At 41.5% G+C, this 141,908-nt stretch overlaps 9 protein-coding genes and 1 pseudogene across 14 annotated transcripts; 6 read left to right on the top strand and 4 right to left on the bottom strand.

The window, feature by feature from the left end:
• Window positions 1-783: 783 nt before the first annotated feature.
• Window positions 784-3,763, top strand: LOC146633779 (5-hydroxytryptamine receptor 3A-like). Of its 2 annotated transcripts, none has more exons than XM_085352498.1 (9): window positions 784-847; window positions 969-1,111; window positions 1,227-1,271; window positions 1,365-1,471; window positions 1,560-1,729; window positions 2,139-2,254; window positions 2,884-3,094; window positions 3,196-3,354; window positions 3,507-3,763. In XM_085352498.1, the coding sequence occupies exons 1-9, from the start codon at window positions 784-786 to the stop codon at window positions 3,761-3,763; spliced, it is 1,272 nt and encodes a 423-aa protein (XP_085208624.1). The 2 variants fall into 2 exon arrangements, with proteins under 2 accessions (XP_085208624.1, XP_085208625.1); XM_085352499.1 differs by having other exon boundaries at window positions 784-857; window positions 988-1,111.
• Window positions 3,764-5,327: 1,564 nt separating this feature from the next.
• LOC146633778 (Golgi apparatus membrane protein TVP23 homolog B-like) lies at window positions 5,328-8,456 on the bottom strand. Its single transcript, XM_085352497.1, has 8 exons — window positions 8,413-8,456; window positions 8,196-8,263; window positions 7,961-8,105; window positions 7,729-7,884; window positions 7,392-7,481; window positions 5,877-6,002; window positions 5,657-5,785; window positions 5,328-5,556 (listed from the first exon to the last, which is right to left on the bottom strand). The coding sequence occupies exons 1-8, from the start codon at window positions 8,422-8,424 to the stop codon at window positions 5,530-5,532; spliced, it is 753 nt and encodes a 250-aa protein (XP_085208623.1). The 5' UTR covers window positions 8,425-8,456; the 3' UTR covers window positions 5,328-5,529.
• Window positions 8,457-10,470: 2,014 nt separating this feature from the next.
• Window positions 10,471-13,160, bottom strand: LOC146633777 (proton channel OTOP2-like). Its single transcript, XM_085352496.1, has 6 exons — window positions 12,725-13,160; window positions 12,497-12,633; window positions 12,344-12,402; window positions 11,661-11,803; window positions 10,732-11,573; window positions 10,471-10,641 (listed from the first exon to the last, which is right to left on the bottom strand). The coding sequence occupies exons 1-6, from the start codon at window positions 13,158-13,160 to the stop codon at window positions 10,471-10,473; spliced, it is 1,788 nt and encodes a 595-aa protein (XP_085208622.1).
• A 2,816-nt stretch (window positions 13,161-15,976) lies between these two features.
• On the top strand, window positions 15,977-22,152 carry ush1ga (Usher syndrome 1Ga (autosomal recessive)). Its single transcript, XM_085352495.1, has 3 exons — window positions 15,977-16,140; window positions 19,658-20,111; window positions 21,352-22,152. Exons 1-3 carry the CDS (start codon window positions 15,977-15,979, stop codon window positions 22,150-22,152), a joined length of 1,419 nt encoding a protein of 472 aa, XP_085208621.1.
• A 2,671-nt stretch (window positions 22,153-24,823) lies between these two features.
• On the top strand, window positions 24,824-27,831 carry LOC146633775 (tripartite motif-containing protein 16-like; annotated as a pseudogene).
• Window positions 27,832-28,290: 459 nt separating this feature from the next.
• Window positions 28,291-29,736, bottom strand: amn (amnion associated transmembrane protein). The gene has a single exon (XM_085352494.1). The coding sequence runs from the start codon at window positions 29,677-29,679 to the stop codon at window positions 28,291-28,293; it is 1,389 nt and encodes a 462-aa protein (XP_085208620.1). The 5' UTR covers window positions 29,680-29,736.
• Window positions 29,737-31,452: 1,716 nt separating this feature from the next.
• Window positions 31,453-34,289, top strand: LOC146633773 (proton channel OTOP2-like). 2 transcript variants are annotated; one of them, XM_085352492.1, is made up of 7 exons: window positions 31,453-31,578; window positions 32,146-32,546; window positions 32,637-32,731; window positions 32,858-32,916; window positions 32,997-33,121; window positions 33,204-33,985; window positions 34,080-34,289. In XM_085352492.1, the coding sequence occupies exons 2-7, from the start codon at window positions 32,150-32,152 to the stop codon at window positions 34,248-34,250; spliced, it is 1,629 nt and encodes a 542-aa protein (XP_085208618.1). In that variant the 5' UTR covers window positions 31,453-31,578; window positions 32,146-32,149; the 3' UTR covers window positions 34,251-34,289. The 2 variants fall into 2 exon arrangements, with proteins under 2 accessions (XP_085208618.1, XP_085208617.1); XM_085352491.1 differs by having other exon boundaries at window positions 32,637-32,773.
• A 960-nt stretch (window positions 34,290-35,249) lies between these two features.
• On the bottom strand, window positions 35,250-45,133 carry hid1a (HID1 domain containing a). 4 transcript variants are annotated; one of them, XM_085352489.1, is made up of 20 exons: window positions 45,068-45,133; window positions 44,188-44,337; window positions 43,134-43,304; window positions 42,940-42,942; window positions 42,326-42,442; window positions 41,528-41,634; window positions 41,281-41,397; window positions 39,088-39,295; window positions 38,943-38,999; window positions 38,708-38,848; window positions 38,525-38,615; window positions 38,282-38,433; window positions 38,102-38,180; window positions 37,828-37,992; window positions 37,486-37,713; window positions 36,023-36,174; window positions 35,856-35,942; window positions 35,673-35,764; window positions 35,406-35,564; window positions 35,250-35,313 (listed from the first exon to the last, which is right to left on the bottom strand). In XM_085352489.1, the coding sequence occupies exons 1-20, from the start codon at window positions 45,131-45,133 to the stop codon at window positions 35,250-35,252; spliced, it is 2,406 nt and encodes an 801-aa protein (XP_085208615.1). The 4 variants fall into 4 exon arrangements, with proteins under 4 accessions (XP_085208615.1, XP_085208616.1, XP_085208614.1 ...); XM_085352490.1 differs by lacking the exon at window positions 42,940-42,942 and having other exon boundaries at window positions 35,856-35,923; window positions 36,076-36,174; window positions 41,528-41,627; window positions 42,316-42,442; XM_085352488.1 differs by lacking the exon at window positions 42,940-42,942 and having other exon boundaries at window positions 35,856-35,920; window positions 36,004-36,174.
• Window positions 45,134-46,049: 916 nt separating this feature from the next.
• On the top strand, window positions 46,050-49,640 carry LOC146633771 (protein VCF1). The gene is made up of 3 exons (XM_085352486.1): window positions 46,050-46,589; window positions 47,029-47,146; window positions 48,676-49,640. The coding sequence occupies exons 1-3, from the start codon at window positions 46,573-46,575 to the stop codon at window positions 48,886-48,888; spliced, it is 348 nt and encodes a 115-aa protein (XP_085208612.1). The 5' UTR covers window positions 46,050-46,572; the 3' UTR covers window positions 48,889-49,640.
• Window positions 49,641-73,065: 23,425 nt separating this feature from the next.
• On the top strand, window positions 73,066-137,297 carry bahcc1a (BAH domain and coiled-coil containing 1a). Its single transcript, XM_085351645.1, has 29 exons — window positions 73,066-73,310; window positions 76,285-76,608; window positions 102,454-102,636; window positions 110,236-110,361; window positions 110,514-112,868; window positions 113,740-113,854; window positions 113,956-114,155; window positions 114,362-114,523; window positions 116,011-116,285; window positions 116,582-116,927; window positions 117,771-118,715; window positions 120,056-120,225; window positions 120,383-120,519; window positions 120,722-120,835; window positions 125,104-125,215; window positions 125,559-125,793; window positions 125,932-126,105; window positions 127,374-127,547; window positions 127,660-127,949; window positions 128,110-128,190; window positions 129,035-129,158; window positions 129,275-129,389; window positions 129,867-129,942; window positions 132,731-132,839; window positions 132,925-133,041; window positions 133,140-133,301; window positions 134,716-135,956; window positions 136,102-136,338; window positions 136,491-137,297. The coding sequence occupies exons 2-29, from the start codon at window positions 76,437-76,439 to the stop codon at window positions 136,698-136,700; spliced, it is 8,757 nt and encodes a 2,918-aa protein (XP_085207771.1). The 5' UTR covers window positions 73,066-73,310; window positions 76,285-76,436; the 3' UTR covers window positions 136,701-137,297.
• Window positions 137,298-141,908: the final 4,611 nt, after the last annotated feature.

Here is a 141,908-nt window from a genome sequence, read left to right as displayed (position 1 = left end):
TGACATAATTGCTGTACAATTCGAAATTTAAGGATGGCCTTAATTAAAATCAACACGCAGAGGCACAGCAGTTTGAAAGACAGAGAGATCTGTTTATTTTCGCATTGTTAATAATCCATAATTATACTGCCTATAGGGTACAGCAACAATATGTCTTTACATATGAAAAAATATGTATTGTACCAGCTCAATGCAGAATTTCGACTGAGCATTATGTAACTTAATAAGCTTCTGAGTGACTTCATCATGCAGCTGTCGAAACTAGATGTTTGATCAATGGTCACGCCTTTTTTCAACTTAACTTAAACCACAGATGTCTCAGATCTTTGTTCTGAATCTATGGCTGGCAGACCAGCCTCATTCAGCATTACTGTCTGTATTACTGGTTGCTTCAGTTCACTCTTATGTATGACATACACAGCCCATAGTTAGGCAGATTAGCATAGCTCTAATAACAAAAAGCAGCTGGAGCTACCTGTATCTGTCAGTAGGTAAAAATACACTGGAAATAAATGTGCTCTCTGTTTACACAGGATCACTCACGAACACACTGAACCCTCTGTAAATAACCATGTTATTGTGTTCCTAAAGGCTATTGTGCGTCAGTGTCTTGAAGCGTGCACACTCTAAGAGGTTACACGACATAGCTGGGTTATAAAAGTGACATGTTGGGCTGAACCTAAACAAGGACGATAGGACAGTTATGGTAAAAAGTTGCACACAACTGGTCGGTCAATTTGTAGTTTTTAGTTGGATATAAAGTCCGGTTTAGAGACTACAGAAATGCTGAAATTTCTTTCCCACAATTTAGTGAGGACTATGTTCTTACTGAGTGTAATAACTGTAGGTAAGTGCACCTTACTTTTGTCAAAGCTTATCCTACAAAATATATTGTAAGAGGGAGCAGAACAGTGAAAAAGTGTTGTAAAAAGTATTCAAACTTATGTTCAAACTTTCTCCAATTTTAGAACATGTGCATTCATCCAACTGCACAAGTCGCCGATGTCTGAGTAACGTGTTGATAGATAAAAATCTGTTGTCGCAGCCACAGAACGATAGCTGCACTCACGAAGTCCGAGTGCCAAAATTAGAGTACCAGACTCTGGAAGTTGTAAGTATTAACTTTTTGTAGTGGAGCTAATATATATATTTTCATTTCTCCATTTACACCTCTTTGGTGACTTTTCTGTATGACAGTTCTTTGTTACCTAATTTGTTTTCAACAGAACACAAAGCAACTCCGTCTACTAATTCTTCTACAAGCCTCGATCGTAAGCTTCAAAATACTTTTTAAAAAAGTAAAAAAAACAAACAAACCCCAAAACATTATTTTGAAAAAAATAAATTTTGATTTGAAAACACAGGAATGGGAAGATCCTGAGTTGGCGTGGGACACATCGGTGTACAAGTTTGATGAAGTAATTCTGCCAGTAGACAAAATCTGGACTCCAGAGCTCCTTGTAACAAACGCGTAAGTAGTTTCATCCAAGAGCCATCACTAAGCCAGTTCAAACAATGGCTAAAATTCTTCTGAGACATCACTTATCTCTTCTGTGTAGAATGGCATCAACTCTGAAGCATGGCTCTGCTAATGTGCTGGTGTACAGTAACGGCACAGTGAAGGACGATCTGATCATAAATGCAGAAGTGGACTGTGAAGTTAACCTGTTCAACTATCCCTTCGCTTATGATGTGTGTCCTGTTGCAGTACAAGCCTGGGACACTGACAGTAAGCTCAGCAATTCACTAATATACTACATATGTGATCATTTCTGAGATGTGTTTTATAATGTCTCGTTTTCGCGTACTTTTTTGGCCATTTGTATAAGTTGAAATGTAAAATTTATGCATTACCATTTGAATGGAATTGTAATAATTTTAACAGTACGATAATCTCATAACAACACCGCTGATCACCGTTTATGATCAACGATCATAAAAGTGTAACATGGAAAAAAGCAGGGTAACTGCAGTTCTTCAATATAACTTAATTCATTGCAGGTCTTTGCTACCAGTTTTACTGCTTTTAATTTGTGTCTTACAATATTGCTAAGAAGTCACTCGATTACTGAAAAGAAATTATCTTTATGACTCTATTTTAAAATAAGCAATCTCAAAGCAGACTTAATTTTATTCAGAATGTGGTACAACACTGGTGTTTGGTGAAGTGAGACTAAGTGATAATAGTCACGGAGACTGGCAAACGATGGCTGCAATACTTCAGAAAAAACGAGATGACCGCAATTACATCCAGGTAAGTTCACCCAGGCCTGCCATTTGTAACTAAGGGTACTGCAGTGACTGTTTAAGAGTTAAATTCATTTTTATACACCCCCCCCCCCCCCCTTCCAGCAGTTAAAAACGAATTAGACTAAAAATAAATTAAATGATTATCATTGTGTTTTTTGAATTCCTGAAGTTTAGAAGACATAGCCAGTGTCAACAAGGTTTGTTTCGGGGCCTTTACTGCAGTGACAAATTGTGTCACTGTCCAAAAATGAAAGAATCTGGCTGTACATAGACCCACTTTCTTTCGTGGGGGGGGGGGGGGGGGGGATTTGCTGGTTCTCTTGTCACATATGATGGTGACCCAACATTTTTTCAACAGCTAGGACGAGCAAAGAAAGGACTTATCTTATTAACTGCTGCATCCTTAGATAACGTCCTTTTCATCTTTAAATTGAACACTGGCTAACATTTATATACATAAGATAAGATAAGATAAGATAAGATAAGATAAGATAAGATAAGATAACCTTTATTAGTCCCACACGTGGGAAATTTGTAGGTGTAAAAAAATGTCAAGTGTTACAAAGATTCTTTCAAAAATGAAAAGCCACTTACTTTATTTCCTTCTGCTATGTTTTCTGTTATACTCCTAAGGTGGAACTAAAACTCAAACCTACCAACCCGTTCTTAACATTGATGCTGCCCAGTTATTTGATCCTCTTTGTTGATATAGTCAGCTTTGCTCTGCCACTGCGAGGTGGAGGACGCAATGCTTTCAAGGTCACCCTGGTGCTCAGCTTCACCCTGTTTATCAATATCCTAAATAGCCAGCTCCCTGGAGACAGTGAATGCAGCCCAATAATCCGTGAGTCATGTTACAAGAGAAACATGTGCACAAACAAACCGTATACATGGCCTCACACTGGGTGTTAAATAAAAAACCTGACTAATTTGTTTGTGCTGCAGGACCCCACTTCTGTATTTGCCTGATCTTCTTGGTTGTGAGCATGCTGGTGTCCATGCTAACTACTAGGCTATCCCTAGAAGGCCAACTGGTTTTCTGCTGTTGGTCCAAAGGATCAGCCCCCAAAATTACAGAAAACAAGGAACAAAATGAGGATGAGGGTGAGGAAGACTTGACTGTAGAGCAAATCCTGCAAATATTGAAACTGTAAATTGTTACTATGTATGAGGTGTCTTGATGTTTATTGAGGCTTGATTTTTTTTTTTAGTAATAATGGCATAACCTATTCTAACTATGATTTCAATCCCTCCAGAAACTAAAGCTGACATTAGCACCATCCAGCCGAATGGCTCAGAGAACAGTCGAATACTCAGAAAAGTGGCCAAATACTTGGAAACTCATGAGACCAACGAAGCGGAAAAGGAGAGACAACACAAGTTTGCCGACATGTTGGACAAGACTTTTTTCTGGATCTATTTCATTGGTGGCCTTGGATACCTTGTTATGATGACTGTAATAATGTTAAATTATAAATGTGAAGTTAACCATTTTGATTTCTGGTATAACTGATGTGCATTAAGAGCTGCTCTTAAAACCAAACTACATTTATTTAAAGCTAAATCTTAGGGTACATGTCAGCTGCAATGACTGATAAAAACCTCTGCATGTGTGTATTAGATTAGTTAAACCACACTGTCACTATGATATGCTAATTACAGATGTCTACAGATGTGTGCAAATGTGTAGTTGTACTGTGTCTTTGGGTGTTTAGCAAAAAAGATGTTATTGCATACTTCTAAAAATAAGAGAAATAAAGACATTTAACTTTCACCATGAACTAAAAATCATTTTTAGGGTTTCTTTATTGTGATTATATCCACATATTTACCAGATCTGCTAAACCCAAGTGTTCCTTTGTTGCCACCAAGTGGCTGAATGATTCACCTGCAGTCTGGCGACAACGTTATTAATCGATTTTCCTCTTTGACATATTTATGAGATTAGCTAGTAGCTGGACCTCTGTTTATCTGCACAACACTACTAAATTGTGAGGATGTTCATATTTAGAATTTGGGACGATATACAGTCATCAGGCACATTATTAGGTACAGCTTTCAAGTACTGGGTTGGGGTTTCTTTTGCCAGAACTGCCTTATTCATGGAATATTCAACACAGTGCTGGAAACTATCTTTAGTTTCTGGTCCACATTGACATGATACCATTACATGCTGGCTGGAGATTTGTCGGTTTCACTTCAATGGTGAAAATCTCTCCTTCCAGCACGTTCCAAAGATGCCCTATTGAGATTGCGATCAGGTGACTGCGCAGGCCATTTGAGTACAGTGAACTCTTTGTCATGTTCAGGAAACCAGTTTGAGATCATTTCAGCTTCGTGGCAGTGGGTACTAAGGGACCCAAAGTGTGCCAAGAAATGATCCTGTATACCATTACGCCGCCACCTCCTTGACAGGAGGCAAGATGAATCCATACTTTCATGCTGTTTATGCCATATTCTAACCTAGTATCGGAGTGCTACAGCAGAAATTGAGACAATCGTCTATTGTTCAATTTGCATGAAAATTGTAGCCACAGTTTCCTCCTCTTAGCTGGCAACAGTGGCACCTGGTTTGGACTTCTGTATGCCTTGGTGATAACAAGTGGTTATTTGTTTGACTTACTGTTACTTTTCCTTGCGTTAATGAGCAGCTAAGAAAGTCAATACCCATTTCATAGTTTTGACATTCTTATTGGTGGAAAGCACCACAAGATAATAGTCCCTGGCTCTATGAAATCTGATGGGTCACATGACGAAATCTCATGACACATACAAGAGTGTTTTAAGAGAGTATAGACATGCTGAATCTTTCCTAAGCCTTTTAAATACTTTTTGACGACAATAATATATTTGGACTACCACAATGGTAAGATTCAAATTTCAACCCAAAAATGACAGTAAACCTTTATTTTCTTATTTACCATAACATATAATTTCCCATAAACATACCTTAACAAAAATGACCAACTTTTGTATAAATTTACAGCTAAACTGCAAAACACTTTGTCTTTACAATACCCAATATCAAACACCATAAAAAGGGTAGGTAGCAGGTAATTACATACATTTTCCCAATAATGCACAGTAAAATGTATTTTTCCATGAGGCTACAAAAATGCATGAGTTGTCAAAGGCTACAAAGTGGCACACCCTCAAGATAAAAGGAATGATTTCCTTATCCAAATCCTCTTCCTGGAATTGAAATCACCCATGTGCTGTGAAAGAAGACCAAACACCTTTTTTTTTTAAATAAGAAACAGGCCCATCCAGCAGCTGACTTCAAAAACTTTCTGGTTGCTTCGTTGCCTTTGTTTTAAAAAAGAAAAAAAAAAGAGGAAAATATTAATGTAAAAGTTCATTAGACAAACTACAGAAAAGAAGGGCTAATGTATGATGATTCACATACCCGTTTAAGAATCTGGACACCGAGATAGTTCTTTGCCATGTTTCTCAGGTTAGACTTTCCACCCACCTTGCACCTGACATAACCATACAGGTTTGCCCATTGTAAAACCAAGCCCAATATTACCACAACCTGGAGGAAACAAGAAGTAGATGTCAGCCAATAATCAGCAGCTATTTAAGTTGTCAGGAATGTGTCTTACACGCTGAAACTCTAAACTGACCAGCCATTTAATATTAAAGGAGAAGACAGTGCTGAACACAAACAGGATCCAGAAAATGGGGCAGACAAGAAGGCCGAGCCAGAATACCCGGGATTCTGCGCTGGACTTTGTGTTTTTGCTGTGCGTCTGTTAAGAAAAGTAGACATATTTAAAGATATATATACACATGTTATATCACCATCAGTCAAATGAAAAAGGAAGATGTCACATAAATCTGTGCAGTCTGTCCTGTCCACCCCATGATTCAGTGGCTTGTAGAACCACTTTTAGCAGCAGTAAGTTAAAGAACTTGAAGTGATTGTTTTCTGGATGAGTTTCTCACAATGTTGTGTTGGACTCTTCTTTGTACCATTTGCTTCAATTCATTGAGGTTTTCGAGCTCTGAGTCTTTTCTTTGTGTGGTGTAGATCTGCTGTTGTGCTTAGGATCATTATCCTGACATATGGACCAATTTCAATACTTTAGCATCCAGAGGTGTTCACAGTTGACTCACTGACTGCAAGGTGCACAGGTCTTGTCAGTAAGAAGTATATGTGGTGACATGTTGAGTTTGGTTTTCTTTAAATATGTCCAATGAACATTATTCCTAAAGACTTGTGGTTTGTTCAGATGGCCTAAGATACCAAGATACCAGAGAAGAGTTTTTTTCTCTCACAAAACCTTCCAAATAAGCCACACAGTAATTCTCTAAACATGCAAACTGAGGCCTGTAGAGTCTAAGATGTTGCAACTAGGTTGCATAGGTCAGATCGCATTATATGATCTGACCTTGGAGTGAATTTGCTGGCATGGCCACATATTAAAATCAACAGGTCAGCAAACTACCAACAGCTTTTTTAGAGGTTCTTACACTTGCTGATCAATTAATCAAGTACATTTGATTTAAAGAACTTGGATGTTTCTTACTCTTTTAATTCCAATGGAAGCAGTAAGAGTGTGGAAACTCTTTTTTTAGGTGACTGTATATTGTGGCTGTGTATGTACATTTTCCCTTGTTTTTCTATTTTTCCATCTATAAGCTGGTGGTTTAAACCTTTCATACCTGATGTCTGTGAAGGTTCTAAGTCATCCGGGTCATTGTAGTCTAAGGAAGCGGTCCCCAACTTTTTTTCCGCGACGGACCGGTTTATGTCCAACAATATTTTCACGGACCGGCCTTTAAGGTGTCATGGATGAATACAACAAAATAAAACCAGTACCGGTACCAAAGGAAAAAAAAGATTTATTCATAACATATGGGAAAAGACCCAGGGAAACCGGGTTAATGATAAAAACGATTCAAAAATAATGCTAAAAATCGATAAAACCCCTGAAAACCATTCAACAAGCTTCTTCGGCTTTGGTGGAGAGTCACACATTTTTAAGCTTAAAAACTTGTGACTCTCTCTTCTGTTCTTAGAACAGAAGAAGCTTCTCGGATGAGAGGTGAAACATCTTAAAGAAACTTAGAGAAGATCAGATTCTTTTCTTTCCAAGCTCCTTAGACCCATTCAAAGCTGATTAGTTCCTACTTGCCTTCTTTGACTCAAACACCCAGTGGCTCTTCCCATTTTCATCCACTTGATTCCACCATCGAAGACCCACCAACAATCTGCCGGATACATTCTAAAACCCACAAGGTAAATTGTCATAATCTTTTCCAGATGCATTTAGTAATTTTTTTCTAATAAATGATAAAGTAAAAAGATAAAAAATCTCAATGCAGTGGTAAATGGTAAATGGCCTGTATTTGTATAGCGCTTTACTAGTCCTTAAGGACCCCAAAGCGCTTTACACATCCAGTCATCCACACATTCACACACTGGTGATGGCAAGCTACATTGTAGCCACAGCCACCCTGGGGCGCACTGACAGAGGCGAGGCTGCCGGACTCTGACCACCACCAGTCGGCAACGGGTGAAGTGTCTTGCCCAAGGACACAACGACTGAGACTGTCGGAGCCAGGGCTCGAACCGGCAACCTTCCAATTACAAGATGAACTGCCAACTCTTAAGGCACGATCTATTCCCTTATAAAAAAAAAAAAATTATGCGTGGCAGCTACTTATATAACTGCATTTAGCCCTGTGGTGAAACGTTACCCACCTTGACAGTCCAGAAGTCACATGATAGCAGAAGTATGATGGTGACCATGCAGACAACAAAGCGACCGCTGAGAATGTCACAGAAGAGATAAACCAAGATGGCACTTGTTCGGAAGAAGAGATGGAAAAAAGACACCAGAGGATGTCTGAAACCCCCAAATGGAGAATTTAGTTCGTGGTTAAGGAGGTTTGGGCTAAAAAAAATAAAAAAAAACACATTAAGTGCAACATCTTACCTCATTTTGGACCTTTTTCTCTGGTTATTCTCATCCTCTTCTCCAAAAAGAGGGGCATCCTGAGTGTCCTGAAACCAGAACAAAGTTAAACACACCGAGAAAAGTACCTGCTACGGCGCTTTACTCTTATTTGATAAATATTAAACAGTCTAAAACGCCTATTTCAAAAAATAATCTCTTCTAAATACTGATACAACTCAAATTTAAGCTCGATCACCTGTCTCTGCATTTTGGCACCAGAAAGCTCTACTTCCTGGTGACGTGTAGTAAACAAACCCGTGTGCTAAGGACCCCGCGAAGGTGTGGCTTTGAATTTGCCAGACACAAAGGTAAGCACAACACTCCCAAATACGTAGATTATCCGTTTATGTTTTAAGCTTGTTGTATTAATAAGTAGCCTATCTGCTGTACGGGCTCTGGGAAAGCGTTTTCTTTGTTGCGTTTTAACTTATTTGTTTTGTAATTTTTAAAAAGGGCAGTAAGGGCAAGGAACTCGAGAGGCGAAAGTTAATTGGTCATTACACTACAACACCGGCGCGTGTCAGAGCAGGTGAGTCGTCACAACTCTCTTTACAGTCACTGGGCCAGTACAAAGGTAACGCTGGGATGTATTTTTTCAATTATTATGGCATCTATAATCTATCTATAGTCTTCAAACAGAAGGGCGTAAACCCCCCAAAACTAATGCAGCCAGTGATTCGACATAAAAAGTTCTGTATTTATAGCACCATTTAAATCGCTAGTGAAGTTAGAAATGTGAACATTTCTGACCGATTCTTTTCGTTTGTGTGTGTGGTGGTTGGGAGATGATTTTTTTCATTCGTTTTTTTTTCTTAAGCTATACAGGAAAAGACGTGGGCAAAGCAGATCTGACTAGTCGTATTTATTGTAAGGTCTTCACTGTTTTCAATAGGGCTGTGCGATATGACCAAAATCTCATAACCCGATATAAGACATCTATCATCCCGATAACGATATAAATCACAAAAATCTAACATTTTCTGTAAATTCTGTGAATCTCGGGCAGCTCGACTTGCGGGAAGTGTTTCCAGCTGCGCGTCATGTACCTGGAGTCGAGTGTTTTAACAGATGCATGAAACTATACATTTTAAGACATAAGTTGTAAAGGCCACCGTTTTCTTTGTGAGTATTTATTACACGGTGTGCCGCGGGGAAAAGCCTGTTCTAACGTTTGAGTCTAAGGTTTATTTTTTAGCACCTGGCGGCTTTTTTACTTCTCATCCGTAAATAATCTGCTCTTTCAAGTGATTCAGTTTATTTTGAAAAATCTCAACAGGATCTTGAGCTTTATTGTGAAAGTTTTATGTGGAACTTAAACAAGCGGACACGCGATGGCGTTACCGTCGTTGTTGCTAACCACAATGCATAAAAACAGGCGCTTGTCCGTCCCTAGTGTGGTCATATAAAATATAAGAGAAAGAGAGAACTTTAAGAAATTAATATAGCCACTACAGTGACCATCAAAACCATGAAAAAATGTTGCCGTAAACAGTTTATTTTGCGACACCACGAAACAAACAATAGCGTAAAATGAAACGATAGACGTTTTTATATCGTCATCCGATATATATCGTTATATCGAACAGTCCTAGCTTTCAATGGTCATTTCAAAATAATACACCACTACAGTATTGGCTGCTTGTGGTTATAGTTATGACAGCTGGGATCACTATAAATGAGAAACTGAAATAATAATAATTACTTTGACTTTTATATTGCACATGCAGCTTGTGGGGATAGGTTAATTGGATAATCCAAATTGCCACTAGGTGTGAATGTGAGTGTGAATGGTTGTCTGTCCCTATGTGTTGGCCCTGCGACAGACTGGCGACCTGTCCAGGGTGTACCCCGCCTTTCGCCCTATGACAGCTGGGATAGGCTCCGCGACCCTGAAAAGGATAAGCGGAAGCGAATGGATGGATGGATGGATGGATGGACTTTTATATTGTAAACTTGAATTAATAATAACAACAACAACAACTCTTTTTTTTTTTCTTTTTGTGCATGCATTTATTTTGTGCTTACATGCCTGAAGTGTAAATCAGTTAATACAAGATCAGAAACAAAAACAGTTCTGAAAACACTATAAATACATGTGCATTTTCATATAAAAAATAATCAGATACATCTTAGTGGCTGTATTCATTAGTTAGTTTTGACCGAAATTTGTAAAGAAAAATCATTGGAACAAACCACAGGTTATAAATGGTTTAAGTGTCCACCCAGTCAGCTGTACAAGTTGCACGCTTCCATTTTATGATATCAGAAACACCTCAAAAAGGTTGGCAACCGAATGCATTCGGTAAAAGATGCCAAAAGGAAGTCCCACGTTTACAACAGGAGCCCATACGTTGAATTTGTAGAATTCAGTTTCAGTGGTGTGGTCAAACTGAGGACGAGCACCGAATGCAGGCATGATCCACAACTGTAAAAAATAAAAAAAAAATAAGAGAGCCTTAATATTTAGTGAGTTTTTAAAAACCATATTTAAGGCAGCGAGAGACGAGGTACTCACAATGATGTTTCCCATGAGCAAAAACATGCAGACCTCCTTCAACACTTGTCGCTTCCACAACGGTTTGTATTTGTACTGTATCTTGTCGCCTTGCAGGTTATCTTCTGGCATATCAGGGCTTGTCTCTGTGTTCGTGTTTGAGCCTTCGTGGTTGTTCATGTCATTGCCGGGTTCCACCACATAAGGATTTACAATCACAGATGGTTCCTTCACTTTGTGAGAAGGCAGCCGATGCAGACCTTCAATGATGAAAAAGTTCTGCAGGCCAAGCTGGATCACCATAATTATGGCAAAGGACAGATCAAGCCTATTCAGGGGGTCTTTGACTCCTGTTGAAATCATGGCTATGATACTGAAATAGCTTATGACGAACTGTCCCAGTGAGGCTCCGACCAGCAACCCCACATCCAAGTTGCGTGTGGGACTTTTTTCTGACACGTGTTCGCGGTCATCAACCCTGTAAATCATCATGCCGATCACAGTCACAATAGACATGAGGCTCACTATGATTATATTCATGACAAAGTGCATCATCAATGCTTCTTCTTTGGTTTTTGCATCTTCATTTTTCATTTCCATTTCATATGCAATGAAGGTCGCCAGCCCTGCGATCACTAACAGGATTCCAAAAGTAGGACCAATATATATGCCGTTAAGACGGAATTTGATTTTGGCGTGGCCATGTTCACCTACTAATCGACCCACGTTTTTCCACATGATGTAGGCCATAGCAGATGCAAAGAGGCTGTACTCGATATTGAAAGGGTACAAGTAGTAGTAGGCAACCTTGAAGATGCTACATGAAGAGTGGCTGCACTTACACTCACGGTCTCCATAACTTGCTGTAAAACATGAAACCAAAGAATTATGTTGTGGTTTCATAACGACTCTTTTACCTAGTACATTTTTTTAAAAACTGCTTTAATTACCTCTACTGATGTACAAACTTCGCCCAGTGAGTTTAGTGATGTTGTCCAGATTGGTGGGAACTAACGTTTGGTGAACAGACTCCTCAGCAACTGCAGTCATCCACAAAACCAGATTTGTGGAGAGGGTGAGCATCAGCCCACAACTAATATTGAGGGATAAAAAGAAGGTACAATAAAACAAGGATTAGATAGTCCAACATAAAACATATCAGATAATACCTATGAGTGTAATGTTTCCGGTTATTGTTATAGTTTCAAGCTAAATCCTGATTAATCAGCATGGAAATTCCTTTTAAAGCAAAGAGTTTCAAATCTAAATTTTAAATATAAACTGGTTCTCTTACTTCACTGTTATAGGAAATGAACTTCCTTTGAGGTTTTTTTTAAATCATTTTTTAACTAAAACAATTCACAAGAACTTTTTCTACACCTTTTAATACAGATGGTAACTACTGGTTATAGCCTCCTTTTAAAAAGAGACCTTCAGAAGGTCTGGGAATCATAGACAGTGAAAAGCATAATTAGTGGCTGCAGCATTTCCAGTATAAAGTTACTCTGATATTTTTCACAGCTTCTTGGACAACAGATTTTACAGTAACTAGGTTACTTTCCCTGTATCGAAATAGATACCACCCAGAAGTACAATGATGAAGAAAGGGGTAGGAAATATCTTAATTACCTACCAAGAAATGTTCTTTTGTAGCTGCACGCAGTCTTTGGAATGGACCCACAAGAAGTATGTCTACAAATTGATTTTACAATTATTACAATAATTATTTTGCAACCATCAAGACCAGATTAAATGTAGTAAGGAGCATTTTATTATTCATTTCTACCTGCACAAATGTGAAAACAATTTGCACCACGGGAAATGCAACTTTAACTGCAGAACCACAGTGGAGGTATCCAACATAGCTGGCAAGCTTGAAAATATCCATGATAATGCTGAGGACTGCAAACAGCACAAGTCCTCCTGGAGGAGCAAAAAAGAAAGAAGATGTAGAACGGATGAAAAATCGTAAAACTACCCAATAATACTTAAACTGAACTGAACATTTACTCACCCCTGAGCCAAGTTGGCCCAGCGTGGACATCCTTGTAATTGACAGCATTTTTAATCCTGGCTGTGTAGATGCTGTAATAAATCATCCACATGGAGGTAAGCAGGAGGATGATGATGAGGAAAATCTGCAGGTGAGGGGCTTTGATATTTATATCTTCATAAGTACTCCCAGTGACCAAGACACTGCCCAGGATCAAAATGTTTACACATATGATCCCAGATCCCATCCATCCCCAGCTTTGGCTTTTTTCCTTCCCAACTTCTGCAGAAGAGATCTTCAGTTCGGGTTCATTCTTGCTTCCCTCCTGACAAGGTGAATTTATGTTGTTTGACTGGTGGACCTCCTCTGTTTCCTTGTCCTGGGCCATCATTCTGCAGGGTTCACATTGATTTCCTGTGGTCAAACAGTTAAACTCATAGCAAGAGCTGATAGACATGGCTACTCTCTCTGCTCACAGGTGAGTTCTCTGCTGGATTTGTTTCTATATAAGACAAGACAGGTTTAACAGCCACACCCAGTCTTGGTTGCTATTAGTAGAGTGATCCTGCGCAAAAGAAACTTTTCTCCGAATGCCAAATCAGCACAATTTGGTCTTTTTCTTTTTATCTAAAACAAAACAAATTTTTAAATCAACAAACAAAATTCTATTTCCACACTTCTACTACACATAGTGTGTACAATAATGTGTAATGTGTTCAAAATCAGAAAAAATATCTCCTGCAGTTAAAATATAACTAGATCAGCTGTGCTTTTTTTCTTGAATTCACCAACAGCATCCCATGCCATCTAAATAAAGAATTACAACAGAGCAGGTGAAAGAATTGTATAATATTATTAAAAAAAAATGGCGCTTATCAGAGAGAAAAATCAAGCTCCTGTCCTGATTTTACGAAAATCAGGACATGAGCTAAAAATAGTGAAAAGTTACTGGATACCTGTAAGCCTACCTGTCTCAACAAGATCCTATGAGCAGTCTAGACAGTCACTACATTTATATGCCCAAGAAAACACTGTAGTATGATCTACAAAGAGTCATAAATATCAATAAATCTGCTACGAGCAAAAAGTACTCCAAACAGAGTGTGTTTTGGACTTAATGTTTCTGTAAAGTTCAAAGGATGTTTCCAAGAATAAGACTTGTTTTCTCACAAATTCTAAAGAAACTAAAAAAAAAGGAACTGGTTTATTTTCTCATAAACAGCTGTGTTTTGATATTATACAGTACATTTTATTGTTATGCAAGGTATGCTATGGGTGTCATGGAAGTTTTACTAGCATGGCCACAACAAACAGAGTAGAAAAAAAACAAATGGTATGAAACAAATTTTTGCTTTAATGCTTTCGAGGTTTTATGTTACCTCTTTTTTTCTGTGATCCTATTGTTATACATTTATTTGAACTGACTGTAAGGCAGCAATAATCCATTGATGTCTAAATGGGTGTAGGTTGTATTAAGTGAATATCTTTTTTTAATTCAGTGCTTCAAGTTGTTTCCATTTTTAATCCTTTTAAATAAGCGATCTACCTGTCTATTTTATCATCTCTATTTTGTCATGGAAGTTCCAAGTAGTCTGAGTAGTCTTACTGAGAACGTGCATACTTATGCTGCAGTTTTACGCTTTGCAGTGGGGTGGGGCTGAGATTTGAGTTACTTTTTTGCAGCAATCCTTTGTACTAATGAAATCATTCTTTGTGTGCCATGCATTCTTCTAACTGGAGATTTAAAGTGAGAACAATAGTTGATTCAAAAGGACAGTGACACTTCTTGTCTTCTGTGTCCACGTCATAATGATGCCTCTCATATCTCTGATTTTTTTCCAACTTGAATGAAGTTGATTACATTGGATTGAGATTTATCACACACCATGAAAAATGAGTTGAAAAGAATAACGAGAAGTCGAAGAGATGTTAAAATATTTTTTATATTGATATTTATTTTAAAGATCCAAAATGGCACATTTAGCAGAGTGAAGCACGTTTTGTCTTTGTTTCCTAACGAGATGCAATGTGGTGTAAAATAATTAATAAAAACCTCAGGAAATGTTTCCGTTTCGGGTTGGATTTTTTTTTCTTTTTAGAGCCCCAAAGATGTCATCTCAGTTTCAGACCACCTCGACCATCAGAAGCACTGATATCTACTCTGTGTCACTGTGTGCTTCTACACATTCAGACTGCCACTTCTGCACCATGAATGACGGGTACCACGAAGCTGCTGGAATGATTTCCTGGACCTGCTAAAGGAAGCAACTTTTAAGGATCTCTTCCGGATACGGATGGCATGACACTAATTTTATGGTCTGTGTTATCAGTTGTGTTATCAGGCGATTGTGGCAATGGGTTGGTAAGGATTTATGCGAATGCGTGTGCAAAGTGATGAACAGCCACAAATTTTACCCATGATATAAAGTGATCTACCATCTATTTTATCGTATAAATTGTGGCAGATGTTGCACATGATCGAGATCTGTGTCCTCAACGAAGTTTCATCTGAGTAGGGTGACTGAGAACTTACAAACGTATGAGGCAGCATTGCTCTTTTCATTTGGGTGGGGCTGAGATTTGAGGTGCTTCTTTCTTGAAACACTCCTTTGTCCTAATGAAATAATTCTTTGTGTGCCTTGCTTTTTTTTCTTCGAAGCATAAGGTTTAAAGCATGAATAATACTTTATTCAAAAGGTTAAACAGTATTAACAAATCAACTAAATCTTTGTCCCCTGTGTTCCAACTGCTATGAGGTCAATAATTTATTTGTTTCCAACTTTAATGTAGTTTAGTGTAATTATTTTATTTATTTTTTAAAGCTAGTAGATGTAATAAGATTTATTACTCAATTTGAAAAATAAAAAATAATAATAAAGAAAACTTAAAGAAATATTAATAGCATTTTCAAATATCACAATACATTAAAGAACCAGGGCAGCTATTTTTTTAAGCAGAGTAAAGCGTGTTTCATGTCTTGTTCCCTGACATGTTGAATGTCACTTTAAAAATAAATAATATATCAGCTGTAGGTTTGGGCGAATTGGGACCTTTCGGCCACCGGAAGCACTGTACTGCAGCGCGTCCTTGGATACCACCGACGCGTTCTTCACTGCGGTCTGTGTCTGATCTGACCAAATGGTTCTGAGTGAAAAGGGGGGTAAACTGCCCCCTTAGCCGCTCAGCTACCATTGTGTACCCACACGAAGAAGACGATGGTAGCAATATTGACGCGTCGGAATGGGGTCGAGCTGGGTGACTTAATTGTGCACCATGAATGACAGATACCATAAGGCGGCCCGGGATGGCTACCTGGACCTACTTAAAGAGGCAACTCGGAAGGATCTCAACGCGCCGGATGAGGATGGCATGACACCGACGTTATGGGCAGCTTATCACGGCAACCTGGAAGCTCTGCGACTGATTGTGTCGAGGGGGTGAGTATGATTTATGAGACTGTGCGCAAAATGATAAAGGGCCATAAACATGACGCATAAGCCCGTATGTTTCTGCAGAAATTGACATGGCTGCTTAAACTACGGGCGTTTTTGTAGCACAACCATAAAATGTTTACACTTATTACAAGACTTTTAACAGGCACTGAAATAACACTAAAACAATGTTTTTCTTTACTGTAACCTAATTTCAGTCTCACCAACAGAAAATAGCCACGTAGATATGCTGTTAGGCCAGGTCTTAAAAATATAGAGGCTGCCTTTTAATATGAATATATTTATAGCGTAGTAGCAGAGAAATATCAGAAATCCACAAAATCTGAATGAACCTTATGTCTTCAGATGGGGGGGATCTTAATATTCTAATTTAGACTTTAAATCTTTGTTTGATAAGAACAAAACCTCTTTAAACAGATAATTTAGACAGTGGCGTTGTTTCTGTGGAATTTTGGCTGAGGTTCAACATCCAACATTGTGATGCCACTTTAACCCTTATTATCCATCTATTTTCAGGTCACACACAGCTTTGAATTTCAAATAACAGCGTGTGTTATGTGTCATGTTCAAATGAAGCACTCTACCATAAATTTTAAAAGCTCAGCTCATGACACTGCTCAAAGTCATCTCATGATGTGGAGATGTTATTTCATGCTAGTACAGAATCAGAGAATTACATGTAGAAAGAAATCTATTTTGTCCTATAACAGACGCGCATGATTCCATGATGATAAGATGATGCAAGTTCCTTAAAACAGAGTTTGTCTTGGACAGTTTGCTCTATTCCCTCCGTAATATTTTGAAAATGTAATTCCAGTGATAGAAAAATAATTATCGAATTAATAGCAAATTAGATCATATTAGGGAGTTGTTGCATCTTTGCCGGTGTCCGTATTGAGCAAAATCTACAAATGTGATTGGTGTTCACATGGAACAGCCCATTTATCATTACATCTACTTGACCTGTTTTGCATCCCCCCCCCAATCCTCCCAAATGGGGCCATTATGAATTTGAAGTGTTTCTGAAACGTTCTCAACAGCAGACCAGACATATCATCTGGTGATAGCGGCTAAGCACCTCTGCTAATAAGAGCACATATAAACTACTGATTGACATGTGATGCTAAAATTAAACATCAAATCCTGCAATTGTCAGGGGTAGACATTTGTTCAAACACAAGTAAGAGAAATGAGACAACTGCAGACCGACTCAGAGTGTAATTAGAAAACGTGCGCACGGGTGAATGTCTCTGAGAAGACACCCACACGGGTGAATGTCTCTGAGAAGACACCCACACGGGTGAATGTCTCTGAGAAGACAAAACACACCGAGCACAGGCTCGCTTGCTTTATTTATAAGGCAAAAATGGGTTACATAGTACTTCCTCTTTTAACTGTCAGGGAAGAGGTTAAACATTAAATCAGCTTATCTGATCTTTCACACACTGGGATAAGAATACAGAAGTATATCATGCTTTATCTGACATCACAGACACTAAAGGAAAAGAATGCATCATTATATCATGCTGTCAAACATCTCAGACACTGAGGTAAGGAATGCATTAATTTTCCTTTAACAATAGACTTGGTTAGGTGATTCTTCAACAATAGGCTTGGTTATGTGAAAATATATGAACACACAAAATATAAGGCATACTTGGTTAAAATATAAGGTTTACTTGGTTAGAATATAAGGCTTACTTGATTATATTGTTTTATAGAGATTTGGTTATAATGTATAATGTAGAAAATCTCTAACAGCAATAATTCAACCCCAAGAGGCCCCATTATATAAGATAAGTTTAATGCTGCCTGACATGCTTCATGGGAAAGATGCCTCCTCTGCCGTATTTGGCAAGTATATTACAGATGCAGTAACATCAAACTGTCACAGGGAGTAAAGAAGCAAACAGCCCATAATGTCATAAAGAGCAGATGAGGAAAATGTGCGCTCTACTGTAATCATCGACTTTACAAGGACAGGTATAAATTACATACATAAACCTATGAAGTTAGATGGCCCCTTACTGCAGCTACTGTATGGTATATAGAGTATAGAGATTGTAGAAGGTTCTAAGTATTTTGTCTCAACGTGCAACCTGAATATCTAATTTCAATTTATCTTTTCACCCGAGTTGAAAAGATAATGTCGTTTCAGTGTTTTACAGCACAAAAGGGCAATAATGATGCCTTTGTTTAATCTCTGTTTTATTGTTACTTTCTGGGTGGTTGGTGTTTACACTCACTCATGCAAACTGACAAAAGTCACTCTTCACATGAACTCAAATAATGCTTGTTTTTAAAGCTGCATATTTAAATCTATTACTGTCCATAAAGGTGGTGTGATTTGCTAAATTAAGCTATGGCGGACTTTGTACATACATTCCCAATGAAAACTGTGCAACAGCAGCCATCAATAATACAGCTTCACTTCAACAGTAGTTTCATGTCCTTGGTATCAGCACTCTGTATGTGGCTGTATTGGAGGAAATGGATAAGATACAAGACAGTTCAATAAGAATGTAAATACAGGAAGAGTGATGCCAGCAAAAGACTGTATACTTTTTAAAAAATCCACAGAAATAATAGCCTAAAATAAATTTACCTCGGTTTAGGTGTACTGGGCACACATAAGTTGTGCATTATGAATACATGCTGTTTTTGACCAGTTACCAGAAAGTTTCTTCATGGGATGCTAGTTTGTAAAAAATGATGATAATGAGCTCTAATGTGCGTAATCGACCTGTGGTGGGGTAGGAAATGTGCAGGGGCAAAAAAAAATAAAATTTGCCCTCAAAGTAATCTAACTCAGCTGTAACAATGTGTTTTGTTCTGTGGACTTTAGTGTGACATTGCCATTCACGCGCTCATTCTTTTTACAGTTTCCTGTAATAAGATACAGGTAGTGTAGCTGTGGCACCAGCAAGCTTGTGGTCATATTACAGACTGACAGCAACATTACAACACAGATAGAGGTAACCCTAAGGTCGTGGAATGTCAGTGAAGGGCAATTGTTTCTTTTAAAGGATTCATTTAATTATGGTGCTTCCACTGTGGAAAAAAGAATTGATCCATTTTTCAATTGATCAAAACTACAGAAGATCAACAGTTATTTGCTGAAACTTAATGTAGTTCTTAAGGTTTAAATGATTAAAAGAGGTCCATTTAACATCCCGTAATTGGCAGTTCAGTGGTGAAATCACGGTCAAAAATCACATGATTACTCACAAGTGAGATATCTGAACACTAGTCAGAAAGAAAGAATCCTCTACCTCATTTTTTTTTTATATTAAATTAATTAAATATATTGTGTTTTACTTCATCTCATGTCTTTTTTTCTCTTTTTCATTAACTTGTGAAGCACTTTGGTCAACTTTGCTGCTTTTAAATGTATAAAAATAAAAATGACACTGAATTGACATTGACATATTTTGAATAAGAATGTCCAAATAGTCAATAAATTACTTTCTAAATGTGTCTACACTTTTCTTGTGACCTTCAGGGGAAACCCAGACAAGTGTGACATATGGGGGAACACGCCGCTCCACCTGGCAGCTGCCAATGGTCACCTCAACTGCCTTTTCTTCCTGGTATCTTTTGGTGCCAACATATGGTGCTTGGATAATGACTACCACACACCTTTGGACATGGCTGCCACGAAGAATCACATGGATTGTGTCCGCTACCTGGATTCCATCGCTGCCAAGCAGACAAGCCTTAATCCTAAGCTGGTCAGCAAGCTGAAGGATCGGGCATTTCGTGATGCTGAACAGCGAATCAAAGAATGCATGAAGATGCAGAAGAAGCACCACAAACGTATGGAGAGAAAGTTTTACAAGGAAGTTTCTGAGACGTCTGCATCAGATGTCATGAGTTTCTCCAGCTACACGAGCAGCTCTCTTAGCCACAAGCTGCTCAACTTAAACACAGCCACTGTCAGTGTGCCATATTCCCAGGTTTGTTGTTTGTAATTAGTTTTTTTGTTTTGGATTGTTGCCACCTAGAAAGAGCTTCTTCTCTTAATTGCAAAGCCTGAAAAGAGTAAGGATATAGAGTTCTCAACTCTATATTTTTTCATGCTTTTCCAGGCCTTTCCTTGCCACTGGCTTGAACTGCTGCTATACCTGTTTAGCCACAGACAAAATATGTTACACTTTATAAGGCATAAGCCACTTCAAGTGGTGAAAGACTATAAACTGTATGTAAAAGTTGGATGTAACCACCATGAAGTCTTCTGCTTTTTGATTCCTCATCGTGAGCATTTTGACTCCTGCCACGTTGGTGCTTTGTAGCCAGAAATGATTGTATATGAACAGGATAGTGTGCTAAAAAATATGTAGCAAGCTTGGTTAGCTGCCACTTTAAACTGGACAGGTACCTACTAATTGGTGACAAACTGATAAAATTCTAGAGTACCTTGAAAAAAAAAAAAAGACAAACTTCTTGGTTCGTCTGTACCGCCAAAATGTTGTCTTCAGATTTTTTCATGAAAAACCTTCAAAAAGCAGCAACAACACAGGTGAAGAAAACCAGACAGCTAGCTAACCCACCTGTCTGTTAAGCTGCCACATCCCTAACTTTAAGTCTTAACAGTAGATCAGGGGTGGGCAACTCCAGGCTTCTAGGGTCGATGTCCCTGCAGGTTTTAGATGTGTCCTTGAACCAACACAGCTGATTTAAATGGCTAAATTAGCTCCTCAACATCTCCTGCAGTTCTCCAGAGGCCTGGTAACGAACTAATCATGTGATTCAGGTGTTTTGACCCAAGTAGAGATCTAAAACCTGCAGGACACCGGCCCTCGAGGCCTGGAATTGCCCACCCCTGATCTAGATGGATTACTTATGGATGGATTGGTGAAACTGTGCAAAAGTTCATGATAATCCATTCAAAGATGTCAAGACATATAAGTAAAATTAATGTATTGCTTTGGGGAAAGCTATCAGTAGTAAATACAATGACAGTGTATTTCAATTTGCATGGAAGCACATCCAAGAATTCAAAACACATATACCAAGAAAGGATGGCAACAGTGTGAAAAATATCTACCATAAATAAATCTATTAAAATGTGTTACTACTAATGTAAGATAGACACAAAATTTAAGAATATTTGTCTCAAATTTGAAAAAGCTTTTAAGATGGAAGTCTTTCATTTCTGATGTGCGCCTCATTGCTGCATGCTTACTATCCTATCAGGCAACTCTCCATGCCACAAGCCGAGGGAAGACAAAGATCCAGAAGAAGCTGGAGAAGAAAAAACAAGGAGATGGCACCTTTAAAATCTACGAAGATGGTAGGAAAAGTGTGCGCTCCCTCTCTGGACTTCAATTGGGTAATGATGTCATGTTTGTCAAACAAGGGACTTATGTCAACCCAAAGGATCGTGCCCGGCGCAATGTTCGCGACATGTTTCCCAGAGACAATGACGATGCCATTTCACGTGCCATGAGTGAGCCAGACCTCCATGGACCAGATGTGGACTATTCTGAGATCAGCACTGATTCTGGACACGATTCCCTGTTCAACCGACCCGGTCTTGGCACCATGGTGTTTAGGAGGAACTATGTGAGCGGAGGAATGTTTGACCTTAGAAGTCACGATGCAGCCAGTGTGGCCTGTTCAGGCAATAATGTGCGTTTACGCAGTCGATTGCAGCAATACCCAAGTCTAGATGAAGACAGCATTGGCAGTGCACGCAGCCTACAGGAGAGAAATGTTGAAGAACTGCCTTGGGAAGAAGTTGAACTAGGGCTGGATGATGATGATGAGCCTGATACAAGCCCTTTGGAGGTCTTCCTCGCCACCCAGAGCATGAACGACTTTTTCTCCATCTTCAAAAGGGAGAAGATTGACCTTGCAGCGCTGTTACTGTGCTCCGATCATGACCTTAAGAGCATCCATATACCCTTAGGACCAAGGAAAAAGATCTTAGATGCCTGTAAGAGACGACGAGAGACTTTAGTTGAGCCTGACTACATCGAGGACACAGAATTGTGAGTGTTGAGATTTTTTGTTTCAATTTTAGTTTATTTTTTTTAAAAGGGACAATGCAGTTTAACATAGTTCAGATATGAAACACTATGGAGCATGAAACTGATGTGCTGCACATATAGTGTAGAGCTATTGCTAATTTTTAACTCTATTTGTAGCTATTGCTATTGTTCTAGTACTTTAATAGATCAGCTACTGCATTAGTCTTGATGAATCTTAGATATTTCTTTTCCTCCCTAATGTTTGGTCTTTATTAGTGAAGCACATACCTAGTTGTGACTAAGGTCAGATGACTGCAAGTCAAAAACATCCCATCCTGAAAAAATGCTTGTCTGGTCTGCATTTTGCTATCATCACTAAAACTGAAGAGCTGGATATAGAAAAAAGTATAGCTGAAATAATCAAAATCAATCTTTTACGGTATTAGGTCACATGCCAAAACACAAAGACAAAACTGTGTTTCTGGACTTTTTTTGTTGTCTTATTGTTATAGCTCTTGAAAGAATCTTTCATTTTACAAACATTCATTATTTTTCTTTCTGTTCTACAGATAACGAAAGATGTGGTCACCCATCCTGCTGTGTGCTCATCCGGCCTTAAAGGTTAGTGGAGCATTGCAAAGTAAATGTCACATATGGGCTGGATGTTAAACCCAAAAGGACACTGTCATGATGAATATATCAAGCATGAGATAAATCCTTAACAGGATTCCTTTACTGTCTTTTTAGCTCAGGATGATCACTGAAAATATCTCTGTTTGGTTTATTGGAGTTCCCCGTGCTGCATGGTTTCACAAACTGAAAGACCCTTATCTGAGTGTAGCACTGTGCACATTGTATGCCGTTTGGCACAGTTAACAGAGAGATGATTGTGGGGTCTGTGTCCCCTGAACCTTTTAACCCCCTCGGGGTGAACCTGGACCTCATGTGCCTGCATTGCTTGTGCCTGTGCATTTGCTGAAAAGTGTATGTTGTTAGAAATACACTAGTGTGATTTCAGCTGTAACAGAATTTTTAATAACTATTTGTAACTGAAGTAACATTTACTTGTATTTGTATATTTTGTCTCTGTATATGTTTACATACAGACAGCCACGTCAGGTCTAGAGTAGCCCACTGGCAGTGAAGGCCAATCCTTTGTTGTTATTACACTTGTGATGTAAAATCTAATACCACAGTATTTTTTTAATAAGTGCATACTACACTGTAACATGTCTCTGTAGAATTAGACTAAAGTGGGATCATGAAATTGCGTTTTTGTTGTTTTTGTTTACTCTGAGTGCTTTATATTAATGTACCTTTGCTCAGTAGCACTTTAATGTTTACTATCTGAACTTTTGTAAACAAATGTAGGTTGAATTTACTCTTATTAAAAATGTTTTTAATGATGTAATTTGTTTAAAGGGTGTGTGCATGCACTACTTCTTCTTGCTATATAACATTTCATCTGAACTCAGAGTGACACTGATTGCAGGAAAAAACCTCAGTTACATAATGCAGAGCATTAGCTCTAATGAGTGAGATTGAGTTCATGTGTGATATCATTTTTCTGGGAATGCCCATTCATTAGTGAGATAGCTTTGACTGATCACTAAACATCCTGCTTTAGTCATCTCCTGTTTACAGTTTGCATTTGAAGCTTCTTCTAAGATAATTGTGTGTGTCTGTATTTGAAAGACACACATAAGGTGTTTTCACAGCGGCAGTGCTTAATCCATGTAAATTGAATTCTGGTTCATTTTTCCATTTGGTGCTGTTCATATGTGCAGGTGTGAACACAGTAATCACACTCATTTGCAGACCAAAACAGAGACTGACACTGACCGCATCAAGGCCGCTTTGAAGAAGGTGGTTTCTGTATCGTTCCAAACAGACTCCAGAGCGGTTCATTTATGGTATGAATGTTATTCGACCTCAATATGAACCAGTTACCCAGTGTACATTACAAATTTGAGCTAAAAATCATCCAATAGCCACATATACTTTGTATTGTCAGTGCGGCAAAGTACTATAGAAGTGCTAAGATCTGTATGGGCTAGCAACTAGCCATGAGAAGAACATAAATTCTCCATGTTCTCCATTAGTCCAGAACATAGCAAATTGTTCTTGTATCTACTTTTGTTGCATAAGGACAATGGGTAAACTGAACAAACTGACACAATTTGATTTGCTTGGAGTTCACTTAGATTTTTCTCTGTGTGAAAAAATAAACCAAACAACAGGAAAAAGCTACAAGTTTACAAACACATCAACTGATTCTGACCAGAGTTAACGAAGTATAGGTGTGAAAACGCCATTGTTGTATCACCATAGTGATAGTACACGATTGCTGATCCCGAATATCATTGTTCCGTCTGTGCTACATGACAGGAAATGAGGAAGTTGTCTCAGTGGATAAAACTAATTTTAAAAATGGCTCAAATGTCATCTGTAAATGATATTGCTGTATGATAATATTAGTTTTACTGAAATTTAATTAAATTGTCAGTTTTGGAGTCTGTAATTGAGAACTAGGGAGGATGTTCAGTCCCTAGGCTCAAAAGCAGTCTCAAAGATCAGATGGGTCAAGTTTCGAAGAACAACACATGGCAACTCTTAGCGGTAATACAGTGGAGAGTTTGAAGGGCAATAAACACAATGTTAACATCAAAAACAAACTGGAAGATTGCACAGTTGAGATGTCCAGCATGCTTCTGCTACAAGACATGGTATGTGATTCCTGCATTGACAGCCCGAGTAAAGCCCTAAAATTCTGCCTGACTTGCCCTATTCCCTACTGTGAGAGCCATCTCAGAGCAGGAAAAAGCCAAATTTCAAAACCATCACTTAGTGGATCCACTCCATGACATCTCATTTTGAGGTTCATAAGCTTCCTCTCAACTATTTCTTCCTGATGGAGGACTGATTCAATTGTCTGGACTGCGAGAGAGAGAAGCACAAATTGAGGTCTCAAAGATACAACACAATATAATTTATTTACAGGGTAAAATGTTCCTAAAATTTTCTAAAAAAGGAGTAAAAATCACTTGGAATACAATGGTTTTGCAATCTTTTACTTACAATCTGGGGCTCACTTAGTCAGTAGATGTAGCATGTGTTATTTTTTGTGCTTTTTGTTTGTAGACTGAGCACCAAAGGAACTGAGGGAGATTAGTGAGAGTGCCTCAGGAGTTGATAAGGCAGTTGAAACACCGCAGAGCATTGACTGCATGATTTATTCATTCATCTAGTTGCATTATGATTTTGTCCAGTTTCCTTCAGGTTTGTGTTATCATTGAACAGTAGTTTCCTAGGCTGCAGAGAGCTGTGGAGAAGGCCAGAAAAGGGACAGTGGAAGTGCCTTAAGGAGAACAAAAAACAGGCCCATATACAGACTGAAGGCATTCAAGCACACCTGGGGCAAAAGAGAGCATAGGTGATGAGAACATTGACTGAAATAAACAAAGTGTCCAGGAGAAAGTCTGATATTGACTTCCTACAGGTAGAAAACATATGAAACATTCAGGTTATTGTATTATAAGTAGAGGAATTACATATAGTCAAGTGGGTGTGAAACCTTTTTGGCATCACAGCCTATTGTAATAGTGTGGCATTTTAAGACAAAGACTTTATTTTGGAAACGAATGTGTTGACAGTATACAAAGAACAGGAATTTCAACTTTTGGGATATTTATACAGAAGAAGTACAATGTTTCTTTTGATGTTGGTTTTTTTGATAAACCAAAGAAATTTCACATCATGGCATTTTTCAACAATGACAGAAGTGTGGAGGGAAAAACCTGCAGAACCGCACGTAGGTCAGCAATCTACCTTAACTAACTATGGTGAGGCAAAAGCAAAGAGAGAAAAAAAGCAATGACAATAAACAATGCATCGGTTACCTGATATATGTTTCTTTTGTTTGTGTACACGTGTCTTCTGCTTGCCCTCTTCTCTCTATGTAAGCTGCGGGTTTCTCTGATTCCAGACCTGCATGCAAGTCATAATTCTTACATGGTTTGTTGCCTCTCTTTGATCTTTTCTCTTTACTATCCCATCACCTAAAGCAGTCAAAGCAGAAGGTGACCCTCCTGACCCTGGTTTGTACAGAGGATTCTTCTGTATAAGGGTTTTTGGTTTGTTTTTTGTTCCCACTGCCACTCACAATCAAATTGCTATTTTCTTTTTATGAAAATAACAATTTCCATAAAGGTCTTACCTTGCAATATAAAGTCCTTTCATATTCAAATATAATTTAATTAAATTAAATTGGCTTGTTTACAAGGGTACTCAGAGTGGAAAAAAGGAATGACCGCTGTATGTCTACCTAATGTGAACATGAACTGCATGGATCATCGAATCTTTTTACACCCAAATAGTAACAGATATTACACAGGAACTGTACAACCTGATTTTTTTTTCCTATTTTTTTCCTCCTGCAGTGGAAAGCTGAGCATGACTTGCAAAAGTGGTGAGTTTCACTCACAACATGGGTTTTGTTCCACACGTCATATTTGGTTATTTGAGCCTCGGTGAAAGTCAAGATATAAACCAATCCTGGTAATAACAGTCGTTTTCAAGGTGGTTCCACGCCTAATACTGGAAAAGGCCTCATACGAATTGTTACAGCGTGTTTTTTGTTTTGTTTTTGTATTTTTTTTTGGGGGGGGGGGGGGTTACATTCATGACACTAGGGATGACACTTGGTGTGTATCAGTGTCTTCTGTGTCTACAGTGTCTGATCCAGACTATGATGACTACTTTGATAATGAATTTATTCAGCAACACTGCAAGTTTCATATTTTTTCCTTTGAATGAAAAGTCTTACATCGCAGGCGTTCGTGTTTTTCTTAGGGTGACGTTAATGACCCTTTTTTTTTTCTTTAGTTTACATTTTCCAAGCACGATGTCGAAAAATAAAGTGGTTTATTGTTTCTGGATTAAGCATAAAACAAACAGTTTACTTTGTGTTGTGTGCAAATTTTGCATGCTAACATTAGCATTTAGCTCAGAGCACTGCTGTAGTACTGCCACACAGAGCTGAAATTCAATATAGTGTAAACAATCATGAGAAAAACCTCTATATCAAATTAATGGTACTAAATCATCCGTGCCAGTCCCTCATCTTTCTACCCTGCCTAACCCTGACACCGGAGAGGACTTTTTAAAATGCAAATAACCCTTCAATACATCACCCACCCACCGCTTGTCATATCTTATTTTTATTTCCACATTGTCTATTTCCCCCTTTTTTTTAAGACTCCAGAAGTTTGACCTTTGACCGAGACACCTGACCAACATCAGCCCATGGCAGCACAGATACCCGGAACATCCCGACTTTGAATACTCATGCCAAGCCATGAATTTACAGAGCCTTTACTTGGGAAAACACTATATTGAAGCAGAGCTGAGTGAGAAGAGTATCGATCGAAAGGGAGAGTAAAGTAGCAGCTGCATCACCGGGAACAATTTTTCCTGGTGCGTGGGAAAGAACAGCGGATGTTTTTCTGCCTGGCATACTGGTGTGGAGCCCATCTTGGAAACTACTGATATTAGCAGGATTGGTTAATATGTTGCCTATCACCAAGGCTCAGTTTCATTTCATAATGTTACTGGTCCTGTCAAGCTGCTCCATAAATTCATGGCTGACTTCACTGAACCTTTGCTCTGGTCAATGCAGAATGATGTATATGCTAACAGATTATGAGCTGCCTCCACTGTGAGCTTGTAAAAGAAAAGAAATGGTCTATTATGACTATTTATTGATGTTACATAACAAGCTTTGTAAAGATATTGTATAAAGAGCTTTTTAACCCCCACAATAGATAACATAGAAGTTTAAATTGAATAGTGGTAGTAAATGCGCACCATGGAGAAAACTATGCAGCACATGAAGTGTTAAGGATTTACTGCAGCTTTTTGAAACTTTATTGCTCTTAAATGTGATGCGAATGAAGAGGAAAACACACAATTGTCTGCCAGCAATTCTTTTATTTGCGTTACAGATTTATTTGGTTATTCGAAGATTTAGTGCCTGTCGCCTAGGTTATTTACATTGTTCAGTGGTAATAAAACTGTATACAACTATATACTTTAATTTGTGGGATTTAAAATCATTCAATTTGAAACAAAAGTACTGTCATTAAATGCTAACATATGTTCATCTTTAGGCAGTAAAATCTGTTTCACTCTCATCATAAACTGGGTTTACAAAGTGTACAGCTGTCTGAGTCATCGAGATTGAATTACTAACTCCAGTCCCATATAGACTAGGAATGTCAGGCATCATAGTGGGCTGGTCAAACATAGGATTATCAAACCCATGGTCGAGAGGTCCACCGAGATCTGGTATGTTGTTTCTATTTTTGAATCTGTTCAGTGTTGGCATTTGAACAACCCCTTTATGAATCAAGACACCCAAGATAATGAGTGTAATCAGCAGTAAAACTCCAAAAACAACTCCAACTGCCAACCCTGCACTATCTCCAGTTTCCTCAGAAGAGGTCTGAACTTCAACTCCGGAGATTCCCAAATTAGAGCCATGAGAACGAGCATCCTTCATTATGTCCTGGGCCAAAGCTGCTGACTGTATTCCCTGCTCTCCATCCAGTATTACTATCTGGATTTCAGATAACGTACCAAGACTGATTATCCCCATCAGCCGCTGTGGCTTTAAGACTTTGGACATCCCCAGCTGAATGGACTGGTATTGTGGCAGGGCAAGAAAAAGGTGACGGATTCGTTCCCTGTAAGTCTGAAGGTTAAAACCGTCATCAAAAAGGAGGGTAACAATGGCACCACACACATCACAACAGTGTCCTGTTGGGCGAAGAGGGTTCTTACAGTTTGGAGAGTCACACGTTACTGTGTTACAGATCTGCTGATGGTGTACAGAATTCCCACAGTCACAACCAGAGGGATCCTCACAGGCTGGGTTTCCGACAGCAACAGCAGAGGATCCATGAAACTGCAGTTTGCCCAAACTTGAGCTGAGATACTGGGAGAACTCAGACTGGGTAGTAAATGTATCCCCCAGCACAGACACAGATTTGACAGTGATGCTAGAATGACTAGAGCTGGTGTCCACTCTGAAGGAGGAGAGGGCTTTAAAAACAACATCATCGTAATGGCAGGGGACGCTCTCCTCGTGGACAGAGAATAGGAAGTTTCCTTGCTCTAGGTCATTCAGAGTTGCAGCTGCCTGCCATAGAGTTGGATCGTACCACTGAAATGACTCTGAATCTTTAAACTCGGTCGTGACACCCGTTCCACAGCCTGGGTCCTGCCCGGTGACAGCATAAAATCCAGCTCCTGAATTCAGGATGAACTCCCCATCAACTGGCAACCTCATCTCCAGCACAGCATGAGTGGTCTCCACAAACACAGACACTTTTCTTTGAGCCGAAAACTGAACTATGTCATTGCCACAAGGAATATCGCCTTTGTCCCAGTTGGTCTTATTCTCATAGTTTGTATCAGGAATCCACTGTTTATATAGGGCATTTGCTACCCCAACGAGACAGAAGAGCAAGAGCATGTCTGGTATTTTCAGCATCCTGGGTAATTGTGACAGCCTAAAAGAATATTGCGTGACCTTTGTTTCAAATCTTGTGACTAACACGAGTGCACACAGCTTACTAAGGGTACTAAACCAAATCAGCCTGCTCAAGCAGGTAAAACATTTACATTTTCTGCTACAACAGACCGGTTTTATTGGTAATACCAAAACATCCTTACCACTGCATTTTCCCTTCAATGCATTTCTGCTTAGAACTAAAGTAGAAATGAATTATTTAGGTTTATATTGCTGCTATTGCCACTGACACTGCTATTTGTATACTCACTGAATTACATTAAGTCCAATGCAATCAAATGTGGTGAATTCTGCTTCGTCAGTAATGCTAATTCTCTGATCGATGCAATAATTTAGCTTCTGGTCTAAATGATATATATATATATATATATATATATATATATATATATATATATATATATATATATATATATATATATATATATTATATATTGTGGAGCAGGGAAATTATTTTACTGCTATTGTTAAATAATCATCATTATTACCATTGCATTAATAATATAATCTGCAGTATGATCATTGCTTTAACAATGTAACAGATAGCTTTAAGATGGCCTTAAGATGTTTATGATGATGTTAATTTTGTATTTCAGATGCAGTTATAACTATTGTGTACACAATGCATATCTGTGCTTATTTGAGTTGATGTTCAGGTTCTTTAAAGGTCTTAAGCTTCACTGACGTGACTGTTCAGGTGATACATGCTGAGGGAAAACTAGAACATAGAAGGAATTGCAATACATGCTTACAAAACACTTATATATCAGGTCATTTCATATTAAGGTTTTAGTAGAGGTTCTTGGTTAAAACATTTATTTAGTAGAAGACATACACATAGTCTCGGTGAGCCTCTGGTCTAGTGAAAGGTCAGAAGTGCAACAGGTGAAGAGGTGACACAGAGAGCATGTGAGGTCGTGACACACACACGAGTTAGATTTATTTAGAGGAGAGAGAGATTAGTCATGTCTCGGTAAAAGAGGAACCGTCCTTGTCGTCTCGGCAAGAAAGAGGAACTGAAAGGTAGAAAGGAAGTGCCGGCCATGAAAATAGAAGATGATCTTCTGGGTTAAAAGTCATTGTGGTGTTGATCTGATCTATGTATAAAATGTATCTGTGACGCATGAAGGGGCGTCAGTAAATCAAACCCTGATGCTATAAAATATCTGTTTATGCTTTGATTAAGTCGAAGATCACTTGCTGTCTGCGTACAGAGTGTTCTTCCCACACGTGTGTAGTCATTAAAATCATTGTTTGACCAAGAGCTTCTGGACCAAGGGTGGTTTGTACTCTCCCTCCTCAATTTTGAACCTTAACAATATATATATATATATATATATATATATATATATATATATATATATATATATATATATATATATATATATATGTGTGTGTGTGTGTGTGTCAAACATAATTAATTTGACTGCTACCAGCATCAGATACGCACCTTAATGATCAACCATCATCTAATTCATTTTCAGTGAGTAATGAGCATTTATATGCACATAAATCCATTCAGATGCTTAATATGAATGCATCAAAGTCCATATCATTTACATTGTTTATTTTGCATTCGAAGGAAAGCCATCAAGTTTACTTCTTGAATTTTCAAATGTCTAAGGTCAACAGGACTACACTTACAGTCGCACGACCAAAATAGCTCCTTCTTGGAAGCTGCAAGAATCTGCACAGTAAACAGACTCAAGTACCCGTCGCACTTGGATTTCCCTTCAGGCAGTTCCTGACGTGCGCCAGTGTCACGAGCTAGTAGAGTTCGTTGTTTATGGAATAACGACCAAATACGAAACCGGACCTGACCAGCACAAGTGACGATTGGGGAAAAACACCAAAATATGTGGTGTAAGTCTCCTTTGGGTGCGGTGAGAGATTAAACAATCAGCCAAAACTAATTGCACCTGTTTTTAGTCGTTTACGTGAGCACTGCGGAGGCTTTCTGTGCAATCTGACCTGCGCAGACTAGAGCGCTGATCCACTTAGGCTATGCCTTGTTTTCCAACTCAGTGTTCAGTTTAGATAAACTTTAACCCGAAAGCAACATGCACCCTCTGGCATCTTGACACTAGTTTGAAAGTCCAACACGAACGCTGTAGATCAGTTTTCAAAGATTCACTTTTCTTTCTGTCTTTCTTTTCTCTCGCTTTCTCTCTCTCTTTTTTGGACAATCACATTTAAAATAGTGGTGGATGTAAATAATATTAATCCTGTAGCTAAAGCTGAAATATCGTTGTTTTCCATAATAAAAGACTCATGTGGTGTTTTAGTACTCTTGAGTGCGCTTTTATAGTCCTTCCCCGCTTATTTTCTTTAGTAGGCTCATAATAAAATCTTGTATTTCTCAGCGGTTAACCTGTAAAGATATGGGATCATTACAGCTTCACTTAAGCTAAAGCACATGATCTTTTGTAGGAAAATGCCAAACGTTGTTATGACGGCTCATCCATCAAATGGTGGAACTGTGACACAAGTGGACAGCATCCAGCATTTGCCCAGTCCTCCCCATCCTCCCACTGTGGATGGTGCTAGTGAAAGTGGACACGATGTGGAAGTAGTTAAAGAAAGGACCCCCCAAGGTGGTGAATGGCTCCTGTCTGGGATAATTTGCATCAACATCCTGATGCTTGGCTGTGCTCTGGTCAGCAGCAGCGCCTTCAATGTTGTGGCCATAACACCAGTGCACCGGCAAATCTTCCTCATCACCCTCCTCGTCCTTACTATGTTGTGGATGCTGTTTTACATGGTCGTCACCTCCCGAAAGGATCGTGCAGTCTTATTTAAAGATCGCCATGCTGGGCCTGTGTGGCTCAAGGGTGAGAAGTCCGAGCAGTGCTTTCTGGCTCTGTTTCTGATTGCTCGTTTCAGCTTAAACCCCTAATTTTTTATTTTTTTATATGTTGCAGCTGGGCTTGTGCTGTTTGGCCTCCTTAGTTTCCTCATGGACATCTTCAAGATCGCCACTTATGTGGGCTACCTTCACTGTGATTCTCCTGTTAAAGTAGCCTACCCCACTGTGCAAGCTGTGTTTTTATTTTTCCAGGTTGTTGCATGTTATGAAAATTGTAAGAATATACGCGCTCTTGCATGCTGCACTGGCAAAACTTTTAAAAGTTGTCTCTTTTAGACCTACTTCCTGTGGTTTCATTCAAGGGACTGCGTGCAGCTACACACCAGCTTAACACGGTAGATTCTTTTAAACATTTCATCACCTCCATTCACTCATTTCAGAGTATATAACATTCCTTATCTTTTTTCCCTTTCAGATGTGGGCTTACTCTTACACTTTCAACTAACCTGGTGGTGTGGATGGCAGCAGTGACTGAGGAGTCAATTCACCAAACTGAGATAACTCATCTGAATATAAGTGTCTCGCACAAGTTGTACAGAGGTATTGAGCCGTAGCTTCCTGTTTTTAGATGAAGGTCAGTGTTTACAAGGAAAATAACTGATGGTTGCTCTTTCTGTTCCAGCCAACTACGGTGCCAAGAAGTGCACATGCAGTCATATGGCATGTGAGACCTTCAAAGAGGCCTTCTACTACCTGTACCCCTTCAACATAGAATACAGCCTCTTTGCTTCTGCCATGACCTACATAATGTGGAAAAACGTGGGCAGAATTGTTGAACATCACAAGCACTACAAATTTAACTTCTATGTGAAAGATGTTTTCGTAGGGCCTGTAGCAGGACTGCTCCTGGTGGTGGCAGGACTTGTTACATTTATACTGTACAAGATTAACATACTCAAAGAAGACAAGGATAAACGAAATAAGGCCCTGCTGATTCATTTCATTATGAACATAGTGATTGTTAGCTTGATGTCCCTCTCCACTATGATTGGCTGCATTATTTACAGACTGGACCGCAGGGAATATGTATCAGACAAAAACCCCACTCGCAGCCTGGACGTGGGGCTACTGGTGGCATCCTCTTTGGGGCAATTCATCATTAGCTATTTCAGCCTTGTGGCTACAGTGGCGACGGGAGCCCAGGGTTACCTAAATGTGCTCAACCTGGCCTGGGCTGTGGTATTGGTGGTTGAGATTGGCCTGCAGAACTATTTCATCATTGAAGGCCTCCATCGGGAGCCCATCAATGTAATGCCGGCAAATGCCCGTGCTTTTCAAGATCATGCTGAAATGGCCAATGACGTGGAGGGTCAAATATCAAGATACTCAATTTCTAAAAAGCCAAGTTGGAAAAGGAGAGTTCTGAGGGAAGTGTGTGCCTTTTTGCTCCTGGCAAACATAATTGTAAGTTGTATTTGTGCTTATTGGACTATCTACAGTTGTAACAACCAGTGTTTCCTGTCAAAATGTGTCTAATTCCCTTTTTCTATATTGACAGCTATGGATCATGCCTGCATTTGGGGCTCGTCCCCAGTTCGACCACTCCGCTGAGATATACTTTTACAATTACACAATGTGGAACGCAATTGTGAATATTGGACTTCCTTTTGGAATCTTCTATCGCATGCACGCTGTGGCCAGTCTCTTTGAAGTTTATCTAAGAGATTGACTAATCTCGTAATCATTATTTTGATTTAGGTGTATAAAAAGTGAACAATTTTATGTATCAAAACATTTAACATGTTATTTAACTACCTTTAATAAATAAATTTAAAAAATGTCTTCGTGTTTTCAGTTTTCCCTGTAGAAGGATTCAGTGCAGGGATTTGATATGTGGCGATGCAAATGTGTTCATATAATAAACCTTTTGCAGATTAAGTGACGAACAGGAGCATGATGCCACCTAGTGGTTAACATGTGAAGGTGGCGCTTTTACAGATGGCAGAATTGGACTTTGTGCAGAACTGCTGCTACTTTATGAACTGTTTACACACCTGAAATTTCAGATTTGCTTTACAGCACTGTCATACATAATGTGACCAATGCAGAATTTGCAGATACATATTATATATTAGATATATTTTTTTTCAGGACACTTTAAGGAAAATACAATTTCAGCATAGAACATTATAAGCATTTCTCAAAAATGAAACCTTGTCATATACATAAAAACATACAATCTGTCTCAAAATATAATCACATAAACTTCAACCACAAACGACAACTCAAAAAGGTGCAAGTTCACTTTAAAGCATTTCAAGTACAACAAATAATATTGGAATGATAACTTTGAGCTATACAGGATATGTTACACGTCTTTGAAAGTTAAACAATGTTCCCTCTTTCACTTTTATACTGCTAAAATTTGCCTCAGCCCTTACCAAACACTCCAGTCATCTCAGTGCTTTGACAAACATTCTGCGGTCTTAAGGTTTGAAGAAATGTACAAACACAGTTGTTTATGGACACTAGTGATAATTCAAACACTTTCTATCTTAATATAGAGAGAAATTTCTACTCCACTCATCTGAATGACTCCCCTGTCTAGTTTGGTGGTGTCAGAAGCAAGCAACAGGTTCACAAGGATAGTTTCAACACAATGAGGTTTCCCACAAAACCAGCAGATACTGAAGGGATGAAGAACCCTAGATTCATTTTCATTGACAGTCTACATCCTCTGGATCTCAAATAGTCGGACGTCAGTGTCATACCAGATCGGAGGATCAACATTGCTGAAACAGAAAAAAAGAAAATAATGGATTCGTTTTAATTTGCTTTTGAGGATATCAGTGTCCATAATTCTCGTCTAAAATTTCTAACTCACCGCAAATAAACGACGCCCCACATGTAGGTGCGAAACCACATGGCAGTGCCTGCATTGGCCTGATATTTCCTAATGAGGATGGGGTGAGGAACCGGCAGCAGGCCCACTAATGTGCCATGCTGTAGAAACTTTAGGATCTCTGATTCATCTGTTAGACCTCTGCAATGAAAGACACAGTAGACGTTTACAGCATTTTTAGTAATATATCAAAACAGTTAGAATATGCTTTTTGCAGTCCGATCAAAGCTAAGTGACGTGTTTGCATACTTGTCGATGCAGATTTTCTCCACCTGAGGCACCAGCACCTGTAGAAGTCTCATGATGGTCTGCAGGGGTAGCTTACATTTCCAAGAGAGGACCTGGGATAAAAGCGAGCAAATCTAAATTGACTTCTCATTCCTCTAAATATCCAACATCTAACAAAAACTGAATGAGAGGCTGAAAGCAAACCCAGTCTGGTGTGGGAGCCCAAAAGGACGTTGACGATGCACTTGACAAACGTCTTCTCTCCATTTCTGCTTCAGTGTAGAAAACATCCTAATAGTGTGAATAAATGCATTTAGAAATATCCTCTTTCCACTGGAGCAAACCAATACACCCCATAAAAAGGCACTTACTTCATTGTCCCTGCCTGAGTTAGACTCCGTGTCGCTGGTCCCAGTGACTGCACTTTGGTCTGGGTGGACAGCGTTTGGGGAGTCTGTCTTTGGAACTGACACCATGGTGCCATCCTCTGATACTTGGGACTTCTCTGTCAGTTTATCAATGCCTACAGGAAACCAGCATCATAAATCACAGGACATTAGTGAATACGTTACAGATGTGTCTGGCGACATTACTTTACTTTTATAGTCTTACCAAAAAATTAAATGCAACACCAACTAATTTTGTGTTGTAACTAAAAAATGCATAGAGACTAAATTAAAGACATATGAATTCAATCTGCTAGTTCTAAGGCAGTCATTTTCATGTGCATGATGTGCATATGTACATGAAATACATGACACTTTATTAGTTATAGATGTTCAGCAGCTTGCATCTAATGAGCTAATAACATGGCAGCAACTCAATGTATCTAGGCATGTAGACATGGTCAAAGCAGCCTGCTGAAATTCCAACCGAGCATCAGAATGGGGAAGAAGGGTAGTTTAAGTGACTGAACATGAAATGGTTGTTGGTACCAGATGTGTTGGTCTGAGTAAGATTTACAGAGAATGGTCTAAAAATAAGAAAATATGGAATGAGCAGCAGTTCTCTGGGTGAAATGTCTTGTTGATGTCAGAAGAGGATGGCCAGACCGCTTTCAGCTTATAGGAAGACAACAGTAATTCCACTTCTTATAATCAAGATACACAGAAGAGCATCTCTGAACACACAAAATATTGAACCTTGAAGCAGATAGGCTACAGCGACAAAAAGCACACCAGGTGCCACCCCTGTCAGCTAAGAACAGGAAACTGAAGCTACAGTTCACACGGGCTGGTGGAAAAACTCTTCCAGGTCTGCTAAGTCTCAAAGTCTCAGTCGGATAGTAGAGACAAAATTTGGTGTGAACAACATAAACGCTTGGCACATTTTGGGCCCCTTATTACCAACTGAGTATTATTTAAACCCCACAGAGGACTTGAGTATTGTTAATGACCATATCAGTCCCTTTATGACCAGTGTACCAATCTCCTAATTGTTGCTTCCAGCAGGATAACGCTCCACGTGACGAATCTCAAATTATGTCTGTTTTTTGAAGAAGATAATGAGTTGACTGTATTTGAATGGCCTCCACAGTCACCAGATCGTAGACCTATAGAGCACCTTTGCAATGTGGTGGAACAGGAGATTCTCATCATGAATTTACAGCCCATAAATGTGCAGTAACTGTGTGGTGTCATGTCAATATGGATCAAAATCTCAGAGAAATGTTTTCCTCACCGTTTTTGAATCTGTGCCATGAAAAATGAAAAGACTTCTGAAGGAAAAATGTGTCCGGTGAAGATATATGTTATGTGCGCTGTGACTACCACACAGTGAATAGATTGTTTTGAAATTACAACATTACCGTACAAACAACACGTAGAGTCATTACCTGGCATAGCAACCAGGCTGGCCTTTAGTGTACCGGGCTCCGCTGGCACTGCAGGGTGTGAGCCCTCCATGGATACAGTCTCTTGGGAGCTGGTGCGGGAAATGACGTCGGGCGACTTCTTCTTCCTTTGCAAAGCCTTCTGGATGGAACTGGGGTCAGAGGGCAGGTTAGCCAGCTGATGGAACACATTACGCTTGCGAATTATGGCATAAACCAGGTTGCAGTTTCCTGGGGAGAGAAACATGGACACTTGTGAAAATAATGTATCTCACAACAAAAGAACTAGATATCTATCTATCTATCTATCTATCTATGCCTTGAATGTCTCCAGCTTTCTCTTACCATCAAACTGGTACTGGATAATGTTGTTGAAAGCCTCGAGAAGGAAAAAAACCAGGTGATGGTTCTGAGCTGCAGAGAACAGGAACCAGGTGGTGGAAAAGGCCTCCAGCAGGTGGAGCAGTTTATTAGCTGCTACCATTGACAGGCTCTTCAAGTAAGGGGAAACTGAAGGATAAGCAGGAGTATTAAAAGGGTGTGAAATAAAAACTGTAACAACTAATTGTCATGGCGTGGTTATGTTGAAAACAAAATCTGAAATCAAATGCGTATTTACCATTTACAATGATGGTTAGTAGGCAGTCAAAGAGAGGCTGGAGACGCTGGTGGCCTGTTGTGATTATCTTGTGAAACACCTAGAAACCAAACAGAGCCACAGCTGTAAAACTTCACTGTATTTGAATTAGTTAGCTATCAAGAAAACTCCCATTTCAGCACAGCAGCAGGTGTGTCTTACCACTATAAGGAGGTCAGCATGAGTCCCTGTGAACACCGGGATGTCCATAGGCACATGGAGAGAATAGGGCTTATTCAAGCGCACGCCAAAGTTTCTCTCACCACTCAGCAACAGCAAAATGAACACACCAATGTGCATAAGTCCAACACGTGCTGCAGAAAAGACAAATCACACCAGAAATTGTTAAATGCATGCTTCTAGTAGAGGTTTGTCATGTGCAGTGAAGCAACTGAGGAGACTCACACTGGTCTGCTCTCGCGTCATTCAAGTAATAGAGTATAGGAACCAGGATATCTAACACATCGCTGCTCTTCAGGACAAAGAACAGGAACTTCTGCAGTGGGAACACAAAGTAGATTGTGACGTCAAATGAAAGCACCTTTTAATGCATCGCCTCCCCAAAGAAGCCTTTATCTTTGTTCTAACCTTATTGAAGTCGCAAAGTTTCCAGAAAAGCACCAGAAGCTCCTGGTGGAACTGGATCTTCTTGGTGGAGTTAGGCAGGTAAGTCTGGGTCAAAGGGTTGGTCAGCAGACGAGCCAGGCCTTTCAGTACAAAATCAAAGTCCTACCATTGGGAGACCACAAAGATACAGATTTTCACAATACAGTCTTTAAAGTAATGACATTGGAGGATTTTTAAGAAACACTGATATGCATACCTCCTCTCTGTGAATCCTTGACAAATAATTCACAAACAGGTTTTCTGGTCCTGTAGACTGAGCCGAACAAATTCAGAAAGATTTGAATAACATTAATTAAATGCAATAAAGCCATCAAGTGTCTTCGTCACAGTCTTGAAGTTACCTCTTGTTCCTCTATGCTGGATGGAGAGGCAGGGGGGTGGGGAATCCCTCCATCATGCTCCAGTGTCACAATGAGGATCTGTACCGCCTGCTCCACCAGCTGCTCCCGGTAGTCAGAGAAGAGCAGGTGGTTGTACGGGATGCCATAACCCACCGGGTCATAAGCGCACACCACATTCAGGAGAGACGTGAATAGAGGCAGAGCATGTCTAGGGACAAACAAAGATGGTGACAATGTCACTAAATGTCATGCAATCCATCTTTCATTTTTTGCAATTTTATTTACATCTAAGAGATAACTGAACCATGACACATCACCATGGTGATATAGCAAGGTTTATGTCACGAACACTGGGGGGTTTTTGTGACTGAGTTTGAGTGTTGTATTATTTTACTTTCAGCACTTATTCTTGGTTGGTTTCTTTGTGTTTATACTCTCAGGCTTTTTTGGTTTCTGAACAAGTATTTGATTTCTTCTCATGGTAGTTTGTTAATATTTAGTTCCTTAAGTCTTCGGTTTCTTTTACCCCCTCTGTGTTCTTTGTATCCTGCTGTCAGCTCTTAGCCTCTGTGGTAGGTGTTTTTCTGTCTTGTTATTTCCTGCTTTATTCTGTCATTTGTCTCCTAGTGTCATGTTTTAATTTTACTTATTATTCTGATTTAGTTCAGCTGTGTGTCCCAGGTTCCTCCTCACTGCACCAATAACCCCTCTGTGTATTTATAATCACTATCTTCCTTTGTCCTTTGCCAGGCCGTCTGTGTTCTCAGCCTGTTCAGTCCGATCTGTTTGTTATGGTTCCTTGGTTTCAGTGGTCGATTTTCTGCTTTTTATTTGTATTGACTTATACTCCACTAGAAGAAAAGTCATTATTATTTAGCAAGATTGGCCTCTATAGTCTGCATTTGGCTCCTTTTGCGTACATCACTACATTTGTGTGTGTGTGTGTGTGTGTGTGTGTGTGTGTGTGTGTGTGTGTGTGTGTGTGTGTGTGTGTGTGTGTGTGTGTCATGGTAAATAGTCAAAACCTTCTGTCAGTTCTAAGGTTTACATATCAGGAAATTATTAAAACATTTTCTAGTCCTTACTGTGTCACCCTAAGATGAACAACAGCATGACATATTACACTTTATCTTTATTTATTTAAAAACTGATATGAAATTGAAGAAAATGCACCATTCAGTAGCTTGAAGAACTGCCTTTATCAGCAATAACTAGAACTACTTGTTTTCTCTATGACTTTATCAGTCTTTTCCATCATTATGGACTCTTCTTTACATGCATAACCCAGTTTCAGCCAAACTTTAGATATCAGACAGAAGGCCCCACATTTGACTCTTTGGTATACATTTGGTATACAGAAAAGTTCAGGGTCAGCTCAGTGACTGCAAAGTGCCCAAGAAAACAAGCATAAATCATCACCTTTTATAATTGGTATGAGGTGTTTGTGCTGATATGCCTTGTTTGGTTCTCTCTAAATGTGGTGCTTTGCATGATGACCAAACATTTCTGCTTTGGTCTTGTTTGCATAAAAGACACTGGTGTTTTCAGATGCAACTTTTCACATCTAAGCCATTCTTTTTAGAGAGAAGATGCTTGTGTTTTTCTTATCGCTTTGAAAAAACATTAACTTTTTTCTTTTTGAGTCTGACATGCAGCTTGGGTTTTTTGCACTTTCTGTGAGCACTGTGCTGTCTGACCTTTGGGTAAATTTGCTGGGATGCCCACTCCTGAAGATACTGGTAGCTGTCTTGCAATATTTTCCACTTGTGAATAATGTCTCTCGCTGAAAAACAATTGAAAGTGCCTTATAAACCTCCCACTGCCAAAATATCTGTTTTTTTAGAAGTTGTCGCACTTGCTGATGATCAGTTAATGACGTATATTTGGTTAGCAGCACCTGGCTGCTCTTAATTCCCATGGAACCAGTAAGGATGTACTTGGTTTTGTCACACACCGCTTCTGTAGTCTGGTTTAAGTTGTGTTAAGTGATAAATGACATGCTGTCATATGCCATAGTTCATCTGAGGTTGTATTTACCTCATTTTGAGATGTGCTAAGGGCCATTTTTTTTTTATCGTGTCCTGTGAGTAAAACTTTAGAATTGGATTTTAAAATTTGTGTACTTCTCCTTCTTTCTTTTTTTTTTTTTTAAATCATTGCTGTATGTGTGCATGTGCTTTTATTTTCCATTACCTGTTTTCTGTTGAGCAGAAAAATGTCACCCAAGGATTGAGGATAGTGTTGTCTGATGAAGGAGGGAGGTACATGGCCTCGGAGAAGCAGGTCAGTAATAATCTCAACAGTTCTGTCCTGAAGGATGGAGATTGAAAAGACAGAAAAGACAAAAAAGAAAAAAGAAAAGTAAATCACACACACAAAAATAAGATTACATTTTAGCTTTTACCACACATGAGATTTTACACACTTGAGGCCAACTCACCTATTCAGATCATGGATGTAGTTTAGAGGGGGCGACTGTGCAAATCCCACCCCTGCCTCCCAAATGTATTCACAGCTGTCTATAGACTGCATGCTCTCTACTGAGTCCTGGATAAAGTCACACACACAGACGTACACACACACAAAAAAAATCCAGTCAAATAGCTTTATAGCTACATTTCCTGGTCTTAGATTTGCAAAGTAATTTATTCAGTGACTTAGACTCAATTGTAGATAATGGGAAGATTGACATTGTCAAACATTGTTAACTCCTGGTAAGAAATAGTTTATGAAACCTGATTTCTGGTATATGAATTCTAATATTCTGCCATTGCCATCCAGATTGTGGGTAGGTATAATTTGCTGTTGCTGTCACTTTTTATATAAAAGATAATTTCACTTTAGTTGCCATAACAGACTTTTCTGACATCTACCTTAGCACTGAAATGATTACATGAACAGCAATGGGGAGTTCAAAGTTACAGACTGAGCAACATTCTTTTCATACTCATGGAGAATTCTTCCTTTGTCGCTGAGAAAGTATCAGCCACCAGAACCTAGCTCGGTGCTTCGGTCAAACTTGAGTGGCAGGTTAGTTGGGAAATCTTTGATCAGGAAGAAGGAAACAGTGCTTGAAGAAATATGTCTAACGTCTGGAACAATGTTAGAGACTAAGGTCAAGGAATAAATGTTTGTGCTGCACTATTCTGTCAGCAGTAACTTCTTTTGCTGGATGGAGGTAGGATGACAAATTAATGACACTGGACTGTACCGTGTCAGAAGGACAGCTGTTACTCACAGGGCCCCTCTTGTGACTATGCACAGTGAAGTCAGGGCAGAAGAGGAGGTCAGCGATAGCCAGGAGCAGCGACTCGGCCAGTGGTCGAGCTCCTTCATCATCATCCAGCTCGTCTGTCTGAAAAAATGTGGAAAAAGTGGAATCCTTCAAAAATATTTACATTTTTTTAAAGAAAAGGAAGAGAATACACCTTTTTATATCTGGAATGAGGGAATTTAGGTTCACTGGAATAAAGCATTCCCACTTGGGAAAGCACAGGGCTTATAACCACTGTTCCCTATAAGCTGAGTGCATGAGCAATCGCGCACTGCTGACACAGTCTCCGCGCACAGAAAATCAGCGAAATAAAATAAATACATGTATTTACTTTAATTCCAATTCAGGCTGGATTTTTTTTCTTTTTGTGTGTGTGATTTTCTGTGTGGGGAGACCGTGTCAGCAGTATGCGATTGCTCACGCGCTCAGCTTAGAGGGAACATTGCAACTAATTTATTAGGTGAATCCATCTTTATATAAGTAAAATAAGAAAGCTTCCGAGAAGCTTGTTGACACTCTGTCATATTTTTTTAGAAACAAACAAAAGCAGTATTTAGTGTTACAAGTGATTTAAAAACCCGCTGAATGTGATGAGTATATTTATGAATATTTTTATCTAGCTATCTATTTTCTTAACTCCTGATCCAGCCTTGTGAGCACTGTGATAGACTGGTGACCTCTCCAGTGTGTGCCTCGATTTTCTTCCATACAACCATGGATACACAATGTTAATCTGTGACAAACTGATCTTCCTTTTCCCATGCCAACTCACCCCAGCCCGCCCAGCACCAGGCACTGTGGACCAGAAAAATCCTCTCCAGTCCTGGTCCTCAAAGATGTAGGGAAGGATGCGGGTCAGGATGCGACAGCAATTCAGGACTACCTGCTTTTCTTTCTCAGAGGGACAACCAGACTCTGCTCCCTGGACAAGCTTCTCCACGGCCTGAAGAATCCAGAAACATTGTAAGTGGGTGATTATATTTAGTATGGAACATAATATCTAGTATCTACATCTTCTGTACTGATATATGGAACTGATCATTTAATTCAGTTTGATATTGTGTTTTAATTCAATTTAAAAACAGTGAATATGCTTCAGCTACACTGGTGCTAGAACTTGTTTAGTTAATGAAGCATGACCCACACAGCACACCTCACCACACATCAAGGATCTATAGTGTTTTATAACATTTTTTTGAAATAATATAATTATTTTAACACTGAATTCTTTCCAAACCAGAATGTCACCATGAGGAAAACAGCTATCCATCCATAATCATAGATTTTAATCTATGATTATAATAATTTCCAATCAACTTTTAGTTTGAGGACATAAAGATATTATAGCAGTTATCAAGAGTCATGCTCATTTGTTTGTTAGGAAACATGGCACCATGTTAAGCACCAGCAGTCTTACCAACAAACAGACAAGCATACTTAATCTCTGTATCTGCAATTTTTGGACCAAAAACAAAAATTTACTTGGTGATTTATTATCTAAATTTAATCAAATACACGCTGCAGATAAGCAAGCTAAAAATAAGCAAGAACCCCTTTGAACCTGCTCAGCTTTCAAGGGCTCTCATCCCCACCTCTTCATTTAATTATGCTGTGAGCCCCACTGTGTTTGTTTCTGACAGGCAGCTTCAAAACGGAAGCTGGTGGCTAGAGACGGGAAGCAACGGGAAAAGGAAGGGGAGCTGACTCATTTATTCAGACATCTAAGAGCCTGTGCAGGGCTCTGCAGTCAAAATAAAGCACAGTTTCCAAACAACAGCATTCCATTATGTAACACAAAATGCGCCGAGAGTTTATTTAATGCTTACTTTATAACAAAGGGTCGCTAAATTTGAGGGGGACTCCTCTCGAACAGCTCTTATCTCTGCAGCTGGCACCAGTGCGAAAACATCCTGGACCGTGGTGGTGGTGTCTGCCCAGAACTGATCCCAGAAGGCATCGTCTGTGGCTTCCACTGGCTGGAGAAAAATATGTGCACATTTCAGTTCCCTTTGAAGCAAAGCTGAGCATTTAACCTCGGCCAGACGTCTTATTTTATTTTATTTTATTTACAACAGCCTTGATCTTGCGCTGCACAGCATTAAAATCGCATCTGAGACCTTTACCTTCATACAAAGATGTACACGCTTATCCTTTATTTATACATAATCAGAGCTCATGGCAATGTCAACACAATTGGTTGTTCTAGCAGCAGCGCAAACAGTATCTGTGACACTGACGGCACAGTCCACCTGCCGCATCTGCAAACGTAGTCCAGACCTACGTCATCACCTTTGATTTTGCTGTACGCCATAATGTATAATCATCTGAACTGAACGCGTACAGCATTGAAAAACCAAACAAGCAAAAAACAAACAAACAAACAAAAACAAATTACGGTGACTGACAAAACAGATTCTGTGACAATTTAATCCAGTTTAATAAAAATACGACACAGGCCTGTTTGCCGCGTTACATTCAGGTGATAAATATTTATAATCTGCAAAATAATAAACAGACGTGACCCGAAAAGGCTGCATGCAACACGAGATTAGTTTATTTTTATTTATATATATTTTCTTTTGCTCCTGCGTCGCAAGCGTTATCCCTTCATCTCGTCGACGATGCTCTTCGGTGCGCCCACTGGCTCTGTCTTTTAACGATTTATTTAGTTGGATAGAATATATATATAAACTGCTCATAACCCACCTGTGTTTTGGTCGTGAGCTGGATCACTGCCTTCCTGAAGTTCAATTTAGAGTCGGTGCTGCCCATTGCGGTTATTTGCCTTTATACACAGAAGGACCGCCGCTACTGACAATCCCTGATAATCTCACCTTCGTCCTTCGCTCGAGTCATTGGCGGAGACAATTTTTCACTCTATTGGCTGACTGGGCAAGCAGGCTGCACTACAGACTGCAACTTCCGGGTTGAAAATGTGCCAGCCACTTACTTCAGAGTGGATATTTTGTTTTAAGCCTTCTATCTGCCATACAACAGAAAATACAATATAATACATGGCAACCTAATCTGCACGTCTACTCTTCAGTATAAAATATCCATAAGAAGGTATATGTGGAAATAGACTTCAGCTTACTGCTTTGTTGACTTGTTTCTATTTAATAGTCTCAGCCCTCAAGACAAACATTATGACAATAAATGTGTTTGCAAATGGCGACATCCTATGGGGAAATTAATGTGGTATAAATGGGGTTGACTTGATCAGTACATTTTCAGGGTTAATGTGCTGTTTAAAGTCAGTTCTTGTGTAGAACGTAAGTCTCTGAATGCTTTGTTACTTTCGGTTACCACAGAATCCGGGAACAAGAGCAAGAGATTTGTGCATTTGACTGACATCGAACCAAAAACTTGCTTCTAAAGCGAATGTACAAATTTCACACTATAATTGCTAGAATACTGTTACCTTTAGGCGTTCTTCCTTTCAGTCCCAAGCCACCTCATATTTTTACTTATGAAAAAGGAAAAGCATGCATTACACAAGTTAGCTTTATTTTCTGTTGCTTATTTCTGTTGCCCTTGTTATTAACCTTCACGTCTATATTGGTATATATATATGCTTTGTTCTCCCAAAAAAACAAAGCCATGTGAGTTAGGGTTCGTTTTTTCCTATTGGTCTTTAAAGGCACCATAATTGGTCTTTGCGCAGGCGCGGTGCCATGTAAACACAACAGTTGCGGTTGGTTGTGCGTGTTATCAGTTGCAAGTATCGTTGGCTAGGTTGAGTTTGAACGCTAGTAATTTTATTTCGATTTAAGAGCGCAATAGTTCCGAAAGGGAGTAAAAATTGTACTGCGTGCTGTAGTTAGCTAACATATGATAAGAGGATTCCCGTTAGCTTGCGGTGACGTTAGCATTAGCTTTGAACCTATGATAAAGCGCTTTAGGACAGGCTTGTTAACTACCTAGCTCGTCAACGCCTGATCTTTTTTTGTTGTCAATTAGCGCCACGTTGATTTTTTTGTGTGGTTTATCACTTTAACTGATGTCTTTGGCACTGTGACTGAAATGGAAAACCGTATCGCATTGTTATTGAGCGTAATTAGCTAATCAGGCAAAGTTAGCTAAACTAACAGGCCGTCGACAGACAGGAAACGAGCTCCGTTAACCAGCAAACGACAGCCAACCGGCTCCTCCTGTCTGCTCAGAAGAAAATAAAAAGAAGAATCTCATTTAGGTTGCTCAAGTGTTATCATATGTTGACTGAAAGCAGGTGAGCTTACAATATAACTCCATTTGAGTAGATTGAGTAGTGATTGAACGAGAGTTGGCTCGACGTTTCCGTGGCCTTTGTTGCAGGACCCACGTAAAATATTGAATATGCTAACAAAATAAGCATGGTTCCAGCAACCGTAACTGGTCACAGCAACTGTATTACTTTAACAACTGTAGTGCTGTAGGTCTATGGTGTCTTCGAAGTACCGTTGAGAATATACCGAGCTAGCTGGTCTTGAATATAACAATGGCAGCTTGCAGTGACTTTGCATAATAATCGTCATGTATACACTGTAGCAGGGATAAGTCATTGCTTTTAAATTCGTCTACTCTACAGTTAACTGAGGAGTTAGGTCTCATATGTTGCTTACACTTGTTTTTAATAAGTTGGTGAGGCCAAATTAATCTTTACCTATTTTGGCTTTCTACCTGAACAGGAAACGGCAGCACAGTGGTGGTGATGAGGAGAATGGCCACCTGGTGCCCCAAGCCAAAAGGCAGACCAGAGCACATCCCATCTCTCCTGAGCCAGGGCGTGATGCCTGGGACTCTGAGGTACAAGCGTTAACTGAAACTTGCATTAAGCATGTTATTCAGTTCATTTAGAAACTATAGAGGGAAGGTAACATGATACTCACAGAAACCTGAATAGAAATGCAGAATAAGCATTTCTCATTTTTTTGCATGTCATTAAGAAAATTTTGATATTACACAAAGATGACTGGTGTGAATACAAAGTGCAGTTTTTAAATGATGGTTTCATTTATTAAGGGGAAAAAGCTATCCAAACCTACCTGGCCCTATGTGAACAAGTAAACCTAATAACTACTTGTGCCATCCTTTGACCCAAGAACTGCAGTCTAGCTTTTGATAACTGGCTACGAGTCCTTCACATTACTGTAAATGAATTTTTGCCCTTTCTTTTTTACAGAATTGTTTTAATTCAGCTACACTCTCTAGGTTTTTGAGCACTTTTCGAGTTCAGGACAAACCCAAAGCATCCGAATCTGATTTGAGTCTAGAATTTGACTAGGTCAGTCCAAAGCTGTCCATTTTTTTGTTTTCTTGAGCCATTCAAAGGTGGACTTGCTTGTGTGTTTTTAGATAAGTCCGACTGCATTGACTAGTGTGTTTGAGCTTCATGGCACAAACTGATCAACAGACTTTCTCCCTTAAACGTTACCTACCATATTTGACTTTTAATGTAATGTTGGCAGCACAGTGGTTGGCACTGTTCTGTCACAGCAAGAATGTCCTGGGTTCAATTCCACTATCAGGCCGGGGTCTTTCTGTGTGGAGTCTGCATGTTCTCCCTGTGTTTGTGTGGGTTCTCTCCGGGTACTCCGGCTTCCTCCCACAGCCCAAAGACATGCAGTTAATAGGGATATGTTAATTGGAACCTCTAAATTGCCCATAGATATGAATGCGGGTGCAACTAGTGTGTGTGTGTGTGTGTGTGTGTGTGTGTATTAGCCCTGCGACGGACTGGCAACCTGTCCAGGGTGCACCCTGCCTCTTGCCCTATAACAGCTGGCATAGGCTCCAGCACCCCTGCAACCCTGAAAAAAAGATAAGCAGTAGAGAATAGATGGATATGATGTTGATGTACAAATTAAATTTTATGCTGGTACTAATGAAACTCAAACCTTATTTTCCAAAACTTTCAATTAAAGATATTAAGATTTAAGATCATTTAAAACATGCATTTTGTGTTCATTCAGGTTATCTTTGTCTAATGCTAAAATTGGTTTGACCTGAAACATGTCAGTTTTCCAAATCTGCAATAAAAGAAAACAAGTACACTTACTTGCACCCATAATGTCACTGTGCAGATGAAACTGTTGTAAAATCATGACTGCTTGTTCCTTAGTTTGAAATATCCCTCTGTTTTCCTGTATTAGTCTGTGTACATGTGGTATTTTAACTTTGTAGTATTTAATTTTATTTTTAGTCAGGAGCTTTGAATTTTACTAGATGCAGATTTAAAGTAGTATCTGTTTCACTTTGTATGATATTAAATTCCACGTTGATGTGCAGACCCTGGATTCTAACATTCTAATGGTAATGTAATATCTGCATTTCAGTCATCCAACAGTGAGAGCAGCAGCAGCATCAGCAGTCCTGAACGTGCAGCTGGGAGCTGCGTCAGTCAGTGTGCTCAGGGCCCCTGCAGTCCGCTTAGTGTGGGCAATTCTTTTGAGCCCACGAACCCAGTGTCCTACCTGCATATCAACCGCATCCTGAAGGATGCCCACTTCCAGAGCCTTCAAAACCGAGGTCACCTGAGAGACACATGATGACATAACGTCCCTCTGTCTGTCGCCAGAGGATTGAAGCCCTGAGATGAGTATGAGGATCACATGCTGAGTCACTTCACACATCTCTTCCCCACCCATCTCCACTGTGGTATGTCACAGCTCTATAGATGTGTGGATGGAGACCAGCATCTGGTCATGTGTCTGAGGATGGTTCATCATTAAAATAAATCATAATGATAATCATTTTAGCAATAATAACTGTGATCAACAACCATTCTTTTGATCCACTTATTTTCCGACCAGTCTGGTTTACGTGCTTCTCTATGAGCCTTATTGTGACTAGAAGATGATGATGAATCCATGTATTTTGTCTTAAATGTTGTGTGAAAACAAAGCAAGCTGTCAAGGTGCCACCATACACAATTTTAGGCTGGTCAGTGTGACTGCTTTAGGCTTCTAGTAGGGGAATGGGGGTTGTAAAATGCTGAATCAGATGTCTGTGTAAGTACATAGACCAGTCTCAGGGAGGATTTGCACTTGTCTTGGACTGCTCATTTGCTTTCATAATCAGACAGGGACTACTTTATGGGGGGCTGTAGAAACCATGGCTGTTAACTTGGCAAAGGACAAGATCTTTTCAACCCTTAATTATTTAAATACCTGATTTACTGTTTTGTAAATGCATCTCAATCAAACGTGTTAGAGTTGGGTCACGGAGAAGGTCACATTTTTGAAGGATTGATAACACTCCACTACAGAGAATTTCCAACAGTTTGACTGGTAAAATATTTTCAGTGCCATTGCATTCTTGTGTTCATTTTCATGTAGTTTAATTTACTTCTGATTTTGAAATTTACCATGTGTGGATCACTTGAATCACACTTTTTGTTAGTTCATGTTAATAATAACAAGATACTGAATTTAAAAAAAAATAAATAAAAAGATGGACCAGTGCTTTTGCTTACTTTTTTTTTTTTTTTTTTTCCTCAATTCAGTACCTTGTTATTTTAGTTTGAAAGCCAAGGCACTGCTAACCAGCTAGCCCCACCTTTTTTCTGCTAGCTGGGAAACTTTCAGCTGCCTTCAGTGAGTCTGTTATCCCAAGAAGGCTCTTTTCTGGCTCGGTACGAAATCAGCTGTAAGCTGAAAGGTCACTTCAGCCAGAATCTGCAGCAGACGCAGAAATTGTACATGTTTCATAATGCAAAGCTCAGCAGACGTGCAGATCAGGACAAGAACCAACATCTTTAACTGTAGTCCAATTCAATGGCGTTTAAGTCTATTTGTGGAACGTGATAAGTACTGGAGAGGCAGGGAAATGACATGAAAACCACGAGAATAGCCTCCTGGCCAACATGGGAGCTAGGGTAAGGTAGTTAATTCCAATTAGACCTAAAATAATATACCTCTGTATTGCAAGTTTTGTGAAAGTTATCTGATAAGATTGGTCGACCACTCAGCCCTTAATGCAGACTGAATCATCTATAATAAGGTGCATGTAATTATAATGTTACTGTTTTAAATAACAACTGGATGAAGCCATTTCCAAATGAATATAATAACGATCAAAAGGGACAGTGGGAATGCTCTTATTTGTCTGTATTATTATTTTTTCTTATAATAATGACAATAGAGGCTGGTTGGTATAAAATTGAGTGGACAAAGCTGACTAACAAAAACACAAGAGTACTTTGATTATTGTGAGTTGAGCTCAGACGAAGTAAAGATAATTTTAGTGTTTTGTGACCATGGAAAAGTGATCCAGTATGTTACCTTTTTATCTCGTGACCACAAAGAGAAATCCAAACAGTAATAACACCCATTAGCTCTACAGCCTTCCAGATGTCTTATTTTCTCAGTTTTTTTTGTTTTTTGTTTTTTTTTCTTTCTTTCCTTTATTGTACAGGGGATGGTGCATTTGGGGGACAGCTAGTTGTTTCTGTCCAGACAGAGTTGCGGTGCAGCCTTTTAGGTTTAAAAAATAAAAAATAGGCTTGGACTGCAATTATTACTGGAGCCACTAAAGAGCAGATAGTTTTTTCTGCCTGTGCACTACCATTCAGATATTGCTGCATGAGTGTCCCTCTGCACCAAACATCCAGGTGGGTTTCTAGCATCCTGTTGGGATTGATTTATTTAAATCATTGTCCCAGGACTAAACTCAGTTGTTGTTTTTCTTTTATTTTAATTTTTAAACTGGCATGGCAGAAATGAAAGCCTTTTGAAGATGTGGTTTATTTTTGTTCAATTTTATATTTTTTCTATATTATATATTTAGTAATGTACATGATATTAATGTGGCAATGATTCTTTTGTGAATATCCTCTCATTTCATAAATAAAATTTATTGATTTTTCAACAGTTGTCTGTCTTTTTTTTTTTTGCTTCTGGTCACCAAATGTTTTATGCTTTCCAAAGTAATGATGTCTTTTGGTTTGTTGTTAATATATCAACTCTTAATTTTCAGTGTGAGAAGGAATGTTTTCTATTGGCTATTCATGCTGTCAGGTTTGCTCATTGTGGAAAGTCTATGCATACAGGTATCCCATCTATCCACTTTTTTTTTCCTCCAGTAATGAATGGCTCCCCATGCACTGAGACCATCTTTAATGAGACATGACCTGTGTCTAAGGGAAGCACAATGAAAGGTTTCTTTAATTAGCATGCTATGTGTCCTTGTCACAGACACAGTAATAGATTACATACATTAATGCACCACATGTAACCACGGTTACCGTACTGGCTACTGTGGGCGCTCATTACTTGCCTCCTTTGATTCACCCACTCCACCTCTGCTAAATTAGAGATGACAAATGGGTTAGAAATGTTCCCGCATTGTACAGATATACCTCTTTCTGCAGGTGCATGATTTAACTAACATACAGCAACATACAGCCTTTCATCTAAGCATCATCATCTGAAGTATATCAGAATATCCTCTTGTTTTGTTGTGGACATATATACATATAGAGAGAGAGATAAATAGATTTAATTTCTTTTTCCAATATGCATGAGGGAGGAAAGAAGCCTATTAAAGATATTATACAATATTGCTTCCAAAAATGATTCTTTAAGTTGATGAAGTAATAAACTGTAAAAGGTACAACAGCTAAAGTTGGCCAAGGGCTGTCTTTATTTTAACCAAGTATGTAATTATGTATTTATTTATGAATTAATCTAACTTTTCTGATCTTATTTAACATTAAGTGTCATTGAAATTTTGCAAAAGCCCAAAGGCTGCTCCTGCACCAACCTGCCATTAAAACAACCCCAGTAGGGTTGAGTGTGCATCCCAGTCTGTGCTGTGGAAGCGGCAGATGTTCTAAGCACAGATGTTCTCAAACAGAGCAGCAGAGGGCAGCACACTCTGTTAGCTAGACAACGGTGTTCATTGCAGTCTGAAACTCATAAACAGTAAACAACTCCACAGCAGGATCAAGACATGTGAGCTACATAGAAGATATTTATCTTTAATCAGTTGTTACATAGAAACACACACACACAGAGTCCTTTCCTTTCAGCACACAGATATGAAGGTGGGCGATGATGAATGGCTCCCATCAGTTGAGTGGAGAAGCAGGAGAGAGTTAAATGCGCTGTCCTTGTTCTGCGGTCTATGTATGCGCATACATTGTTTTATTTTTACCATGGCCAGCTAAAAATCTGGGTTAGTCTATGGCTCCTTTTCTGTGTGTCCTCTCGGCTGATTCCCATCTCGCTTTAAAGGTGAATGCACGGTGAACACCAGTTACACACAACAGTGCAGGCAAACAGAGAAACCTGTGCATGTTTTACATTCATCAGTGTCTGGTTCACCTTCAGTTTCAAGATTTGCAGATACCAAAGCTCCTGGAATAATCTAACCAACATTGTTCTAAATAATGTTCACAGGGCAGTCCCTCAAGTAATGGACATTCAGGTGTATATATAGTTATACGTATAAGTGTAAGGACTAAAAGAACATGAGAAAAGACAGAAAAAGTCTGTGTTAAGCTGCTCTGGTCACCTTTGACTCTGTTTGCCAGACTCTGGCTGAAATGTATTTGGGCAGCTGTTGCCTGGCATGAAATGGTGATTGGGTTGGCATCAAGTATGGTGTTTTCCTTCTCCAGCCAACACAAACATCTGCTTTGCCTCCCATCACCATTTCGCCCGATATCAAACAACAAAGCTCGCCTGCTCTGCTGCCCACGGCCATCCTAAGGATTAATGACCCACCGAGCACATTAGCAGTGCCCTATTGCCCCTGCCTGGCTGGGGATGGGAACAAGGAAAGCCAGGGCAGGCAAACAAGGAGAGGGAAGGATTAGTGGTCCGGATGATAAAGTACTGTACAGGTCAGGAATCAAGATGAATAAATTTTCAGGTGATTGTGAAATGTTGAGTATTTTCTCTTTATACACTTGGCCTTGATCAATAATTTTACTGCCAGAATAAAAATATTGCAATATCTGAAAAAAACAACACATAGCAGTGAAAGTCATCTGAGGATAGAGGTCGTTAAAATACGGAATGTATGGCTACTAAAGCACAGCACTCAGGCTAAAACGACTTGCTCTTAAGTAAAAACAAAAACTAAGGATCTTCTTCCTTCTCCTTTATGAGCTGACCTGCACTGCTCCTGTGAGTGCTCACTTTCCTAAATGCTGATGTCCGGGTGTGGACGGGAGGGCTGGATTACCTCAGTGACTGTAGCCTAAACATGCAGCTCCAATGCAGCTGAGACACAGTCGTCATTTTCCTGAGCGAAAGAAAGCACAGTGCGGCCTCTATCTATAGAGCTGTTTTAAAGCTTTGACCGGACTGACCAGACAAGGAAGATAACCAGCTCTGCATGCTTGGGCCGCTGTCTCCAGTCCACTTTATGGCCTCCCTATTCAATTTCACACAATACATTCCACGGGCAATGTACAGTTTAAGCTTTTCATCGCACAGCCGAGTCTGGGCCCCAATCGGACGCTATAAACGTTCATCCCAGAGTTCTGTGTGTCACATGCATGCTGCAGCTGTTCCTCCTTTTATGGATGCTTAGGAGAATATTCACCCACGCTGTCTTGTATTTGTAAAATGTGATGTTTACGTGGTTCCATTTTGCTCTGTTGAACTGTCAAAACTTGCGGGCTTTCAACCCAGAGAGCTCTGCAGAGAATAAGTGCAATAGTTTAGAGAGTGTCATGCTAAGTGGGACTGTTTAGGGTTGGCTGGGTAGAACATGCACTCAGCACACCACCATATAGACTGCTGTTTTCTAAATGGACCCTATTAACTGAATGGAAATGGGCTGCACTCAGGCCTGCGTTGTTAGTTCAGAGAGGACAAGCTACGCGGCTCACACAGCCTGGTGTCGTCTCAACACGGCTGACCTGCCACACTGGCATGTTTCATCACCAGAGGACCGATATGGCGCCGCTCGCAGCCACCAAAGGGCAATTTGTTGCATTTGGACTATAACTGTCAGGAAGAGATATACCCTCACTTAAATAGCCGCCCATAATCTGCCCCTCTCCCTGTATTATCCTAATTGAACCCATGGGCGGCCAACACCATCAATAGCTGAGCTCATCTGCAAATTAATAAAACATGGGCCTTCACCAACTCTATGGCTGTGATAGAGCTTGGAGCTACTTAGACACACTAAAGGAGAGAGTGTTTGTGATTTTTATTTGGAGAAGAAAAGGAAGTACAATAAAATGTTCTCATTTTGTTTTCCAGCGGTGATGAGCACAACTTCTTATGGCTCCCATGGTCAAACATGCATTTCCTAATGAGATCCTTTATCTTCTTCTCCTTCCAATAATGGAAATGCCTATGAAAACCATTATACACCACTTACCTAAACATCATCGTGGTAGTTACCCTGTCATATAGTGTTGCTAGATCACTGGTTGCAGGTTCCAGCTGATTCAACAGGTGATACGATGTTCTGTGTTTTTTCCTCACTGCTGATGTGAGAACACATATGCCTCAGTCAGGACTGAGACATGCTGGCACCATCAACAAGTGCCACATCAGCACAAGTACGGGGCGGCGGGGCTTTTGACTAGTGTTTATTTTGACTGTCTGGACCGAAGCCCAGCGTGATGTGGGAGACTACGAGAGAGGTGGTCATCATAATAAGACCTGCTTCTTAATAACAACAAATCCTCGAGGACACTAAGAAAACAGCCCGACGTTATTAAAGACATCTATCACATCTCATGGGCCGTTAATCACTCAGTCACCATCTCTCCCTCCACCTCCTTTCGCCACTGATGATCACTCTTCTACCGAGTGTGCAACCAAGCCCACAGTGACCAAACTTTCCTCTTCTTGCTCTTTTTTCAATCCCATGCAGCTTTCTTCTATGTAGCACAAGGACCTTTGTTTTCACACACACACAAAACCCACAGCAAAGACTTTCAAAGACTTTGACCTCCCACTGGTCCCCGAAAAGGAAGGCCAGGTCCAAAGTGGCATCACTCTCTGAGGGAAAACAGTGCTCCTCCAATATCAACACAGCGTACCTGGCCTTGAGTGCACCTCAAAGCTTTTGGTCTATTCATGGGTTTATTTTACAGAAGAGTTAGTGTGCACTAAAAAAAAGAAGAAGAAAAAAGAAAAAGCCTCTTGGACATAAAGAAAGGAATGCTGTAAAAGCTGCAAGGCCATGACAACTTGATGAGCCATCAAGACCGACGCTGAGCAACCACAAACATGGATAAAAAAGGCTGACATCACAGGGCTTGCTTATATGGAGTCATGGATATATGGACAAAACAGAAAAACAAACTGACTCCCCAAAGAAAACAGAGCGAGTAATCCTTGGACAGAGCATTGTTTGGGCACACTCATGATTGTTGAAACACCTCAATGTTATTGTGAATGATGGGGCATGATTGTCTGTGCTGGACTGGTTACAAGGTGAGGGGGTGTAAAAACATGAGTAACCATTAAACAACGAAGGGTTCCCACAAAAAATATACACATATATGAGAATGTTTAAAGCTTTTAATTACATGCATAAGAATGAAGAAAAGTATTTCAGAGTATAAGAATCATGTTATAACCTTTGAGTTAACTGAATCATACTAAAAAAGGATGGGTAGAGTTAGAATATAGTAAAGTGCATTTTTTTCTCAACTCTCTGACTTCACTTGCGCTATTCTTGGCGATTTCTGCAATGTTTGACTTTATTCCAGTGAAATTTAAGGGAAAATATAGTGCCTTTAAAAGAGTCTCTAAACCAGCGGTCCCCAACCCCTGGGCCTCGGTCCGGTACCGGTCCGTGAGTCGTTTGGTACCGGGCCGCGAGAGTTGAGGCTCAGGTGTGAAATGTATAGTTTTCAGGGTTTTTATCGGTTTTCAGCGTTATTTTGTTATCGTTTTTATCGTTTACTCGGTTTTCCTTGGTCTTTTCACGTGTGTTATGAATAAATTTTCTTTTTTTCGGGACCTGTACTAGTTTTATTTTGTTGTATTTATCCGCGACACCTTAAAGGCCGGTCCATGAAAATATTGTCGGGCATAAACCGGTCCGTGGCGCAAAAAAGGTTGGGGACCGCTGCTCTAAACCATCCACCGCCTCCTTTGGCTGTGAATCCAATGTGGGAAAAACATACTTGTGACTTTAAAAAAAATCAAAAATCAAATCTAGATTTGAAACAAAAAGCTTACATTACAAACCGGAGGTGAGACGTTTAAAGAAAGTGGATATTCAGAGATGGGAATCTTGGTTGTAAAGGATACTCACTTCAGGCAAATGAAGGTCGGATGTATGGGTGGATGTGGATGCTGGGAGTTATACAACACACTGAAACTCTATACCAAAGGCGAGTTGCTCTCGAGCAGCAACTGAAATGTGGTTAAGTTGTAACTCATTTTATAACTCAAATGCTTTGTTATGTCCATAAAGCGTTTGGACGTAACAAAGCATGTATGGTCAAGCTAGTATGGTCAATTCTGGCTGCAGGAACCCAATGTGCAAGTGGTTTTAAAATGTGGAATCCAAAACAAATGGGTTGCAGGATGGTGGCTGTGTCAGTCTTTTATACAGTCTCTGCTAGCATACAAAGTAATTCAGGAATTTAGTTTGAAATGCACCTTTTCCCCTCGCTGACTTGATTTCAGATTTCTAAATTTTGCTGTGATGTCAGGACTGAAAAGCCAAGCCAAGCCAAACTGCAGTTCCTCTAATGGCCACTTGACTTTCACTAGTTACTTTAACAGCATGAAGAAGTATAATATATGTTTTTAGCCTACATGAGTAGTTTCCTCCATCATAACAGCTGTTCGGTTGGAGAATGTTTTGATTTGTGGACTAAAGGGGACGGTCCCTTGATTGATAGCTTTTCTAACATACCTGCTCTAGCTAACGGCCTAAAATCCACTGAATTGTCCACTGTGTGTTTATGCTCTACCTGCCTTTTGGAGCATTTTTAATTGAATGATCTGATACATAATTTAGCTTTCTGTGTGTTTTTTCATCAAAGAAAACAGTGAGTAATCCTTGGACAAAGTATTTTTTTGGCACTGCACATGATTGCTGAAACGCCTAAATGTCACTGTGAATGATGGTGCATAATTGTCTACAACCTGTTCAATCTTCAGTTGTGGTGAGTGAAATTCTAGTGTTTTGTTAGCATGTAAGCATTCATTAACTGATCTGAATGTATTTGCCTTGCACCCATGCAGATTATGAGTACAGCTAGCTAACATTAGCCGATATCTTGGTGCTTCAAAAAACCCCTAAACAATGCTAAAGTTAAGGCTTTAAAAGGGAAGTCTAAAACCAGTGGGTGACATCACAGTGGCTGTGTTCATCTGTACAAAGTCTGTGATTAATCTCCACAGACTCCCATGTTAAAATGTTTTACAACAAACTCTGCTGTTTACATTGTATTAAGGCTTAAAGTTGTGCACTTTTAGAGGGATGGACAGTTATGTGACAAGTGGCACTGACTAGGCCCAGCTGTCTATGAAGTATTGCCTCAGCATGTTTGATTTTCTTAGCTGGACCTCTCAGACATTCACAATATTATTGTATTCTATGCTCAATATTCCATTCAGTTAAAAATATCATCAATTTTACTGTTTTTTTAACAGCAGGAGATCAAAACATATTGACATATTCACTTTGCTATAGATCAAACAAAAATAAGTTAATCCATAGTGCTAGTAAGTGTACTCTGTTCCTTTTAAACACAGCCAGGTTATCCATTTGACCCTGCTTTGAATCTTCATCCTGAGCAAAGTTGTTAGGTCTAGCTTCATATTTTTCACACAAATGTGACAATATAGATTTTTCACATTTAATACTACACCAAAAAAAAAAGAAAGAAAGAAAGAAAGAAAGAAAGAAAGAAAGAAAGAAAGAAAGAAGAAGCACATTTCACAAAAAGTTGGGTTCTGTGTGTGAACAGCACCCCTTCTTTCTGACAATCCCACATTTCCTGAAATGATAATAGGTGTTCAGACTGTCTAACACTGTTTGAAATAGTTTGCACAACTACATTAAAATCCTCCCTACAGCTTTGTGCATTAATAATTTAGCGCTCCGGAAGGGGCCATTCTTCATAAAGATGACTATTACTTTTGATTCCTAAGTAGTAAATTTTACAGCTGATACTTAAGCGCAACTTCTTCTGTAAGGTTGCACGTGTATTGTCGCAGTAAATTAAATTCCTAGGACTCGAATAGGATCTACCAAGAATGCCAGAAAGAGACATAATACCTTTATTTCTTCAAGTGTGGTCTTTAAAACAGCGCAGTGTCATGCAATGAGCTGTCCGGTTTCTATTTAATGATTTACTCCCGCGAAACTTCAGTGGAAACATAATATTTTACATCCCTCTGAATGTCTTGTGTAGTGCAGCAGAACGTAATGTCGACTTTCATTACTGGAATTGGAGTTTTTCAGAGAGTACAAGCTGGAGTTTGTCCAGACAGGGCTGTTGAAATTTGCTGTGTTGATTAACATAAAAAAAAAAAAAGAAGTCACTCACTGTCGCTGTCACTGCCCATAAAAAGTCGAGCCCAAAAGACATTAAGTAGAGGATTTATGGCCCCTATATATTTGAGTGGAGGGCTGCTAAACCTTGTGAAGTCTCTCTTGGCGCGGTAAGGTTTTGCTTTCTCTGTCTCGCTCTGTTGGTTTTTTCCCTGTTGCTTCAGAGTGCCTACAATTTCCCTTTCTTTATTTTCATTGGCATTTAAAGAGCACAGCGCTCTGTTGAATGTACTCATTCAATAGTGAGCTTTTCAACACAGACATACACACAGGAATACATTAGAACACAGACCCGTGTACACACACAAAGAACGAAGCCATGCGCATGCAGAGAGTAGACCCTGACTTTCCTGCTCAATGCCACATGACGTTGGAACCCAGCGAGCATCAAACATGCACCGGCTCTGAAAGCATTTCTACCTGTCTGTGTTCGTTATTGTTGGGGGGGCATTAATTGATTGGCTTGCTCTCTGTTCCCGTTTGTGAAGTGGATTTAGTCCTTGCCTTATGAAGGTTGCTGAAATCTATTCAGACCATTCTCTTTGCCTGGTGGAGCAGAGCACAGCGGTGGAGCAGCCGCTGTCTCCAACTTTATTGGTGGAAATTGCCCTTGAACTTTTTAATCTGCCATCTCCCTGGGTCTCATAACACTTTATGGCTTTATATGTCTCATCAGGTTTTATATTCTACGATCATACAAAAGATGACTTTCTGCTTTTTATGTCTTTGATCTCGTTTTTGGTTTTTCAGTCACATCAATTTCTTTTCTTCGATATTTCCAGCTAAACGAGTGGATGATGTTATGGGGCCCTAAGAGAAGTTGAAGTATTGTTTTTACACTTCAGTACAATAGTTTTAAAAAAAAGAGATGTGCATGTACCATTGCGCTAAAATAGAAAGAAACATGCCTTTTATGAATGCTGTACGTGCGTCAGTATGACTGAACTGATGAATAGAAGCAGTCACATGGGGGAGATCAAACTGTGTTTGTACAGCTACAGTTTATGATCTGTTTTTTTATATACACACTTCAAACTATGTTCCAGTAATTAAACATTTAGCTGTTTTTCTCTCCCATAAAACAGCCCACGTGCACCTCGAGGCTATCTGGATCATCCATAATTCTTAGAGGGAATAATTGCAGAGAGAAATTGTCAGGATCAAATCATCAAAAATAGTGACATTACTCAGTTTGACTCATATAAGCTGCAACTTTCTGTGCATGCCTCCCCCCCCTCCCTTCTTCTTCTTTTTTTAACACACACACACACACATGGTAATAGCTCATGCAGATGGTTCTATAGTCACATCTGGCAACAGCTGGAGTTGTGGGCCCATCTGTTCCATCCTAGGTGGAGACAGAGTGGGATTCTGCTGCTTTCATACTGACCCTCCTTTACATATATTCACTTTTCAATCCACTGCAGCAACACAACAGCCAAAATCCTACACCAGCGGGGCTCTCGTACCTTCCCCCTATTCAGACAGAGCAGTCTATTACGTTGTTGTTTCCTTCTCTTTGTTTTCTTCCTCTTGTGACTTCGCTGATTTTTCTTCCTTTTGTTCTTTTATTTTTCTCATTTCTGTCCCCCTCAGTTTTTCCCCTTCCTTTTCATTTTCCTCCCCCACTTTAATAATATGTCCACATATTATCAAAGTGACTCGTAATTAACTGCGTGGAACACGTACAGCTAGATGTGTGTGGGAGACACAAGATCATTTCTAAAGCAGCGAGGGTTTGTGGTCATTTCGTCACCGCCGTTTGATGACATCTTGCCATCGGAGGCTAACTCTGCATCAAACCCCCAAACAAAATAAAAACACCTAAGTTCTGTGCGGTTTTCAAACTAGACTGAAAAGACGCAAATAATTAGATCTGAATAAAAATGTGGAAACTCAGATACAGTTCAAGACACATGGCCTGTCTCTTACTCGTTTAATTTCACTCCTTTTTTCTGGAGAGATCCATGAGACCCATTTCCTTTCTCTTCCATCACCTCCCACTACTCTACATCTTACTTTTTACTTGCCACATTCTGCAATCAATCTGGTGTTCATTTTATCTAATGAGCTCACTAGGTTGTCTTAAGCAATGGTGATTGATAATAATGGCTTAGAAATGTCTCATTGATTCACTCCTGTATCAGACTAGTGAAGTAAAGGCTCTCTCTTCATTAAAATCATAGGTCATCAACTGAACGGTCTCTCCCACAGTATGTTTTGCCTCTATCGGGTTGGCAGATCCTTTGTTTTTGACTGCCCCTCCCCCACTCCAATGCATGATAAGTGAAGCTGGTTTGTAGTTAACGCATCTGCATCTCTTGTAATATTCCTTTCTGTAAGGCTTCCCAATCTTATGTTATTGCTTCTTTTTTTTTGAGAACATACCATCCGCCATGTTTTACAATATTTTGCACCTTTAAACAGACTGTTGAGTGTTAGCAAATGTGTGCAGTAGACATCATTTCATTGCAGCCAATCAAAAAAAGCAAACGTGTTACAGTTGGTCAGTTTGCTGGAAGTCTTTAATTTTTATGGCTGGGCTTCTTAACAGCCATGACTGATGGAGCCATTTGACTTTAAAGCTGTAAGAGCTCCTGTTTGTTATGCAGGCAAGATTGTGAGGCCACTGGCAATATGTCTCAAAACATATTACTGCTTTATGCATATACCCTTTGTGTGTTTGCACTCGCATGTGTGAGAGGTTGTGCATGAGAGAGGGGGAGTGACAGCGAGAGAAGGAAAAAGAACTTGAGGGGTGGGGGCTTCTTCTAATGATAATTTAGGAATGGGTGTATGTGACAGAATTTGCACCTACATGAACAGTGCACAGTCAGCATGCGAGCTCAAATCACTTCAGTAGTTTCACATCAACCAATTTAATAGCTCAATCCCGGCCAGTGAAGTTTTTATTCCAAATCCTGTCCATAATCTAATGGCCTTTGAAAGTCTGCCACTTCCCCCTGGCTGACAGGTTGTGCATTTGGATCTAATTAAATCCATTTACATCCTGCACAAATGGAAAGCACATGGAGGCCTTCCCACCTGGTTTTGATCAGCTACTGAGTTGGGAGAACCACACTCTTTGGAGTCCGCCGAGTGCCAGCAGGGGTACGCTGCGGAGTGAAAGATGGAGAGTGAAGGAAGAGAGGACACATTTTGATATTACCCTTGGCTCTAATTAAATTCAGTTTGAGTCCTGTTGCCTCTTTACAATTTTGAGTGTCCCTGCCTGTCTGCCAGACTGTAGTCGTTTACAGTTGTATTATTTTGCCACAAGGGGGAGTCTGGCAATACCCACTCATGTATCACTGCTTCTGTAGACCCAAGAATCTTTCATCCTTCTTTTCTGGTTTGATGTTGGATAGAATATAGATTCAATCTTAGATGTACAAGCCCTCAGGGGGTAGTTGAAATGTTACAGTAGTTTGAAGGATAATTAAAAACCTTTGCTGTAGCCTTTAAATCCACTTAACAATCAACAGGTTTGAGTTTTTAAAGCAACTTAAGGCATCTAAAGACAAACAGAACTCAAAAGAGGTCAAACCATTTGCAGCTGAGGTGCAGGAATCTACGAAATGCCTTTGTTAGGCTCCTCTTTTTTATTTTCGCTTCATTTTACAGTGTTTAATCTAGTATAAAAAAAAGATTTGGGGGCATGCTGGTGTTGTCACTGGGTGCACTTGGTTTTAGGGATGGGTCATAAAAATGTTTAATGTAGTTAGTCAAAAGTTCCATCCGTCTACTTTTTTCCACTAATCCAATTCATGGTTGTGGGGAGGGTGTGCTGGAGCTTATCCCAGCTGTCAGAAGTTAAAACGTTAAATTCATCTCAGGAAGAGTTAGAAGAGAAGCTAAACTTAAAGACCAGACATTAAAAAATATGCTTCATTTTACACATGTTAACCTGTGTACCGCTGTAGTCATCAAGGAGATTTAACAGTCATGCCTTGTTCCCATATAGAACTGCAGTCTTAAAAAATTATGCGTGAAACATATTTTCTCTCTCCCAGGCAGCTCGGTGGTGCAGTGGTTAGCACTGTTGCCTCACAGCATAAAGGTCTTGGGTTGAAATCCAGTCTGGTTCATTTGTGATTCTCACTGTATCAGGACATAGCCTATCTTGGTAGTTGGGATAGGCTCCAGCCTCCCCCATGACCCTGAACTGGATAGACAGATGAAGATGGACGAATATAACGGATGAACAACTGACCTCACAGCTCATTGTTCATTTAGTGGGCAAAGTTCAGTTATTGTGCAAATGTACTGTTTATAAGGTTGGGGAAACCTGCAGTCAGCTGAGACTGAAGAAGTCACTTAGATGAGTGACGAAATGTTTCTTCCACTGAAAGCGCTACATTCAGATGAACAGAATCAACCTTTTTGGGATGGATGACTATATTTTCTCCCAAACCTTCCTTTTTTCAGAGAGAACATATATAGTTATATATAATTATATTATTTACAAGATAATTTTTTTTCACTTTCTTTCAGGAAATAAATCATACTGGTAACCATAACAAAAACAGTTTAGTCTCTAAAATGAGGCCAATGTTGTGAACCCAACATTGGCCTCATCTCCTGAGTGAAAGATCTGCATTTGACCACCCCACCCTCCTCAAAGTATAAACATCTCTAATACCAGGAGCAGGATTACAGCTATTATTACTGGGGGGGGGGAAAGTATATATATATTAGCTATCAAGAAGACAATCTATTCAAACACAGGCACACTGATGCTGTCTCTCATTCAAAGCATAATTAAGATTTTGTTTTACTTGTGTGGGAAAATAAGAGGTTGTTTGTGTATCACCAGTTGCCAGCAGTAGTTTTGTGTACTGCATGCAGCATGCAAACGTTAAGATTAGTGTCATTATTTCTATCACGAGAATTTCCTAATGCTGTTCTTTTAATTTAATGACTATAACTTTTTTGTTTGTAATGCTGATGTATTGCGCACATCATGGCTAAAGTATCCCTGCATGCTGAAGGGAAGCATATGAGTGGAAATTGGCATTTGTGTGTCTTTTTCCACACACATCAGAATTCATAGCACGACTGCTGTGCATGGCCTACATCCATGTAGTTCTGCAAACAGATACGGTTATTGGAGCAATGGGTAACATCATGACCTTCATCGGGTCCTGCTCTGTCCATCCAGCCCCACCTCCTGCCGCATCTGGTTTGACCATCTCAACCCCAAACCCCTGCTAGCCACCCCCACCTGCACCTCATCAATCTTGGGTGTCATCATTGCCACACTTCTGGCTATTGCTAAAGTAAGCCACGACATGAAGACGTGAAAATGATGAATGGACTTTTCCGGACAGGAAGCGGCAATGTTTGAAGAGACACCCCACCCCTCCGTCGTCTTTCCGATCCATTTTTCACTTTCTTGCATCTGCCATGTCTCTCAGTTGTCCGTCATCCTTGCATCAATAGAAACCCAGTTCCACAAAAATAGGCCTCAAAAAGACGTTTTGCGTTTCTTTTTTTTTTTTTCATATTCTCTCTACAAAGTTGAATCCTCAAAAACACGTTTGTCTAAATTTAGTCTGTTGGTCATGAGCCACACTGAGAAAATGTATTTTCTGCAAACTGTGACTGCATAAAGGGAGCTTGAGAAAATCACTAAATACTTGTTATACATTCATCCTTTTTCAATACAGTCACTCAAACCCATGCAGTTCCCCACCATTTTAGCAGTTACTTCGCCATAAACAAGACTTAAAGTGAACTTTGACTGTCTGCATGTCATCCATTGTTGCATCTACATACCTATAGTACAGTCATTCATTGCTGTAAAATGCCATCCATTAACAGTTGTAGAAGTTTCTGTATTTTTATGGTTGTTGATGTGAAAAGAACCACTGTGTGTTCCAAAAGAGCCATTATCAATCCAAATCTTCATAACTCTTCTCCATAAAGCTTCTGTCGAACACTTGCATATTGTCGCTGAATGCCACAGAGGTTTTTATAACTGTTCATGACTGAGATATTCATCGTAAATGTTGGTCAGGCATGGTTATTACAATATGAATGACAGTAGTTTTCTCTGTCATGTGATTTTGAAGTTTATCTCAGGATGTATGTTAAGGCTTTAGGCGCATATTTTGTTGAAAAGAGCCAGCTCCTCAAATTCTTCTATAGTCTTTGCTTGCATTTTGCTCCCATGAACTCTAGCTTCCAATATCAGACCAAAGAAACACTCCCTTGTTCCTATGCTCCCTCAGGGCAAAGTGGCAGTGCTAGATATTTAAGAGATTTAAGCCTCCTTTGTCAAGCGGACTGAAGCCACTCCTTCTTTTTTTCCCCTAAAGCGCAGTATAGCAGCTGGGCTTTAATACAATATCGTCATCATCTGTAGATTAAGACAGGCAAGGTATGTTGTTCCCATCAAAATGAGCAGGGGAATAAAACGTCCACTGAAGTTTTCTTGAACTCATTTGTTTTCCAAGCCTTTCGGAAATGATTCTCTGTGGAATTGCGCAATTTGTCTCACATCAATTATTTCTTATAAGACAAAATGCTCCTGTTAAGTCTGCTATGCACAGCAGGACATATGTGAATATTCAATAAAAGATACAAAACTGCAGGTAAACACTCCAGTAAGGCTTTTTTTATTTGACACATATTCCATCACAGCATTTCATTGTGAATACATTGAGAGATACCCTTTCTTGTAATTTGATTAGTGGACCAGAATTACAGCCAGCCCTCTCTCATTTACTATTACTAAGAAGAAAACAATTAAGCTATACATGTTAGCTATCAAGGAGACAACACGCCTGTGCAGAGACACACTACTAGATAAAACATACACTCACACACACACACACACACACAAGTCTCATTTAATCCTTTATGATGCGCCTGGAATTTATAATGATTTTAATTAGAAAAGGTGCGGTAGGAGTCTACTCCATAGCAATGCTGACACTCCAGGGTGCCTCGAGCCAATTAAAAATATGTGCTGATCAAACAGTCTGCCCTCACCGTGTACAACTATCCCCGGAGCCTCTGCTGCAGCAGAGGGATGGACAAGCTCACGGCCTCTTGCTCTCACCGCGCAGGCTACAGAGAAGCCAGCAGCTCCACTCGACACTCTCCACCCTGAGATCTGGTTCAAGGCTCAGTTATTCCCATTAGCCGTATATGACGCAGGGTAACGGAGGCCTAAGCGCTGAGCAGAACCCCCATAAGAGAAATCCATCAGTTCACAATCAAACGTTTGTGAGAAAATGTCACACACCCATTTGATCCCAAAAGAGATCTCCCCCCCTCACAAGGGAACAGGCACAGCCCACTTTGCTCTCACACTCTGAGTGAGAATTATATGACAATTTCGAGTGACAATTAAGCCTGGTATTAATTACATCGTTCTTTTTGTTTCAAGAAATCCCTGCGATGTTGCCAGACCCAGGAGTGCTCAAAATAGATACATTTAAATGAATGTGAAATCTTCTTATATTTTCCAGATGTTAATATTCTTGAGGAATCCTCCATCTCTGTCACATCCTTTTCTCCCCTCTCTCTGTGAAGTCCCTCCTCCCTCTATCATTAGGCATCTCTGTCCCTAGTGATTAATGACACTAATGAGCATGTGCAGCCATTCACTCTGCCACACATTATTCTATTCTCTGGCCTAGGCCATGTGTCATGTCCTCTTGAGGATGAAGAACATAGCTTCCTGGTCATATTCAACTGAACAACAATATTAACCCCTATCTTTTGCAATAAATGCATATCAGGGGTACACTTGATGCACAATCGCACAAACAGAAACAAACAGAGAGACAAATGATCATGCTAAAAGGTTTGCATTTAAACCCACCTGAGTATATAATGAAAAATGATTTAGATAGATAATGATTTTCTAGCTCGTGCTCAGGTCAGAAAAATGTGAAAGCACAAACTTTTAAAAAAAGAGGCCAAAGCTTGTAGTGAGATCATCAAAAAAATAAGATAATTTTTCTCTTTGTGTGTTGCTTTGTGTCACTCTGCTGGTTTGGCAGCTCATAAATCCACATTCAAACTTTCTCTTTCTTAAAAATGAAGGGTTATTGATGATATTAGAGGAGATGTTGCTTATTGAACTGACAGTGCCTGATGCCGTTTCTGCTTTTCTCCGCTCCAGCGTTGCTGTGGTGGATCTGGCGCTGTTAAACTTTTATCTTTGGCAGACGTTGCAGGCTTGTCAGGTGAGCAATAGGAAATCATAACTGCATATTTGAAGATCCATAAAGAAGGCCCCCATATCTTTCAAGACATGTATTAGCCAGGACCCTGAAATACAGCTGCTCACTTTTATGTTGGAACCCCAGTTGGCCATTGGGATTTGAAATTAATATGACAGAAGGGCCATCTGCTATAGGAGACCACAATAACATTCAGGAAAACTGGTTTAGGCCTTGCAGAGGACATTTTTAATTGGATGCGTCACACAAAAATATATACATGTCATATAAACTCATTTGTTGGAATGATGGCTGAGCTGGATTTATAGTAGCCTGCAAAGAGACACAGAGACTCAGGACAAGAAGGGGAGATGCTTAGAAGGAAAATAAATCAAAGGCAGACACCCGGCCACTATTATTATATTCTTGTTATTGCTTTACAATCAATGCACCGCATCAGATAGCTGTGAAGGAATGCTTAGTTTTACTCCAATTGTTCTGCTTGTTATCGGAAGTCATGGCATTTTAACATGTCCTGACATCAGTGCCTTTAACTAAAAGCCACATAGTTTCAGTCAGGCCCGCAGCTTGCTGTGCCGCGAGGCTTGAGTCACTGAATCCCTATTGATCATTCATCAGTAACTGGTGGCTCACTCTCAGCATCTTCTTGATTCGGCAGCGGTGTAGTGTTATGCCCTGGTTTCATTTTTTTGCTTTGCTCTGCAGTCTCTGCTACATGTGTTGCAGTAAAGTCACAATACAGCATTGCAGAAGCAGAGCTGTTTTACTATATTCATGAGCAATAAAATGTATTTTTTTTTATAATTATTTATTTGAGGCTCGTTTGTACCTTGCATCTGCCGTTCAAACACATTTACAGCTTTTGCTAATTATTATCTGGTACCTTGATCATATTATGACATACTTTTTTTTTTTCCTTTCCAAAGCTGGATTTATCATAAATGTTGCTCATAAATGTTTTGCTCTCCTTTCTTTATACTGAATTTTCAAGACAATCTGGGTTCTTGTCATTTTAAAACTCGTGCAAAGGATTTTAGCAATCATCTTAAAGCAGGATTTGCCACATAATTTCTCTCTGACATTACAAAGCAAGCAGTAAAAGAATTCTTTATTTGAACTATTTCACTGTCAGCAGAAATCCCGCAGTATTGAAACTGGCAATTGAAATCAAAAAATCCTAACAAACCAGTCCTAACAAGGATTCATGGTGTTGTGAGGGGGAGGGAATACACAGTGAGTTGTGTGTTTGAGTGTGTCTGTGTGTGCTCCTGAATGAAAAGCGGAAACCCAAATAGCTGAGCTGATTTGCCACAGACAGACCAGGGTCTGGGGAGACACCAGGCTCGTCTGGGACCCCCCGAACTGATTGTCGTGATCGTTGCCCAGTTTGGTCATGTGACGCTTATGCAATGTTGTCCAACCTGCAGCTGGGGTGGAAATTAGTCACCCAACACACAAACCCTCTTTTCTTTTCCCAGACAAGAGCTTTTTGGTAACAACAGCCATTTTGCTCACATGACCAAAAGAGCATCCTGTCAGTTGAATTCATTACTTGCAACAATTCAGTATGTTTATTTTTTTTTTCAGCACATACATGAGCACGAACACTCACTTAGCCTTTGAGTGCATTTCCTTCATGTTACCGCAGAAGCATGGAATTGTACTAACAACTGGTTATGCACTTTTCACATATTATCATTTCTATTGTGGGCCTGCAGGGCTACAGGCGAAACAATCGCTGCTCCACTATAATCCTCACTGAGGTAATGAGGGTTTTAAAATATGACATGAGGCTCAGTGAACCTAAAGGTAAAGAAGGGCAAACGCAACAGAGCGCTAACTTGGAGAGAAAAAGATTAGATCTTGCATTTAAACAAACAATTGACCTGCGTCATTTAAAACCTTGAGACTTTTAGCTCTGCGATAATTTGACTGAAAAGCTTCATTTTTAAATTTGTACTTATTATTTTTAAAGCAGTCAAAATATACTTCTTTGCCAAACACAGACATTTGATCTACAGCTGATGGATAAGTGTGTGTCTGCGTGGAGGTTTGTGGATGTACATTCTGTGCATTGGCTGTAGACACCTTCAGTAAGCTTTTGTTTACAATCATAGGTAATATGATGGAAATGAGCGTGTTCTTTTGTTTTTTCGCAAGAATAACATCTATATTTTTTATTAGGGTGGTAAAACCAGAGTTCTCTCCTTGAAGTGAAGACAGGACCACATAGAGGGCAGTTTTAAATAGAGTCCAGTCCTAGTAGGCTTCTGGTTTTGCCATATGCCACTACAATTCACAGTTATTAGCACTAGCACCTTACAAGCACACAAGTATGCAGATACACACACGGCCCCACACACACACTCATAGGTCATAGGTCATTTGTTGTCAACCATCTCTGTATTATTTCAGGCTACATGCTGTTTAAAGGCTTAACTTGGCCAAAGTAGAAACATGAAAGCGACCCCCAGTAATAAATTCATTCAGGGATGAATCTCATTGTTTTAGGTTAAACTCAATACACTACGATTTTGGAATATGTGTCTAAATTGTAAGAAAATTGGATTAAAATTGCCTAGATGACTTTTAATCTCTGATTCATGTAAAGTTTTCTTTCTTTCTTTTTTTCCCCTTCGCCAAATTTACCTGGTACAGATATTCTCTAAACGTGGAATCCATATAACGCTCAAAATACCCCGGATGTACGGCTGCTTGGAATATTGCTGGGTATTTTATTGTGGAACTAAAATCATATGGACATTTTTCCCCTTTCCCTAATATCCAAGGGCCCTTTATCCGTGTATAGATGTGGGTGGGAGGCTACAGACTGTCAATCATTAATGCTTCATTGATCAAGGACAATCCCCGTCGTAAAAACGGTCTCTCTCTCTCGCTCTCTTTTTTTTCTGCAGAAATCTCTCACTCCGCATTAATTATCACTATGTCTGTTGTGTGTGGGCGTGCGTGCACACGCGCGTATTAGCGTGTGTGCTCCTGTGTGCAACTAAGCACCCTTTTGAATATTTCGCATTGCACGCACTCACTTGAGAAGGGCTCATGATGAGATGAAATTCCAGCACCTTCTGCTAAAATACAAGTTAGTATTCAAGCAATGTGGCCGAGCGTTTGTGAAATCTCACACAGGGCAGTGCACACAAAACTCGAAAGAAGAAAGAAAGGGGGGGAAATGCATTAGCCAAGTCCATCTTAACGTAGGGCATATTTTGATTTTTAACAATTGAGGGCTGAGGTATACAGGCTCTCTGAAGTGAAGTGACACCAAACCAGCCTGAGATTTTCTTTTTGCTCAAAAATATATAAATTACTCGCTTTTTCTTTTCTTTTTCTTTTTTTGGCTATCCATTTAAAAATAAGATTCTTAGATGGATGTCTAACACACACACGCGCGCACACATAATTTACCATAAACCTTTATTTTTGCCTTGAATAGCTGTCCCTAAATTCCCTTAAGTCTACCTTTTTAAAACCGCACACACACATTAAAAAAAATTCCAATAAATAAAAGAATAATTACAGTTATTAGTCATCATCCATACATTGCCAAATAAGAAAAAAATAAACTAGGGCAGTTCGCTTTTTTATTATTCAAAATAAATACCACATTAAAAAATAAATAAATAAAATAAAACACGTCTTCAGTAATATTTCAACCCACATTTGCAGCGAGGCAGGCAGGATCAAGAGTATTTTCAGTAAATCCTTGAGTCAACAAGCTATTGCTGGAATAGTAACAAGGGACATGCAGGACCGTCGTTTAAAAAAAAAAAGTCAAATATTTTGGCTGCACCACATTCACGATCGTCTCTCCAGCCTCTCCACATATCCATCCGCTATCTCGCCTCGCTCTCGTATTTTACACCCCGATCTGAATTTACCGAAAGCCAGACAAACAGCATGCGACGCGATCATCCGATTAACTCCAAGTAAATTTCCTGCAAACAAATCACGCTGGACTTCCCCCCATTTTTATATCAGCAGCAGCAGCAGGAGCACGTTGACCGGACTACGACAAACCTCATGCAGCCACACTTTAAAGCGCTGAAAGACTCCATGCAGGATTTCTTCTCCATTAAAGCGGACCTCGGCGGGGTGATCCACAACCGGAGCTTTTTTTCTGTTTGTTTGCTTTTTTTTTTTTTTTGGGGGGGGTCTTTTTTTTTCTTTTAACCCCCTTTTCCAGCGCCCTCACGTGCAGCCTATAACCCGAATCGTTTCGTGGCTCGTTTCACTTGTTTTCATTACTTTTCATAAAGCCCCGGCATCGCTAGTCGGCATTTACACGAAAACTAACCTCCATTATTTTAAATATCCAACACATAATTTCCCCCTCTCTGCAGTATTCCCTTTGATTCACGCTTGACTCATATGGCTTCAGGGCCAATAGGGGTCCGCCTTTGGGGCGCCTTAAAACCGTTCCTTCTTATCCCCCCTTTCATCATCTAACCTGGGACGCCTTGAAACTGCAGGGCCAGTTATTGCCTTTTTTTCCCTCCCGGACAGCCCAATGCGGACTGGCCAACAGCCAATCAGAGTCTTGTTTACATTCTGTGACTGACAATGCTCTGTCCTCGTGCCAGCCAATCAGAAGCAAGCATACAATAGGGGATTCATTTGTAAACATTTAAAATAATGCAGTAACCAATCCATAGTAATAGCACTGCGTGGATAAAATTGGGGAATATATCTTATCTCCATGATTCCGCATGGAGATAAGATAAATTCGTCTTGCGAGCATTGGTCAGAAATGCTGTAATGGCTGTAAAGAAGGGGAAAAGTAGAAGTACACGTGTTTATATGTATCCCCATGGATGAACGCCTTGAATTGCTAACAACATTTTAAAAGATATGGGCTATTAATCTATAATCTATAAGTAGTCTGCTTGTACTTGGTGTTGCAATGTTTTGTTTTCAAAACTGCATTTGTGAATAAAAACGGTATTATTTTATTGATTATTTAAACACTATATATTCTAGCGATGAAAAGACTGCTCAGATGGTTTGTAGGCAACGATCCCTTGTTTAGCTTTAAATAAGTAATTAAAAAAACAAAAACAATTTAATTTAACATCTTCAATAGGGGGTGTCAAACATAAGGCCTGAGGATCAGATTTAGCTCTGCAAAGACTCCAATCCGGCTCCCTGTACAGCTTTAGAAAGTTGTGCAAAAATTTGGAACGTTTAACTGTATTTTTATAGGTTTGATTATTGATTAAGACCCCCACCCCCCACTGCCATCCACACTAGACCAAAGTAAAAGGACGTTTTCTATGAATGAAAGAAAGCTTTGTGTTCTAAATGTACAATTACAAGACAGTCTGAGCAATGAACACGTATATCCTTCATTTTCACTGGCCCAGCCCAATTCACATCAAAGTTGGATGTATATGGCCCAAAAAGTAAAATGAGATTGACATCTATGCTCTACAGTGTACTCTTTTTTTTTCTTCTTTCTCTCTCTCTCTCTCTTGTTTACACACACACACACACACACACACACACACACACACACACACACACACACACACACACGTATATTAAGTGTTTATGCTTTTATGTGGATTATTGCTCATTTGTGGCTTTAGAATTTTGGTAAATGGTTAAAACGACTCTTTTTTTTTATTAGTGTCTCTTCCTTAGAATACTTTGGTGCACTGCTATAAATAATTAAATGCACATGAATGTAATATGTGCCGTTTAATTCTTGATTTTATACTATCATCAAGCCGTTCTCTATCTTAGTTTTATCTGCGATAGATTAAAAGCTGTGCTCGTGGTGCACTGCGCTCTATTGTAGCGATTTGTGCATCCAGTGCTTTTAAATCTGGCGCTTTTCACTCCTTTTATCACTGCCAGTCACCACACTATTGGTCTCTGCTGCCAGCCAATCGGAAACCACCCTGTCCGCGGGCAGGCGGCACGAGCTCATTAACATGCAGGCATCCGACCAATGGAAGGATGTGTTTACCCTGCCCTCGAGACGCGAGGTACGCAGTTGCACCGGGAGAGAAACCGCTGCTCGGAGATCCGAGCCGCAATCCAGCCAGGCCGGAAGCCCCGGTCGCACTGCTTCCATAGAGTGAACCAGCAGGCTACTGCACAGCCTCAGATGGAAATAGTCTACTATAGGATTACACTCTAGCCACATGGTTTATTTCAGATTTTGATTTAAATGGGCGTCGCACTTGGCCTTGCACCTTTCCTCCTTGAATTTTGTGATTTTATAATTTATGGTTATGCAAGGATTTAACATACCAGTAAGTAGTAATTTTATATACCTGATTTTCTTTACTTTTAATAAAACATACCAGGGCCTGTTTCCTCGTTGTAAAATGACAGATGGTGTAGTAAAAATGCAGATTAAAAAAAAATGCCAGGCTGTATGTGGCATGCTGTGCATTATAGAGTGCCTTGTTATAATTTCTAAAATAACAAAACAGGATGAGCTGTATCTTCCGAGGAATAAATTGTAATTTTATACCCTACATTTACATTTACATGACATAATCAAGGGCCTATTATTATTATTATTATTATTATTATTATTATTATGCAATGTAATATTATAAAATGACTACTAATTAACGACTTTACAGCTCTTTTTTATTATCAAGAAGCTTAGCTGTATTATATTTTATGTGTTTTTATATTTTAGTTTAATTATTTTTTGATTAATTTTAATTTCAGCTATTTAAATAATAATAATAAAATAAAAAATAATATCGTTTGATTAATAGTTTAGAATACTGTGCTTTACCTCTTGGTGTGTCTATATTATGGCTGCCAGGCTTATAAATTCCTAGCGGAAAATTTGCATACAAAGAGAACGGGAGGAATGTCTTCACACACCCCGGCCGATGTGCACTCCTTGCCGGCCAGCTCAGTCGCGGAGGGCCGCTTGTCTCGCAGCACTATCCGACCTATACCGCGTGATTTGATTAACTATCTGCTTTCCTGCCGTCGACTCGATCTTACAATTGTAATTGACATTGGCTTAATCAATTGTATTATGGTGGTCGATCCTTTGATTTTTTTTTCTCCCGTTATTCGAACGATTGTTTGATGCACGATTTCGCAAATTTTAGGCTAAAATAAAAAACAACAACAACAAATAACCACATGCGATTACACGGCAGCAATTACATGCCCGTGCGTATACTTTCGGAATATTTAGAAAGCTGGTAAATGCTCAGTAGTGTTATTCTTACAGGTCTGTTGGCATACAGGGAAGGCTGAACGTAACAGCATGGCGAGGGGAAGGTAATGGCCGACTGCAAAGCACTTTCTCAGTGTGGAAACAAAGGCAGTCCTCCTGACGGGCGGCCATTCACCTTGGATCGCTTTGCAGCCCAAGAACGCAATCTTCTGCTATCATGAATGCTATAGCAGGGCTTATTTCACGTTTTCGCGTTGAGGATTCACATGCAAGCTCACACATTACCTCAGGAAGGCTCGGTCAATACGATTTTTTTCTTCTTCCCAAGGACCTGCGAATGGAGCGATTTTATTGTTGTTGGTGTGGCATTGGATTGGAGGCTGTAACTGGCAACATGGGGAGATAATGGTGCTGAGAATGAAATAGCTTAAATGATAATATGCCTGCTCTCTATTGGACGTTGTAAAAAAAATAGTTTTAATTTAATTACATTTTATTTTAGTTATTACATTTATGAAACAGATATAGATTATTATCTTGGCAATCCATTTGTAAAAGCTATTGATGACCTCAGATGGAGAATCTATAATATAAAATGAATCTTTCACTTATATTTTGGAAATTACTAGAGTTGTTTTTGAATCCCCCCCACCAACAGCCAGTACTGAAGCACAATATAAGCTTTCCCCTTTTGGGAGACCTGTTAAAATTCGTAATATATATATATTTTTTTCTCCTTTTTTTTTTTAACAGTAAAATACAGTTTATTTTCATTTTGAGAATGGGCCACTTTCCCATCCAGACTAAATATTTCTATTTTTGTGGCATGGCAGAGGATGTAGCCTGTAATGTATTTACTACTCCATTTGATTACCTGACCTGAAATAGGTCAAGGCAGACGAAGACAGTGAGAGTGCAGTTATTCACGTGCGCACACACATATACTCACGCGCAGACGCGCGCACGTGCACACACTCGCTCACACACACACTCAGGGAGAGAGGGAGAAAGAGAGGGGGGGGGGGGGGGGGGGGGTGAGTCCATGCCTTTCAGGAGCTGATGCATCTCTGTTATAAGGCTGTATTCTAAGTACATTATTATTTATTATTATTACTATTAATATTTTCAATACAATTCTGTGTCGAAACTCTGCGAACTGACAGCTCAGACTTCCTCTTCAAATAGTTTATTTTATTGTCATATTTATTAAGAACTGGGATTTTTGTAGCTTGAAAATGCTGCATGATATATTCGCGATTTATGCCACTTAATATCGTTATAGAGCAAAACGGTGCCATGCGTAATGAGAGGTGGATGGAGATTACAGAGGCACAAAAAACGCCATGCATCAACCCGAGACAATAGGACGAGCTAGAGAAGGCAGGCAGCGTTGTTCACCTTGAGATAGGCTGAGTAGGCTTCCATCATTTTTAACCCTCCGAAACAGGACGACACGTTTCCTCTCCCTATCAAAACTACAAAGCGGGGGTAGGGGGGATTGTCAGATTGCCGCAGAAATCACAGTTGATCTAAATCATTATATTGCATGTCATTGTGCTTTTAGAGATGGTGACATCTGGTGACTGCTGACATGGATGTTGAATAAAATGTTTAGGCTCGACGTAATCTGAGCATTGTAATGCTTTGCATACAAAAGTGAACATATAGAAACCTAAAATGTGTCACCCTGCTCGACGTGTCTGTGAAATCTGAAGTACTCCCCTCCATATTTAGGCCTGTATCCCAGGCTGATCAATAGAGCCGGAGCTGAACCCGGCTCAGTGGGCTTTCGGGCGCCTCGGTGGTCGTTTGTATCTGCCATGTCTTATTTTCTGTAGTCAGTTATAAGTCGTAAGGTTTATTTTTTTATTAGCAATATTTTAAATATATATCCTTAGTGTGACAGGAAGGATATTTGAGCAGAAATAAATGAAGCGGTACTAATGATGTGTTTTCTCCCATTTATTTTATAGTACTAGACTGCAGTAATGTTTTGCATCGTGTTAGGCTTATCTTAAATGAGCTTTCCATTTTTTCCATTTACTGAACATGTCTCTGAATTTCTCCACTGACAGAAAAGATGATCGGGGGCTACGTTTTTGGCTGGAGAAGCCTGCGATCGACTGAATGCAACACATAGATACGAGGGAAAGGATTATTATATGGGTTGCATTTGATTTTCCTGACCTGCCCTATCCGGATTTCGGATTACTAAACATTCTTCGGAATGGAAGGACGGGATTTCGCTGCTCCGGCGCACCTCCTTTCTGAGCGGGGCGCCTTGGTGCACCGAGCCGCCTCTCGGATCGCTCCCTCGGGCCACAGCTCTGTGCAGCATGCCGGCCACTTCCCGCCGGGGAAATACTACCCCTCACACATACCAATGGCTCCCCACTCAGGTTAGTCAAACGTATAATGTGTGTGTGTCTCCCACACAGCAATACTGTTTTTCTTTTTTCTTTTTTTTCTCATTTTGTTGTGCCATAAAGCCAGCTGTGCATTTATCAGCCCGAATACAAGACGGTGTCGGGCATGTATATGGAGTCGTACCAAGCTGATTATTTTTGCACAAAAGAGAATAATAGAGGGGGGTTTTCTGTTATAAATTATGGGCTGCTCAGGTGTGACTGTTTACAGGAATCCGCTATGCAAATATCAGCTAATAAATCAAGAGAGATTTGATTTACACAAGGCCTTAAACCAGGAATTGTGATTAAGCTGAATCAACATTTATCTTAAAGGTAATGACGACATCTTTGTTAAACAAATAGTCACTTGATAAGATGGGTAAATGCCATGTGTTTAAGAGCTGTTTTAGTTTGCACGTAGGAAGCTGGACAGAGCACAACGACACTGATTTCCTGCTGGCTCGCGAGCTGAATTTAAAATGAGATTTTGTCACTTCACGTTAAATTGTAAAGTGTCACAATGATGCCATCGCTTAACCAAAACCCTTGGCCATACCCAGAGCCATAAGCACGGAATGGATGGATGGATGGATGGATGGATGAGCAGGTCTGCATGGGTTATGGCGTATGAAGGTTATAGGAAGGAAAGCAATACTAATCCTCCTTCTATATTGGGCTTTGAAGTGTCGGGGTGCAAATGTGTTCACAGTGAATGCATCAGGTTTAGCAAGTGACTTGGGTTTCATGTGAACCCAAATGTGAATGTTTTACAAACGGAAGTATGCACATTTGTGTCTGCACAGAAGAGTCCAAAATTTACAACCCTGCAGAATTAACTCCAACAGCTCATATGTTTTTTTTTTGTTTTTTTTAAAGGACAATAAAAGAAAATGATGCACAGTCCCTCCACCCCACAAAACCTTGAAAGTGCTCCTCTTTACACATTTACTTGATTTGTGGTCACTTTTTGTGCCCACATTCAGTTTTTTTTAAAATTCTCTTCACACATTATTCTGGATTTAATTAAATATATAATGGCAAGAATTCAGTTCAGACAGGAAAAAAAGGATAATATAATTATATTGCACATCTGTTTTAATGGACTGGATCACAAAATGCGTGTTGGCCCTTTTTAGTTTGTCCACCCATGTAAAACAAAAGAGATTTAAATAAGATAAGTCAAAACAGAGGCGTATTGATTGCATCAAACAGCTCCACTTTTGAAAGAATCTTCTTTGAAAATATGTAAATGCAACCCCTAAAAACACATGTTTATGATGCAGCTGAGCAGTCTTGGGTTACTGGCAAGCAAAAAGGCATATTTTTAAATATTTAAACCCTTTAAAGTTATTTTATATGCCCAAGCCGCTAAAAGTGTAACAACCCGCTCAGTGTCGGTGGTGAAAATTCAGCATGCATGTCATCCCTGATGATAAAAAAAATCTGAATTGTTATTTTATATACTTGTTTGTTTATTTATGTTTGGGATTTTTTAAATAAAGTGTTCTGCTACAGCAGGGCAGGGTTGTAGTAAGTTAACCAGATCCTAACCAAATTCTGCATTCATTTGCAAAAATCCTACTAAACATGAGGCATAATTAGTCATTCAGGAGAATTCATGGGTGCCGTTCACAATTCATCTCTCATCATTCATGTGTGCTTTTGGCAGTAGTGACACACACACACACACACACACACACACACACACACACACACACACACACACACACACACAGTGCCTGCATCCATATGTCTTTCATTTTTATTTTTTTATTTTCTTACCATTCATTCTTACAGATGTTTTGCTTGAGAGCACGAAGGCTCAGTGCTGGCTACAGAGCACAGGTGCACCCCTCCACCGCCTGCCCCCCAACCATATTTGGTGTACCTTTCGTAGTATTGTGCTACACACACGAAGGCCTAACCTTCCAAATGTCATCACTGTTCAATGAGCAACACAGGTGGTTTATTGTTCTCCTCAGTCTTGTCAGTAGCGCATGGGCGTGACAGCGGCGCGATCTAATATCCTCGTGATCTGCAAAATGATTTTATTCTTTACATTTCAAGTGTTTGATTGAATTAACATAAAAATAATTTGACATAATTTCCAAATCTTCTCTAGCCTCCACTAGGATGACTTTGTTATTGTGCTCTGCTGACATCCAGCATTTGATTCATTGTTTCAATAATATTTGTAAATGTCAGGCATGCCATGATGCAGATACGTGGATGAGACATGAAGCATAATTTATATATATATATATATATATATATATATATATATATATATATATATATATATATATATATATATATATATATAAACAACACCCAGCACGCCCCTGCGGGCGGTTTATCCTTCAAGCTCGGGTCCTCTACCAGAGGCCTGGGAGCTTGAGGGTCCTGCGCAGTATCTTAGCTGTTCCCAGGACTGCGCTCTTCTGGACAGAGATCTCCGATGTTGTTCCCGGGATCTGCTGGAGCCACTCGCCTATCTTGGGAGTCACCGCACCTAGTGCTATTATATATATATATATATATATAATAGCAGCTTGTAAAAATATTGGATTATTTCTGTCAAGACCGCATGTTGCATTTTTTTAGACATTTAAAAAAAAAGAAATATTTGGTGGCAGAACTAGCTTTTAATACCAGCACCTGGATAGAAAGTTCATTAAAACACAATTTAAATGTAAACTCGTGTTGTAAAAGGAAAAAGAAAAAAAGATTTGTACTTATTCTGAATTCTTTTTTAGAAAGAACAACATTACTTTGCAATTTAATTGCTTTCATATAGATTTTTTTTCCAGTTTCCCCAAAACATTAAATCAAATCTTACTATGTAAGATTGGTTAAATGCTTGTAGGGTGTCGAACCAAACTGGTTCCAGTTTGTTCATCTTGACAGGGCAGGTCATTAGTGTCCCTTCAAGTGTCCTGTATGCTGGCAACATTAGCACAACTGAGCGTGTTGTTTGCGGAGTGTGTTCAGTTTCTCTTCACTTTACCCCTGGGGACTAACTTGCACACTGGTTCACATGAATACTTTACAAAGAGCATGAATATTTCAGGGTTGATGTAAAAAATGCATTCAAAGGCGGGTTTCTGATGTGGCTCCTTGAAAGGGTTCCTCTGACGTTGCGGAGGTATTTATTGCGAGCGCTCCCTTCACCCATTGCTGCTAAAAAAGAGCGATGGCAGTTGCAGCATTCTCCTCTGGCATTGTTCCTAACAGGCTTTTGGAATTTTGAATTTTTTTTCTGGGAAAAAATTCCTTTGTTTTTTGGGGGGGGTTTTCGGCATGCCACATTCACACTTCTACCCTCTTGTCCACTGAACCATGTTACTTAGAGCCAGTAGAGACTCTGTCAGTTTGCATTTGCCTCTGTCCATCTTCACCTACTACAAGCCAGTCATTTGTAATGCATGTCAGGTGGTCGATTTATAGTTTACACTTGCACTGTGTTCTGGGAATCTGACATTGGAGCAACTTCTCTCTGCCTGTACTTGCTGATACAGTTCGACACAGACCTGTAAACTCCTCTAATGCGATTTAATTTGGCCAGTTCATTTACAAGGACTTTGAAATAGTAATTTTATCTTCTTCTGGCTCCAATGCAGAGTTGGAGACGGTCCTCGCTTGGCTGTGAGGCCAAGATTCAGATGTTGGATAGTGTCAGAGCAGGAGACACAGTGGAGCTGTCTTTACTGCTGGCATTTATGGCTGTGGGCTCATCTTTCAGCCATATTGTTCTGATCAGTGTGCTCTGACTGAGGTGTGGCTGTGTGAAAGCAGCGGGGGGTTCACAGCCTGTCCATGGCTGAGCTCTGCTCTAAACATCCCATGTAATCAAAGGTCATATTTATGCCATCTCACTTAGTCTCCTCTTCCTTTGCATCTGCCCGGCCTCCCTTTCCATAGGCTGTCCTCTGTCTCTTTTTCCCTTCCATTTTTCAGTCTCCTTTCTTTCCAGCAGGAAGACTCTTGTGTCTGGGAAGTAGTGGTCTTCCTGCCACTTCTGTTTTAGCCACCCTCCCTTGCCCCTGGGCCATTGTTGTAGACCACAGATTTGTGTGTGTTTTACAGCTGCTGTTAAAGATAAAAAACAGCCCCTTCCACCCCCTTTATTGTTTTCTGGTAGGATGTCCCTGTCATTCCCTTGGTTTTTATGTCCTAGTTGGATATCTGAGCAGCGCCCCCCCCTTCAAAGGTTAGCCATGCTGTCTGGCTTCTCCCATTTTTTTTCCAAAGGAGAATAAATAACTTTACTGGGACTTTTATTGAACGTCTCATTGCTGGACTGTCCCATGGGTCTGTGGATGCTGGGAAGAGGCTTCAAACACAAACACAGGTGTTTGGTGGAGTTAGCAAGGGGCTGGTTACAACCAGGGTCTTTAAAACAATAAACTTCAGCGAGTGAGTGAAGGTTGTTTGTGGGAAAAGAGGTTTCTTCTTCTTGGCCTTGTAGTTCTAGTGTTTTGAACACTCACCGGGTTTGTACCCAGCTCCTGTTTGCCTTTGCCCACTCCCCTTCCTTGTTGACCCCAGACAAGAGCAGCGGCTGGAGTGTGTTTCATGGCCAGTGTAATTATTTAGCAGCACAGCTTCCAGCCTCACTCATCCTGCCACTAGTCTTTTCTCTGGAACTCTAAACCTTTTGGGCTATAGTGACATCTGAGCGAACATACATTTTGAATATAGTGAGCATTGTATTAAAAGGCTACTTGTACACAGGGGCAACTATAGTTGATGTGCAGTGACAGAGCATGGGTCTTAAGCCAAGTTCTATTTGGCTTTACGCTACGGCTCTGCAAAACAGAGTGAGAACCATGGCCTGTTGTTGGGCTCGTTTGTGGATTGTTGTGATATAACACAGTTCAGACATGCTGTCAGTGGAGTCCCCCTGAATAGTGGAGGCGTTGCTTGGCATCCTACACCTGGCTGAAATAGCACCTTGCCCTGTGCAGCTGCCATCTGTCACCTTCCCCTGACACTGCGGCCCCCCCTGGAAATCCAACTGACTGGCAAGGGCAGTCAACTGTCTGTGAAAGGGTAAGCCCCTTACATATTTGCAAATACCTTTGCTTGCAAGAGTAACAAGACTTTAGGTGTATCTGTATCATTAAAAAGAATTTTTTTTACTAATGATTTAAGTGATCATGAAAAAATATTAGCATCTAAATCAGCCACTGAGTGTAATAAATTTAAAGTTCTATTATTTAAATTTTGTTGCTTATCAGCAAAACTGTTCACACAAAGTGAACGCCTTGGGTAGAGAAAAAAAAAGGATCTGACTTTGCAAGAGGATTGTGGTTAACTGGTGGCCATGTTACCTCAGATACAGGCTCTTGACTCAGTCCGCTACCCAAACCACACCATGTGGCATGATGCCACAGAACCCTTGCCTTGAGCTTGGGGCGTGTACACAGGACAAACACAAAGGAGTCCCATGGGTGACAGTGACTACCAGGGTAGTACCTTCCTGTATTGGATTTCAGGGCATTGGATTTCAAAACCCTCTCATGTATTTTTACACTCAATGTGAGGAAGTGAAAAGTTAATTGACGAATCCAACGAAGCCACGATGAACATGCACGCACATATGCATGCACGCAAAAAATAATGAAAATAAAAGTGTTGTTGCCTGCTTAAATAGACTGATAGGTTTGCCCAAAGCCAACCGCTGCTATTTTGTTTGTGATTCAGATCTCTCTCTGCCCCCTTCATGCTCCCTCCCTCTCTCTTCTAGTATCAGGCTGCTTCTCATCAGGCAGCCCCAGGCCCACCTCAGCGCATGGCCGTATTGCATGTGACAGCTGTTAGACATTATTAACGGCTCAAGCAGAAAATCCAGATTACTGTTTTTTTAATTTCAATTTTATTATTGTAATCGTTCAGTGAAAAGAACAAAAAAAAAACAAAATAGGGGGGCCCTTTTGTTGTTAGCAGATTTGCGGTCAGTGACAATACTGCAAGCACACGAGTGTTATGAATGTGTGTGTGGTTATGTTTGGGTTGGTGGGTGGGTTTGCGTGTGTGTTTGTGTGTCTTGGGGTAGTGTTCTCCAGACAAACCACCCCACCCCACTAGAGCTGAGGCACCCCGTGGTTGGCTGTGAGGCCTAGACAGGTGCATTGTTAACCCTCTAACGTCTGAGCCTGTCTCTGCTGGATCTGATGTTAGTTCTCTGGCAGAATTGAATGCCACTTGGTGCGGCATGTGTAGCAGTCCCAGTTTGTGCTGCATTCACAGGAAACAGCATGCTGCTCTAATGGCGTGTTCTTTCTCCGCACAAATTAGGAGTTTTGAAAATGACAGTTTTTCGGGGTAGCTGTGCAGGCTTCACTTTCCGCTTCAGCACTAACATGTTGTAATGTCTGGATTTTTATTTTGAAACAACGATATAATTCAGCAACTGCTATGGTTTTTCTCTAGAGTTTGTCTTTATTTCCTTCACTTTCTATTTTCTGGATTCTGAGCTTCCCTTACTCAAATGACTGTAATCTATAAATGATAGTGTGCGGCAAACTGGTAGAAAAACTTTACCCACGTTTCGAAGTCTGCCAGTGAAGAGAAGCAGGTGTTTGTGATGTACAGTACCATTCAATAAGATGTTCCACTTAGTATATGCAAAAAAGAAAATTGCCATTAAATATACAAGCCGTATGCCTCTGAAGAGTGTGTCAGCCCTTTTGTGAGAAAACAAAGATTAGCATCAGGAATTCCATTTTAATAAGTCTCTTGGGAATATCCAACCATGCCAAGTCCTCAATCCAAAAGGGACTTGTTGCACTTTCTGTCTCTCTCGCTCTGTTTTTTCCACCCTCTGTCTTGGTCTCTCTCTCTTGCATGAATATCCTGAGCTCTGCCTGACACTGATCAGAACCCCCCCCCAAAAACTTCTTCCTCCCCTTCTGCTTTCTGTTCAAATCACTCGTTTTGCACCATAAATTCTCTCATGCCTACACGTTTGTTCTTTGATGATCCATGTCATACCCTTTCTGCTCCTCCCTGAAGCTTCCCCACATCCTCCATTTCCCCCACCCTTTTCATATTCACCCCCCCCCCCCCCCCCCCCCACCACCACCACCACCACCAGTTCCTCAAAATGGATTTGTTTTGTTGCCCTCCACCTCTTTCTGCATATTTTCCCCCTGCCCCCTCTGCCTGATGTGACCACTAGGCTACACTGCCTCCTCTCTCTCTGATACAGTATGCATCCCGTGGATCCGGGGTAAATGACTGGCTTTGCAGCAACAGATGTGCGTACGTCTGCTGTCGCTGCTTTGCAGTAAGGTTTTTCCTCTTGCCATGCGTGCCCACTGACCTCCCCTCTGGTGTTAGCGAGTTAAGGTTACTTTGTTTCCTCGAGAAAGAAAGAAAAAACGGACAGAGAGAGGGATGTGACGGCAAGTCTGGATGCACACTTGTCAAATGCTGTCATACACTTGCTGGTGCATTACAAATACATACGCATAAAAAACAGCATGTACACACTTGCGTATGCACACACACACACACACACACACACACACACACACACACACACACACACACACACACACACACACATCATAAGCACGTCATGCAGACTCACACATCTTCCTTCCCAGGAGGCCATGGGGCCAGTGGGACAGAGCAAGCTTGAGAGTCTGGTTCATCTGTTTACATCTAATTATAGAAACAGGGCTATTTCTGCAACCACTACTCCAGCTTTTTTCATATTCCAGAGTGAGAGAGAGAAGGAGGGAGGGAGGGAGGGAGACAGTTGGGGAGTAGGAATAAAAGGAAGGTGTGAGAGAGAGACGAAGAGAGAGAGAGAAGAAAGAGGAAAAAAAACAAAGCCTTGACAGCCTTTTCTCACAATGGTGAGCGGTTATCTCATCCCCTCAGCACTGCTACAGTCTGCAGTGTCTCAGTACAGTACAACAGGACAGGGAGGGGGAGAGTGTCTTGTATTGTAAGCCCTCTCATCCTCATGTAACATGAATGTGCAAATTTATGAGAAACAAGCAACAGCAAAACAAAGCAATCGCTGTTTTCTGTTTTTTCTTTCTTTCCTTTCCCCCCTTATCCATTAGCCTTTACAGTCACCCCAATAAAAGAGAATAAATTCTGCACCCGTGCCCTGTAGGCTTTTAGTTTGACCCAGTGGAGAGCGCCGTCCATCCAAAACAGTCCAAACAAAACGAAGTAAGAGTTGATGTTTGGGATTAACGTTGTATAAAATGTATCTAGTATTAAAGAGACGGGGCCAGTGCTGTAGTTAATCCTCAAGCTTGGTGGCTGACACCCAGCTGAGTGGCTGCAGTTTGCCGGTGGGGCTGGAGCGGGGGAGGCACTGGGCTTCCTGCCTGGGGATGCCAGGTGAGAGCCAGATCAGGCCAGGGATGTGCCTCTTTTTGTTTTTTGGTTGTTTTTTTTTTGGGGGGGGGGGGGGGGGGGAGGCAGGCTGCAGCCTCTTGCAGGTGTTTTCATTACAAAAAAGAAAAAGAGGAAGAAGAGGAAAAAGAAAAGAGGCTGAATGCACAGCCTGTGGGATGCAACTTGAGACAGGTTCTTCCCATCCCCCCACCCTAATACATAAACTCCTACATAATGGAAATGCTTGCTTGCATACACCAAACTGCCACCACCCACTCCTTTTCCTTTATTCTCAGACGTGGCAGGTAAATTAATTGGCTGCCAGTGTGTAACATATATGCCGAGATAAAGGTGCTCTGTCTGGCCGAGGTGTAGCGTAACGACCGTAATGATAGCTCCATTGTGCTTATGTTTAGGGGGGTAGTTAGCGGCACAGCTAGCAGGGTCGTTGCCGGAGGGCTGGATAGCCTCTGATTAATAGTGGGGAATGCTTTGAAGTGACACCCAAGTGCACCCGCTCACAGGCTAATGGCAATGCCATCGGTATAGGGAGTGCTCCCTCTTCCTCAGTCTTCATTAGCTAAGTTTCCCCAGTACTCTCTCGCCACCCACGCCTTACATGCTTGCCTCTTATATAGACAGCCTTTAGGAACACTTACGTGTTTTATTCTTGCAGTTGTTCCGTGGTTTCGCTGTCATTTCTCATTCACATTTGTGTAAGGAGTTTTTTTTTTAAGGCATCGAACGTCAGCAAAGAAGAGGCCTTTACTCACAGAGTTTCACCACGAAGGTGAACTGTGTCACAGCCTAAAGACTCATGGGATTCATGTGGCACAAGTGGGACATGGCAGGGGACTGTTCCCAGGATCCACTTTGATCTGGCATGCTGACGGACGAGCTACAGCTGTGGATGTGTGTGTGTTGTAGCAGGTTGGGTCTGTCAGCTGTTGCAGTAAAGTAAACTATTAGTGGTGGGAGAAGGCAGCGATTCCAGTGAAGAATTAGAACCAGTTCTAATTGCAGTGAGGTTGGGCTATGATTACATGCTGGCTAATGCACTGACAGACCTCTTACTTGGCTGGCTCTCAGAAAGCTGCTGAAATGGCTCGATGCCTTTTGGTTATACAGCATAATGGGAGGGTGTGTGAACACACTTGTGTGTGTGTGTGTGTTTGGTATGTGTGGGTGGCTGCCTGTGTGTATCTCTGATTAAACTTGCTTTTAAGGAGTGGGGTTTTTTTGTGCTTTTTGCATGTTTTCCCGCAAGTTTTTGCATACTTGTGCGTTTTCTGTTTGATAGCTGTGCTCCGCTTGTTTCTTGAGTGCCTGTCATTATTTGTAGTAGAAGCAACTTTTCTTTCCAAATCAAAACTCAGCTGGCACAACTGTCTCTGAACAGTACAGAAGAAGTGTGTTTTAGTGTGTTTTGAGTTTTTGTGTGTATGCCTCTGTTGTATTTGTGCGTGTGTCTGTGTATGCCCATGGGAAACGGCAATCAAAGGAGCCGTGTGGTGTAGAGATTGTATGAAAGGAGTGAGAGAGGAAACAGAGTGGCAGGCAGCTGAGAGGGCAGCATGTGGGGGTGGACAGGGGGCTGATGCAGGTGCCTAATTCTACCTCATCTCTGGGCATTTTATATTCCATCCATCTCTCTCTTCTCCAGTTCTTTATGGGGCTGCTGGTTGATAAATCCACCTGCTTCAATTACATTGCTGATTAGCGGGTATGTCTGAATAATAGCACACAGATGGATTTATACATTGTAAGCCTGTTGCTGAAGTAATCAGGTAGGACTTTTAAGAAGCTGTGCTTATTTTTCACCTCATAATTTGAATTATAATTAGGATTTTGCGTGTGTGTGTGTGTGTGTGTTTATTCAGGTGTAAAGGCTTCTTTCCCTTCTACAAGAAGCTCAGCAGTAAAGTGCTTAAAATCACATGATATTCCTTGCATATGGCCTGACAGTTATGGGAAATATCTGCTGTTTCTTCTTCAGACCCTTAGGCCTGTGTTGTCTGTTTTTTTATCTAGGCAGAAAAAATACAGACATCATTGTGGTTTCTCTGAGCTCTGGAGGTCAGAGAAAACATTCAACAGAGTCACAGGAATTTTCTAGTGTGTATCTGTGCTGATTACTTACTGGTTTAGTCGTGGCTCTTACATAGACTGGTGTGTTTCAAGGATTACTCACGGGATCACATGAGAGATCTTCAGGAGGCATTTTCATACAGCAGGGACCCCAAATGCAACCCCAACAACAGTCCACTGATGACTACCAGTCATAAATGTGTCATGTGTATGTTTATTCGTGTGTGGTTGTTAGGAAACAAAATGGGATGAGTTTGAGTTTATTAATTCATGTACAAGATCAGTAACGTGTCGGCTAAGCAGTGAGGTATGAGGAGCGAATTGGTCATCCTTGGTAACAGGGTATTGCGAGACTAGAATAATCTGTACACATGGAAACTGGATGGATAAATACCACGTGTGTAGCGGTAAAGTAGGCAGCTGTGTGGGAAGCAGAGGATTGTTGGGAAGAGTGGAACATGTGAGGGTTGTGCAGATGTCTGTTATTTTAGAGAGCAAATTTTCTTTAAGCTATGAGGTCCACAGTGTATTAACTCTATTGTGTGTGTGTGTGTGTGTGTGTGTGTGTGTGTGTGTGTGTGTGTGTGTGTGTGTGTGTGTGTGTGTGTGTGTGTGTGTGTGTGTGTGTGTGACTAAATGCGTGTATCCCTGTTTGACAGATCTTATTTCAGAAAGTGGAGCTGCTTTGAGGATCAATACTGACATGCTGACTGCACTCGTGCACATGCACGACGCACATACACACACTTTTTTTGGGCTCAGTGTCTCATCTGTCAGTTGTCAGTTTTCTCCAGCTCCATGGGTTCTCTTTCGAGCTAGGCAGATGGCGAACACTCAGAATGAAAGCAGATCCTAAGTCCTTTTGGATCTCCATCAGTCTCTGGGACCATCCTGCACAGGGCTCAAGTTTCTCAAGCACCGGCTGAGCCTTCCCGGCGCTCCAAACCAGCCGTTTCGTCACCTTGCTTTACCCAGCTCACGTATGTCGAGTGTAACGGCGGTTCTTTTAAGTCTCGCATCCAGCAGCAGTCCACATTAACTCACGCAAGCGCTGAAGCTAAAAAGGCTGCTGACAGTTGCTCCCATTGCTTACTCCACCTCCTCCCTACCAGTTCAACAGATACCTAATCCCAGTAGGGTATCTATGCCCCTCTGCTCTTCCAGCTTCTCACCAAGTGTGTAGCCCTACACTGCATGCATTAACCAAGTTCACCAAAGGGCATATTTCCCCACACTGGTCCATGTCTCTTACCTGAAGGAGCAGCTGCACTTCAGGGTCTACCAGCCTGTATGTTTTTATTTGAGAATGAGCAGGGTTCATTACAGCACGCTTGCTTGGACTTGCTTTTGTTTGAAGGCCGCCCTGCACCTAACTGCAAGAGATTTTTATGAGGCACGGTTCTGAGCCAGTCAGCCAGGCTGCTGTGCCACAACCAGATTGGTGGGGAGCAGTGCCATCCCACCACATACACCATCTGGGAGATTGTGCGGAGAGGAAGGGAGAAAGTTTGTGTTCTTTTGATTATGCACATATGTTTGTGTAGGTTTGTATTTGTGAACATGCAAAGGGAGAATGGTGGTTAGAGCTACTTGTGAAAGGATTTTTTTTTTTAAAAAGGGTGAAAAAAGTTAGTCTTTTTTTAAAAGAAATTTAAGGTGGACCTTATACTGCCCCTGCCCACATCTTGTGATGTATGGGCTTGTGAAGGAAATCTCTCATTTGCCACTTTTCGTCTTTTTTTCATGTCATTTTTTTCTCTCACTCCGTCTCAGTGGAATTCAGTTTTTCTCCAGATCTTTCACTGTTTCCACAAAGCAGCAATAGAATAAGACAGAATAAGGGAGAAAGGGAAGCGAAAAGGATGGCAGCCAGAAGGAAGCCGTAGTCCTTTTTTGCGATTGGTTTAAAACCATGTTGAATAAAAGCCTTGTCGTAGCGGATATTTGATTTGATTTGATTTTATTGATTAGCATTCAAATTCAAATCTCAGTGAAAACAGTGAGAAAACGCTTCAAGTAAATATTCATAGGTGTTGACATGCCAGCGTAACGTATTGTGTTTGTGGCAAGCAGGCATGTCGGTATGCAGTGTATACTTTCTGCTTGTAAATAATTCAAAACACTTGTTATGGTGCTGTTCCCGCTGCATTGTGGTTTGAGCATCATTGTTGACACTAATAAATGAAAAAAAATGTGTTTGCATCTTTTGTGCAACTTTATATGGAGAACACTGCTGGCCACGGGGCTGAATGTAACTGGTTTTTGCTGCTAATATCTGCCGGTGAGCACATTACCACACTGAGGTCGCAGTCGGGTCAACTGAAGTCTGGAGCTTTTAGTGTTGGTGTGCATGTGAATGTACATTTATCATGTCTTTATGTGGACCTTACTCACTCAGGTGCTAGCTATAAATCTAGCTCACCCTTTCCTGGACACAGCAGGAGCCGATGGGGGTTCACCTTTTTTCTTTTCTTCTCTCTTCTTTTCTTTTCTTTTCTTTTCTTTTCTTTTCTTTTCTTTTACAAACATTGGAGGGGGGGGGGGGGGGGGTATAGGAGGCCAAAGGGTTAGACGGGAAGAGAAGAAGAGAAGAGAGATAAATGAGGGAGGGGGCTTAATGAGAGCCCTGACTCACATGATTATGGGACTGGCTGATAGAAATCAGGATCTTTCTCAAAGAAGTCAATTAACCCCCTCCCCCTACTCTAATTATGCATGGATTGCTCCACTGGCTCTTTACTGATAGGGCTGCTCAGCACAGCTCAATATGCAGACTCATGCTGCCTGAGTCTGTGTTGTGAGAAGCATTTGTCAAGCTTTTTTTTTCAGTCTGCTAGCAGCCTGCTTTAAACTCAGGGTTTTTCAAAGCCATTTGTTACCCCCATTCTACTCCTCTTTACTCACCTGCTCACAGTCAGTACCAGGCAGTGCCAGTAGGGGGCTCCACCCTCAGGAGGATTCTGGTTATTAGCGTATTAGTAACTAGATGATGACTGAACTCTGTGGTCAGAGTAAATAAGCAATGTTGTAGAATGTCAACACGACCAGGCGGCTCCTTCACAGCACCCAGTGTTGACATAACTGCTCTCTTATCTGAGGAGAGCAAAGCCCATCGCCACAATAGAAAGCTATGCCAGATCAAATACAGTAAAGGCTAGAAACCACACTCTCCAAAACACAAATCCATACTCACACAGTGGCTGTGAGGGAATGCGGTGCATGTGGTAATACATACAGCACAAAACAATGGATAAAGCTGCGGTCCCAGCACAGGTTATTCGTTCTGCTAGACTGTCTGGTTTTCATGTTAACCCATTAAAATAATGGGGTGTTTAGGGTGCTGGCAGTCTGCATAAAGAACCTGGACTCTGCTGTTATTGCTCAGCTTGGTAACGAATCAGTCTGACAGTCATAAAACACGCTTTGCCATTAAGCATCAGTGAATGAGCGGTTTAAGGTGAAGTGACAACTAATAGTTGTCTCAAAAAAAAAAGCAGAAGAAAACAAAGGACGCAGGGGAGAGGACGCAAAAAGAAAGATGTCCGTGTTTTGATTTTCAAAATCTGTGTTTAAGCACCTGTGTCACATTTGTGATCTCTGTGTCAAAACATTTCAGGAGACCTTCTTCCCCTCATTGCCTCACAGCACCCTAATAACTCTTCTTTAGTCTGCTTCCTCGCCGCTTCCCCTCCACACGCCCCTCCTCTCCATTATGGCCTCTGCCAGATCTAGACGGCGCTTGGCTCACACTGGCGTTATGATAACCTGCTGAAAGCTGTTGCTCTCCTGTGAGCATGCAGACTCCCAGCCGAGGTTTCCCTGCATCACTTTTCCCTCGTGTTCTCCGGTCAACCCCACAGCTATGACTTGCTTCATTTGTTTCATACATTCACCAAATCATTGCATGAGTTCAGACCTTTCATATAAATTTTGGCTTTCTGACCCAGCATAGGTGCTGATATATTTTATGGCCACCAATGTTAAGCATAAATTAAAGAAAAAATAAGAATAGGTGCACTGTTCAAAGTAACTTTAATAGTTACTCAGGGATACTGAGTTTTTATTTGAAACCTAAAACACTGCTAGTATAGAACTATTAGACATGGCCAGTTGGAAAACATTTTTTTTTAACTTGCAGGTTTATAACTTTTCAGTATTTAGTGGTGTTTTTGTGTGACTTGTCAGTAAGTGTGTGTGATTGGAAGGATCTGCTAAGGCAAACCAAACAAGCAGCTGCAACACATCTGTTGACTTCGATCAGATGCTGCAAGCCTGTTGTAAGCCCACAAGGTCTGTTCCCTTCTTCTCTGCTATTTCTTTTATATATATATGTGTGTGTGTGTGTGTGTGTGTCCCAGACAAATACAGAGGGGAGGATAACACATGATGGCCCATAATGCCCCTCCAACATACTAAATGCGATCACTGTAAAAGTAATGGAGGACTGCAGTGGTAGCTGTTCATCCACACAGACAGGAATGAGCAGCTGATCTAGAAAAAACAATCCCCCTTCCTCCTCCGTGGTTTGACCTTGTATTTTTGCCTCTTCCACAATGAGTCGTTAAAGCCGTCAAGATAACCAGCTGGAGAGCAGAGGAGGCTAAGGTAGGTCATGGCAGGTCAGGGAACAGGAGGGGAGACAAGAGGCATTTAAATTTGTGGGGGGTTTTGTCTTTGCTGCTGCCTTGCTCTGTGTTACACTTCATCTGCTGATGTTTGTGCAATGATGAGCTCCGTTCTTTTGTAATGATGACAGGAAATGCTCTTAATTTTACTCATTTCTGCCTTTGTGGCTGCAGATGTTGAGCAGCACCGGCAGCAGCATTCCATAGATGACCGGTGTCAAGAGTTATCGCAAGATATAACTCATCTTTAAAGGCCAGTTTGGCAGCGTGATTTGGCTAAACTGGTGCATTTGAAAGTGCAGATGGATAAAGTGGGAGAGGAAGTGGTTATCTCCATGAGTCGAGAAGAGTTTTGTCATTATGGCTAAGACGTTTGGTAACAAGAGAAGTCAAGGTTATGCATGTGAGATTATACACTGTGTTCTTTACAAGGTGATACTGTATAATGTTTGGCCTTGGCTACCCAGGTGCCTCGCTTCCCCTTGTCTGTAGGTTATCAGAACAAAACTGCTTGCATTTGTCTTAGCCGAACGCTACAAGAATTAAACATTTTTCCTTTGTTCCCCCTGTGAACCAACAGCAAATTACATTCAGGGCTGCAGAAAGACCTTGGACTGGCTGGTGCAGCGGTTCCCGGCTCTGTTATCTGCACTGTTCTGCTCTGTGCCTCTGACAGGCTACATCAAAAAGAGAGAAGCCAGAGCAGGGAGCTGCCTTCTGTTTCTCTCACAGACATCAGACTTTATCATATTACAGGACAATCCAAGAGAACTTGGAGGACAGCAGCAACGTAGTGACTCCAACCAGACCCCTGATGTCCGGGACTGCTCTGCATGACCTAAATGAGGTGCCAGGCTACAGACGGAGGGAGGGAGAAAAGATGGGAAGACTGGGGAGAACAGGACATTCCGACGAGTCCTCGTTGCCGTTTGAATGCTAGGATGTTGATTTATGGGTGACTCTGATATAGGGAGGGGCTAACCCCATAAAACAAGATGTTCATTACACTTTTGGACCTTGTGAACACTGATGGACAAACAAGAGCAGAGAAACGGAGCGCAAATGGGACAAGAGAGTGGGAGGAAAAGTGATTTTTAAAGAGAAAAAAAACTGAAAATGAAGAGAAAGTGTTTCCATTTTGAAGCATGTGGCTGACGCCAACTGAGGGAAGAGACCGAGGTGATGAGGGAGGACAGAAATATGGAACTGAGCAGCAGGGGGATGGAGGGAGAGTGATGTGGGATGATGGAGAGGGTGTGAGGACGGAAAAGGAAAACTGAGAAGGGGAATGAGTGATGGGGCTCGAAGGAGCAAATGGAGAAGAAGGGATGAAAGTGAAAAAGGGAAGACAGCAGGCAAAATTTGCTCCAATGAATTGAGCTGCTTGCAGATTTGTGGTGTTGTGGTTATCATTGTGCATGAACCAAAGGAGATGGGGAGACTCGAGCAATGCGACGCCCAAGCGTGAGCGTGCGTTTATCTGTGTATGCATTGCAGCGCACTTTTATTCTCCCTCAGCACGTTGCCCATGTCTCCTCCAAAGCAAACTAACTTCTGAATTTGACAGAACCCTCGCCTGTGGTGAGGTAACATCCACCAACATCCACACTACACTTTTCCAAAGTCTATCTACCTAGCACTGCTGGTTGAGAGAAGAGAGGATTAGACCACCCAGGACTGGGTAGTCAAAGCACCGCTTTGATGTGGCACGAGCATATGTGCAGTGCATGGGTACAATCTCTGCTAAAACACACTCGCAAAACACAGTTTTACTGCCTCCTGTGCGGCATCATTACTCCTCGTCAGTGGAGCGGTGGGATACTCAAAAAGAGAAGGAGAGCGAGAGCGAGAGAGACGCAGCCACCTCCTGTGCCAGGCACTGCCAGGCTGAAATGCTGGAGCCGTATGGTCACCCTGAGGGAGGGGAAACCTGCCCGGTCTAACCACATCTCAATTAACCAATTAAGTTCAAAAGTTAACAGGGTACTAATTAGAGAATAGTGCTGAATCCTTGTTTTAATCTCTCTTTTTTCCCCACTACGAGGCATGTCTGTGTCCGTGACCTGGCTGGCTGAGCTTTGCCTGCGTCGGCTGAAACATGGCATGCAAGCTGCCGTTAGTCACCCATCCATCCCCATGGCCAGAACATAAAACCAATGGATTTAGAAGGATCAGTCATCAGCTGTAAAACAAACCAGATTCAGAGCATTCCATCTGATCTTTCCAGTGAAACAGGAGGACCATGAAAATCCCATTTTTGGATCTAGAGTTTTCAGAGACCTGTGAGTGAATATTCACAAATGAAGGATAGTTTTTAGTCATAGCTAACGTGGCTGTTTCCTGCTCATCCGGCTTGTATTTGTTCCTGCAGATGGGCTTTAATGGATGCCAAATGGGAGGTTTAGTGCCTCACTATTGGCCTGTTGGAGTCTCTTTTTAACACCATCATATTAAATGACTTGCGTTTAGGACTCAAGGCAACGGCGTGCTCCTGTCGTTGACAATATGCCTCGGGCAGAAAGTGTTTGTAACACACCGCTAAAAGTATAAATTTTATCCCCGCATTAAAGGAGGAGAAGAGGGGCTGCTATATTGGCTGCTACCACCAATAAAAAGATATGTGGGCTGTATGACACAATTGTAGTAAGGCGGCTTTGAGCCCCGGAGCCAAACATGGTGTGTTTAGAATCAGGCTGACAGCTCGATATAGAGAGAGGTGAGAAAGCCTTCTTTGACTCTGCTCTGCTTTCTAACGGGGAATTATTATTTTTTCTGTCTGTTTGTTTTTTGGGATTTGGGGAGTGTGGTGGTATTTAATGACCCATGCAATTCAAGCTCCTGAATGATTGGTAGGATGATTAGCTGTTTGTATTTCTGAGTGTGTGCGTGTGTGAATGAAGAAGAGGCTGAATAAGTCTTGGATGTCAGAAAGCAGTTTGAGGGGTGAAGGACTCCCTTGTCGTATGCGAGGCCCTGGAGGATTCCTCCCCTCTTCCTCTCTTCCTCCTCCTCCCTTGTTCGCCCCCTGAATCTCATCTCTTCCTCTGTGAGATCCACAATGCTGGGAAGAAATGTGTCATTAACAGGGGAGACCAAAATAATGTTTATGGGCTCAAGCAGCACTGAAATCATTTTCCATATCAGTGCAACTGCATGGGCCCTGTGGGGGAGTAAATCTGATTTTCTCCTCCCTGTGCCAATGGGAAACATCATGGGAAAGAAAACAGATTGGATTGTTAGAGAGATGGCCTGACGCAGCTGTGGGCGGCTCTTTTTGTGTTTGGGTGTGCTGCTGCTGTGTGCGTATATCATAAAGACAGGATCAACCAGAGAAGGGAAGAGAAGGCAAAATAAAAATGTGGATGTTAGCGTGAATCTGTGGATGAGAGAACGAGCCCCACTATGGGAATCGCAATTTCATGCCTCGGGAATAAAGAGCTGGGATGCAACAAATGACCCTCGTGGAACAATGGGTCAGTTAACAAGCACAACCACCAGTTTGGTCTGGACACATCAAATGTCCTGTAGAAGTTACAAGGAGTAAAGTAGTTCCAACTAAATCTGATGCCTTTTATGCCCGTTCCATAAGAAACATTTGCATTTTATCCACGTAGCCAAGAGGGAAAAAAAGGAATAGGTTTAGTAAAGCGTGGAGGGAAGTTTAATAAAGTAAAATGCTGACGGAAATAACTATGTGCTTTGAGAGAAAACACTTCGTAATGAGAAAACTGCTTGAGTAATTTGCACTTCCTGTTACATCATGAACACTTAAGTTCTCACAGAAAGGACAGAAACGAGCAAAAGCAGAATGCGGTGATTTCGTGTTGTGGTTTTCTTGTATGTTCTCTTAAATCTCTGTTGTGGGACTAGGTAAAGAGAGTGTGCATGTGTGGGTGAGTATAAAAGGAAGGTAATGGGCCTTGAGCTCATTTGGCCTGGCCTGGTGCTGTTGCTGTTTCGAATCTGTCCTCCCACCTTCCGAGTCCCGGACCTGGAATGTCTGCTTGTTCTCCACAGATGAGGCCAGTGACTCAGCAAACAACTGCACTTTCACATGGCTCACAGCAAGGGTCTAAGTGATGAGCCCAAACCTTTGCCTGAGGCTATTAATATTTTAATAGCAATAAACAGTGAGTAGCATTAAACCTTAGCACTGCACTTTACCCTTCATCGCCCCGCTCTTACCCCAGTTTTTTACTCCGCTCTAGCTCTCACCTGCAATCTTCACCGCTTAGCACAATCTCACTTTGACAGTCAGATGTCTGATTGTCTCTTAAACAACACTTCCTGGCCCGCTCCCCAGAAAATAGCCATGAAATTTCAGTCTGTCTTCTTTATTTACTTTGCCCATAACACACCTCTTCAGCAGGAACTCTATCAGACATTGATATCTCTTTCTGTTGGCCCCCTCCTGCCCCTCATACCAGTGTTGGCACAGCGGCTATGGAACTGAAGAGGAAGCTCCTTTTTGATAAAAATAAACCTTTCTGAAAAAGAGCTTCATGAATGATTAATTGTGATAAACATGACGTGCTGTACTCCTTGAAATGGCAGCCTGGCCAGGTACCTAGACACATGTGATGCTGGCTTTTGCAGTTTTGCAAACTGCTGTATAAACAGTGAAAAGGTTCGAGGAGTAGAATAGATAAAGAGAGACGCTGGTGGCATGTGTGCACATTTTCTCCCGTTTTCTCTTTAGCGTGGCATGTGTGGCTCCATTGTTATGTTCGGGCTCCCTGCCAAACTTGAGTGAGCCAGTTGGTCTAATTTGTTTAGGATTAGAATCTCTTATCCACATCATGTCGACTTCTATATTGTATAAACAGCTGGGTGAAGTGGCAGGGGTTCTTCAGCTGACCTCTCCAGGCCAATTTTATTTGCATTGTACTCATGCAAAGAATTCCCAGAATCCCTTTTACCCCGTCATCACTTCAGTAGTGAGAGAGTGGCTGACCACGAAGCCACTCAGCAAACACAGGCTGTCAACTTGAGCGAGACGACCACCATACGGATGCACAATCGCACACACAAAGGATCACATATGTTCATAAACGCACACACACATACTCCCACACGCTCTCTGCTGATTTCACTTTGAAAGTTTCTCACAGTTCCTCGGTCTCTTATCTACTCTAAACTCTCACCCCTTTCCCCTCCTCTGGATGTTGCATGTAGTAACGAGGCTTTCTCACTCTCTTTCGCCATCCATTCTTATAACTGGTTCTCTTTCTCCCACCCCCACACTGACCACATCCACTAAACTCACTCCACAGGCACGCAGTGTGGAGAGTATTGGAGGCGTCCGCTGCTGGCACTTTCCCCCACCCCTGCACTGGGCCCAGGTCCAGGACTGGACTGCCTGCTCGCTCTCTCACTCTTTCTCTCCCTCACTTCAGTATACTTCTGATCCTCCTGCAGTAGCCCACTCCCCCAGTCCCACCATCAAGCCTGACATCGACACAGAAAGAAAAAAGTCAGGGAGGTGGGAGTTTGTAAAGCAGGGGGCAAGTTAAGAAGAGGAAGGGGAAAAAAACTTGCTACAGCCGTTCTGAAGTGAGGAGGAATTTGGCTACCAGTTGCACTAATGTTTTCAAGATGACTTTGACTGTTTGAAGGAAATCCCCCCACTTTAGTAGCCATTTGAAATTCCATCTGTGTTTTATTGTGAGGAAGTAGGTGCTGGGTTAGTCAGCGGCCCTCCAGGGTAGCAGTGCAGTCTGTCTGGGGCTGCTGATGTGTACAGTTGCCCAATCCAGTCTGTGTTACTGGAGGGTCAAAAACTAAGTCCTGTGTTTGAGTGAATGTGTGTGTGTGGAAAGTCTGGCTGGCTTCTTCTTGGGCGTCTGAATTCCTGGGCAGAACATGGAACTACATTAGTAGGAAACTCTGATGAAAAAGACACTGAAGTGGGAGTGAAGTTCGCTTACCAACGAGCATCCTGCTCAGTATGTTTTTACTTGGTAAGTAACTCTTCAAATGTCTGTTTCTTCCTTGCTGTTTCCTACTTTCATAGTGGGTTCTTTCGTAAACAAGTGCTAAAGAAACAAGCTGCTACAATTGACAGCTAAACACAGAAATTCTTAAATGTCTGATATAATATAAAACCTAGCTTACCAGTATATGTTCTGTCGCGTTTCTTTCTGTGTTAAAGCAGTGCCAGTAACTAGCAGCTCCTGGAAGAAGTACATTTATATTTATTTTCCCTTGAATCACCAATCTGATGTTAATTTCATTCATTTAAGACAAGAAGGGGAGTGTGTATTTTCTGTCAGAGGACATGACTGAGAGAGTGAGAGAGAGTACAGCTGCCACATGGCACTGACCGTTCACTGAGCGACCTAAACTGCTCACAGACTCTCTGATACGAGCTCTTATAAACTGGTTGTGTGTCTGTGTGTTTTTATTCTCTGGCATTTCTTCTTCTGCTTCTTCCCTCCACTCTGTGGCACTTGGTGATCACTGAGCTGTGGAGAGCAGGTTGATGCAGTCACATCTGCAATTTTCTTTCCGTCTCTCTTCTCCTCGCGTCACCATCACTCTCACTTCTCATTGTGCGTCTGGCTTCTTTGTCTAGACGACACGTCCATCCGTCCCTTCGGGCTGCGGTCTGTGAATAAGACGGAGGGCTTTAGACTGCCTTGGCTTGTTTTTCAAGAGCAGACAGAGAAATATGATCCAAGGTGAAATAAATGTACTTCTTCTTCTTCTTCTTCTTCTTCTTAGAGGCGTAGTTGTAGATCCCCATGTGCTCCCTCACATGCTCATAAACACAAGCGCATGTGGATGGGCGTCTGCCTCTTCAGGAGAAATTTTTGATCTGATTCCCAGCGTTGAAAAGAACAAGATGTTGTGGGTGGGTGCTTGTTGTCTTCCTAGCTTTTTTTTTCCTTTTACCCCATCACTTTGTGGTCCACATGCAGATGAGATTGTATTATGCTTCGTCAAGGCCCCAAATTGCCCCGAGTTGTATGATGACATCACATCCCTCCCCTCAACTTGACAATTGAAACCTGTTTAAATTCACTGGACGAGTGTGTGTTTGATTGCAACTGTGACCTAAGTGGGGTTTCAAGGTAGACTGGCTGTTCTTGCTGAGCAGCATGCTGACCAACTGCATCTGCCCACTGCTGTTGTAATGGCTCGTATTCAGCCTCCTTGCCTCGAGCGCTGTTTCTCTTTCGTTCCCATGACAACTGGGCCTTCGTTCTCCTAGCTACGCCTCCCTGCCTGCTGCTCACTCCGTGCCGCCCTCAGGGGCCCATGCCTGGGCCCACATTATTGTGTGTGCATGCATGTATATTTTTGTTGTTGCACGCAAACTGGTCTCCTTCACCCTTGCACACCAACGCCGGAGCAAAACAGTAGCACTAGTTAACACTTCCACCTCCGGAGGTTCTGCGGCATTTGTGTTTGTTTCTCTGGATCTATGTGAACACAACTGTGTGAGTTTGAGTGTTGGGATGTGGTGTTGAGATGTCAGGAAGGGAGGTGGGTTTCCCCTTATCCCGGTGTCCCCTTCTCCTTTAATTCCCTAATAGGATTAATCTTCATCTCTGTCAGGGATCGGTGCCGATTAGGATGCACATGACCCGATTTTCTTAAGAGCGCATACAACTGCACTGCTGGCTCCACTTAGGAACTGGAGAAATAAATAAACACAGTTTAGAGAAAACACACAGGCGAAGAAAACATAACTTTTACAAGGAGGCGGTGGAGCAACGGCTAAGTCACTATTTATTACACCACTAAAACTGTAATAGTAAGTCGAGCAGTGGTGCCGTCATGGCTCAGACTTTTATTCCACTTGTTCTGCACTGCTTTAGTTGGCATCCGAAGTGAAAGAAAGGTGAAAAACCAGCCAACTTTTATAACCTATGTGCTTTCTCACCGACACCTCTGATTCATTAGGATTTAAATGGGTTCAGGGAGGGCATTGTATTAACGCAGCGTGAGTGGAGTTTGTGTTTTCTAAACAAGAGTATGAAAATTTGAAGAAAAAAAAAAGAAGCAGGAATTTGTGTGGCGTCATGCACAGCATACTTTCAGTAGGAGGCAACTATAACACTAAGGGAGAGGTTATTTAGTGTGATTGACAGGTTGAGGAGTCTGCCAACCACTAACTCTCACCTGCTACAGTTTACATCAGTCCTTCACCAAGTGAAGATGCCATGGCCAAACTGGACCACTGGAAGGTCTGATTTGGTTGTGCTGTGGTAAGGGCTTGTGGTTTGATTTGATCCAAGACCCTTCTGAGGTTTTCATTCAATCCCTTTCTCCCTGAACACAGGCTTAAACTTCAAAGATCTCCTTGCCCGACATCTACACATCCCCTTTTTAATGTATTGTCCTTCTCCTTTCCTTGTCTTTCTGGCAGAGGCTCTCTCCTCACTGCGTTAAGAGGGGCTTTGCAGCCTCTCTCTGTCACTCTATGTCTCTCTCACCCTTTCTCCCTCTCTCACTCTGAGGCAAGGCTGTTAATAATGCAGGAGGATTAGCTGATTTATGTGAGCCGGAGGCACTGAGGAAAGCTGGGGTTCCTGGGGGCGACAGGCAGAAGAGGGGAGGGGGGCAATGAGTGTGCAGCATGGAGGGCGGTGACATACAGGAGCCCGACGTGTCTGGATGATGAAGGTTGGATGTGTGCCTGGTGAGCATGCTGGCCATAATCCACCCACCCACCCCCCACCTCCACTGGCCCCCGACACCCACTCTGAACTCCGCAGAACCGTGCCAGGAGCCCTCCACAGGGACCAAGTGATAGGAGGTGGCAGCAGAGGGGAATGGGGACTGATACAGAGCAAAAGGAGAACAGCATGGATAGTGTAGCATGTGACCAGGCTACTTGACAGTGTCTCCCATCAACATGTGAAATGTTGCTATAGACAATTGAAATCTGATTAAATAGAAGATTTTTGCTACCATGTGATTTAGGAGATGTAGTCTCATTATTTTGTTCCAATGTTTTGTTATTAGAAGTGGATCTAAATAAAAACCTCCAGCCCAATTTTACAGGCTTAGACTAAGATAACCTGATAATCCAGATAATCTACAGCAAAAGAGAAATGAATCACAACACACTTTGGCTTCATTTCTTTCTGTGATCAAATTTCAGAGACCTCCAAGAGTGTCGCTGCATCCACATGCGCACAAACACACACACACACGCAGGATTGGTTGTAAGGTAGTTTTTCGAGGCAGGGCGCTGTAAGGTTGGGGATCGTGGGGGATTTCCACCTGTCTGGGGCGGTGGTACCAAGTGTGACAGAGGTGCTTTTGTACGTGTTGTGTGTTTGTGCGCGCACGCCTCTGCATGCTTCTGTGCTCTGGCCTATGAGCCATAGGCTATTCGGTGCAAAAGCGAGAAGCAGACTGATGGGTTTATCCCTGCTGTCTGCCCAGAGGATGTGCTCACTCACTGGCTGGCTGATTAAGGCTCCCACACAATTGTTCTCACACTCCCAGAAAAAGAAAAAAAAAAGGATCGATGCATGTTTGGACTGATTCATGCTCCAAGAAAATCAAATCACTCAGCATTCCTTGGGAGATCAGCTTGTCATAAGAGGCTCATAATGAATTTCTACTGTGTCGCTCTCCCCGTGTTTTGGTGTGCGCGATATACGATACACTAATGTGTGTCTGAGCATGTATCTGCATGTGTGCTCTCATACAGGCAACTTCATACATATGCATGAGACTTCACGGTGGTGTGACTTGGGGGAAATGAATGCGCAAAGAGCTGGGCACCCGGGCCCCTCGCTCAAGTGCACTGGCGGGCGCGTAATGGGAATGCAATTTAAGCAGTGGTTAATCAGTGTGTTTTCTCCAGCTTGCCCAGCAATGCATAATAGACAATCAGCCCCCAGTCATACGGGCGTTGCTACAAATGGTCAATTACTCATCATAGTCTTGTTAAACACACAGTTCAGCCAGCCAGGGACAGATTGCTCTGCTGGTGCCATTATTATGGTAAAGAACAAAGCAAAGCAATGCTAGAAACAGGGAAAGAGGGAGGGAAGGAAGAGACAATGAGGATTTGGAAGAGGCATGGTGTATTTCTGCACATCAAAATGGGACAGAGGAGGGGACGAGAAGAGTGAAGACAGCTTTTGTAACAAAGCAGGAGGAAGGAGAAAGGAGTGAAACACCGAAATGGAACCAGAGAAGAAAGAAGAGCACGGGATTGTCAGCGTCACGCAGAGAAAAAGCAAGACTGAAAGAAAACCAGACAGAGAGGAGGTGAAATGGAGCAAAGCAATAAAAGAGATTGAGGGCATGAAAGTGAGAGATGGAGAGCACAAGATAATGGAGGGAGGGAGAGAAATTGAGAAAGGGACACTGGGGAGCAGGAGCAAAAGTGTGTGAGAGCGAGAGGGAGAGAGCCTGAGAAAGTGTGTACTCAGCTGTGAGATGAGACCTCTGTCTGCCCATGGGGAGAGGTGGTGTGAGGGGAGAGAAGACGAGGGAAGAGGACTCTGCTGACAGTGAGGGGGAGGAGAGTCTCACACTTTCTCTCTGTCACACACATACGCTCTCTCACTCATTCAGCCTCTCCCGAGAGCAGCGATCACATTTGCCTGGCTTAATGATTCTACCAAAAAAAGAGAAGAAAAATATGTATATATGAGTGGGCCTCACACTGAGATGCAAAGCTATTCTTGTTGTTTTTCCTTTTTAGTCACACTCACTGTCCCAGTGTACACACACTCCCAATTCTAACCATTCTTCTCTCTCCTTACCTTTTGTTCCTGTGGGAATGCAGGCAGTGGATTGATGGGCAATTCTTCTGCCTCCTTCATGGGGACCTTTCTGGCCAGTAGTCTGGGTTCCCCTCCTTCCCACCCGTCTCATCCCTCCCGGCCGCCCTCCTCGCCCTCTTCGCCCTCCTTCCGTGGCGGACCCCACTCGAGCGCCTCGCAAATCTGGTTTCCCCATTCGCATGAAGGTACCTCAAATCACACATGTACACAAACACACAGCCCCTCATCTGACCGCACCATCTGGATGAGGTGATATTTATGTCCTGGCATTATTGGAGGCAGCTTTGCACGGTGTATTGTTACTCTGATATTGTATATTTTTGTGTCGCGCTAGGTTTGCACCAAAGTATGGCTTATAATCGTCTGGGCTCCAACCCTTTTATTTATGCACTAAAATAGGCCCACACCCAGCATGTTTGGGATAGAGCACTGTGCCACGGTTTTCTGGATACAGACACAGGGTTAAAAGTTCAGCCACAGAATCTTGCGATATTCGATTCATGTCAGCAGGAATGTCACTCAGGGCCCTCTGAAGCAGCACATGTGACTGTGTGCCAGTAAAAAAAAAAAAAGTTGCAGTGATTGCAGAGCTTTCAGCCGGTGTCTCCATCACAGTCTTAAAAAGGTTCCCACCAATCAGAATTAAGATAAGATAAGATAACCTTTATTAGTCCCACACGTGGGAAATTTGTTTTGTCACAGCAGGAAGTGGACAGTGCAAGAGTTATGAGGCAAAAATTAGAATACAATAAGAATAAATACAGTACACAACTGTACAGAATAGAATAAAATAAAATACTATATACAGTAGAATAAAATAAAATAAATATACAATAAGATAAAAATAGAATACAAATACAAATACTATATACAACTGAGTAAAAATACAACGATGACAGAAAGGATTATTGCACTTAGTATTATTGCATATGTATGGATGTGTGTGCTTGATCAGTTAAAGTCTTTATTATGGAGTCTGACAGCAGTGGGGAGGAAAGACCTGCGAAATCTCTCCGTCCCACACCGTGGGTGCCGCAGTCTCCCACTGAAGGAGCTGCTCAGTGCTGTCACAGTCTGCTGCATGGGGTGGGAGATGTTGTCCATCAGGGATGACAGCTTAGCCGCCGTTCTCCTGTCACTCACCACCTCCACTGGGTCCAGAGGGCATCCTAGAACAGAGCTGGCCCTTCGGATCACCCTGTTCAGTCTCTTCCTGTCCCCAGCAGAGATGCTGCCGCCCCAGCAGACCACGCCATAAAAGATAGCAGAAGCCACAACAGAGTCATAGAATTTCTTCAGGAGTGGGCCCTCCACTCCAAACGACCTGAGTCTCCGCAGCAGGTACAGCCTGCTCTGCCCTTTCCTGTAGAGGGCGTCTGAGTTATGAGTCCAGTCCAGTCTATTGTTCAGATGAACACCAAGGTACCTGTAGCTGTCCACAGCCTCAATGTCCATACCCTGGATGTTCAGTGGTTGCAGTGGAGAATGCTTGTGCCTGCGGAAGTCTACCACCAGTTCCTTGGTTTTACTGGCGTTGATCTGGAGGTAGTTCAGCTGGCACCAGTCCACAAAGTCTTGGGTCAGACCTCTGTACTCCTTGTCGTCCCCATCAGTGATGAGGCCGACTATTGCAGAGTCATCAGAGAACTTCTGCAGGAAGCACTGGGTGGAATTGTGGGAGAAGTCTGCAGTGTAGATGGTGAAGAGGAACGGAGCCAGAACCGTTCCCTGTGGGGCCCCCGTACTGCAGACGACCCTGTCCGACACACAGCCCTGAGTCCTCACATACTGTGGTCGGTCGGTGAGGTAATCCAGGATCCAGGTAGTGAGGTGATGGTCCACTCCAGAGTTCACCAGCTTGTCCTTTAGAACCGAGGGAAGAATGGTGTTGAAGGCACTGGAGAAATCAAAGAACATGATTCTCACAGTGCTTCCAGCGGTCTCCAGGTGAGCGAGGGAACGATGTAGGAGGTGAATGACGGCATCATCCGCTCCAATGCCAGGCTGGTAGGCAAACTGAAGTGGGTCCAGTGATGAGCTTATTAGGCGCCGAAGCTGAGCCAGGACCAACCGCTCCAGGGTCTTCATCAGGTGGGATGTCAGAGCCACCGGCCTGTAGCTGTTGAGGTCCTTGGGGCGTGAAGTCTTTGGCACTGGCACAACACAGGAGGTTTTCCAGAGCTGTGGAACTCTTCCCAACCTCAGGCTCAGGTTGAAGAGGTGCTCCATTACCCCACACAGTTGGTCCGCGCAGGACCTGACGACCCTCGAGCTGATGCCATCTGGACCCGCTGCCTTCTTGCCATTAATCCTCCTCAGTTCCCTCCTAACCTGGGTGGTTGAGAGAGACAGGCTGGAGCCTTGTGTTGAGTGTGTATTGGATGCTGTTGTTGGGGGTGTTGGGGGTTACTAAACCCTTACTCGACACACACGCACATACACTCACAAACCAACTTCAACACCTCATATTCTGTCTCCATACAGCCAGGAAGTCAGATAACGATAAAGCTGAGGGATTAATGAAGTTGGGTGTTTCAGGAATTAATTGGGGTGACAGATAAACACAAGACAAATCATCTTATTAATATATTAACGTAAGGTCAGCTTTTCTGTGTCTTCACCTTCAGATTTACATCTTGCTAATTACGCACTGTGATGGCCACCTAAAATTACCTGATGAATCACAATCCTGGATGGACTCTTGTTATTTCAGCCCCCGGTTATAATATATTTATTATCTAAGAATAGCCCAGATGTTATTGGTGGGGAGACCAGTGGGAAGTGTTTCTTTTCTCTTTTTTTTTTTTTTGAAATTCGTGGTCACTCATCAGCGGCACCCCACCTACATGTTATGTGTCCAGGGATGATTAAGTGGATTACAGCTGAGATGCTGTATTGTCATGAAGATTGTTAAGTCATATGATATCTCCCAGCAACTTCCTTGCTCTGATGCCCCGGGCACCAGGCCGCTGACTCAGTGGACAGATGCTACACCAGATTAAACTCTAGACTTCTCCAAAATATTAGCTCCGGCGTCAGCCCAATCTCAGACATTTCCCTCCAAACTCATTTTGTAAGCATCAGTGTTTCCTTTATCTTATACTTTCTAGGTTTCATTGTCAAACACTTTCTTCTTGTGGAAAAGTAAAATAATATTAAGAGTGATGAAGATAATGCCAAGCCTAATAAAAGTAATGGAGGTGATTATGACTGGGATTATTACTCAGTTGGCAATGGAGGCCATTATCTCTATTGCAGTTTAATTGCATATAACGCACTAAGAGCATGATTGAATCCAGACTGTTCATCAACCACATTCAGCTGTTCCCTCCTCAAGATAATTGCATATTGTCTTTTTCCTGTTTTGCATAAAAAGCAAGTCATCAAAATGAGCGGCACAATTACCCAGACTCTCGCCTTCTCTCTCCGGGTGTCAGCAGAACCCCACCAGCATCAGAGCAGGCATTGACTTGTGCTTGTGTCGGTGCATTAGTGTTTCGCTTGTAACCTCAAAGAAGTGCTGTGTTTTTATTTTATTTTTCTTCTTCTTCTTTTTCTCTGTTTTTAAAGTGGCTGCTTGCATGCATATCTAAGCAAAGCAGTTCAAATTTGTATTCGAAAACGATTTTACGATTCGCACGTTTCTGGCATATACCTGTCATTGCGCGGAACGTCTTTGTTTCCGCTATTCCTCTGACACATTTTTCTGCAGATTAAAAGCCCGAAATCTAGCACGTAACAAGCAGATGAGAACAATTATCTCCTTTGCTTGCTAACTAGTCACTTAGTGGGGATAAACAATGGACTGTGGCTATATGGAGCAGGCTAATCACATTTATTTTTTATTACTCCTATTTGGTGAGTGAATTAAGAATTAATTCCTCTTTTCAATATAATAAGTTTTGCGGGCATTTGAAATGAGTTGGTGATAAAGAAAAGCCACATAAAATGTAAGATGGATATTATTTTTGCTCCATTAAGCCCGGAGAAAACAGCAAAAATGTTCAGAAATGCAGCATTCTTTCAAGGTTTCAGCACCCAGATGTACCAGCATTACACTTCTTTTACTGATTATGCGGGCTGTTACAAAAATTTGAATATTTTAACCTTATGCATTGACCCTAAACATATCCATGGAAACGCCCCTACTTTGGCTACTAAAGTAACAAAATATCCCATCGCAAACTTTCAACCTCAGTTTCTCAGGTTGGCTAAAATAAGAGGGAAAAAAAGGTCTCTCAACTTCAGCTGCCCTGGCATGGGCAGTAGTCTGGACGTGCTTTCCTGTCAGTTTAGGCTCCTTTAAATGACACTGGCGGTAAGGATAACTTTGGCAAAGGCATTTTTTTTTTCTTTTTTAACACAACAGTCTTTTGTTGACTTTTGGTTAAAGATTTATTGTTTTGGGAAAAGGAAAGTGTACAGCCAGTCTAACAAATTCTAGGATATTTCTGTAAGGTCACAGCAACAAGACCCAAATCATTAGTGGCTTTCATGACGTCAGAGGAGTTAACAGAGATTAAAGGAAGTTTTTGTTTCAGAATCTCTTCTTGCCAGCTACAGCAGCAGCCATTGTATGTTACCACAAGGAATTGTCTGTTTTTTTTCCTTTGCTGAGCTGAGCAGTGCTGTGAGCTCACTGTCACAGAGACGGAGTCTTAGTATACGGCTACGGATGCAAGAAGAAGGGTGGGTCGGCGGTGGGGGGACACAAAAATAGGGGCAGATGCAGTGTAGTGAATGTTTCAGTAAATGTAAAATGTTTTCACAACACCTGTTAAAATAAATTAGGCCCACCGAGCTTTTGAAAGATTTATTTTCATGTCTGGGACTGTTTGAATAAACCCCACTGAATCGACTGAGTGGAAAAATGAAAAAAATAAATAAATAAATAAAAATGACCAAAAGAGGAGAAAAAAGGGGTGGGGAGTGGGTAAAGAATAAAAAGAAAACCTGCCGACTCCTCGCAGTCCCGAGGCCAGCTGGCCAGGGTCCAAATGACTTCTTAAGTTATGCCAAAAATAATCGCAGTCTCATATCTTTGTCCACACATATAAACACACGCGTGCACGCACACACAGAGTTGCCTGCACACACCTGTCTAATCCACTTCTGTTTGATACGCCTTTCCAAGCCTATCTTCAGTTGTCCATCTTTCCTTCTGTGAGCAGTTGCTTGCTTTTCCTTTTGTAGGATTTAAGCTGCACCCCCCGCCTCTCCTCTTCCTTACTCCTGCTTCTTTCATTCTCTCTCTCCCTCTCCCTCTCTCTCTCCTGTGCCAGTCTGCATCCCTTCCTTTCAATTAGTCAAACCTGAAGAGATCCACCACAGCACTGCCCCTCCTCCGCCAAACATCTCTCGTCTCCTCTCCTCTTCTCCTCCCTTTCTGTGTCTTGATGGTTCTGTCACTTTTTTCTCAATTAGCGGACCTGACAGGCAGCTCAGGCTGCTCCTCCTCTCCTCTCGGTCTTCCTGTGGCGTGCTCTCTCTCTCTCCGTCCTTCTATCTCCTCGTCTCTGATGCGTTACAGCCACCTCCCTGGAGAATAGAATTTTCATTTATGTTATTTTTTTCTTCTATCAAAAGTGGTGAAAGCCTTATCAGTAACTGAATGTCTTCAGAGAAGGTGTAAGAGGACTGGTATTGTGCTAGTGAGAAACCGCCTCTAAAGCAGCAGGAATAATTCTCCTCTGCCTCTAGGTGCTGTTCTATATCTAACCCCCTTCTTTGTCCTCCCTGTTGGCCTGCTTCTCTCAACCCACCATGTTGCGAGAAATACCTTCAGAACTTCTAGAAATCCCTCCTTGGGATGCAGCTCTGTTTGTTCTGCCTCTCACCCCTGCTCTGCCGGTGGAAAGGAGGGCATGCGCTGTGAACTCCCCTCTGCCATTCACTTGCTGATGCTGGCGTGTTTATGTGTGAGTGTGCGGAGGGAGCGAAGGAGAGCGAGGTTGCTGTGCAGTCAGCAGACTGCACTAAGACCCTGCTCACGTCGCCTGCAGCAGCATCGGCAGCGGCAGCAGAAGTAGCAGCTTCCCTTGTCCTGGCCAGATTAATGGCTGAATGAGCTCCGCCGTGCCCAGCAGTCCCCCTCTTGCTGCCCCAGTGGAGAGCATGCTGAAACTGAGCAGGCTGGCATTATCGGGCACAGCCAGACCACACTGTGAAAAGGGATTACGCCATCAATCGTCACGCTCACAAACAACATGCTGCCGCAGAAAAAAAAAAAAAAAAAGACCCTCTCCCAGCTTGGATAAAGACTGGAGGGGGGATGGGAAGGGAAAAAAAACAAGGTAGAAACATAGGTGAAAAACGGGAAAAGTGAGGGTATGTAATTATCACCCCTTTGCCCTCCTCAGAAAGCAGCACCTCCTGTGTTATTGCAGGGCTGTTTGCCTCCTCTGTGTATTTCATTAATTAAGATGGGAGGATGCAGAGGCCGCACTGAGAAGAGGTCATTAAGCCCACCACAACACTCCTCCCTCCCCAGAGCTGGGACCGGGCCCCATTGTTCCACCGGCAGAAAGTGAGACATTCAACACTCATAGCTGCTGTAAAAACCATGTGTGTACAAAAACACATGGCCGAATAAAGTGCATCTGCGCTTTCTGGGATCAGGTCGCACGTTTTCCAAAAATTTTTTCCTCTCTTTCGGCCCGTATCCTTTTTACGCCATCCATGAGCTGCACTGGAAAGTAAAGCTACAGCGACAGATGGGTCTAATAGTTGAGCTGAAGAGAAATTAATCACTTAAATTTTACTTTATGACAGTGGGCTGATAGACCTGTCTGTCCTATGAATTAAAAAAGAAACAAAAAAGTGTGTCTCTGTCTTTTTTGGTTTTCCATTTCAACAAAAGTGGTTCACTCATGTGACGGTGTGTGTGTGTGTGTGTGTATATAAATATATATATAGTCTTTTTATTTTCCTTAGTTATTTCTTTAACTTGTATGTAGACTGATGACTTGGATTTAATCATGCTTTTTTAAAGTATTAAACTAAAATTACGCTATAGCGCTGCTGTCACTAAGCAACATCATCGCATTATTGGACATTTTTTGTGTGTCCTTTACAGTACCTCGATTTTATTCCGTTGGTTGGGTGAAATGATTAATTACACGGTAGCATAGATAGGCTAATTTAATTCACATTGATGTGTTTAGATGCTATAGTTACTCAAATGCAGTGAAAGTGGGTTGTCATAGAGATGGTTTTTTTTTTTTTTTGTATTGATATTGCGATGGGCTTTCATCTCAGTCCATCTTTTCTCTCCTCTACACTCAAAGTCCTTTGTGTTTTCCAGTGTCCCGTTGCAAAATGAGCTTTTTGTTTGGTTGTGGCGTAAACGTCCTCCAGATGGGCTTGGTGTAATAAGCCCAGGTGTACTAGCTTACAGGCCCAACATCCCGATGACCTCTTACCTCTGATGTAGGTCAGTAAAGGTTAGCCGCCCAGCTCTCTGTTCATTGCAAACACAAGCTTCAAATCCATCCTTATCACCCCATTCAGATGGTTCAAGGTGCGGCTGCCACTTCTAAGAGTGAGTTAAAGAAAGCACCATATGTTTCAAAGACAAATTTCATATATTACAGAAATCCCCAGGCTTGTCTGTTATTGTTTTCATTCTAAACTCCAGCAGGAAAGGCAAACATGTGAGGCACAGCCAGCACTTATTTGCGTATGAACACCACCAGCTGCATTGGACCTGAAGGATTACACTGGATAACTGCATCTCTGTGGTTGTTATCCTTTCTTATCAACTCTCTCCCTCTCTGATATCTTAGCAGGTCCAGGGTATCCTCGATTCTCAGGGAGTCTGGCCCACACGTTCCTTCCTATGAGCCACTTGGATCACCATGCCAACAGTGGAGTTCTCTATGGGCAACACCGTTTCTATGACACACAAAAAGGTGGGACGTGAGACTATTAAAATTTTATCACACGGAAATAATATGAATTCAAATGGAAGCGGTATAGTCTGGTGCTGTTGTCTGTGCAATACTGAGAGCATGCTTTTTTTTTCTTTCCGTGACTAATTTGTCTTCTTTTTTCTATTTTATAGAGAACTTCTACCTTCGAGGTCTCCCATCCCAGCCACCTCTCATCTCAGCCAATCATAGTCTGCCACCAATGTCTCGGGCAGGTTCAGGACACACTCAGGGGTCCTGCAGCAGAGACAGAGATCAAGGGGTAGGCACAGGCATACATAAGGGTCTTAAAGAGGGGTCTGTGGAAAGAGGAGTGGTAAATGTCAAGGACAAGGAGAGATCCAGTGGTAAACAAGAGGCTAAGGAAAGACAGCAGCAGCAGCAACAACAGCAGCAGCACCACGCTCACCAGCCACCCCAGCCAACACACCACCACCATTCTCACACTCATCAGCAGCACCCGCACTATCCTCAGCACCCGCTGCCCCTGGAGGAGGTAAACAGCCGGGCCCTGGAGAGGCATAAGGCGTCGCTCACGATGTACAGTAAAGAGCACCCTCAAAGTATGAGCAAGCCCCTCAGTGCCTGTTTGCACAATAGCAAGATGCAAAATGGAGATCCAGGAACTGGAGCAGGGGCTAAGGTGTCCATGTCCAGCTGTGGCGGTGAGGACACAACCCTTCGGGTTATGGGTGGTGGGGGGAGCAGCCAGAACAGACATTTGGGGACTAGTGGCAGTGGCCGCTGCACCAAAGAGGGGGTAAGTGGGGAAATGAGGATCAGTGAACAACCTTCAGACTGTTTGGAAAGGGGTCAGGCACCACTTCACCACTCTCTGCCCTACTCTGTACCCCCACCCTTACATATGAGTTCTGCTACTGGAGGGGCCCATCCACATCCTCATGCTCACCCCCATACACATCCCCATCCAGGGGGCTTCCACTGTCTTCAGCTCCACCCCAGCCACCCACATCATTCCCACCACACACACCACCATCCAGAGTTTTTCTGCCCACCGCCACCTGCTCCTCTAGCCAACCCTGCCTCGCACGAGAGGGGGCCAGTCAATGTGGGGCGAGAACCTAAAGTCACAGGGCCTACATTTGTGCCATCTGTGGCAGACGTAGGCGATAAATCTAATGGGCCATTCCAGCTTAATAACCCTGACTGCCAGGGTGTGGGTAGTGGAGGAGGAGGCAGCAATGCCAAGGACAAGACAATCGAAAAGAATGGTGGCGGTGGGCACCACAGTAATTGGCACAGAAAACAACAACAGCAACAACAGCAGCAGCAGCAGCACCCATACAGAAAGACAGAGAAGGCTCCAGACTGGATGCAATCCCACCATCAACACCTTCAGTCCTCACAGCTTCCTCCACCTCCCCAGCAACAACCACCACATTCTCAACAGCAGCATCAAGTAGTGCGATCGCGGAGTGCTGAGTGTATCAACAGTGGTGTGGAAATGGATGTGTTCAGACCCTCGCTGCCCCAGGGACCCAAGGCAGGGCACTCGGTCCCTCATTCTGTAAACACTTCTCCTTATCGAGACTGTTCCCATCCCGGACCCCCGCCAAACTCTTCCCCACTTGGAAGTAAAAACATGGGGCAGCACAGTGGAACACAACACAGTGGTCCCGGAGGTAGCTGCTCTTTACAGAGAGACGGCCAAAAGGTAGCCAGGATTCGCCACCAGCAGCATGGCCGACCTGGCCCAGAGACACCCACTGAGTTGAACCAGGGGAATAGTCAGGAGCTTAAAAGAAAGATGGACATGTCTCCTTATGGTTACAGCAACAGCAGTGGGCAGCAGCACCACCACCAGCAGCCCCCAGTGCCACCCTGGAATATGAGGCCTCCTCACCACATGTCGCAACCTGAGGAGGAGCAGAGGAAGTCATATATGGAGTTGGGAAGCACTGGTGGGCAACACTCTCAGCAGCAGCAGCAGCAACAACAGCAGCAGCAGCAGCAACAACAACAACAGCAGCAGCAGCAGCAACAACAACAGCAGCAGCAGCAGCCGGGAATAAGCCTCCCTCCTCCACAGCCCCCCACCGCACCTCCCCTCAGCCAGCAACAGCAGCAACCACAGCAGCAACCTGATCCCCAGGGTCCAACTCAGGGAGAGAGCAGTGCAATGAAAAGCTTACTAAAGTACAGCAACCAGCAACAACCACTGCTCGTCTCCCAAAAGAATCCATTTGGGGGGTTAGGAAATCTCAAATCAGGTCCATCTGGGGGGAGCTGTGCCCTGCAGGGCAACAAACAGACTCTGCCTTCCAGGAAGGGTACGGCTAATGACAGTGAGCGTCCTGATTATAACGGGCGGAGCAGGGAAATGGGGGAGCCAGGTCATGGTGAAAGTGAGGTGCGGCAGCCGCCAGTAGGAATAGCGGTGGCGGTGGCCAGACAGAGGGAACCACCTTGTCGTTCAGCTGAAAATCATCCGAACAGCCGACAGGGCAGGGTCCATCCGTCTGTGAAAGGTAAGCAATCCAGGTCACTGGCTTGTGAGAAGGCCTTATATTTCTTTATCTGTAACTTGCCAACAATATCGCTGCAAACAGAGAAACAGCCATATAGAAAATAAACAAACAGGAAAAAGCACATTTTTAAGCGGATAAAAAGCCAGAAAAATATTGATTTTGTGGTGATACCCTTTGCTGAATGCAGTAAAAATCCAGAATGGTATAATTCTCACACTCATTGCCATCAGGTATACGCTCCAGTCCCCATGATCCATTACAGGATAATATAGGCATAGCTAATTCTATGAATGGAGTTTAATACTTATGGGTTTAAATATAAATTTCCTCTGCAGCAGTCCCAAACAATGCCTTGCTGATTTTAACTTGGTTTTCCCCTCTTTAACTTTCTAGTTGCCCTTAATCAAACATTAGTGAGTCAAACAGGCATCAACCATGATGTTTACAGATGTCAAGTCTGAGTCCATTTAGAGTTGCCAAGATAAAAAGTAATTAATATAAGATTTCTAAGCCTCGCTCTGAGAACAACAGTATATAAATGGAAATAAATAGATATACAAAAAAATACAATATTAAAAAAACAAAACAACTTTGGACAAAATTGACCTACATCAAGTTTCAATTTTATTTCATAAATATCTGAATGTGTTATTATATTATGAAGCAAGTTATTTTTCTTTCCAAATAAGACAGTAATATGTCAATACTGTGCACTATATGGTTTTAGCATGAATTCTGCCAATACAAAAGCATTTAATACTCAAAATGTATTCATTTGCAACTTGCGGCACGGTTCTGACAAGTGGCGAGAGACTTGGGATTTTGTTCTCACTGTGATCCACAATGGTGAAAGTTGATGTTTGCCTCACAGGGCAGCCCCGCTCCATGTATCTGTCAGATCCCACCACTGAGGAAGACAGGAGGAGGCTGAGTGAGGAACAAATAGGTCTCACTTGCTTGGACAGGGAGAGGGATGCATATATCAGGTATGTATTTTTAAAGGTGTTGTTCAATACTTAATAAATTAAAATCTTTACAGAAACATTCTAATTTGTATTTCTTTATCTTTATGTCATTCTGATGTCAGGGATAACAAAGAGAGGGTGGAATTTGCAAGGATCCACCCTTCCAGCAGCTGTCACGGAGACCTTGCCTCTCATCTCATGGTCCCGGGCGGGACGTCCCTCCAGTCTGGCCAGTTGGGAGATCCTGCTGCACATTCTGCTCACCATCATTGGATGCCAAGAACTGGAAGCCCATCTCTCTGGATGACGGGACATTCTTATGGTAAGACGCTTTCTGATGGCAGGATTTTATTGTTATGGTTATGTTTATGTTTATTCATGTGTTATAAAGACATATAGTCCAGCTTTTTTTTGTTTATTGAAAAAAAGGCCAAAACAAAGACGTTTAGAATTGATTTGATCAGCTGATACATATATTTAAAGTTCTTTTGTTTATATGGAATTCTGTAATTTAATTTCTTTATAAAGCAGGTATAGGTCATACAACCCTACACCAGAATCTGCCACCAGCTTTCTCTGCAGCCATGCCAGGCCCTCTGCAGCCAGTCCTGCCTCTGCCTCAAGACCCCTCTGCCCAACTGGTGGTCTTGCCCTCCGAGCCTCCCACCCATCCTGCGACCCATCACCTGGGTAAGCCATGGCATTTTATATGTTAATCTAATCGATCTACAAAGCACAGCAAACTCCACTGGTACAGTATCTGTATACAAAGAGTAAAAATAAGAAAAGCTTGTTTGTTATTATGCTTATGTTTTTGTGATTGTTAACTGTGTGTGTATGGATGAATGAGGACTGACAGGAAGAGAAGCTAAGGGCTAAGGCCGATGCTAATGGGAATCCAAATAAATACAACACAAGCAGCAGAAATGCACCAAATTTAGCTTATGTTCTGTGAAACTAAAACTAGTTATTTCACTGTTAATATTACTTTGGGCTAAGATAAGTTTGCAATCTTATGATAATTGCTACATGCCAACTGCTTGGCCTGGCAACAGTGGCACTCTCAGTAGTTCAGGATGCTCATACAAAGCTATTTTGCCCCTACAATACCACAGCAGAGGAAGAGGAAGTGAATGAGGTGAAAATCACTTCACCAGAGTCATTGTAGATGCGTATTCAGTGAACAGACTGTGAAATTTAATTGGCTCCCAGTCTTTGACGATATGTTTCCTTCTGCGCGCCAGAGGAGTTTCAGCTGAGAAGGGAAGTGCATCCACAGAAACTTTCCCACAGGAAATATTTTCATATCCGATTTTATGTGGCGAAATTCTTAGTGTGTCTTGCAAAAGGAGCTGAAAGATCAAATTCATTTGGATAATAAAACCGCTAATGTGGAGTGTGTAGCACAGTGCTAATACAGATATTATGAAGATGCTCATTATGTAGTTCTATATAGTGTGGTCTTAGTACTTTCCAAAAGGCACCTCTGTCATTGTAGATCACCCATATGGAGTTGTGCGTGTCCTTAAATCCACATAATGAGACAGGTTGTACACCCACACACATGGGAACCAGGCTTACTGCTGGGCCCTTTTGCAGAACCCCTACTGTGGTTTGGCCGGGAAGGTGGGACTTTTTGGCATAGAGGCCAAGACGAATGCTCTGACGAGAAAAACATGCATTTCCAGCACAGCATTTTGACCTCTAATCAACCTATGACCACTATATTCTGTTCACATTTCATCATTTTCATAACGTCTTTTTCCAGCATTCCAAAATTCTCAAAGCAGTTCTTAAGAGACAGCTTTTTGTTCAGAGCGGAGGAGAGTGTGGGATTGTTTCTGCCTGGGGAGATGTTGTTCTGTGAAGTCAAAAATCTTTTTTTCCTTAAAGGATACATGTTGTTGCTATAAATGTGAATACAATGATTCTTTAAATGATCCATAATGGTTTCAGTGTTTTGAAATAGTTGTGTGGGAGGCACATAATGATAAATATGGAGAACACAACTGTTCTCTGTTTGCTAATGTATTCTAGTGAGTCGTGCCTACTGTCAATGCGTATGAGCCCAAAGAAAAGTGATGTAGAGTGTGTGTGTGTGTACGTGTATGCATGTGTTTTTGTTCTAAGGTAGCCCCCTCCATCACATTTCTCCTTTTTTTTTTTTTTCTCATTAGATGTGATGGAGCAGCCAGGGCTGTGGCCCCCTGTGTACGGCGCCCGGGGCCCACCCTCCCACATGCAACATCCTGCTGTGTACTCCCGATCCCAGTTTCTACGGCAACAGGAGCTGTACGCTCTCCAGCAGCATCAACAGCTTCAGCATCAGCATCAGAGTCACCAGTCGCAGCAATCACAACTGCAGTCTCAACCTCAGCAGCAGCAGCAGCCACAGCAGCACAGAGCTGCACATGCCATGAACATGCAGCACCAACCCGCTCACAATGCACAGGTGATTGCAGAGTCAAAATACGCAAGGGAGATTAATACATGCAAAAGTGCAGGCAATACAGCGAAGCGTAAGCGAGTCATGGATCCCGTGACTTTTGAGTCTATTTTCAATTTGCATAATATTCTTTGAAGGATATGCCAACTTTCCTACAGGGGAAAAAAAGTGTATTCCCGAATACAGAAAAGCAAGTAGCATTGGCTGTCAACCAGATTGCAATAAATGTACTATTTGGTTAATGCATAAAATCACTTGTTCACTAAATTTAGATATGCAATAATTTTGTATTAATGCCACAGATACAGAAGAGAGCAGACGAGCCCTCAGTTGAACTGGAAGAACTCATTTCAGAGCCAAGAACATCTAAACCTGCCAAAGCTTACTCTTACAACCCACCGCAGAGAAACACCTCACCCCCTGGGACCTGCACCACTCACCTGTCCCCTTGTTGTCAGTCCCCTTCGCTGCGACAACATCCCAAAAGCACTCCTTCAACACCCTGCCCCGCTCCTAGCCCTGTTGCAGCAGTACCTCATTCACCTGCCATTAGCCCTGCTCCACCTCAAATGTTAAAGGCTCCTGAATCCGAAGACAAGACGGGAGAGGGGCAGCCTCCACAGGAATACCCAGGGTCTCTGGAGCCTGGTAAGTGCAAAGAAGTGTCTAGAAAAAAAATGCAAAAACTGTGCGTAAAAGTTTTCAAACTGTCTTTGAAGCAGTGTGCACAGTGGTTTTTGTACAAACAATAATCATCAAATTAGCCCTTGTGAGATAACATACTCACACTAATCAGGTATAATAACAGAGTCATGTAGAAAACCAGAAAGAGAACAGAAAACTGTTCTAACATATAGTCAAATCTTGTGCATCATACCGATTTATAACTGGAGTTGTCACTGTTCAGTGACCCCATTTTTTTCTGCTGGTGTTGCGGTAATATGTGTGGGTAGCTCTTTTGGCAAAGCCTCTGATTGAATAAACGGTGAAGAAAATGGCTGCCGGCTGTGCTGGGACTTTCCAGAACTGTTACCTTGGTAATGATTGAGAAATACCTTAGTAGCGGCCTTTACATCTCCTCCACCCCCACACGCCTGAAACTATCTTCATCATTATTAATGTCTGGCTAACGGCTCCCGCAAGCCAGAGGAATTGTGTCAGTTTCTCTGATAAACTAAAGGTCTTGTCCACTTTAAATAACACGCACACACACAGTTACTTGTGGTAACTTCCTAAGGTTGGGGGATCAAGGGAAAGTGCTTTTTCATTTCCTTGCCCTGCTTTTTCACTCCATGGAACCTAGTTAGCAAGAGAGTTTCGTTTATCATGGGTATGATTGGTAATCTGTAACACATCCGCATCACAAAAACAGTGCTTTCTATTAAGGAATCATAATATGTGGGTTTTTTTGGGAGGATGGTTTATCAGAATTTTTGGAATAAATAGACAATTGTTAAATATTAAATTAATAAATATTCTTTTCATCTATAGACTTGCCTCCTGGATACACATACCCTGCTATTGCGATGGACTACAGGAGCGGACCGTCACCTCAGGGTGTTCAGCTGGCTGAGCCAGCTGACCTGGACGCAGTCCAAGTGGAGCCTGCTGAGCATGCTCCCCAGTCTCTGGCCAGCCTAGGGGAGGAGTTAGACTGTCAAGTGGTAGTCAGACCCCTTCCAGAGCCACTCCCACTCAAGGAAGTGGCGCATGAAGAGGAAAACAGAGTGGTTGATGGAGTTCTGGAGCAGAGGGATGAGGTGGAAATAACAGCCGTGACAGAAGCTAACTATGTCCACAGAGAGGAGGAGCAACCAGAGGAGCAGGGACAAACTGCAGGAGAGGTGCTGGTTTGTCCACCTGTTGAGAGTACTGTGTGTGAGGCTCCTTCCTGCCCAGTCTCCATTTCAACAGAAGAACCTGACAGGCAAGACGCTGTCATTACCTTGGAAGAAGAGGAGGATGATGAGATGACGGGTGGGGAGATTCAGGTGGAGTATGCTCAAAAGGTCAGCATGCCTGGAGAGCAAGAGCCAGAGCTGCCCACCATCATCGAGCTTGATCCTGCTTCTCCTGAGTCACAGTCCCCGCCTAATGAGTGCGCAGAGGACAGTGAGCAGCAGCACGACAACAAGATGACCTCTAATGATGCCTCAGTGGATTCTGTGTGTCTTTCCCCGGCCTCAGCTTCTGCCCCTAGCCCAAGCGAGGAATCTTTTGCTGTGGCCCCAAAACCTGTTGTGCCCTGCTACTGGAGTCTGGAGCTGCTGATTGCTGCTGCGTTCTGTACAGATGTGCCTCCATTTCCCTTGTTCTCATATAGTACACCATCAGTTGCCCCATCGCAATGCAACCCACACCAGGGTATCGAGCTTCTGAGTGAACTAGCGGATCTGGAGCTGCAGCAGCAAAAGCGCACTTGTGGAAAAAGCCAGGGTGAGAAACAGTGGCTCCTCCATGACTCTAACACATTCACATTCACACAGCAACACTCACATCAACAGAATGCACTTCTCTCATAGTTTACTCTCCTTTTCCTCTATGTCCATTGAGACAAACTCCCACTCCCCCTCAGGCCTAGCCTCATCGCTCTGTGCTCCCTCCCAGATAGTCCTCTCTTCCTGCCGGTCTCATGAGCCTCTTGTGAATTCTAACACATCCCCAGAGAGGCTGTCTACATGCTTGCTTGCCGTTGCTCTTCTTTGGCATGTTAAAGCCACTTTTATTTCCTAAAAGGCTGTTCTAATGATGCAGGGCCTCAGGAGAGGGCGAAAAAGCAGGAGGACAGGGCTGAACTACTAGTGAAGGGTGTACACCTTCCTCTCTCACTCACGCTCCCTTCGAGCTCTCCTCAGGGAACCGTCTGTGTCTCTCCATCCTGCAGCTGTTTGATACACTCATGCGCGCGCACCCAAACACGCACAACTGCAAATACACAGAGTTAAACTTAAAGGAGAGACACCAGTTTGTTTCATTCTCTCACTAACATAACACTTCATACTGAAAGTTGGTGTGTAATCACAAAAGCAGTCATTGTTTTCAGCACCCTGGAGCATTGCCTGGCTAATTAGACCCCATTGTTTTAAAGTGGCTTTAAAAGCTTCCTTGTTTTTCAAAGTACCATGCGTTTTTGTTTTTTTTTATTCATGCAAAAGGATGTTTTGTGTTTACCACAGCATCCTAATGCATTTAACTGCTCCCAAAAGATGGTTCTTTAAAAAGGGTATCATCTGATTCCAGAGTCAGTGATGTCTTCGATATGCGATATTGTTGACAGCTCAGGCAAGTAGCAAATGTCGATTTAGAGTCACAACTATGGTTAGTAAGACGATTCAGTATATTTTTATTTATTCATGTTAAGATGTAAGACTGTGTTACTCTTACAAACAAAATGTCATTTTCCTTGTGACTAGGCTACAATCTGCTATTCAGCTTGTGGCTCAGACCATTAATGGCAGACAGACTACTCAGTGTCATAAGCAGATAGGCTACATAGGAAAAGCTCAGTCCAGATGGTCTGTGAGATATCAGCATATGGTGAGTCCAAAATAATGTGACCTCTGAAAAGATATGCTGCTGATTTCTCATACTGTCCTAATCTGCTCAAATTTCTGCAGAAAACAAAACAAAAACAAAAAGACCCATCTTTCTCTCTCACTTTGACATGAGTTTCCTTTCACAAATGTTAAGTAAATAAGCTCTGTCCACTGTGGCATCTGAATCGAAAATGTATAGATGCAATATGAACCCTTCCCCCCCCCCCCTTCTGTAAACAGAGGAGGAACTGCTCATGTTTGACCTCCAAAGCCTTGCTACCCTGGCCACGGCCCGTGCGCTGGAGCTGGGCTCCGAGGAAAGCAGCAGCGCGAGTTCTGAGCGACAATTTCCAACCCGCAGGATCCTCAATTTACGAAGGAAATGCACCTGGACACCTCGCAATGAACCAGTAAGGCTATAAAAGTGTGCCCTTCTTGACGCTTCAAAATGTTCCCAGAATTCTAACGATGTTTCAAACAAATAGTAACTAATGAAGTTGTACTTAAAATGTTCCTTGATTGCTTTTGTTACATGTTACATAACCACTAATTATGCGTGTTGTTCAGGTGTGCCCAGCCAAAGTTAGCATGGAAACAATGGATGGTCCTGAGCTTGCAATGCGTGTGAAATTGGCTGAGTTACAACGTCGTTATAAAGAGAAGCAGAAGGAGCTTGCCAAACTTCAGAGGAAGCATGATCATCAGTGAGTATGGCGCGGTCCTCCTTTACCTGTGCCGATTCCCAATCGGTCCGTTCCAAAGTAGTAAAAACATAAACGTATTTCATTCACTTATAGTTTCAAAATGGATTTCTTTTAGTGCTTTAGAACCTTCAGAGTTTAGATATAGGTAGCGTCTTAAAGCTCGACCGGCTGCATGTGTGTTTACATCTGCATGTGCCAGCAGGAAGGAAGAAACACCTCGCAGCCCAGCACGGCGAGGACCGGGGCGGCCGAGGAAGCGGAAACCCACCCTCACCACAGGTCCAGTGTCCTCATCCGAGGGCCAAAGAAAAGTCAAGTGAGTATCAGTTAGCCCATCTCCGCTAGCTGGCTGTAGTCCAGTCATGCATGATAAGCCCCTCTGTATCACTGCCATACAGGCGCTGCCTCTCATTGGCATAAGCAGGAAACAGGAGAACCGCTGAACTATTCTAGGAAGTCGAATCAAACCTCTTCTACTCTAATCAACATTGGTGTTATTAATTGCGTAACGGGGCAGTCTGTGTCAGCTGTGTCCTACAGAATACTCATTCAGGGTTAATATATATATAAATAAAAACATTCAACTTTACCGGGCTGAATTGTGCACGTCTGATTCGCAAGGCAATAAGAGTTAAGCTGACTTTTTGAGTCCATCTATATGTTTGTCCGTGTATGTGTTTGAGGAATATGACGAAAGAGGAAAAATTAGCAGAAACGAGCAGGAGAATGTTTTTTTAAATCAACATTGTAAAAATAGGGATGCCTTTCCTGTTTGGAAGTTGTGTTGGAGGGGTTGGTAAAAGGTTTACTCTCAGGCTTCAGTTATCCCCGGCATCTAGGCTCAGAATGCCTTTGGGCACTAAATATTACCTCGCAGCATTCCCTCTCTGTCCATCTTAATCCTTCTTTTCTCACTTCAGTTTCTGGACAACTGTCCACAGCTGCCCCTTTGCAATGTCACTTGCCACTCTTCTTCCACCCGTATCCTCTTGCACCCCCCTCACTAGGGCCCGTGCTGATCAGATGCTAATGCTGAGTGACAATGACACCCAAATATAAGGCCTGGGCCCTCAAGTGAAGTGCAGTGGAGGGAAAGTGGGAGCAGATATGGGGTTACAGTCTCACAGAAGAGTAAACTGAAGTCTGTCTTTTTGTTGTACTTTAAATTGAATCACAGCCAAGACACTTTATTTTTCTTAAAAGCTCCCAGGGTGTACACCCTTTTGTTTGTGATGTGTGCACAACCCAAAAGAGAATGACGTGATACTTGTGAATGAGAAACAAGCAAGCAGACTGAGGACTGTTTAGCCCCATGTTGCGTTATGTGGCAGGGTTCTATAAAAGCGCTGTCCTGCACCTGCCAGTCATGCCGCTACAAAACGCTGATGCTTTTGTGCTGATGGGGGTTAGTGGGTCAGTGGGTCAGTGGATAGCCCACCCAGCCTTTCAGTATCTTTTTCCCTACTTTGCTTTAACCACCGGGGGTGCGTGTGTGTGGTAGTGTTTGAGTGGGAGATACATTCAGGCCTCGTGATCAAGCCTTCCAACTTGCAAATTTTATGCATCTGTTTAGTTAGAGATGGATGCAGCAGTGTGCTTATGAGCACTGAAGCAGGCATTGTTTGTTTCTGTGCACGCTTATGTTATTCCTGTGGGTAGAGCATTGGGGTCCTTTGTGGTGTCGCTTTTATTTGGGGTTGGACGGGGTTGTATGCTAGAGAGAACTCCTGCTTGCCAGCAAACCCTGATAATCAATTCTGTTTAATTAGTCACTGTACACTCAGCTCCACCAGCCCCCTCCACCATAAATGGGAGGGACTCTGTCACATTGTGTTTGTCAGCAGCGGAAAGCAAGCCGTGGTGGGATCTGCCTCACGGGGACAACTCACACTCCACTGGCACCTCTGTCACTCTCCTGTCAGTCAGTGGGCAGAGAGTCCCACTGCCTGACAATTGCTTTCATTCTTCTTGAGTCTTGCAGGTGCATGCTGGAATTATGAGATTTACACACAATCAGCACCTTCATGAGCACTGTGAATTCGCATGCTGCTGATAAATGACATCAAAACAAACATGCAAAAAAAAACCAGCACATGGTTCTTTACTTTAAAAACAGTTTCTGCACCAATATGGAAGCAGAACAAATGCGCAGTATTTTACTTATCTACGTCAGATTTAGTCATTGGAATGGAATGGTTTCCGAGGTTGTATGCATGCTAGGAGAGAGGAAGTTAATCTTTTGTTTGAGCATGGTCTGGCTCATTTCGGTGTGGTCTACGGGCAGTCTTCCAGGGGGAAATTCAAGGGCATTTGGAGTGGTTGGCCTGTGATGCTGCTCAGCATAGGGGAAAGTGTGTGCCACAGTGATATGAAAAAGCAACCAGAGAGGCATGATACTCACTGAATACAATAGGACCACATTCAAATTCCAGTGCCTTCTAACCATTCACGGTATCCTTCAAAGCTGTGCAGTAGTGCTTTACAGGGGACAAACATTCTCCCTAGAAGAAGCACCAAATTGCCCTCAAACAATCCCAGTTTTCTTGTTAGAGATTAATTTTCAAGTGGGTGTCTCAGACACTGGACTCTTCTTGTCCTTTTTGTCATTCGGCTCACTTGACAGAAAAGGGAAAGTTACCAGATCCCAGAGAGAGGTGACTCAACTATGGCGTTATTTTTGTGCCACTATTCTGAGCGCACGTAAAAAAGGTTTGCAGGTGCAAGTGTTGCATTTTGAGGAGAAATTTATTTTGAGCGAAGAAAAGCTGAATTTGAGTGAACAAAATTCATTGCTGCATGCAAAAAATGTATATCCGTGTTTGCTATTATCCATATACACACGCACAATAGCAGCCCCTCTCGCTCAGTTTTTGTATTTGAGCTCGCAATGTGTCGCTTACGCTCTCAACATTTCTGCCCGTGCACGCTCAACTCTTTCTGTACACCGTTATATTTGTGCCACAAAACCAGCCAATCACAGACTTGGATGCAAAAAAATCTGATTGGCTGTTTTTGTCTCCAATCAGCTCGAAAGGACGAAATGCAATATCCCAGAATCCATTTCGTCCAAAGCTCAAACGAGGCAGTGGCGGAGGAACACAGAGTGGCGGAGTTTGAAATATTACTCTTTCTGGGACACAAAATAAACTTTTAAGATATTTTCATGTTAGAATGTAGCTGTGTGAACTTCAAATATCTGCTCGATTTATCAAGACATCACATATTTGCATAAGTGCTCCAACGTTTTCGGAGATGCCTGTTACCCACCAGCTGACCGGGTGGGAACTCGGGTTAAACATAATATATAAGGCTGAACTGACAAAAAAATCACCGACTACACCACCAGGTATTATTGGAAAAACCATAAAGCCTTTGAACGAAAACAAACGCTGTTGTGACAGTGATGTACACTGTTTTGTTGGTATATATGTATGATTTGTATCACCTTCATGTTTCCAGCTTTACAGCTGTGGCTCCAGCAAACATCAGCTGATACTAGAAATTAATTTTAAATAAATTCTAACAACAGCTGATCAATTTTGAACGTGCTGCTGTTGTTGTTTAGCGCAACATCCGCTGGTTTCCTGTTTCTGGCGCAAAGTGGGAGATAAACAAACAAGAGAGACGATCAGCTGATCATTGATCAGTTTCATGATTGAAGTAGCAACAGGAGAGGGAGGAAGAATGAGGAGAGAAGAGGCAGCTAAGACACAGAATAACTCCAGCTTTGTGTCTTTTTTATTCTCGCTGAAGTCTTTTCCCCTCAATACGGATGTATTGTAATTGGTCCAGCCCAGAGTTGATTATTACCAGCTGGCTAATCCACCACCTTTCATTGTTTATACCATTACAAAAACAAACAAACTAACATAAAAATGAAAAATCACCATTGGCCCACCGGGCAAATGCCGGGTAAATGCCCAATGGCCAGTCCAGGTATTCGGTCAGCTGGTGGGTAACAGGCATCTCCAAAAACGTTAGAGCACTTATGCAAATATGTGATGTCTTGATAAATCGAGCAGATATTAGAAGTTTACACAGCACCATTCTCGCATGAAAATATCTTAAAAGTTTATTTTGTGACCCACAAAGAGTAATATTTCAAACTCTGCCACTCTGTGTTCCTCCGCCACTGCCTCGTTTGAGTTTTGGACGAAATGGATTCTGGGATATTGCATTTCGTCATTTCGAGCTGGTTGGAGACGAAAACAGCCAATCAGATTTTTTTTGCATCCAAGTCTGTGATTGGCTGGTTTTGTGGCACAAATATAACGGTGTACAGAACGAGTTGAGCGCGCACGGGCTGAAATGTTGAGAGCGCGAGCGACACATTGCGAGCGAGCGCAAGTGCAAAAACTGAGCGAGAGGGGCTGCTATTGTGTGTGTGGATAATAGCAAACACTGAAATACATTTTTTGCACGCAGCAATGAATTTTGTTCACTCAAATTCAGCTTTTCTTCGCTCAAAATAAATTTCTCCTCAAAATGCAACACTTGCACCTGCAAATTTTTTTTACGTGCGCTCAGAATAGTGGCACAAAAATAACGCCATACTCAACTCCCTTCTTTTTTTTCCCCTTGCAGATCGATGGGGGCAGGGCTTGGTTTGCCTGACGACCTGGGAGGGGGCGGAGAAAGCCAGCGAAGGAAGAAGAGGCTGTCCAGTCGAGGCTTTGAGCGACTCAGCAGCACACAGGTCAGGGTCCCCTTGTCCTACTCCCTTCTGTCCCACACATAGCCAGAAATAAAAGAAGCCGCTCTTTGTTTCGTTGCATTTGATATATCCCTTTGTTGCATCCCATTTCTAATTAGGCGCTACCCTCAGGAGTTCATCCTGATCCTCTGCTCTCCATATAAATGTCTGTCTTGTTAGAGCTTCTCCAATTGCTTTTTTAATTCTCTATTCTTGAGAAAACAAGGGCTCTCTTCACAATGTCAGAGGAGATGATGATGTCATGATGATGTCATTGTGATGCTTTTGTGGCTTCTGTAAGGAGTGTAACTGGTTTTCACCAGTCTCATCTGTCTTTCTGTTGCAGCAGGTAAAAGCACAGAGCTGCAGAAAAAGCAGTCTTCACAGCATGCTCAACTCCAAGCTGGCTGGAGATGTGGTTCAGCTCAAGCAAAAGGCCCAGGTTAAAAAGAATCTCTCAGGGACAGGCTCGAGGGACAAGGAAATTTCACTCTGCAGCTCCAACCTTAAGCATGGACACAGAAGCCAGGGCACAAGCAAAGCAGACTCCAGGCGAGAGTCTGGGGGACAAAGCGATACAGGTAGATAGTGGCAATCATTGCACTGATTGTGCTTGTTCCTCCTGTTTTTAGTTTTACTGTGCAGAGTATTGTTGTTTTTCCCCCCATCAGCAGTTACCCTTAGAGTTAAGCAGTGATTTATTTCTTAAACTTTTTCAGCAGCCAGTGGGGACAGTGTCCACCAAGAGAGCTGGACCGGACTGGTGCGTTGTGGACGTAAAAAGGGATCGACCACCCTGAGCCAGCACAGAACAAAGGTTCACCGTGGCCAAAGGCACGAAGCAATGGAGGAGGAAGAAAGCTCGCCTGCAGAGAGCGACTCCTCTGATCAAGGTGGGACAGTAAATACTGAGCCTGGAGACGTAGTTAAGTCAAGTTAATGATTAAGGAGACAAACACTCTACTTTTAAGATTAGGATTAAAACTTTCTGTTTTGATGAAGCTGATAGTTAGGGTTGAATCGGGTGACCCTGAAACATCCCTAAAACATAGGCTGCAGTAGACCCAGGTTGCTGGGCACACTGAGCATTTCTTCTTCACTCATCTCTTTTTGCTCTCTCTGTGTTTATACACCACTGCTATATTTAATCATTCATAATTATTCAACTCTGGCTCTTTCTCCCATAGTGTGTCTTTTGTCCTGTCTTTCTCTCACTGCTCGCTTCTCTTTGCCGTCACCCCCCAACCGGTTGCGGTGGATGGCTTCCCCTCCCTTAGGGTGGTTCTGCTAGAGAGTTCTTCCTGTTAAAAGGGAGCTTTTCCTTCCTACCGTCACCAAGTGCTTGCTCATGATTGTTGGGGTTTCTGTCTAATATCACAGGGTCTTTATCTACAATATAAAATGCCTTAAGGCACCGCCAATTGTGAATTTTTGCTATATAGATAAAATTGAATACCAAAATTGAAAGTTACCTTTAGATATCTAAATAGCTAGCTATGAAAATATGACAGGGATTTTTTGAAACATTTCTACAAATTTCTACAAATAAAATAAAAATGCATATCTGACAAGTACAGCTAATGTACTGAGTCAGTCTATGATCCAAAAGCTCCTTTAAATCTATATTGCCTTTTGCTAATTTCTAAAAAAAAAAAAAAATTGAAAACCAATCCATTTTGATGGGCGAGTGAAGAAAGATTGGGATGTATGTCTTGGCAGAGATGTGCATTTACATTCAACAGCTCAGTGGTCAGCTCTGTTGGCTGGTCTGGGCTGGACACAGACACACAACTATAGACACCTGGCTGTGAGAGTTTTGCACACCCCTGGAGACCCGCATACCAGGTCAAAGAGCCGCTGCAAAGAAAAAAAACTGCAGTGACAAACATAAAAACTCCCTCATACTCTCCCTAGCACACACATTCTCAGTAGCATGTGGGTTCACACCAGGAAATACCACTGAAGCAAAGCAGTTCATATATCTTTCCTATAAACCGTTAAACTATTTACTTTAATGCTAATGAAGTGTCTGTGGATTGATTGGGAGTGAGTTAAAGAACTTTACTGGTTGGTAATGACGTGGGGAGATGGATTGGATAAGCTAAGTTTTTTTTTCATGCCTTTACTGAATATATGTTTTATTGTTTCCTAAATCTGCTAGAAGATGAAGAAGAGGAAGGCAGTTGTGATACTGATGAAGTTCAAGATTACAAAGTCCAACCCTCTAGAGATGTCACTTTAAGCTCCTCCATGATTGGGCCTAGTCCATCGTCTGTTGTAAAACTGGAAGCCAACCAGAAAGCCTGGAACAAAAAACAAAGGCAGGAGCTTTATGGTAAGACTGCCCTTTGAAAATAATTGATAATTCAAGAAGCATCTGTTTTACATTTGTCCTCCTTTGTATTGTTAGCTCAGTCTAAATGTCCTTCTGTAATCAAACCATACAGGATCCCAGAGTCTGTCTGGTGCAGAGGGGGAAGTCAAAATCAGGAAGAAGTCCAACTCTAGGATGGGCATGACCACAGCAGTTAAAAATCACCAAGACCACCAAGATCGGCAGCCTGAAGTAGCAAGAAAAACATGTGGGCCCAGGTCTAAGGAACCTCGGTGGGGCAGTCTTGGGACCAGAGGCAACCGCTACAGGAGGAGCATGGGACTAGCTACCTTTCCCACCACAAGTGAGAGGCTGAAGCGGGCAACCCGCAAGAGCACCATGTTGAGAGGAGCAATTAACAAGGTAAAAAAAAAATTTTCCAATCGAAATTTTGATCAACCAATTTTATTAAACCACATATACTGAAGATATGACACAACAAAACTGAAGTACAAACTTTGCATATGGTATATCTTCATGTGCCCTTGCTGTGGCAATAATTCCTCTTCTCTCACTTTACCAGAGGAGAAGTTGCTGGCCAATTGGGGGCTCATCTTTGCAGGGCGAAGATGGAAGCAGGGGACAAAGGAGCAAAGACCAACAGGTACCAGCAGGCGAACAGCAAACAAACACTAGCTTTCAATTCTGGTCATATCTTAGGCTACGTTCACACTGCAGGTTTTAATGCTCAATTCCGATTTTTTGATCAAATCCGATTTTTTTTGTCTGCTTGTTCACACTACAAATAAAATGTGGAGCGGTGCTTCAAAGGATAGTTGCAGATTTCTGTCAGAATCTGCAGATATTTCAGTACAAATAAAATGTTCACGTTTCTCCAACATTGTCTTCCCAACAGTTTCACTGACATCTACACTGGATGGCCAGGAAGCGTTCGCGATGTCTTCTCCGGCGCTGATAATTGGCGTCTGTCTTGTGTCAGTGACGTAAAAGACGGATTTAATGCGACATGACCGTTCAAACAGCAGTCGCTTTCTAAAACATCGGATATGTATCGGATTCAGTACCACATACGAAAGTGACCCAGATCGGATTTGAAGATATCGAATTTGTGCCGTTCACACTGTCATACCATGATGGGTCACATAGGGTCAAAAAAATGGGATTAGATGCACTTTTGCCTGCAGTGTGAACGTAGCCTTACTTTCCAACACATTATTGTGGAACTACTATACGCATTCAGCATGTTTTGCATAGCTCAGCCTCCTGCTGATTAAACTCTGCGGAGAAGACTATGTGTTATGAGGGAGGGAAAAAACAAGTAAAATGAGTGCAGATAGGTAATGGTACAGGTTTTGTCCCCTGTGGTTAACTGCTAGTTTGAAAAGCATTATAAACAATATCTTATCACACTATCTCCACATTTATTATTTATTCATCTTCACAGTCATTTATGCTTCCTTTCATCCCTTCTGATATGTTCTGTATAGCCAAAGGGACGAGCAGTGAGTCGTTTGTTGGAGAGCTTCGCCGCTGATGAGGGTTTTCAGATGGATGGTAGCAGCTTCTCAGAGGAAGAGGAGCACAGCAGCCATTCGCGCAAAAACCCTGAAGGTCTGAGATAAAATTTTATATCTTTTTTTTAATAGTGTTTTAAGTAGCAGATAGAATGGTTACTTTCACCATTACAAATTTTAACCAGGATACATTGTTTGCTCTTTCTTATGCAGTTCCAAACTGTGTCCTGACCAAAGAGCTGTTAACCGATGGCCTGAAGGTGCTGATTTCCAAGGAGGATGAGCTTCTATATGCTGCCAGGGTCCACACTCTGGAGCTACCAGACATGTAAGTGAACTGTTTTTTTTTTTAAATATACACAACACTTTTTTAAATGTTAGTCTTAATTTAACTCAAGGATGTTAGCTTTCAAATTATATCCTAAAAACTTTAGTCTGACCTTTTGGTCAATGTTAACCTGAAGTAAACTTTGTCAAAGTGGCATTTCTAAGCAGAAGCTGAGGTATGGCAAAAAAGGGCGTCTACAGAAGGTTATTATAGCTGTCAGAGCCATGTTGATAATAAAAAGGATTTTTGCATGCTCGTCATAGAAGTTATCAATAATTTCATGCTTCTTACTTAACAAACGTCACATTATTCCATACTAGGCTCTGAGTATCAATACAGCTCCTCTGGTGCAGGCAGCAAAGAGATGCTATAACAACAGTAGAGTGGGAGTAACACATGACATGGGAGCCAGGCAAGCATAATACAAGCATCTGAAAATAGCTTCATCTTATTTCTCTCTGCTGTGCCTCCCTCTAGCTTTAGTGTTGTTATTGACGGTGAAAGAGGAAACCGCCCAAGAATCTATTCATTGGAGCAACTGCTACAAGAAGCTGTAAGTTCACCTTGTTGCACCTAAACACTCTTTGTTAAAAGAAAGCCATGTCTCATCTTTGGCCACGACAATATATTCTTTCTTTGTACTTTTTTCCACATTGCCTTCCAGCTTTTCTTTAGCCTCTTTTAGTCATTTCGCTTTCTCTCTTTCAACTTCCCTTGTTTCCTCTCAGGGGTCATTGAGAGCATCTAAACTTAAGTGAATATGAACAGATGGGCAGGATCTTTAGGTTTATGTGTGTGAGTATCTTTGAATGTCTGTTAAACTAAGCTCTTTGTGTGGGCTGAATAATCCCACCAAAACCAGGATCCATTCACGGTTTGGAGATTAAATAGGACATGATGCGTACATTACGTCCCCTTTACTGCCAAAATAAGAGCTGTTTAAAGGCTGAAATTAACAAATACACTATATGTGTATGAAGACCTGTTGTGAAGCAAATGTTGGGTTACAGAGCTATTGTAATATTGCCATTTCATTTATTTAACCGCTTCAATACCTTGGCTGGTTCTTTACCTTCTCTGTATTCACAATAGCTTCATACTGTTTACTATAGTGGGACAGATTTGTTCATGCAGGTCTCTTTGCACTAATAACAACTGGGTCACTCAAAGCAGAGCTGTCGTACCCACATCTCCTGAAACTGACTTCATTATTGCCAAACAGGGCACAGGACATTATGCTTGCTCAAAAGGAATATTCCTAAGACGAGGAGAGCTGAAAAGTAGAGCAGAGTTTAACTGGCACGATTGTGGTTTGCAGCTGTTAAGAGGCCATTGTAACTTTGCAGTGACTTCATCCTAAATGCTGTTGTGCTCATAGCTCACTTAAAATTCTTTTAGAAATTAAACGATAAAGTTGTGGGTGTTTTTTAAACTTTGCATGTAACCAAAACTTCCTCATGGTTATGGATACATGCAGCATGCAAACATTTTCAAACACATTCACATTTTAAATGACATAATGCTTTTTATAAAGCTGTTCTAGGTGAATGGATGCAAGAAAAGAGGGTAATTTTAACTCATTGCTATGTGGTTGCTAGGCAACGTGATGACATTATTGTATATAATGTATCATTCAGCTATTGCGGATATAAATGAGATGTTGCTGTTGTGAAATTAAAACGATAAAGATGCTTTCAAAAGGTCTTATAGGTCATTTTCACTTGCTGCTAGCTGGTTGCTAGGCAACATGATGTCATCATAATATCTAGTATAAATAAGAGTCTTCACTCGTGAGCCAAGTTTGGCTGGTGTAACTCTGATTGTGTAGAAGGAGTTGGAGGACAAAGAAACGAACGCAGAGAGATTGTGTGTATTATATTTGGTGTATTTCATGAATTTTTTCTGAAAAACTTTTTCATATTTAGTTATTACGTTTTTTTTAACGATAAACCACTTTTAAATGTTTCTAAATGTACTATAGAAATAAAATGTACTTACTAGCTTTAGTAAGATGACTTTATATATTTATTTACATTATTTATTCATTAATTTTTTTATCTTTTAAAGTTCAAACTTCACACCAAAATCACTGATTTTATACTTAGATTGTTTAGGGTGAGTGGTGTAGGTGACCAGTTTTTTTTATACATATATATGTATCTGCATTCTCTTTAATATAATGGAACTACAACATAAATTGCCTTGTGGCTCTTAATAAACAAAACTAAATACATAAATACATTCATTATAAAATGAAAAAAAAACCCCAAACAGTAGCTATATCTATCTAGAAATCATGACCTAAAATGCTCACAAACAGGTCTCTGATTTTTTTTTATGTCTATGTCAGCCAAACAAGGTGTCCAGCTAACCCACACTGCTGTTCCTTTCATTCATAATTATATATCACATGTTCATATGGTCTCAAAGACAATAATAAAAATAAATCTTACTTTTTAAGTATTCTTTGTATAGTGTAACGCCCTTGCTTTTTTATTCAGGTATAAATGCAGACATAGTCATACAAGAACACAATGTTATTTCAATTATCCTCAAGATGATCTTGCATGCCCATTAGTACACGTTAGCCTACTCTCTACCTTAACACTTACCTCCTCTCATCAATGTCAACTTGTTAATGTGATCAGTTTAGCTTTTTCGTTTCCTTCTTTAACTTTCTTCTCTATTTCCCGCTCGTAGTGTCATTTTCTAACTTTCCTGGCAGTTTTATACCAAGTAGTTCTGGCAAAACTGCTCTTATCTAAACACTCATCACATAGCAGCTGGTTCTAATTGTGCCATACTTCCACTTTGGTGTCTTTAGATTAGTCCAAGAGTGTTAAGGTTCAAAAGAGCCATTCATTTGACTCTGACAGCAGTACCCTGATACCCCCCCCCCCAACCCCTGACACGCATACACACACAAGCACACACACGTTCACATCTACACCTCATCAGTCAAAGGGTCCCTTGCCATAGCAACAGTAAATGAAAGCAACCTGAAAGAGCCCCCAGTGAGTGGCGGATGCTGGGGCTGCCTGCATTGTTGGAGGGAGGATCTGGCAACCTGCAATCACAAGCCCTCTATTCAGGCCCTCTTTAGTATTACTCAGCAAGTCAGGATTTACTGCATCATGGCTTCCGTTCTTTTCAGCCCTGACTGGCACATTGGCATGAGATAAGTGCCGCTTGGAAACGTGGCACAGTGGCTGCCCAAGCACAATGCTCCATTGCTCTCACACTGTTTGTATGTGTGTGTCAGTGTGTGTATGCAAGCATGTCTGTGTGTGCATTGTGTGGAACCTGTAATGAATCTTAATTATGTTTTGGTCTGACTCCAGGTCCTGGATATACGTCCAGAGTCGGAGGCTATGCTCGCTGAAGGAACCAGAGTGTGCGCTTATTGGAGTGAGCGCTCCCGCTGCTTATACCCAGGCTATGTTCGCCGAGGTGAGGCATCAGTTACAAAGAAAACTGTATATGCATATCGTCCGCTTTTATCACAGCTGATAGAGTGAATTTTTACCACTTGCAGGTGGTTCATCTGATGAGAGGAAGCAAGGCGGGGTGATGGTAGAGTTTGATGATGGGGATCGAGGGAAGATTTCACTCCCCAACATCCGCCTCCTGCCTCCAGGATACCAAATTCACTGTGGGTGCCTCCTCTTGGAGTAACATGGAATTAGACCCTTTTTTGTTGGGGTGTGTGGCATACTGTGTTAACTAAATGCTGATAATGTTCTACTTTAGGTGGAGAGCCATCTCCTTCCCTATTGGTTCCCAGTGGTTCAGCAGCCAAGAGAACCTCCAGTCTGGAGCAGGCACCAATCAGTGAGAGACCTTCAGACAGACTGAGCACTATTAACACTGTAAACACCACCCAGAGTCTGACCGTTATTAAAAGAAGACCAGGTGAGAGTTAACCCCTGAAACCATGTTTACCTCCAGTGTTACATGAGCTGTTAGGAGTTTTATAAATGATTTAGATCATTTTATTACAGATTGAAAGACTTTTATAATCATCTAAACAAAGGTACAACAAACAAAATGATAATTAACAGTTCAAAATAATATAATCATTTTAGACAATCATCATTATGGAAAAGCTAAAAGCAAATTTTAGATAACCTATAGTATTAGCTATACTAAAATAAAGAAGATCCAAAATTTTCATTTTGATATTTAATTTGTGCTATAATTTCAAAACGTATTGATTCATATGCACAAAGAAAACAAAAAAAGAACAATTTTTTTAAATTTATCTGAATTTATATGAATTTATAAGTTGACGATTTGAGAAAGAATTACTGTAGTTTTAGTAACACTGCAAATAGATACATACTCAGGCTAAAGATCGAAAAGTTGCCAGCAACACAAAGTTTCACCCACTGACCGGTCGCACCCCTAGGCATGAGTGGCCCATGCTGAGGTTTTTCCATCGTAGCCAAAAGGTTTGCTGGACGAGGATTTGGGCAAAACAGTGCACCGTTTATTTGCAGTTTATTATCAGAAACTGTTCAATAAACAACATTTTCTTCCGACATAGTTTTAAGAAATATTTGCAGACAGTGAAGTTAACATAACAAATATTGGATGTTGGAGGTTCTTCACTGCGTCATTGTTTGGCTATATTTCTGCACAGCTGGGATTCTTAGTCTGCGTCTTCGCTCTGCTTTTGTCGTGTTCCATTGCATGTCTATATTTATCCATCAGTCATGACGACAGCCTGCATATCAAAATGTGTGCAAACAATATGTGCTGCTAGGCAACCAGGCATGCTTCGATTCTATGGAGGTCAAAATGGCCTCTTTGGCGATTCTAGGTATAATTATTTTTTCTTTTTTGTCTCTCATCAAACCCCAGAATTCACTATGTAATAATGAAATTTATTTTAGGAAAAGTCATGAAATAAGAGATAATGGGGTTTTATTTTAAGCGAGGAGTCTAAATGAACCCTTTGGCAATTCTAATGTTAAAGATGAAGACATGTCTTATCTCATAACAAAACATTGTTGATTTTAACAAGAAATTTAGGAGTTCTTGACAATAATTCAATAAATAGACTGCAATGCGATCTAATACAACAGCCTTGACAAAAATACTTTGTAAAGTGTTTATTTTTCAGCTTTGGTTCGCTGTTAGAACAGCTTATTGTTGTGTTTATATTTAGTTATTTTCAGTATCATTCTAGACATATTTTATTGAAAGGTGTTTCCACTGTATGAAAGGTATATCTAATATATATACACGGGTGTGTACAAATACACACCCGTGTTTGCTCATTTGTGATTTATTGTTAAAGCATATTATGTTTTTTTCATTCTAGGGAGACCAAAGGGTTCTGGGAAAAAACAAAAGCAGCAGCAAATTGAGAATGCCAATAAAAATCCTTCGCCTTTCCTGGGCTGGAGCTCATTGACCAACACCAGAAAGAGGACGTCTGATAATCTCTTTCAGTTCAACGGTGCACCCAAGAGGACCTTGAAAGGAAAGGAGGATGACCTGTTCTCTATGACTCATTCCCAGTCACAGGCTTCCGTCCCAACCAAAGGCCTTTTCAGCAGCAGCTCGTTTGAGGTGGATTCCTTTAGAAGCATTGCAAATGGTTACTCTTCCTTCTGTACCCAGTCTACAGGACCAGGTTCGGCTTTATCTTTGGGTTCCAGAAGTGGGCTGTATGGTGAAAAGCGCAAACAAGATGAACAGGTTATGCCAAGGAGCAAAAGGTCTGGACAAGAGTTCCTCATCAAGTTGGATCATGAAGGAGTGACATCCCCCAAGACAAAGAACAGCAAGGCTCTGCTGCTGCGAGGGGCATCTTCCAGTGTAAGTGGCTTACCCAGGACAGAAGCATACTCTCATCCAGTCCTGCTGGTAAAGGATAACAAGAAGGGAGCCTCCAGAGTAGAACTTCTTCTAAAAGGGACCACACCTCAAAGAAAGCCCTCTACTTCTATGCGTCTCGGGGAATATGGTGACTTGGGCTTCAGCTCTCACAGAGACTGTCACAGCTCCTACTCTGATCTGGATGATGAAGAGGAAGAAGAAGAGGAAGAGAGGAGGGCTGCACTGGCTGCAGCCTCAGGAGGACTAAGGACTGCTGGTCGCTTCCTTTCTCGTCTCTCGGTCTCCTCCTCTTCTTCAGGTTCTTCAAGCTCCTCCTCTTCAGGCTCTCTTTCAAGTTCCAGCCTCTGTTCCTCTGAAAATGATTCCTCGTACAGCTCAGAGGATGAGGATAGTTCAACACTGATGCTGCAGAGTTGTCTTTCCTCCCATCGGGGGCTCCTACAACCATCAGAACCCTCTACATCTTCAAGGCCTCGCCAGCATGCCTTTGTGGCCAAAGCTATGGCTGTTTCCAGTGCCAAAGGTGCCACCCTTAACCAGGTCTCTCACAGCAAGTCCTTGAAGAGGAAAGAATGTGCAGGCTCCCTATCTAAACCAACTAAGGATTTTGTCAAGAAACCTAGGATGCTTCCAGATGAGGCTACATTTATTCCAAGGCCCAAGATGTCCGCATTCCTTTCAGGAAGACAAATGTGGAGGTGGTCAGGAAGCCCTACACAGGTGAGAATAGGCTATCAATCGGTTTAGGTTTTCTCTTGCAATATTAGCTCAAATAGTTTACAATACGTGCCCCTTGAGGTCAACAAACATCAGTAATAATCGTCATTATCAAAGAGGATTGGTCAAAGTGTCTGGTTTTTCACAGAGGCGAGGACTTAAGGGCAAGGCCAAGAAGCTTTTCTATAAGGCCATTGTGCGAGGCAGAGAAACGGTGAAAGTGGGAGATTGTGCTGTGTTCCTCTCAGCTGGACGACCTAACCTCCCATATGTGGGTCAAATTGAGAACTTCTGGGAATCATGGACTTCTAGAATGGTAGTCAAAGTCAAATGGTTCTACCACCCTGAAGAGACAAAGCTAGGGAAAAGGCATCGAGATGGCAAGGTAAGCTGGGTTGTTATACGGGATACAGTGCAGACAAATATGCAAAAAAATGAAGAAGCAGGCAAATACATTTCATAACACTGTTTTCGTAGCTATATTTGTAACGTTTTGCTTTGTGAATATCCTGTAACTAATCCCTTGTTTCTGTCCAGCATGCCCTTTATCAGTCGTGCCACGAGGATGAGAATGATGTCCAGACAATCTCTCACAAGTGCCAGGTGGTGAGCAGAGAGGAGTATGAGTGTCTGACTCGCAATCAGAAGCCGAACAGTACCTCTCCAGATCTGTACTACCTGGCTGGGACGTACGATCCGACCACTGGTCAGTTGGTCACTGCTGAAGGCGTTTCCATCATGTGCTGATCCACTAAGGGGACACACTACTGAAGAACTTCTTCGGAGGAAGAATATAACGTCATGATTTCTCCTATTCAACCATTCAGTCCGGCAGAATGGCTAATGTTATTTGGGTTTGCCTCCAGGACCCACAGACAAGATGTCAGCACCAAAACTGGACTGACTGACATTACACACTGGAGTCTGTTGGTGTCTAACATTTGTGAGGCCGTGAGCATAGCTGGTTGATCCAGTCATTAAGAATAGCAGAAAGTCTGTGTCTTTCTGAGCAGAGCAAAATTCAATAAGTGACATTTCAACCATCTAACTAATCTCTTTTAAAAAGGTCCTTTGACAGCTTCACAACTCCTTTTTAAAAACTCACGCTTCCAGCTCCTATCAAAAGGAGAGCTGAAATTGTAGTTGACTGTAAAAAATAACATTAGGCTCAAGAGTCAATGTGGACCAATTCTTTAAAAGGTAGCCTTAGGGAATGGAAACAAAAGTGAGGCACGGGGCTCGACCCAAGCCTCTTCATTCCAGGGAAGTTGAAAACATGTAAAGGTTGTAAAGTTGATGTCTGTAAATATTTTTAAATGTTCCTAATGAAGCCATACACTTCAGTACCTCTCACCTGTCTTAACTGTTCAGGTGTATATTGTATAGTTCAATTATTGTATTGTTGTCTGTTGTCTATATGTACATAAAAGCTATTTTATATAGGAGTTTATTATGTATATATGAAATGTATCTTTCCATGTTTGCAATTGATTTATTTTTATATATGTGTAGAATACATTACATTGTGTGTGCTTTTTCTTTTTTCGTTTGCTGCAGGAAGTTAAGGTTGAAGATGTTAGTGTTGCACTGCATATGCCCTGCTGAGAGAGACTGAGACAGAGCACAGACAAAGACAGAAGGATTTAGTCTACAACAGGACAAGACTCCCTTTCTAAGAGAAAGGTGTCATTCTGTTTAAAAAGAAAAAAACCCCCACATAGGTCAAGTGGCTTTTTGCGTAGTTGTCTGTTCCTTCACATTTTCGTTTGGCTATTTTTTATTTATTTACCTCTCTGATGGTCATCATCACAAAGTCAGATCAGACTTAACCGCAGCCACGGGTCGAAAGTGATTTAAGATGTGATACGAGCGTACCGTTACAGCGCGACGTTTGTGTGCGATGAGTGTCCCGACAATATAATCGTGTCCACACAAATCAATGTTACACAATACTGGATCTTCTAATGAAAATGTGTTAAATGTGCAATGCACTCATCAGTGCATAGTTTAGCATAATATGGCCTACAAAATACCAAAGTGTCTTTAATATCTTAATTTCCTTTATTTAAAAAACAAGCACCTGTACTGAACACAGAAATCACTGGTAACTTATAAAATAATTGTCCTCCACTATGTGCAAATTTACTGGCTTTGCATTGTGACAATGGTTTCTTGCACACGTACCTGCAGTTTTGGTTAGTACATAAATATGTACCAAAATGCCACCTGGAGGTGTGACTGTGAAGGTCAAGGTACTGATAAGGAAAGAAGATGAGTACTGACAATTTGTTGAAATGAGTCCATTTTTAGTTTCATTAGCCGTCTGTGTCTATTTTGTACAGAACACATACATCCTTGATGCTAACTGTGAAGGACAATCAGATTCACAAAGCAATGGACATAGAGCAGGTTTACTCGATCTGGAAATTACTTATGTTATTTAATTTGTGCCAAGTACATTTTCTCTATTTTTGTCTTGTTTGATATGCAATCCTGAGTATTTTTTTGCTCACAAAGTTTTATTTTGTTTGCCAACATTTTATTTATTGTCAATGTTGCTGTTCATGCCAAGAGCGCTTTATGAGAATGTGACATTGTTTTTTTTTCTTGGTGTGATGTCGCATTTGCATTTCTTAAATAAAACTGGTCTTATAGAGGCCATTTAGTGAAAAAAAAGATTAAAAAATAAAGCAACACTGGATTCTTCTCATCCAAAAACCTCTGTGATTTAATTCTGTTATTTTGACTGTTTCCCACTCATCTTACTGTTCATTTCCTATTACCAAACATTATATCATTATATGGACAAAAGCATTGCCCACACCTCTTAATCTTTAAATTTCACTGTTTTCAATCAAGCAAAAAAAAAAAAAAAAAAAGTCAAGCAACTGGCCACACAGTCTGCTTTTATCTGTAATAGGATGCCACTGTTGTAACAGGTCAGTTTGTGAAATTTCTTGCCCCTAGATATTTCCAAATCTCTGATTGCATTAACATCAGCACGAAAACTGTGCTCCCAGAGCTTCGGGACATGAGCTCCCATGGCTGAGCGGCTCCTGTGGGTGTAATGTGTCGGTGGCCCAGTACTTTTGTCCATATAGAGTATGTTTAACCCTGTTCTTTTTTTAATATACAGTATATTAGTTAATTTTGTGAAGCAAAAATAAACACTTATTTTATTTCATTTAAGCAGAAAGTTAGAAAACTGCACTCTCTATGCGTGCACACTATACATCTGTGATTCTTTAACAAATGTATTAAACCACCAGTCATAAAAACAAGAAAAGATAAAAAAAATCTGTCAAAAAAATGGTTAAAAAACAAATTTATATAGTTATTTATTAGGCAAATAATAACCAAATTCATGTTTTTATACCCAAATTTGAGCCGGCACACTGGACTTCTCTAACAAGTCAGAAATTCATTAATCAAGGATAACACTCAGTCACTAAAGCTACCTTTTTCTGTTCATGAATGCAAGTACATTACCTGTGATTTGTCATCTTTATTTAAAAAAAAATGTTTTAAAACATAACATGCTTTTTTTTAAAACAGTAAATTTGAAAATTCACAGAAAACAGCAATAATATTTTATCATTAAAAATATAATTTTGATTAAAGAGATGGTGAATTAACAGTCATTACAGAAACATAAAAATGTCTCTGGTAATTACCAATACTGTTAATTTAGGGCAGCTGTCACACAAACCTTACACTGGGTGGTGGTCTAATAAATTTATCAAGCACTGAATATCAGCAAGACAGAGTGATATAATTCTAGAAAAATGATTATGGTCTTCTGAGTGTGTCAAATGGACACAAAATTGAAGGCAGAAAAAGAAATAATAAAAAGTAAGGCTGTTAATGCAAATGGAGTAACTAGTTCAGGCAAAGCACAGCACACTCTGTATCGTTTGAACTTAACAGTCACCAAAACAGAAATTCGTGAAGTCGGCACACTATCGTCACGGCAAGCTCGTGCTTGCTTCACATTACACTCTTTACTTTTTACTCAACTCACATGACTTATTTCTACTTATCTACCTTCTAATTACAAATTCCCCAGCCTCCACCACTTCTAGATGTTGGAGGGACCTCTTGTCATGTTGCACATTATGTATATCACATGCACCATTTACATGTCTGTGTTGGCTCTTTTCTTTATACCCCTTAGGGAGCTTTAACATGCTCCCCTTAGAATACTGAGGCTACTTGGATTCATTTGCAAAGCACCATCAAGCACAAAGCCCCCTTTTCTGCCAAATTATTTTATTTGTTCCAATAAATCCTTTGATGTAAGTGTCTCTGGCTGAACTAAGTTTATGTGAGCTTTGTGTTCCTTAGTAAATAGAGACAGATCTGTCACAGCATCAAATAAAGCCTAGTGGGTTTAGCTGCCAAGCTCTGTAAATATGATGTTGACTGATTCAGAGATAGATGTGAATTTGAATTTCTGTGATTCAAGATAGAGTATATTTGTCTATTTTCTTTTAAAAATGAAACGGTTCTTTGACGGTGTGTGTTTGGTGGGGGTGGTGGACAGGCATATGATCACCCCGAAAGGTGAACAAAACTACAATTTTCTCCACCCTCCTCCCAAAAGATCCAAGTCTAGAGTGCTAATCACATCAAAATGTCTGAATGTGTAAATTCAATGTGTAAGTCCTGTGATGTTTATATATAATTCAGTGATATAGATTCTCAAAATAAGAGAAATAACAGAAATGTACAACTGATATTCATATTTGGTTATTTTTTTTATCAAAATAAAGGGATTTCTTCAAACATTTTTCCATATAGGACATGTCAAATAAAGGATATAAGTAAAGAAGAGTGCTCTCTAGTGGAACACAAAGCACGCTGCATATAAAATAAGTTTAAAAATACTTTTTTCTTCACAAGATCTCAAAACAATCTCAAAACACAGTCTAGTATCATGAATTTTAAATAGAGCATGAAATGCCTGCAGCAATATAAACCCATGCTCATTCAGTGCCTGAAGCAGCAGGTACATTCCTCTGTACACCCACACGATCCGTAACCTACAGCATCTGTCCATTTGCATATATGCATAGCGGCTTTGACAAAGCCAATTTCTGTAACCTGAAACCCGGGAAACAACTACTGACGAGGCCTGAAGGAGACACAATATGGGTCAGTGACCTTTCTCTGCAGGCCCAGGGGTCTTTTTGTCCTGCATGGAGCCTGGGCGCCGCAACCCCGCCCCCTAATGCCCGGGCAGGGACTAATGGGTACATCAGTCATCTCCAACAGCGTCCCAGTGAACACAAACAGTTCTATTTACCACCACAACCTTTTGTGTTGACTATGGCCACTGCCCCGTGTCCAAGCCGTTGCCTTTCCTGCGTCAGCAGGACTCAACTGAAGCAGAGGGTTAAGAGTGGGTGTGCGCACATGTTAAGGTCATTATTATGTTTTGAGATAGTTTTGCTTCATTACTTCTTAGTACACATAAGACTCATTAGAGATCTAATAGGATAATTTGGGGTTTAATTAAAATACTTTTGACAAATTATACTCTCTGAATTAAGCCAACTAAACAACTTGTTTCTATGAGGAAGATAAATACCACTAAAACACTTTGGTACATCGGACCGCATTCCTCAAAGACTGCCTCAACTCTTCAGCTGCACCCCAACCTAAGTGTGAGATCTCACTCAGACTGGTCTGCCTGCCTTACATTTCAGTGCCTGTCTGGTTCAGCTTGGTGAGCATCCAGACCATGTTGCTCAGTGTCAACAGGAGGAATGCTTTCCTGCACAAATATCTACACCTCATAAATGTCTCGCCTTCTGCTTGACCCTGTCTGGCCTCTGACTGTGACGAGGTTGAACAGGGGACAGACAGCCTGGTTTTCTGTGCGCGCATGCGAGAGAAGGGTTGAGGTGAGGTCTCGGGTCTTAACGAGGTGCTGGGAGAAGAGAGCAGGGCAAA

This window comes from Diplotaxodon limnothrissa, linkage group LG4 (genome assembly GCF_057381915.1).
Source record: "Diplotaxodon limnothrissa isolate DT_005_m linkage group LG4, D_limnothrissa_male_GT1.1, whole genome shotgun sequence".
NCBI lineage: Eukaryota > Metazoa > Chordata > Actinopteri > Cichliformes > Cichlidae > Diplotaxodon > Diplotaxodon limnothrissa.
Note: the sequence above shows the minus strand (reverse complement) of the source record. Positions and strands in the feature narration are given on the sequence as shown.

Excerpts from the sequence above, each read along its gene's own strand:
- LOC146633779 (XM_085352498.1), top strand. The coding sequence starts at position 784 with ATGCTGAAATTTCTTTCCCACAATTTAGTGAGGACTATGTTCTTACTG. Across the intron at positions 848-968 it reads ACTGAGTGTAATAACTGTAG|AACATGTGCATTCATCCAAC; the intron begins GTAAGTGCACCT and ends CTCCAATTTTAG. Across the intron at positions 1,730-2,138 it reads ACAAGCCTGGGACACTGACA|AATGTGGTACAACACTGGTG; the intron begins GTAAGCTCAGCA and ends AATTTTATTCAG.
- LOC146633778 (XM_085352497.1), bottom strand. Across the intron at positions 7,885-7,960 it reads GTGACTTCTGGACTGTCAAG|GGAATAGATCGTGCCTTAAG; the intron begins GTGGGTAACGTT and ends TTTTTTTATAAG. Across the intron at positions 6,003-7,391 it reads GGGTGTTTGAGTCAAAGAAG|ACGCACAGCAAAAACACAAA; the intron begins GCAAGTAGGAAC and ends TTTTCTTAACAG.
- LOC146633777 (XM_085352496.1), bottom strand. The coding sequence starts at position 13,160 with ATGTCTATCAGCTCTTGCTATGAGTTTAACTGTTTGACCACAGGAAAT. Across the intron at positions 12,634-12,724 it reads TGGGCCAACTTGGCTCAGGG|GAGGACTTGTGCTGTTTGCA; the intron begins GTGAGTAAATGT and ends TTGCTCCTCCAG. Across the intron at positions 11,804-12,343 it reads CTACAAAAGAACATTTCTTG|TTGTGGGCTGATGCTCACCC; the intron begins GTAGGTAATTAA and ends CCTCAATATTAG.
- ush1ga (XM_085352495.1), top strand. The coding sequence starts at position 15,977 with ATGAATGACAGATACCATAAGGCGGCCCGGGATGGCTACCTGGACCTA. Across the intron at positions 16,141-19,657 it reads CGACTGATTGTGTCGAGGGG|GGGAAACCCAGACAAGTGTG; the intron begins GTGAGTATGATT and ends TGTGACCTTCAG. Across the intron at positions 20,112-21,351 it reads TCAGTGTGCCATATTCCCAG|GCAACTCTCCATGCCACAAG; the intron begins GTTTGTTGTTTG and ends CTATCCTATCAG.
- amn (XM_085352494.1), bottom strand. The coding sequence starts at position 29,679 with ATGCTGAAAATACCAGACATGCTCTTGCTCTTCTGTCTCGTTGGGGTA.
- LOC146633773 (XM_085352491.1), top strand. The coding sequence starts at position 32,150 with ATGCCAAACGTTGTTATGACGGCTCATCCATCAAATGGTGGAACTGTG. Across the intron at positions 32,547-32,636 it reads TGGGCCTGTGTGGCTCAAGG|CTGGGCTTGTGCTGTTTGGC; the intron begins GTGAGAAGTCCG and ends TATATGTTGCAG. Across the intron at positions 32,917-32,996 it reads CTACACACCAGCTTAACACG|ATGTGGGCTTACTCTTACAC; the intron begins GTAGATTCTTTT and ends TTTCCCTTTCAG.
- hid1a (XM_085352489.1), bottom strand. The coding sequence starts at position 45,133 with ATGGGCAGCACCGACTCTAAATTGAACTTCAGGAAGGCAGTGATCCAG. Across the intron at positions 39,296-41,280 it reads TTCTGCTCAACAGAAAACAG|ACATGCTCTGCCTCTATTCA; the intron begins GTAATGGAAAAT and ends GTTTGTCCCTAG. Across the intron at positions 38,616-38,707 it reads AACTTTGCGACTTCAATAAG|AAGTTCCTGTTCTTTGTCCT; the intron begins GTTAGAACAAAG and ends TTCCCACTGCAG.
- LOC146633771 (XM_085352486.1), top strand. Across the intron at positions 47,147-48,675 it reads GTGATGCCTGGGACTCTGAG|TCATCCAACAGTGAGAGCAG; the intron begins GTACAAGCGTTA and ends TCTGCATTTCAG.
- bahcc1a (XM_085351645.1), top strand. The coding sequence starts at position 76,437 with ATGGAAGGACGGGATTTCGCTGCTCCGGCGCACCTCCTTTCTGAGCGG. Across the intron at positions 102,637-110,235 it reads GTTTCCCCATTCGCATGAAG|CAGGTCCAGGGTATCCTCGA; the intron begins GTACCTCAAATC and ends CTGATATCTTAG. Across the intron at positions 120,836-125,103 it reads GAGGGCCAAAGAAAAGTCAA|ATCGATGGGGGCAGGGCTTG; the intron begins GTGAGTATCAGT and ends TTCCCCTTGCAG.